The 144179-nt window shown below is 41.7% G+C and overlaps 1 protein-coding gene across 1 annotated transcript; it reads left to right on the forward strand.

The window, feature by feature from the left end:
* Positions 1-57468: 57468 nt before the first annotated feature.
* On the forward strand, positions 57469-96272 carry slc6a15 (solute carrier family 6 member 15). The gene is made up of 12 exons (XM_033038200.1): positions 57469-57752; positions 68232-68691; positions 69676-69833; positions 71538-71664; positions 74893-75074; positions 84553-84663; positions 86826-87067; positions 87165-87357; positions 87859-88051; positions 89429-89588; positions 91448-91610; positions 93274-96272. Exons 2-12 carry the CDS (start codon positions 68400-68402, stop codon positions 93640-93642), a joined length of 2190 nt encoding a protein of 729 aa, XP_032894091.1. The 5' UTR covers positions 57469-57752; positions 68232-68399; the 3' UTR covers positions 93643-96272.
* The last annotated feature ends 47907 nt before the right edge of the window (positions 96273-144179 follow it).

Below are 144179 nucleotides of genomic sequence, written 5' to 3' on the forward strand. Positions count from 1 at the left end.
GACAATGCATCTCATACTGGCACATGAAACAAAAGTACCATTTCTCTCTGAGATTTCTCGATATCTTTATGAGATTAATGGACCTGACAGTCTTGCATACCCATGGCAAAGCTGTGAGCCTATTTGAAGGACGTGTATCTTCACGCCACTAGATTTAATGAGAGTATGTTTGACATCCTGGGGGAGTTCAACAGTTGATGTGAGGGGAATATTATTATTTCACCATACTAGCTGCAGGGTGGTGAGTGGGTGTGGAAGGCAGGAAGCAGGACACCTGAAATTTACTGGAACACTTGTCAGAATCATTTTAGTGCAGCCATGGTATTAATATGTTGTTTGTGGTTTTCTCAATCAATTATACGGAAGAGGTACGATGACATTGCATGCAATCGAGCTTCAGCTACAGTATTTAAAGGCATATTACACACAGGGTATATTGTAGATTTGAATGGGTCAAAGAGCAAGAAGAACTGGAAATATTAGTCTGCAGATGGCAATGGCTGACCATCATATCAGTCACTCTTATTTGACCACATACCAGTTTAGTTTAATTTAGTTTATTGTCACATGTACTGATACTGAGGTACAGTGAAAAGCTACCTCAGTTCACCATTACATACATTCAACGTTACATATATTACACTCCACTGGGAGAAGGGAGCAACATCAAAATGGCATGACTGGAGTTTCCAATAGAAATGAGCAGCAGGAATGTGAGCCATTGTTCTCTGATCGCTTGACTTCTAGATCAGGCAATGCAAACACTCAGAACATTCCAGGTGGGCGTCGCGACTCGCGTCGCAGCGGCCTCTGCAGTCCGTCTGTCTTTTTATTATTTTTTGTCTCGTTTGAATGTAGTTTTTATTTTATTTTTTAACTGGGTATGTGTGTGGGGGGCGGGGGTGGGGAAACTTTTAAAATCTTTTCCCTGTAAGGAGAACCCGACCTTTTCTCTGTCGGGTCTCCGTTGTCGTTGGGACCGAGGTCCGTGGAGCGGCCTCCAACCGGAACGACCTGGGGCTCCAGTCGCGGAGCTGCGGACCTACTCACCATCATGGAGCTGGCCGAGTTTGGAGCAGGTGGAGCTGTGGTGACGCGCTGCTGCGACCCGACCCCGGGGATTCGGAGGCTCCAACCGCAGGTCTGGTGGACAGTAACACCGGGAGCCCGCGGGTCCCTGCTGGGAGACCGCTTTTCGGGGCTTCCGCAACGGCGACTTCACCCGCCCGAGTTGCGGGGTTGAAGAGTACCTGGAGCGGGGCCTTACATCATTGCCCGGCGCGGCTTTGAATGGTTGCGGGACTTGCTAGCGCCCGCCGGGGGCTCCAACACCAAGACCCGGAGCGTGGCCTTGCATCGCCCGGCGCGGCGTTAATGGCCGCGGGACACTTACCATCGCCCGCCAGGGGCTTTGACTTTGACTCTGACATCGGGAGGAGAATGGGGAGTGCAGGGGAGAGATAAGTCTTTGCCTTCCATCACAGCGAGGAGGAGATGCGCTGTGATAGATGTTTGTGTAAATTGTGTTGTGTCTTGGTTCTTTTCCTTGTGTGTATGACTGCAGAAACCAAATTTTGTTTGAACCTCAACGAGGTTCAAATGACAACAAATAAATTGTATTGTATTGTATTGCATAGATGACTCTGTATCCCCTCAGCCTACTCTGGCCCATTTGACCTTACACCAACCCAACTCACAGGCTCTAAAGCCCAACGAATCAGGCCAAAGAACCTGAACACCCTGCTTGCATCTCAGGTGTAGCCACAGGGGATGAACTACATTGGAATTCTACCAGAGCAAGAGTACATATTGGCATTTAAAGATGGACATTATTGAGGATGCATTAAGCACCGTTAGATTGTTTCATTTTTTAGACTCAGATAAAAATGATTTCTAATACCAAATTCAGTGCTGGAAAAATTCATTCCTGGCGATTGGAAAGTGAGTTCTTTATGTATGTACTGCAAAATAGTTGGTGGAAAAATCTGTAGGCTGCGGGCTAGGATTCCATAGCTGCTTGCAGGGGTGGTTTGTGTTGGTGGAAGTGTGGGCATTTGATGGCACAAACCTGAAGCCCAACTTTTAACTTTTCATAATGTACATGTCCATTCCTCCAGAACCATCTTTGTCCTTCTCACACTCTTTCTCCTCTTTCTCCCAGGCTGGCTTATATCCACAACTCTTGCTAATATACCAAGTGAACTCAAAGAACATGGGCGAGTTTTCCTCTTGCCTCATGAAATTTCTTTTGGGCTGGTGATTGGAGTTGTTTAATTCCCAGGTCTAATGCTAGGGTTCATCATTTGGGAAGTCAATCAGCTTATTAGATGTATACCTTATATCCAGACAGCTTGCTCCCAAGTCTGCTTCAGGATGTGAGTAGATCAAGGACGGGGGGACTCCAGAAAGTAAATAAATCATTATAGTTCCTCTGTGAATATTGCACAGGATGGAAAGTATTTGGCTGAGATATTCAGTGTATATTCATTGGACTAATTTCTGGTTAGTGGACTTTCCATCAGAAAAAAAGTAGAGTGGTAACATGGAACATAGAACAATACATCACAAGAATATCAGCCCACAATGTCTGTGCAGAGCATAATGGCAAGAGCATCTCTTATCTGACTGCACATATCCCATGTCCCTCCATCCCCTGCACATGATCTGCCTATCTAAAATGTCCTAAATGCTACTATCATATCTGCCTCCACCACCACCCCAAGCAGCATATTCCACTCACTCATCATCTTGTGCGTGTACGACAACTTGCCCAGCACATCTCCTTTAAACTTTGTCCCTCTCACTTTAAAGCTATGCCCTCTAGTGTTTGGTGTTTCCATCCTGAGAAAATGATTCTGACTGTCTATCGCCTGACTGGTATTGTCTTACTTATTGGAGCTTGTAGGATTATGAGACAATTGGAGGCATCTCGAGAGGATAAAAAGCTTTTCCTCAAATTGGATAGTTGAGACACAGGATATGGGATCAGCCAGGTAGGAGTGAGATGAGGAAAGATTTCCTCATTTGAAGAGTTGTGAATCTCTGGGAGATCAATTGTGTACTTATTGGTCTGTGGAACTGGCTTAATGGGCCTTCTGCTGCTTCCATTTCTTATGTTCTTATGTTAGGCTTCCCAAGGTGTATAAGTTTGAAACAATGGTCATTTTCACACCACATGTTTGGGAGATGCCAGACCTTACTCCATAAAACCTGTAAAATCTCTTGAGACACTAATGCTGAGGCATGACAAGGAAACACAGGCTCTGCCTGTAGACTCCGGGTCCAGGGTGTCGATCACTCCGATAACCAACTCTCTCATGAGCAGTCTGCTGTTAGTACAAGTCCTGTTGGTCTCAATTGTGCTTCCACTCTAGGTATCACAGCAGAAACACTATTCAATGACTTAAGGGCTGCAAAGTGCCATGGCCAAGCAAACAGTGATTTAGTTTAGTTTTTTTAGTTTAGTGAAACAACGCGGAAACAGGCCCTTCGGCCCATCACGTCCTCGCTGACCAGCGATCCCTGCACATTAACACTATCCTACACACACTAGAGACAATTTACAATTTAAATTTATACCAAGCCAATTAATGTACAAACCTCTTGGTCTTTGGACTGTAGGAGGAAACCAAAGATCTCGGAGAAAACCAAGTGGTCATGGGGAGAACAGACAGCACCCGTAGTCGGGATCGAACCTGGGTCTCTGGCACTGTAAGCGCTATAAGGCAGCAACTCCCCCGCTGTGCCACCATGGTGTTGAAACTGAACAGCAATATTCACAAAGTTAGCGCAATCCAACAACATGTCTCCATGCAGTTAATACAAGCAACTTACTTGAGAACACCCATTCACAGAATCAACTGAACAAATCAGATATGAGATTGTAATGCTTATTCTCAGATATGCCAGTCAACTTGACACACCACTTCAATAATATTGAAATTGCCAAGCTACCTTAACTAAACAGGTTTCGTGAGTGCTGCCTGATACAGCAGGATCACATAGTAACTATGAGTCAACGTTATTTTTCCAACCAACACTGCAAACTTTTAGCATGTTTAATTTTCATGTTCCTCCTCCCCTCCCTCTCAAATGTGCTTGTCTCAGTGTAAAAAGCAGCTGAAGGACAAAGGCAATTAAAACAATGATTATATTGAATGGTGAATGAAATATTTATGTGAAGGAATGTTCAATTTACTATTGACTGAGAGATATATTGAATGTCAGAAAATCACTAGATATTTTCAATATGGTTTTACTTCTTAACACCTACAGTACAGAAGTGCTAGTTTTTGCTCCAGCAATCTATGAAATAAATTGTTGAGAGTTTTGCACTTCTGCCATTAGTTCAATGAACTTCCTGGATTAGTTGGAAGGGAATTAAAATAAGCTTAACCCTGCTGTAGAAACGTTTGGATCAAATATTACGAAATCTATTATAAGACTGAAACTTAGGTAACAAAATGAAATTGTATTGTATTGTATTGTATTGTATTCAAATTTATTGTCATTGTCTCAGTTAGAGACAATGAAATGAATTTCCCTTACAGGCAGTATCATAAAAATAAAAATAAATAAATAATGTGACCAGCAGTAATCTAGTTTTATTAAAGGGAACTTTATTAAATAGCAAAATCAAAGGAGATCTAAAATGGCACACCCAATCCGATATTAAATCTATAATTTCCTGCCTGGGTGTTTGAGTTAAAATGGGTCTCTTATCTTTTATTTCAGATTGTCATCATTTATAGTTTTGCTTTCTCATTTGAAACCATCTAGCAACACAAAAGACCCTAGAATCTGGAGCAAAAACAAAATCTGCTGGTGAAGCTCAGCGAGTCAAACAGCTCTGTGGAGGTGAAAGGATTTGTCAAAGTGTTGGGTCGAAATCCTGCTTCAGGACTGATCTATGCTTCACACAAAGGTAATGAATTATTGACATTTTTTAGATAAGTTCAACATCTGAATGGTAAGATAACATACAGTATATCGTTAATGTCATAGAAATAAGATTCTCACCTCATGATATACAGTAGGTGGCTCACTATTCATAGTGTACACATGGTGAAGTTGGGTATTTGGAGTTATCCACCCATCATTTTCTTTGATAGATACAAAATGCCGGAGTAGCTCAGCGGGACAGGCAGCATCTCTGGATAGAGGGAATGGGTGACATTTCGGGTCGAGACTCTTCCTCAGACTGAGAGTCAGGGGAGAGGAAGACAAGAGAGATAAGGAAGTGCAAGATGTGAAAATTAGACAGCAGTGAGACATGCTGTCTCATTTTCACACCTTACACTTCCTTATCTCTGTGTTACTCCAGCATTTTGTGTCTATCTTCGGTATAAACCAGCATCTGCAATTCCTTTCTGCACATTATTTTTTTTGTGCGCATTCATGTTTTGTCAGGATTCGAAACCAAAACTAAGTACAATTTTCCAAACAATACATGATAACTTCTCAGTTATGTTGCTGGACAAGTCACCTTAAGGGCTAAGTTAAGGATTAGGAATTCATGTCTCTCTGTGGCAAAGGCTGTTATCAGTAATTGTAACTGCAGTACAAATCAAATTGAGTCAGCATTAATTAGTTTACGTGACCCAGATCAGAAGCAAAGGAGTTGACTCTTAATGGCCCTCTAATGGAAATAAGGAAATACGGAAACAGTTGAGTGCAACAATTAAAATAGATGTTGAATGTTAAAATTTACCGTTTAATTTTTCCTTCAAGTTTGCTGAGTGCACATCTTCAAGAACCGCTGGTTTTGAAAGGAATCAAAATGACATCTAGCAATGATCAAATACTGACACAAGATAAGCTTCCATAAGCATCATGATCCCTGCCTGCTTAGAGGAGAACAACTATCAACTATAAAAGCAGGCAAACGTAAGGAAGCTTGGCTGACGAGGGAAATTGAGGCATTGGTCAAAAACAAGAAGGATGCATGGGACAGCTGGAACAGTTTCTGGAACTAAGGAGTGAACTGAAAAAGGAGATCAGAAGGGCAAAAAGGGGCTCGGAGATAGCTCTGGTGGGTAGCATTAAGGACAATCCCAAAAGATTTTATAAATACATAAGGGGGAAAAGGGTAATTAGAGAGAGAGTGGGACCTCTCAGGAATCAATGCGGTCGGCTCTGTGTGGAACCACAGGAGATAGGCAAGGTCCTTAATGAGTATTTCTCCTCTGTATTTACTGAAGCGAAAGACAGTAGGACGGAGGAACTTGGGGTTGTCAATGGAAGTGTCTTGAGAGCAGTCAGTATTACTGTCGAAGAAGTACTGAAGGTACTATCGAGTATGAAGGTAGACAAATCTCCAGGGCCTGATCAGATATATCAGAGGAGATTGTGGGAAACCAGAGAGAAAATTGCGGGAGCCCTGGTTGAAATTTACGAGTCATCCTTAAATACAGGAGAGGTGCCGGAAGACTGGAGGGTGGCAAATGTTGTTTCAAGAAGGGCTGCAGGGACACTATAGGCTGGTGAGCTTAACATCTGTAGTTGGAAAGTTACTAGAGAGTATTCTGAGAGATAGGTTATACAGGCATTTGGACGGGCAAGAACTGATTAGGAATAGCCAGCATGGTTTTCTACATGGGAGGTCATATCTCATAAATATGATGGAGTTTTTTGAAGACGTGACCAAAAAGGTCGATGAGGGCAGAGCTGTAGATGTTGTTTACATGGATTTCAGTAAGGCATTTGACAAGGTTCTGCATGGTAGGCTGCTCTGGAGGTTAGATTGTAAATAAGCTCTTCTAAGCTTCCCCCCAGTCTAGTTTAGTCAATAAAGCACTGAGTCAAGCACTGGAACAATTAATTTTTATTTTTGGATTGTACAACAAATTTCCCTATACGATACCTATACCACCGCGAGTCGATCCTTGTATCTGCTTGGCCAAGCCATTCAGCCTCGTACAGGCAGAAACACTCCAAAAGGTCACGCAGTCCCAAGCGCTCTTCCAAAAGATCGACAAAGGACCTCGTGGGGGCTGCCTTTTATAGGTCCCCGAGCCTTGAGGTGCCTAGCTTCATAGGGGTGGTCTCTTTACAATCCAATCAAACATATTAATTACAACAGTAAATTATTGACAGTTACCCAGACCAATAACAGAATCCCCCATACATTATTTCAGGAGAAGCTTCTGGAAGAAGCTAACTTAACTTGAATAATGCAACATTTACCCTGGAATCCAAACAAACCTACCAGGGGTTCAACACTTTGGCCAATCAACAAACAGCAGGGTAACAGTCTAGCAACATTATTTACAATATGTACTATGCTGTTTGCAGTAATCCAATCACATCAATGCATTTTACACTTCCCTGGAGGTCCTCTGCAGAAACCCCATTCATTCTGTCAATTGAAGAGATGCTCATACATTTCTTATCTGCAACATTGATCTGGGCCCTAGACTTACTGGCACCATTCAGAAGCTTGCCTTATTTCTGCAGAGCACATCAGACTTGACCAACAATAAATGAGTCCTTTGCTAAATGTTGGTGCTATTACTGCTCTGTTTTAGTCAGGATTTACAAGATCGCATGGGATCCAAGGAGAGATAGCTGAATGGATAGCAAATTGGCTCCATGGAAGGAAGCAAAGGGTGATGATGGAAGGTAGCTTCTCGGACTGGAGGCCTTTGACTAGTGGTGTGTCTCAGGATTTGGTGCTGGGCCCGATTCTGTTTGTCATCTACATCAATGATTTTGATGAGAACATACAGGGTAAGATTAGCAAGTGGGTGGTTTTGCAGATAGTGAAGACGGTTGTGAAAGATTGCAGCAGGATCTGGATTGATTGACCAGGTGGGCTGAGGAATGGTTGATGGAATTTAATACAGAGAAGTGTGAGGTGTTGTATTTTGGGTTGTCTAACAAGGGCAGGACCTACACAATGAACGGTAGGCCTCTGGGGAGTGTTGTAGAGCAGAGGGATCTAGGAGTGCAGGTGCATGGTTCCTTAAAGGTCAGGTCACAGGTAGATAAGGTGGTCAAAAAGCTTTTGGCACTTTGGCCTTCATCAGTCAGAGTATTGAACATAGAAGTTGGGAGATCATGTTGCAGTTGTATAAGTTGTTGGTGAGACCGCATTTAGAATATTGTGTTCAGTTCTAGACACCATTTTATAGGAAAGATATTGTCAAGCTTGAAAGGGTTCAGAAAAGATTTACTGTGATGTTGCCAGGACTAGAGGTTGTGAGCTATAGGGAGAGGTTGAGTAGGCTGGGTCTCTACTTCTTGGAGCACAGGAGGATGAGGGTGATCTTATAGACAAAATCATGAGAGGAATAGATTGGGTAGATGCACAGAGTTTGTTGCCCAGAGTAGGGGAATTGAGGGCCAGACGACATAGGTTCAAGGTGAAGGGGAAAAGATTTAATAGGAACCTGAGGGGTAACTTTTTCACACAAAGGGTGGTGGGTATGGAACAAGCTGCCAGATGAGGTAGTTGAGGCTGGGACTATCGCAACGTTTAAGAAACAGTTAGACAGGCACATGAATAGGACAGGTTTGGAAGGATATCGACAAGCGCAGGCAGGTGGGAGTAGTGTAGCTGGGACAAGTTGGCAGGTGCGGGCAAGTTGGGCCAAAGGGCCTGTTTCCACACTGCATCACTCTATGACTCTATGACTAACTTGACAAACAATCATACATAAATAAATACATTACCTCAGATAATATTCAGCTCAAAGACAAGGTATTGCAATAAATTCTAGCCTTGCCAATGCTACCCATATCGTATGAATGAATTTAAAACCTGGGAAATTTCTCTAGAATATAAGATTTTTAGGAAATAACAAGTGGTATCTTTCATTTTGAAATATTAAGACAAGAAAAGTTATTTGTCCAAATTGATAGCCATGGAAAAATAAAGCTGATTGAAAATGCATGTTGACACCTTTTTCCTGTACTTTGTAGAATAAATAAGCTGAAGTTATTGCAAAATGTACAAGGTAACATGTAAATAATACAAATTTCACGTGAACTTTGCTGTGTGATTATAAGAGGTTGCCTTGTGGCTTCTGCTGGTGTGTGTTGCAAACTTAATTAATGTAACATCAGATGGTACCAGCTATATCAATAACATGTCACACGAGAATTTATGCATGATCTTGTAACTCGCTGAGATTTTAAACATGCAGCAGGGCTCCTTCATCTTGCACTGATTTGTGTTGAGCAACAAGGCAATTAAGTATTTGGTCTTTTGTGAATTTAAAGGCACAAACATTCATTAAGCCATCACTTTTATTCAATTTTTCCTCTACTTTCTGTCAAAATTCTGCTTAGTTTGGGATTGATATTTCAATGTTGATTTTTAGTGTGATATTACAAAAGGTTACAGGTCATAAATATTACTTGGTCCTCTGCACCTGATTGGTGTCTCTAAATCTGAGAAGATTGTTAAATCAATCCCTTTCCCTCGCCCTTGTCCCTGAGCTCTACAAACCTTTCCCCTTTCAGTATTTATTCAAATCCGTTTGCAAGTTATTTAGGAATGTGCTTACAAGATCTCTAGATGTAAAAACTCTCAAAGACTATAGTTAAATATTGAGTATGTGTAAAGAGGGACTTCAGATTGATGCTGGTTTACACAGAGTATGGACGCAAAATCTGGAGTAACTCAGCGGGTCAGGCAGCATTTGTGGAGAAAAGGAATAGGTGATGTTTCAGGTCGAGACTCTTCATCTGCATCACTTTCTCTGGTTCACTCTGAAAAATTAATGCCCTGAGTTATTTTGAACACTTTTAATCTCAGTTTGAATATGAACATTGGCTCATTCCTTCAACAATCGACATCTAGCATTAAAATTCGAGAGAAATTGCACAAGCTACACTGGAAGAGTAGGTTCACATTTCTGATTGGTGTCTCCAAATTTAGAGGATATTTAACAGTTCTTGGCATCACAAAAGATTCAAGATTCAAGATGCAAGAGATTCAAGAGAGATTATTGTCATGTGTCCCAGATAGGACAATGACATTCTTGCTTTGCTTCAGCACAACAGAATATAGTAGGCATAAATAAATACAGAACAGTGTGACCATATATCAATGAATATATATATACACACACATAAATAAACAGATAAAATGCAATGGGCTATTAATGATCAGAGTTTTGTTTTAGTTGAGTTTAATAGCCTGATGGCTGTGGGGAAGTAGCTATTCCTGAACCTGGATGTTGCAGATTTCAGGCTCCTGTACCTTTTACCTGAAGGCAGTGGGGAGATAAATGAGTGGCCAGGATGGTGTGGATCCTAGATGATGCTGGCAGCCTTTTTGAGGCAACGACTGCGATAGATCCCCCTCGATGGTAGGGAGGTCAGAGCCGATGATGGACTGGCCAGTGCTTACAACTTTTTGCAGTCTTTTCCGCTCCTGGCTGCTCAAGTTGCCGAACCAAGCCATGATGCAACCGGTCAGCATGCTCTCTACTGTGCACCTGTAGAAGTTCGAGAGAGCTCTCCTTGACATACCGACTCTCCGTAATCTTCTCAGGAAGTAGAGGCGCTGATGTGCTCTCTTTATAATTGCATCCATGTTCTCGGAACAAATGACATCACAGTTAGATAGGGTGGTCAAAAGGCTTTCGGCACATTGGCCAGTCAGTATTGACATTGACTCCCATATTTTATGTATTGTGTTCAGTTTTGGTCACCATATTATAGGAAATACTTTGTCAAGCTGGAAAGAGTGCAGAGAAGGCTTATGAGGATGTTGCCAGGACTCCAGGGCCTGAGCTAAAGAGAGGTTGAGCAGGCGAGGATTTTATTCCTTGGAGCGCAGGATGATGAGGGGTGATCTTATAGAGGTGTACAAAATCGTGAGAGGAATAGATCAGGCAAATGCACAGAGTCTTTATTCCCAGAGTGGGGGAATCAAGAACCACAAGACAGTGGTTTAAGATGAGGGGGGAAAGATTTAATGGGAACCTGAGGAGTAACTCTTTTACACAAAGGGTGTATGGAACGAGCTGCCATTAGAGGCAGTTGAGGCAGGTACTATCATAACATTTAAGAGACATTTGAATAGAAACATAGATGGGATAGGTTTAGAGGGTTATGGGCCAAGCGAGGGTAGGTAGGACCGGTGTAGATGGGGCATGTTGGTCGGTGTGGGCAAGTTAGGTCGAAGGACCTCTTTCCCCACTGTATGACTCTATGACTCTGGGGTGATTATATTGTCACTGACGTATTCTCCTTTAATGTTTGAAGAGCTTCTATTTGGAGTAACATCATCCTATACTGTCACAGCCCTAATGTCACCTCAGCCCTAGATGAGCTACACCTCTACTACGAGCGCAACCACCTACACGCAAACCCTGCGAAGACCCAAGCCTGCTCGTTCCATCTCAGGAACCGGGAAGCAAACAGACCCCTTAACATCACATGGTCTGGAACACCTCTTGAGCACTGCACCAACCCTGCCTACCTCGGAGTAACACTGGATCGCACTCTCTCCTATAAGGAACACGACAAAAACACCAAATTGAAAGTTAACTCCCGAAATAACATCCTCCGGAAGCTGACCAACTCCAAATGGGGAGCCACAGCACACACATTAAGATCTACTGCTCTGGCCCTGTGCTACTCCTCTGCGGAGTATGCGTGTCCTGTTTGGGAGAGATCATCCCATGCCAAGAAACTAGACCCAGCGTTGAATAACACCTGCCGCTCAATCACTGGCTGCTTGAAGCCCACCAACATAAACAACCTGCACCTCCTCGCTGGCATTGCCCCTGCTGATGTGAGACGGGAAGTCGCCAGCCGAGTAGAGATGACCAAGGCCACCAGTGATGAACGCCACCTCCTCTACGGACGTGTACCCCCGGCCCAACGGCTGAAGTCCAGGAGAAGCTTTCTCAGCCATGTCCAGCCCCTAATAGCATCACGGGAAGAAACCAGACTCCAACTATGGACAAAAAGGCTTGAGGATGACCCCCCTCCTACTGACATGGGTATCCCTCCTTCTGAAGCCCTCCCTCCGGGCTCAGAAGCACCATGGGTCCAGTGGAAGACGCTCAACCGCCTGAGAACAGGAACAGGGCGATCAAAAGCTGCTATGGCCAGATGGGGCTATGAAACTGGCCAAACCACCTGTGAATGTGGAGAAGAGGCCCATACAATGCAGCACTGCCTTGTCTGCCCCCTACTACCCAACCAGTGCAGCCCAAAGGATCTTGCAGTGTTCAATAAAAACGCAAAGGACTGTGTAAAGGAATGGGAAACTGTCATATAACCAACCAGCTTCAAAGACTCGAAAAGAAGAAGAAGCCCTAATGTGACTGTGGCATTCTCACCAATACAGCCAGAACAACAATTCAATGATTCAATGATACCTTATTGTCACATGCACCTTGGTAGAGTAAAATGCTTTGTTTTGCTTACATCCCACTAGATAGATAGATAGATAGATCCTTTATTGTCATTCAGACCTTTCGGTCTGAACGAAATTATGTTGCCTGCAGTCATACACAGATTCAATAATAACAAAACATACAATAAACACAAATTAAACATCCACCACAGTGAGTTCACCAAGCACATCCTCACTGTGATGGAGGCAAAGTCTTAGTCTCCGTCTCTTCCCTCCTTGTTCTCCCTCTGCGCTGAGGCGATCGATCCAGGCCGAAGATGCCGCTCTCCAGTCCAGCGGACCTCCGTGGTGATGTCGCCGCTGCCGAAAGCCGGAACGCCACAGCATCAGCTCCGGGCAGCCGACCCTGCTCCAGGCCGCCGCACCAGCAGTCTCCGCTCCGGGCCGCCTCCCCAGCTCCGGGTCCCGCAGTCTCCACTCCGGGCCTCCGCCCTAGCTCCGGGCTGCCGCCCCAGCTCCAGGTCGCCGCCCCATCTCCGGGTCCCGCAGTCTCCACTCCGGGCCTCCGCCCCAGCTCCGGGCTGCCGCCCCAGCTCCAGGCCGCCGCCCCAGCTCCGGGTCCCGCAGTCGCCGCTCCAGGTCCCGCAGTCTCCGCTCCGGGCCGCCGCCCCAGCTCTAGGCCGCTGCCCCAGCTCCGGGTCCCGCAGTCTCAGCTCCGAGCCTCGCTGCATCAGCTCCAGGCCGCCGCCGAAAGCCAGAACGCCGCACCAGCAAGTCGGGCCACCGCTGCCTTAGCCCCGAAGACGGCCAGCCTCTCGTTGGTAAGTCCTGGCTGGCTCTGCCTCCGGAGCCTCGGGGTCGGTCGCAGGTTGGAGGCCGCCAGCTCCGCCATTAGGCCTCAGCGCAGACGGGGCAGAGAAGGGGGATACGACACGAAAAAGTCGCATTCCCCCGAAGGAAGAGACAGAGAACATGTTTCACCCCCTCTAACACAACCCAACAAACTAAAACTTAACCAAAACAAGACAAAAAAAACAACAGAAAAAAGTAAAGACAGACGTACTGCAGGCGAGCCGCAGCTGTTAACAGCGCCGCCACTTTCCACGCCACTAAAATCATATAGCAAACATCACCTAGGCAGTACACGAGAGTTGCCATGTTTCTGGTGCCGACAAAGTTACAAAATGTTAATCGAAAGGTTTTATCCTCCGTTCGCTACAGGCCTGCTACTGCGCAATTCCTTGATGTTTATTATCTTGTTTCTAATCTGCAGATATCCATGCCTGCAGCTACCATGTGTGAAAAACTGCCGCAACCATAACATGATCATTTCAATGGCCTCAAGTGTACACATTCTGGCTCACAACTGTTTTGTTAACCCACATATCTCCAGTGAGATAATAGTGTGTAAATTAAATTGGTGCATTAGGAAACTGACCTCAAATCAAAGGTATTATTTGTTGAAATGAGCTAACAGAGAGGAGAGAGAAAGCAAAAGTAAAAATTGTAGATCCAGCCCTATAATCCATCTGGTGAATGAGGTTTATGTGAGTTTGTGGTTTATTTAACATGGATTATTGGATTAACCAACCCATAATAGAATTAAATGCCCCTATTATATAACCTTTTTATTCACAGATAATAATAATAATAATAATGCATGATTTAATTGGTTTGGGACATATATAACGAAGCATTCAATATTGTTCATTCCAGGATGGATTAGAATTTACTTGTACATGCATTCTTTCACGACTTGCAAATATTTTCTATAATGTTGCGTTAATATTACACACACAGTGAGTGATCCACCACTGTCCAAGCAGTTTAAGTTCTTCAAAAATCACAATGTGTTCGGGTCAATGTTACTCTGCCTTCGCCTGAATCCTTATTTTTGCAGATGTTAAATGTGGGAGGATCATCACAATGTCCAATAACACTTATCTCACTCGTCAAAACAAAGGACAAATCCAGGGTGTGCAAGCTTTATCTCTCTGCAGCTGTATGAAAGAGGATTTAATTATTACTTATCCAACTTGTGCTGGCATGATAGTACATAGTTCCTGTTATCTCAGCATTTTCTGAGAAAAACCTTTCGCAGAAATGAAGAAAGTAAATTCATTTTATGAAGGTTCTGTGTGATTTGAATTCGCTTGGTATGATTTTACATGTCTTCATTGCTCATCATGAGTTATAATTCAACAATATTATATTTGGAAGCTGTCGCTAAATCTGTATTGTCATAAGAAACCACTAAACCGTTATATGTCCCTAGTGAATCTTACATTAAGCTCATTATATTTTCTCTCAGCCCCACTGAAGGGTCTCAGCCTAAAAACATATGATGAACATTTGACAGCACTGGGCCTGTACTCGCTGGAGTTTAGAAGGATGAGGGGGTACCTCATTGAAACTTACCAATAGTGAAAGGCTTGGATCGAGTGGCTGGGGAAAGGATGTTTCCATTTGTGGGAGGGTCTAGGACTAGACATAATAGCTTCAGAATTAAAGGACGTACCTTTAGGAAGGAGATGAGGCGAAATGTCTTTAGTCGGAGTGGTGCATCTGTAGAATTCTTTGCCACAGAAGACTTTGGAGGCCAAGTCTATATATATATATATATATATATTGACTTGGCCTCCACAGTCTTCTGTATATTTATATATATATTTAAGGCAGTGATAGATAGATTCTTGATTAGTACAGGTATCAGGGGTTATGGGGATAAGGCAGGAGAATGGGATTTGGAGGAAGAGATAGATCAGCCATGATTGAATGGCTGAACAGCCTTGGGCCAAATGGGCTAATTCTGCTCATATCACATGGCCTTATGACAAGTGGACTGTCCATTTCCCCCACAGATGCTGCCTGACCTGTTGAGTTCATCCAGCAGCTCTCATTTTTTCGCTCTAACACTTTTTTCAAAGCAAATCCTGTATTTTTCAGTAGTTGGCCAGTTGGAATATTTATCATGTGTAAAGTAGGGCAGCACAGTGGCATAGCTGGTAGAGCTGCTGCCTCACAGTGCCAGTGACCTGGGCTTGATATTTACCTCGAGGCTGCCTTGTGGAGTTTGCACATTTTCTCTGTAACCTCCTGTGTTGCCTTTGGATGGTCCCATTTCTTCACAAATCATAAATATGCAGGTTTTTAGATTAATTGACCTCTGTAAATTTCCCTCGATGTGTAGGTAGCAGATGTGAAAAATCAGATTAAAGAAAGCTGGTGTGAAAGGGTGATTGATGGTCAGTGTGGAATTGGAGCAAGAGGAAGGCAAGTCCTTGTACACACCAACAATACAGGCTGTTCCCATTGTACATGATTCCTGGAGTTTGTCCAAGATAGAATTGTGTGAGGGGCCGAGGTTTCACACACAATACATCAGTTGGCCCACTGCCCATAGCTGGTTTCATGTTTCTTTTGAAGGACTAAAAGATCTCTGGCCACTTGTCGAATGTAAGCCAAATATCACTACATGTTGCTCTGTCCCCAAATAGATAATTTATTGTTTTATACAACTAGTCCTAGTAATTCTGAGAACTCTTGCATTTTGGGCATGAAGCCTTAAATCAGGGGTCGGCAACCTAGGGCCCCCGGGCCGAATGCGGCCCGTATCCCGAAATCATCCGGCTGGCAGGCGTATTTCTTTTCCAGTAATTATCCGGCCCGCAGACTTCCATCACCTCTAGTACCTCCCAAGGTCGTGTGGCCCAGGCGCAGTGACGCAAGGATGCAAGGAGGCCTGGGCTGGCGGCCGCAATGTAGGAGCCGCCGAGCTGCGCCGAGTGCCACGGAACGGCGAGCTCTGGCTGTACCACATCCTGCGCAAAGCCGTCGGCACAGCCGCGTACTTTTAGTGTCTGGGCTTCACTGTCGGGATCGGGGTTGTCAATAGGCCGGGGATGAGAGTGTGAGTATTAGAACCATTGCCTTCAGGGCAGAGCCAAGGCAATGGTCAGTAAGTGCGCCATGTTCGTGAGCACCCATAACAAGTGCTCCGGGTGGCGTCCTCGAAGGAACGGGATCTATGTGAACACGTGATTTGATGCCTGCCTTCCAGAGCGGGATGGGAGCGGGATCATGAGTATGCGTGATAGATGTGGCCTGCCATCCGCTCACAGACATGCGTCCCGGTCCCTATGCAGAACAAGGTTGCCGACCCCTGCCCTAAATGTATCAAGTTCAAGTTCAAGTTCAAGTGAGTTTATTGTCATGTGTCCCTGTATAGGACAATGAAATTCTTGCTTTGCTTAAGCACACAGAAAAATAGTAAGGCATTTACTACAGTACAGATAAATGTGTCCATATACCATGATATAAATGAATAAATAAACTGCAAATAAAGTGCAAATAACAGAAAGTGGTTGTTAATAATCAGAGTTTTGTCCGAGCCAGGTTTAATAGCCTGATGGCTGAGGGGAAGTAGCTATTCCTGAACCTGGTTGTTGCAGTCTTCAGGCTCCTGTACCTTCTACCTGAAGGTAGCAGGGAGATGAGTGTGTGGCCAGGATGGTGTGGATCTTTGATGATACTGCCAGCCTTTTTGAGGCAGCGACTGCGATAAATCCCCTCGATGGAAGGAAGGTCAGAGCCGATGATGGACTGGGCAGTGTTTACTACTTTTTGTAGTCTTTTCCTCTCCAGGGCGCTCAAATTGCCGAACCAAGCCACGATGCAACCAGTCAGCATGCTCTCGACTGTGCACCTGTGGAAGTTAGAGAGAGTCTTCCTTGACAATCCGACTCTCCGTAATCTTCTCAGGAAGTAGAGGCGCTGATGTGCTTTTTTGATGATTGCATTAGTGTTCTCGGACCAGGAAAGATCTTCAGAGATGTGCACGCCCAGGAATTTGAAGCTCTTGACCCTTTCAACCATCGTCCCGTTGATATAAATGGGGCTGTGGGTCCCCCTCCTACTCCTTCCAAAGTCCACAATCAGTTCCTTGGTTTTGCTGGTGTTGAGGGCCAGGTTATTGCGCTGGCACCATATGGACAGTTGCTCGATCTCTCTTCTATATTCTGACTCATCCCCATCAGTGATACGCCCCACGATGGTGGTGTCATCAGCGAACTTGATGATGGAGTTCGCACTGTGGTTCGCTACGCAGTCATGGGTATAGAGTGAGTACAGCAGGGGGCTGAGCACGCAGCCTTGAGGTGCTCCCCTGCTGATTGTTATCGAGGCTGACACATTTCCACCAATACGAACAGCCTGTAGTCTGTGGACGAGGAAGTCGAGGATCCAGTTGCAGAGGGATGCGCAGAGACCCAGTTCTGCGAGTTTGGTAACCAGTTTGGAGGGGATGATTGTGTTAAATGCCGAGCTGTAATCAATGAATAACAGCCTGACATATGAGTTTTTGTTGTCCAAGTGGCCCAGTGCGGAGTGGAGGGCCAGCGAGATCGCATCCACCGTTGATCTGTGGTGGCGGTATGCGAATTGCAGTGGGTCCAGGTTTTTGTCGAGGTAGGAGTTGATTTGCTCCATAATCAACCTCTCAAAGCACTTCATCACCACCGGCGTTAGTGCCACTGGTCGATAGTCATTGAGGCACGTCACCTTACTCTTCTTGGGCACCGGTATAATTGATGCCCTTTTAAAGCAGGTCGGGACCTCAGACCTCAGAAGTGAGAGGTTGAAAATGTCCGTAAAAACTCCTGCCAGTTGGTCCGCACAGGTTTTTAGAACACGACCGGGTATACCATCAGGACCAGGTGCTTTTCGTGGGTTCACCCCTCTGAAGGATTTCCTGACATCGGCCTCTGTGACTGAGACTGAAATGCCATCACAGCGAATGGGGAATCGGTAAGGCACATCATTATTCTCCCTGTCAAAGCGTGCGTAAAACGCTTGAGCTCGTCAGGGAGTGATGTTACACCGACATTCGAGCTGCCTCCTGGTTTCGCCTTGTAGGATGTGATTGCATTCAGGCCCTGCCACAGCTGCCGAACATCTGTCTCATCCTCCAGCTTGGAGCAGAAGTCCCTTTTGGCCTTTTTGATGGCCTTACCAAGGTCGTATCTGGTCTTCATGTAGGCCACTGTATCGTTGGAGGTGTTCAGAATTTCTTTATTAAAATTAATATTGAAATCTCCAGCTGCAGAGTGGAGAAGGCATTGGGAAAGTAGTAGCAAATCAGGAGGATTGCAAATGGAGGGAAGGCTATGAAAAAGAAAGGAACCACTAAGATTTCTTTATCTCTGAAAGAAAAGACTGGAGAGCATAGTACATCCCCTGCCCTAAATGTATCTCCCTACCTGGCTAAAGTTAATACCTCTTACCCTGCCTAGACTGTCTTGGTGATAGTGTGCCTTCTATCATGAAATCACATTACTGCCTTCTCCCCTACTCACTGCTTCTTTAATTTTCCACTGGCAACAACTCACTTGTTCCACACATCTCATACCTTATTTACATTCCAACTTGACCACCCAAGCTTCAGGCTAAATTTCACCACAAAATACCTTCCCTACTTTCCTCTCTCCGCTACTAACTCATGGAATGAGGAAATAGACCATTTGGCATGTTGAGTCTGTACTGGCAGTAAGAATAACATAAGGACAATACATTTAATCTCGCTCCCTCTGAGAATTATTTTCTTTTAAATACTTAGCCAGCCTCATTTTGAAAGCTATAATTTAATCTGCCCCATCACCAATTTTATGCAATGCTCTCCAGTCTTTTCTTTCAGAGATAAAGAAATCTTAGTGGTTCCTTTCTTTTTCATAGCCTTCCCTCCATTTGCAATCCTCCTGATTTGCTACTACTTTCCCAATGCTTTCTCCACTCTGCAGCTGGAGATTTCAATATTAATTTTAATAAAGAAATTCTGAACAGTTTGCAATGTTTGGCAATTCTCTTGGATTAGGTATATTGGAAATTTCAATGAAAACTCAATGCAATGCAAGAAGTTATCACACAACACTGGCGTTCATAATTTGTTCGCAAAAAACTTAACACGGTTTGAGAATTAATTAACAACAGGAAATAGAGAACATAAATAAATTTGTCATTTTCAAGCGCTATTTATTTCTCTGAAATTATAAATTTGACCTACACTAATATTTCCTAATGGAATTTAGTTTTAAACATCATTTCATAACCTTGTAATGAAATACCCTGAAACCTTTTATTAAATTAAAATCACCTTTGAAATTGGTGTTATTGCTAAATTCCCAGCCTAATTGCAAACCAACTGACAATTACAGATAATGTAGCCAATCAAGTTCACCTCTGTTGTTCTGTACAGAAATGGGAAAAAAAAGTTAAGTACCAGAGGCATTAAATGCTAATGTTTGGAATGTGATTCCATTTTGTACACGGTGTTTACTTCCAGGTCATTTCAAATGTCATTTCCTGTTTCATAGCTCATACAACACACTGTTCTGATTCTTAAATTATTCACTTAAAATCACCTACAAATCTACAGATAGGAAGGTTGGGTAATGATCAAGGCTTAAAAAAAGATATAAATGAATGAACGAGGCTTGAGATTAAGTCACTGCTTCACCAGCCTGAAGATATGATTTTAAATCCGTAGCCGCTACGGCTCCCGAGGAACTTAATTACAAGTACTTAAATAAATCTGGAATAAATAATTATTGCCAGTAATGGTGACTGTGCTCATACAAGATTCTCACAGAAACCCATTAGTTCAATAAACAAAGTGCTGGAGGAATGAGCAGATCGGGCAACATATGTGGAGAGAGGGGACTGACAACATTTTAGGTCAGGACTCTTCCTTAGAATTCTGTTACACTCCCTCTGCAGATGTTAGTGGCCTAACCTGCTGATTTGTTGATTCCATCAATTAGTGTTTTGCTCAAAATGCTAGTTTGTCAGTCTCTTGTGTCTCCTAATCTGTTCAATATTGTCTTTCAGAAATCTACTCCTTTTACCTGGTTTGGTCTATTTTTGATTCCACACCGCCAACCATGTTAGGACTCATTACAACATGTCAGGAGGAAGAGGGGGGAGGTTAACTGATATTGGAGAATTCAATGTTCATGTCATTGCATTGTGGGCTTCCTTGGATGCAATAAACATTTCCAGAAAACTGATGCTCGTTAGCCTGCACAAGTGCTACTTTCTCTCAGAAGTCTTGTATTATATGATACGATACGATATGATGGAACTTTCTTTTATCCCAGGAGGAAAATTGTTCTGTTAGCCGTCATAAAAACACAAAATACACAAAACACAAAATACATGAAACATGAAATTAAAGGGACAAGTGGAAAGGCTTGGGGGATGTGCAAGGTTTGCGGGGGAGGGGGGGTAGGGGGGTGGGAGAGGGGGGGGGGGTTGAATGAGCTGCAGGTGATTCAGCAATATATATTGCATATTAGCAATATTCCAAAATCTGCACTATATTCAAAATTTGATAATTCCACAGATTTTCATATCTCTTCCATACGTCCATAAGAGTAGTAGAAAGTTTTTTTAAAAATCCTCCTTGGGTCACAAACACCAAAAGCTGGACTCAAAGAGTGGCTCATGTTGTGCTCTTCTTTCAAAATGCAGTTCCAGTGAAGCTAATGGTGAGGAACTAATTTGTACAGAAGGATCTCGGTGTGCTGGTTGATGAAACACAGAAAGTTCACACGCAGGTGCAGCAAGTGATTAAAAAGCAATTTTTGTGTTGCCATTTATTGCAGAGTGATTCAAGTACAAGGTTAGGTAAATTCAAGTAAATTTGTACATGGCTTTCATAAAATGATTCCTGGAGTACTGTGTTCAACACATGAGGAAGGTTATATCTGTTTTTCACAGTTTGTTGCAAATTTGTTGAATGGATTCCTTGAAGGGGTTGTTCTATAAGAAAAGATTTGTTAGGATTAACCTTTCCTCATTGGAACAAAGATAATCTATTTGGATGAAACATATGATATTCAGTAAAAGGAATGGCTGGGTAAATCCAAAAGGCTCATTTCCTTTCACGATAGAATTTAAGACTAGCAGACAAATTCTCTGCAGAAGGAGTTGGCCACTTAGAACTTTAAGATGAGAAGAATTGTCTCATAAGTTCTTAGAATTCTTTGTGCCAGAGAGCTGATCGGAACTTATTATTGATCTGGTTTTTAAGTATTGTCAAAGCCCAGAGGGCTGAACATGGAGATCGATAGACTATTGGACACAACTAAACTTAAGGGAGATAGGAAGTTCCATCCCAGAAATCCTGCCTCTTGTAAAAGAAACCGAAGGCTCAATTCTCAAAATATTTACGGGTGGCTGTCACACTTTAAAAAAAATTAAGTAATCTTTCATAATTAACTGCTCATATGGATAAGGCAGTGCCTGGAATTGCATTCCTTGTAGTTGCTCATTTTTTAAGGATGTTTTATTTCCCTATTAGAAATTTGAAAAGCCTGAGTATGAATTTAGAACTATTATATGTCCCCTGTTTGTCTGCCCATGTAAGTTATTATTTTAACTTTTCCTTTGAATTTTGAATGCTTTATGCAGGAGTATTTGTTTGTATAAAGTTATTTAAAATTTTAAATGTTGTTTAATAATCAGTCTTGCTAATGGTGGGCTAACTGTTTAGAGTTGGGAATCTGAAGTCCAGAAGCTGCATATGATTGTGAAAATGGTGTTGGATGTTTGATGCCCCCCCACCCCCCTCTAAAATAAAGCAATTGGAAGATATTTAGAAAAGCTTATCAAATGGATCAGAAATAAGTGAGGACAGCCATCTTTCCAATCTCCTCAAGTATCCCAAGACAATGAATAAATATTGTCCCACTCTAATCCTCCCATTATCAAACTAGATTTCAGCAACCTCTCAATATCGCCAGATTCTGCCATGTCTCCATATTCCTCCATAATCTCAGTTCTTTAGATATGTGATGCATGACATTAGCTCTCTTCTCAGTGCTCCCTGCTTCTCTCAATGCTGTCAGATTCTGCGTACATTTTCCAAGCAATCTCAAATCTCTGCACCTTTTTGGATTGATGTTAGTTGTGAAATACTGGCCCCTGCATATTTTTGTGGCATACATACAAAATGTGATCTCCGTTAAATTTGAATCTGATCCTGAGGTACACACTGTTATACTGTACTCCACTCCACATATCCTGGAAACCAAGCCCAGCCTTAAAAATTACAGATCATTATCTTTATTATACCATTCAGGTTTGGCCTTTTCTCTCTAAAATGTCAGTGAATATGAGCAACACAATAGGAAATGTATAAGTAACCACTGCAGGTTGTCTCAGGATGTTTCTCTACTGAGACGATGGGCCCGAGCAGAGCATGTAAACGGCTAAATAAAAGTCAGTGCCATTTGCACCTCAGCAATTAAACATAATATTGATTTATGCCATAGGCTTGCCACAAGGTACCAGCTGACCACGTAACACAAATTGAGGAAGCAAGCATGCACAAGAAATGCAAAGGAGCAGTGCTCACTTCCAATGACCTCAAAAAAGGGAATACTCAGCATTGCTTGTGAAATTAATGAAAAGTAAATTGCTGTTGAAATATTTTTATTCATTCATTAATCCTTTGAGAGTTGCCAAAACCTGTGGCTTCTGAATTAGTGTGCTTAGTAACCTGCAGAATTTCTCGTGAACCCATAACCTTCAGTAGTCACAATAATGAGTGCTCACACCTTGCTGTATTCCTGCACTTTCTCCTCCTCTCACCACTGATATGTTAAAGAATATGACAAATAATAACAATGAGATTCTATTAAAGACACCCATGTTCAGGTGAAGCTATGCTTTATTCAGCATGAAAACTATATTGAAAATAAATCAGTCATTGTTAAATAAATAAAAGTTGACTATCTCCTTTCTACGATCATTTAAATTGATTGGTGAACATTTCCCATAATTTTACTAGCATGTTCCTTTTCTTGTCAATATCTATATACCTATAAAAGTCTCATCTTGTATGTGTGTATATATGTATGTCTGTATGTTTTGTATATTCCACAAAATGCTACGTGCTAGCGCTGAAATTTTTACATATTCTAACTCACATTTTTCCTGTCCACACCGTAATCAGGTTCCCTTCAGGTTTCAAGCTATATTTTTCACGTTATTGATGATTAAATTTTTTTAATTGCCAAATTTATCATGATTTTTACTGTTAAAATCCTTCCTGACAGCTTCCAACACACTTTGATACAAAGTTGCAAGACAGGAACACTCTGAACTTTTCACCTAAATGGGATATCACAGCAAGTGCTTCAACAGGAGGGGGAGGGCAAATTGGTATTGCAATTGGAACTGCTGCGGCAGGCAGGGGAACTGCAATTGGAATATTTTTAAGTCCACTGCTGAGGGAGGCAGGGGAGTGCTGGAATCTTATGTTCGGGAATGGGTTGAGTTGGGGCTATTAGTTAGTGGTGCAATATTACGTTGGGGAACATGTTGCGTTGGGGGACCAGGCCTCCCATGTGACAGGTCCCACTTGATCTAGTATACCTATAAACGTCTCATCTTGTATGTGTCTGCCTGTATGTTTGGTATCTTCCTCAAAACGCTACGCGCTAGTGCTTAAATATTTACATATTCTGACTCACATTTTTGCCCTCCATGCTGTGATCAGGCTCACTTAAGATTTGATGCTATATTTCAGGTTATTGATAATTTATAGCTTTAAAAAAGCCAAATTTAACATGATTTTTACTAAAATCATTCCTGCCAGCTTCCAACACACTTTGATACAAAGTTGCAAGACAGGACCACTCTGAACTTTTCACCTCAATGGGATATCACATTAACAGGAGGGGGAGGGCAAATTGGTATTGGTATTGGTACTGCTGCGGCAGGCAGGGGAGGTGCAATTGGAATTTTTAAAGTCCACTGTTGAGGGAGGCCGGGGAGTGCTGGAATCTTACGTTCAGGAACGGGTTGTGTTGGGGGACCACGCCTCCCGTAGTGGCTATGGGTTAGCGGTGCAATATTGCGTTGGGGAACATGGTGTGTTGGGGGATGAGGCCTCCCGTGGGACAGGGACCCAACAGGTCCCAGTTGGTCTAGTTCCATTTAAATTTTTCATTCTAAATATTTCTGAAACTGGGCAATTTTAATATATTAACCCATGAAAGAGAAAGTAGGAAGTATTAAATTATTCTTTATTATTTGAAGGTAAATTGTTGATGGCCTGAATTATTATATGTTGTGTTAACAATATTGATAAAAGCAAGTTAACTGATTAATAATGAATGCATTTGCTTTTTACAAATGTACAATGAATTTTGCAAATGCAGTATTCAAGTCTTCAAGGATAAGACAACATGATATGTGTATACACGCAGTAGATCGAATGAATGGTGCCAAATATATCACATGATGGCTCAAGAGGACAATCTTAAGGCATGTGACATGTCTCTTGTGGTTACAAGTCATCATTATACCTTATGGGTAGTTTACAAATTCTATTAATTTATTTTTTTTTAATGTATTTTGTTTTTTAGTTTAATTCTAAATTATTATGGAATTGATTTGATCTCTGGTGACTATAAATTAAAATGTAGCGATCTTTTTTTATTTAACTCAGAGCCTGCAAATGGACAAGGCAATTGCATAGCAAGCACAAATTGTGGTACCTGGTTGAAAATAAAATATTCATGTGAAAATAGTAGCTGGTAAGAATAAGTAATGGAAAGCTGCCTAATAAAGCACTGATATCCTCTCTTATCCTGAGGGCAGGAGAAATAGTAACTGGATGTAGTGCCCAATTAACCCAGAAAGGATGCTAATCAAATTTCACTGGATTAGACTAAAGGGATTAAACTCACAGAACGCATAGTACAAGGAAATATCCAACAAATAACAGACACATCGAGAATTAAAATATGATCTCTGAAGAATTCTAGTAGTTAAGTGTGAAGCTAACAAGCTTTGTACGATTGTGAGCTATCGGTGGGGATAGTCAGCATTTAACCAGGGAGTTCAGCTTGCCTTTGGAGAGTTTTTTGCTGGCTTCTAATGTTGGCAGTGTGTGTTTATTTAAAAAAAAAATAAAACATTTGATTTTCAACTTTGAGGAGAATTTAATCTGAATTTCACATTTCTATACAAGAACACTGGAACTATCAGTGATTGGGAGGGAATCGGCTGTGAATGATGAATTATAATGGGTGGAGCCACCACGTATAGGCAGGTCATTCTCAGAAATATTTAAAAAAAGACAAATATATTTTAACATGACATGAATTACCAGAACACAAAATGCAGCCATGTTATAATATTTAATAGACAATTATAGTGCAGATTTTCTTGTGCTTTTATTTCTTTTGTCAACATGTCGGTGACTTGCTTTACAGCAGAAGAATCTCTGCATTTTTAATTGATGGGAATAAATGTCTTGTCTGGATTTTTAAATACTCTCTGCCAGGCAGTGCTGGGCTTTATACCAGTCATTTGCCTCGGTTGCCTCGGTTGCCATGGGGAATGATGCAGCATGGAGGTTGAGACTGGAAGCTGCTTGTCATGTGGCAAGTTCTATAATCATTTCAGACGAATTGGCCTTGAGAATCCTAAGCTGCTGCGTTCATATGAAAAATAAAAGTTGTGGTGCTTTGGTAAAGAGAAAATCAACTAGTTAGTTGATGCTATCTTTCATCTGTAACATTGAACTTGTTTGACATATGTTGGTACATTATGGACTTAATATCATATATCAATCTGTTACAATTCTCAGAAAATGTTGTAACTGATGATTTTAAATGTAACACCAGCATTCTGGGGAATCTGAATATATTTTCATACTTACTGGTGGATAATTCCTGAAATTAAATCTGTCTATCGTCTATCGTCAATGAAGATAAGGCTAAACATTATTTGGTTGATTTAAAAGTTGTGACCATCATCGAGAAGACTAGTATTGGTTGCCCATGAGAAAGTGGTGTATGCAGAATTATCTTGGATATGATATTTTTAGTTGTAATAGAACTGAGGTATAAATACATAAAAATCTATACCTATGTTCTTTACCATGTTTGGAATAGGACAGAACATTAAAAACAATTATTTCAACTGTTACAGGTGATGGCTGAGGGGCCTGTTTCCACGCTACATCTCTAAACTAAACTAAACTAAATTCGGAAGCACGCAGGTATCATTTTAAAAGATTTTCACTTCCATTTCGGTACCTGACCTATAGTTAGTGAAGTATGAAAACGAACAGCTAATTTACCAGTACCTAGATTTATATATGAGAATTGAAAAAGGCTGAATCAGTTGGAATTTTTGTCTCTTGATGGAAAAGCTGAGGTTGATCTGATTGAGGTTTTAGTTAAAGGATTTGACAGGACACATTTGGAGTAAATGTTTTCATTTAGATTTCACCTCATAATTGGAACCCAAGGAAATTAGTTAATAATACGAAATTGAACACAGAATCTGTCAAGAATATGGAAAGTGCTGCATGCAAGGTGAAGCAAACAGTATGTTTGCTTTGAAGGAGAATTTTGGGAGAATAAAATGCGATTAGTTTAGCATTATTGGAAATGTCGATGTTTGGTGGGCTATAGAGCCTGTTTCTCAGGTGTATGACTATGAGGAAAGAGATAAAGAGACATGATGAGTTTCATGGAGAATATGCCTTACAGCACCAGAGACCCAGGTTCGATCCTGACTACAGGTGTTGTCTGTACGGTGTTTGTACGTTCTCCCCTAATTGGCTTGGTAAAATTGTATTATGTAAAATTGTCCCTTGTATGTGTAGGGTAGTGTTAGTGTGCGGGGATCGCTGGTCGATGCGGATTCGGTGGGCCGAAGGGTCTGTTTCTGCGCTGAATCTCTAAAATAAACTTAACTAAAACTAAACATATCCAGAATATGTCTTGGCCAGGTGAAGACATGGCTTATTGGAGAAGCAGCTATATTTGGGGAATTAGACAGAACAGTTATCTCAGGTGGTTGGGGTGCTGGAAACATTTGCAGAGGCACAGCAAGTCTTGCAAACATGAGAGACATTTTCTAAATGGCACTTTACTTTAAATGTGGGTGAAAGTGCTCAGTGAGTAACCAGGACCTGACATGGGTAGGACGTGTCAGCAGGGTTTTGATGACCTCAGGTTAAGTCCTTTCTGAAAGCAACATTTTGATTTAACAGATCCTAAAAAAACATTTACCTTCATGGATATCAGAAAGTTCAAGGCTCCTCTGTGTGTGCATGCAAATATGAACTCCCACATGTCCTCACACGTTTCATCACCACTGTGTTTCCAATTCAGTTAAAAAAATACATGAAAGACAATTAACTTCATTGTTGCTTATACATTTGGTACTATGGTGTGCAAAGACATATTGCTCAGCATCATGAGTCTGCATTCTTGGTAAGCTATTGGTAAAGAAAGTGACTGAATTGTTCTATTGTTGTGCATTGCAGCAGAATGATAGTAGTGAAGCTTGTGATAAGGACTGTTAATGCACTTGTACCTTCTTCCTGATGAGGCGTTAAATTATGGTCCTATCTGTTCTCAGCAGTGAATGTGGAACACTGCTTAAAAGGTTATCTCTGACGCGCTGGCCAATCTTTATCCTTTGTTCTACATCATGGGAAAAAAATAATCTCTGGAAGTTCTCAGTTGGATATCTGAGCATAGCCAACACCAACACCAACACTGAAATGAAGGGAAGCCACCAGTCTTTTTGGAAAATGTTGCCTGAGGAGCCATTGTAAACACCACTGTTACACATGTATTACCACAAAATGCTCACATAGTCACTTGGATTATTTATTTTTGGGTGATCTTGCATGAGGGTTCATCTGATGGTGGGGCTGGGAATACAACCTAAGGCACGTTGGATGACACAAAGATGGCCAGACAGGACTTTGGACTTTGAATAATGGCACCATAAATGGCGATGCCTGCATGTGTAAATATGCAAAAAGAATTTAACTGTGCAGTTGCATATGTGACAAATGCAGCACTATTGAAGTAAATAAAGAAAAATAAATTATTAGATGTTATCATCATGGTGTCCGGATTCCAATTTTTATTTGAAGCAGAATTCTACAAGAAACAGTGCTCAATTGCTGCTCAATTATTTATAAGTCTGACAAATTACATTAACAGGGCCAGTAACAAGCTCCCACAAATATACCACCCTATTCCTCTCTCCCGTCCTCTATCAGAATTTTGAATGAATAACTCTTTTTCAATGGGAATTGACTGAATAGAATTATTTTTGATCTATGGAAGTGTTGTCATTTTATTAAATACATACACGTTGATTTTGTGAATTCCTCAAACAGTAGCTTACTTGAGTTGCTGACATTCAGCTTTTTGAACATGGTTTACAAACAGTTTATGAATTGATATATTTATGTCTAAAAACTACGCCTGACATCTGACTGTGAAATACACTTTTTTTTGGTTTAATTTGGTATCAGAACCAGAAGATAAAACTGAATTAACAACATAAAACTGTGACATTGTCACAAAAGCATTGTTCAGTGACTAGGATAAAAGTTCCATTATCTGATTTTGCTAACTTGTAGCACAAATGAAGGCATTTATTTCTCTTAGTCCTTCCTTTAAATCATCAATTGATTTAAACATAGCTGCTGAAATAATGATTAACATGAAATCATATTGAAAACATTAAAATATATTGTTATTCCTACAATTTTGTGAATGTTTATGTCTGTTATTTTAAGTATCATTTTCATTGCATTTGTGTTTACAGTCCATGTCATTATCAAGGATTCTAATGTGGCCTAAAATTACTGATGATAATTTCTTAAGCTACAGAAAAGTAACATGCAATCCACTGGCCAGTTTAGAACACAATGCATCCTTACATAACTACATTATGAGTGTAATTCAGTGTAGTTTGGTGGCAGTATTCATAAAAAAACAAATTGAATACTTTATTTGAATCACAGTGCATTTAACAAATGAAAAAATGAAACTTAAAGAACCATGTAGAATGGTAACTAAGATATCTATAGAATATGATTTGGTTTACATAAGGGAGAGGAAGATGAAATGAAAGCTAGCATTCCACATTTGCCGTGCATTTTCCCTACAAATTACAGCTAAAGGCATAGAATTTATTCATGACTTATCTTCTGTCAAAGCTGGCCAACTGGCTTTTTTTACTAAAAGGTTCTATATTCAGGAAAGTAAACCGTAGTATAATCAGCAATGTGCTTGTCCACACTGTTATGTATGTAATGGAACCTTTTTTTTTAGTTCTAACTGGTTCTGCAGAGAACTGGGCCATTTTAAAAGCCAACATTTTAGAAAGGTTTCCTTACAGGTCCAAATATGGCTTTCCAGTAGCTTCGCCAAGTGATTCCACATACTCTCAAACAGATCATTGCAAATAAAGGAGCAATGTCCAGTGACTTTCTGATGCAGTTCCTGACGTCAATCTTGTCATCTCTATTCACAATGGAACATAAGAAAGCTCACATGCACACAGTCACATGCTTATCATCACAGGAAGCGTACCCTTTTGAATATGTAATCAACCTACACTCTCTACTGAAACAGGGCACATGTTAATATGACTGACATGAAGATAACATTTCCACTGTGCACTATATGCTGTGTCCTCTACATTGTGCAATTTGGATATTTTTGTTTTTCTGTCTGACCCTGGCTATAATGATAAAAGTATCAGTGTGTGCAATTGCAAGAAGCTTTTGTCAAAACACAAAGTACGTTTTGTTACATGATATCTCAAATACTGAAACCTTATACATGTAAATGAACTGTTTTCATGGAAAAACAGACGGAGCAAAGCAAATGAATTATACATTGAAACTGCAGATTACAACTGGGGCTGTAAGTTTGACATTACACGCTTTGCCTTTGAGATTTAAAAAAAAGTTTATTTGGTTTATTTTAAAGCCACTTTGTTGCTATTTTTCTTAATTGATAGGTGTTCAAATTCAAGACAATTTAGTACTTAAAAGACACTGTTTGTTTCATTTGTTTCAGGTGAATTAATACACTACGTTTATAAGCACTTTGACAATTATTAGTTTTGATGGGAAAGACTTCATAGGTACATGTGACAATTATAAACTAAACTAAAGTAAACTAAATTAAACTAAACTACATTTAACAAGCATACTTACTATCCCCAATTATAATGGAGGAAGCAGAATTTATCTAGAAGTAATTTTATTGTATCTTCTGCTTAAGCAGCATAGAAAACTGACTTTCTAAAGTTAATGATATGGATGCAACAGTTTTCAGTTTGATACTGAGGGAGTTCAACATAATCGGAGATGCTGGCCTTTACTTCAGAAGTTCGTAAGTTAATGTGATAGGAGCAGAATTAGGCCATTTGGCCCATCAAGTCAAATACTTCCAATACTAAACTCCTAGCTCAAGACAAACGTAAGCATTCCACCTCAGCACCCAAAGAAAAACTGACTTGTTCTCCCTGGTGTTTTGGTTGTTGTCTTTATATCAGAATAATCATTACAAAAATGATATGATTACTAATTATATTGTGTAACATTACAAAAATTATGTGATAACGTGGGAGAGACTACAACACGGAAACAGGCCCTTTGGTCCATCAAGTCCACACTGACCATCAACCACACATTTACATTAATTCGACACCAATATAATTCAGCTTTATTCTCTCCATATTGTTATTAATTCCCTGCAATTATACCACTTATCCACACTCAAAGAAAAATTTATAATGGCTAATTAGCCTACCACGTCCTTGGGGTGTTGGGGGAAACCAGAGGAAACCCATGCAGTCACAGGGACAATGTGCAAACTCCACACTGACAGCACCCGAGGTCAGGATTGAACTTGAATCACTGGCGTTGTGAACCAACAGCTCCATTAGCTGTCCACTGTAGATGCAGACGAGGTCTATGAGAACTTTACTAAACCTGAACAATTTTTGTTCTACGGAGAGATTGCAATGTCTTCCACATATTCATCCACCAATAACATGTATCTCTCCACTGATGGGGACAATGGATACATTGAGATGGCCAAGTGAAGATCCTGAACCATATGTAACCTGTCATTTCACAGTGAGCTGAGCAAAATATGCTGCATGGTATGCTTCTCCCAACAATTCACAATGGCACCTCTTGACTTGGGTATAGAAATAGTCTATTTCACCCTTACTGCAAGAAGCATCAGTCAGCAATGTCCCTGGTGACCCCACCATCAAGGTCTGCAGATCATGCCTGCTATGACACCCCAAAGGTGGGTGTAGGGGAATGACAGATGAAGCAACGTCTGTTGTTTTTCAGTAATGTTGGGTCCATGCAGAGGAAATCTGACATATTTACTTGTACTCCTTAACTAGACACAGATCTCAATGCCAGTGATGCTATTTTAGTGCGGATGTATAAGCGATTGACTTAAGGTAGTCAGATGATTTTCTAGCTGCCATGCAACAACATGTTACTAGGCATGCAGTGAGTTATTTTACTGAACCATACACCACACAGCTTTGGAATAATAAATGGGTTGTGCACGGACCTCTAAACTTGGGCGGATGTGACCCCCATCTGGATATTGGCTTTTCATCTGCTCAGTATAACTCTCGTAAGACAGTCCGGGATTACTCTTAGATGCAGAATAGGTGACATTGCGGGTCGATGCCCTTCTTCGGACTGGAGAAGTCTGAGGAAGGGTCTTGACCCAAAACATCACCTATTCCTTTCCTCCAGAGATGCTGCCTGACCTGCCGAGTTACACCAGCATTTCATGTCTATCTACGGTGTAAACCAGCATCTGTAGTTCCTTCCTAACACTTACTTTGAGATATACTATGTTTGTGCAAGGTGTGCAATAGGCATCATTCCAGTTGATGTTTAGCATTTCACATTGCAATTTTGCAGGTGGGAGAGACTGACCTGTCTGATTTGTTTGGCCGCGGTCTAACTTGATTAACAACCAAGGAGATAATGCTTGGGTTAATGCAGTCACAGCATTGTAACCCTGGCAGTCCCTTTGACTGCTAAACCTACTATTACCAAATAGGTCATTACAGGTATAATTTTTCATGATTCTATGTTTCTCTAACATCACTAAATGCGTAGTCTGTAGCTTTTCCCTCCAGCACAACAGTGTCTCGTGTTCAAATTCTTCCCCTACTCTGTTTGCAGTAAATCTACAGTTCTTTCATGTTCATAAGTTCTAAGAGCATGTTCATAAGGTCATAAGGTCATAAGTGATAGGAGTAGAATTAGACATTTCGGCCCATCAAGTCTACTCCGCCATTCAATCATGGCTGATCTATATATCCCTCCTTTCTCCTGCCTTCTCCCCATAATGTCTGACATCTGTACTAATCAAGAATTTATCTATCTCTGCCTTAACAATATTCACTGCCGGGAATGTTGTTGATAATTTTGAGAATTATAAGGAAGATGAGTAGGTTATAATTTGGTTAAACCTGGAGCTCACATACCAGGGAGCAGGATGGGGAAAATGGCCAACATAGAATGTAGTTAAATTAGCTAAAGCCGAAACATTCTGCTGAGAAACATGCTTTCTTATCTATTGGGGGGAGGATAATCCTTCGCAGTAATGTCTTGGTTCTTATCTGTTGCAATCTTGAGATCACAACTGTTCTTTGTCACTGTGTTTAGTAGGCAAGTCTCCCAAAGGTTAACAAACGACCACTTTAATGAGGGGACCCCATTCGGTGAGTGGAATCAGTTCTCCCTTTATGGTATCTATTTGTTAGATATAAAGAAATGTAAGGTTAGAGTTAACTATGGGGAAAGACAAAGGTGGAAGGTTACAGAGACTTTGATAAATGATTTATTTCAGCTCCACAAGTAACCATTCTATCATGAGGATATAACAATCTGAGTTGGATGATCAGCCATGATCATATCGAATGGCGGTGCAGGCTCGAAGGGCCGAATGGGCTACTCCTGCACCTATTTTCTATGTTTCTATGTTTCTATAGTTACTATGGCTTGTTCAAGCAGTTTGAGTCTGCTCACACTATTTCCCGATAAGGCCTTTAATAAACCAACTGGTTCGATAGACTCACCACTGATCTACGAGCTGTCTTATTTTATGTCTGTGCCTATCTGAGTAAAGTCAGATAGAGGGCATGGGTATAGTACAAAATCTCCTCCTCTGGAGCAGAATTAGGCCATTCGGCCCATCATGTCTAATCCGCCGTTCAATCAGGGCTGATCTATTCTCCTGCCTTCGCCCCATAACTCCTGACACTCGTACAATTCAAAGGGAACTTTCTGCTAAGGGAACAACGGTTTGCACAGCTTACCATTTTTTAAACTCTTCTGAGTTTATAATCCTCAACTAATCATTCCTCAAACTTCCTAGTTGACTATAAGATGCTTTGAAATGACCTGGGGATTCTCAGGGGTTACATCAATATATTATTTTGTGTCTTTCACAACACAGTAAGGCAATACATTTCTTTGCTGGGTAAATGTTGATAGAACTGATAGTATATTTATTTTATGAAGTCATCAATGTGTATATGTATTAAATGTCAAAGATACGTGGGACTAATCTTAAATTGTTTTTAATTGTTTAACATTGCTTGTCATAGTGAGAGGATTGACAGTATTAGAAAACCAAAGAATACCATGGGCGACACGGTGGTGCAGCGGTAGAGCTGCTGCCTTACAGCACCAGAGACGCGGGTTCGATCCCGACTATGAGTGCTGTCCATTGGGAATTTGGACATTCACCCTGTGACCACGTGGTTTCCCCCAGTTGCTCCGGTTTCCTCCTACTCTCAAAATACGTACAGGTTTGCAGGTTAATTGGCTTTGGTATAAAATTGTAAATTGTCCCTAGTGCGTTGTCTACAGGGATCGCTGGTCGGCGCGGACTCGGTGGGCCGATAGGGCTGTTCCCGCGCTGTATCTCAAAAAACAAACTAAACTAAACTCAATAATCCCCAATAAGGGCCAATAAAAGATGAGGGACTTCTGCGGAAAGAAAAAGTAATGGAGTAAAAATGAGGCATGGTATGAAATTGCTAAAATGAGCAATGGTGATTTCGACACTGAAATAGTTGCTGGGCATGGATGGTAATGCGATAACATGACCAACAGCTTGAAGAGAAGCAATGGCTATTTCCTTCTCACTTGTCACTGTGTTCTTTATGATCATCCAGGCTGAGGAGATAGATACATGATACATCTGACCTTTTAGCTTTATACCAGTCAGAGTTGTCAGGTATTATGTGGTCCCATTCATTTAAATGATGGTACCCACCTTCAATGGAAAACTAAATGAAGGTTAGATTCCATGTTTCTTTTGACTTTACAATTGTGTTTTAATTAATTTATGACGTTTTTTTAACCGATTTTCAAACCCTTATTTTTAAAAATAATTAATTCCATTGTATAATATTGTTTCTAAATGAGTCAGATCGGCATGAATTTTGGAGACAGTTGCAAAGGCCTTGAATAGCATCTGGGAACAGCCCACCAGATGTTCTGGAGATGCGGCTCATCGACACTGGCAGCTTGGTCTACTTCATGAAATATCCACGGCATCTGAGATTGCAGGCTGTTGAAAAGAACATAGGCACAATAGATCATTGTGACCGTTACATTAGGGAGAGGGCCATACTCAAGGTGTATAACTCCAACCAATGTCATCTGATAGAACATGGAAAACCTAGCCTGTAACAAGTACTCAAAGAAGTAACTAAAAACTGTTCTGCTATCACAAGGTTGACTTACAGAGTGCTGGATGTCTCCCTCTTTATTTTTAAATGAGGCTGGAGAGTATTTGTGCTACAAACTTAGATGGATGGTAGACAATTGAGTGAAATAAAACTGCACCTTTGCAGAAGTGAGTTATTACTTTCCATCGTCTATTTTATATCTGTGGTCTGCCAAGTTTTTTTTATACTATTGGCCATGACCCGGGTTTACCCCATGATCTTACTGAAGGCAAACATTTTTCCACAGTAGTAAACAAGCTGGCATCCTTTGTTTGATACAATGATCGGTTAAACAAATTATAAATCCAAGAGCAAAAAATAATTCAGAAAATGTCTTCACGGTTCACTGTTGTGAAAGGTAACAAGCTATGTATATTTATGAAAGGAATTTTTCTTAATGATTGATAGGTGAATTATAATTAATAAATTGTAACTTATAGCCACGAGCACAAAGCCTGAAGTTTGCAGGTGCTTTCCTGACCAGAAGCTCGGGGCCTTTTGGCAGCTGCTGATTGAGAACAATAGCGTCCACAGTGAAATCTATTATTTCCTGGCACTCCTTTTCTAATGAAAGGCATTAACGTATCTGTTCCGCCAACAATCTAGATGGGAGCACACTTTCAAGTGGAAGAAACCAATGTATGTATTATATTATTTGGGGTTATTCAGCGAAGAATGTAAAACATATGGAACAAGCTGTCAAAGGTTGTTTGGTTTACACAAGTGTCTGTCCTGCTGGGATACTCCAGCTTTTTGCGTCTATCTTCGAGCAGTAAGAGGAGGTGGTTGAGGTGATATTATAACAGCATTTGAAAGACATTTGGAAAAGTAGATGGATAGGAGGGATATGGGCCAATTGTGGGCAAATTGGACTTGTTTAGATGGGGCATCTTGGGAGAGTCGGGCTGAACGGCCAAAGATATTTATGTAAGATATTATGAAAGATATTATGCAAGTTAATCTAGTCTGATTATACATGGTCCATACACCCACCATTCCCTGTATACGCCTATCTAAAAGCCTCTTAATTATCACTATCGTATCTGCTTCTACCAGCACCCTTGGCAAGGCATACCAGGCACCTAGCACTCACTGTGCAAGATTTTTCCCTGTAGATCTCTTTTAAACGTTCCCATTGACCTTAATGGGCCTGTCCACTTAGGCAACTTTTTAGGCGACTGCTGGAGAGTATGCGGTCGCCACATGGTCGCCACATGTTCGTGAGTGGTTGCCGGGTAGTCGCCTTCATGGTCGTGAGGAGTTCCCGCATTCTGGGAACTAGTGGCAGTCTAATTAGGGTTGCCACAAAATGTTCAACATGCTGAAAAAATAGCGGCTACCAGAATGATGCCGCCATGGAGAGTAGCGATAATTCTCGTGCTATAGGAGGGTTGCCAGGAGGTCCTAGTGGGTTGTCAGGAGGTCGAAGGTTCTCATAGGTTGTAGCTAGTGCTGACTGGTGAATTTCATTGGCTTATTGGGGAAAAAAAAAAGTAAGCAGTAGTTTTCAGAACCAAGGATAACTGATCGGAAATGTTAATGTCCGCCGAGCTTCACAGCCATGTATCTCTAGATTCTTAAAAGTTGTCTCCACGCCTTCTCTCTCCTTCTGCCCCCCTCTTTTAAAAGACTTACCATAACCATCTTAGTTACAGCGCCAACCTTCCTGTTCATCGCGGTGTGTGTCTGTATCACCTTGGCTTTGCAGTGTGTGAATTTCACCCAGACAGTGCTCCCCCCGCTTGCACTGTCCCCTGCCTGCATAACGGGCTGGTGAAGGAAGCGATGTATATGTATGTGTATGTGTGTGTGTGTTCCACTCTGACAGTCGCCATTCCAGTTGCTGGCAGTCGCCTGAAAAATCGCCGAAGTGGGACAGGCCCATAAAGCTATACCCTCTAGTGTTTGACATTTCCATCCCGGGACAAAGGTTCTGACTCTATCCTATCCATGTCTCCTATAATTTATAAATTCCTATGGGTTTTTTTTATCAGAAACAATACATAAATTAAAGGGCAAATTAAGTCCATCAAGTCTTCATTCACTGCTCACAAGTTCTCATTATTTTATCTTCATTTTCAGTATGCGGCAACATCAATAATGATAACATGCTATCTCTGCTACATTAAATCATGATTCAGCCAGATACAGTATATACTTTCCTTTGACTCCCTCACTTGGTACTTGGTACATAAATCCATCAGTGCTGATGGCCTGGAGAGAAGGAATGGGTGATGTTTCGGATCGAGACCCTTCTTCAGACTGAAAGACACCGGAATGGGAAATGAGAGATATAGACAATAATGTCAAAATTATAAAGGAAACAGGCCTTTATCATTGTTACTTTTTTGCATATCTTTCATTCATTGTTCTTTATCTCTCTGCATCATCGTCTATATGTCTCGTTTCCCTTTTACGGGACTATCAGTCTGATGAAGGGACGACCCGAAATGTCACCCATTCTTTCTCTCCAGAGATGCTGCCTGTCCCACTGAGTTACTCCAGCTTTTTGTGTCTATCTTTGGTTTAAACCAGCATCTGCAGTTCCTTCCTACATAGTAATGATGACCGAAGAGAAAAGCCTATTTCAACTGATTGACTGGGCTTTTCCGATCTTCCAAAGCTATTGAAACATATTCTTGGAGGGTATATCTTTCTTTGGTGAGCAGAATGACACATTAATTCATCAAAACTGCCTTTATTGCCCCATATTTACAGATTACCTTTGAGTGACAAAAGTTGGAATATAACAAGTTGTTCTTTTAAATGAACAAGATCATGACTAAGGCTGAAATGTTTCAATGGACATAATCATTTATCTAATTCAAATAAATCCATAGGTAGAGCAGAATAACAGATTATTTCACCCTGACCCTCTGAAGCTCTGAGGCAGCAGTTACTACTACCACTCTGCTTTGGCATGGACAAGTTGAGCTGAGTGGCCTGCACCTGTGCTATATGCCTCCATGATTCTAGGTACACTGCTCTTTCCCCCTCCCCCCCCGCCCCCCACCCACCCCACCAGCCCACAACATGTCCAAGGGGTAACAAATATTAATTCTTGTGGAATTAAGAAATTGACTGGTGGGAATCAGTTCCTCATGCCTTTCCCGTAATTCATGATGCACCATGACTAGGCATTCCCAATGTTTCCTCCACCCTTCAATCCTGCAACCATCTAATCTCTTGGGTGTTTTTTTTTAACGTAACCTGAGATCCAATTTCCGTGTAACCAAATCTTTAAGCCTGACCATCATGTAGCCAACTTTCCAAATACAATTGGGCCACCAGGAATTACTCTGCCATGGTTCTGAACAAAAGTGATTGCTTTAAATTTGCCAATATAATTAAATTATTATATCTGTAGACAATAAGGTAAGCTTCAACAATTTGTTATTGCTCAGTCAACAATCTATCATTAAGTTATTGTTTGTCCATGGTTTTTATTTTAACAAATATAAATATTATTTCCTCCATTTTTCTCCAGATTTTTCCCAGAGATGCTGCCTAGCCTACTGGGTTACTTCAGCATTTTGTATCTATCTTAGGTATCAACCAGCATCTCCAATTCTTTTTTATTAAATATGATTTTATTTGGTGGAATGATAAATGAGTATAACACAGTCTTTGAAAACACCCAGGAAACAGAGTATAATAATTATAGAGAAAGAGACAAATTTTGCTCACATTATGCAGATGCTTGGGCAGCTGATGACTTGTCCATGGGGGGCACCTAAAATGAAAGATTTGCTTCCATAAGGGGTTCATTTCTACCCCAGCATGCTAAATACAGTCAGAATGGTTTTTGCATGCATGACGCAGGTTTCTATTATCTTTTCCAGGCCTTGTGGAATTCGTCTGGCACCTCTTAAAGAAACAATTATTGATCAGTCAGAAGATGGGGCCTAAAATATTGAGAAAATTCACTTTTGTTGCAGCTGAATGAAGTATGAATGCTCCTCCTGGCTCTTTAAAGCAACTCTGGCTGATGATTATCTCCTGCACCAACACATCCTGCATCCATCTTACGGGTGACCATTGACATGGTTGGGGCTGCATAACATGGTGCCGGTACGGTGTCTGGCACGGTGGCTTTGCAGTAGAGCTACTGCCTTACAGCTCCAGAGACCCGGATCAATCCTGATTAAGGATGCTGTCTGTATGACGTTTGTACGTTCTCTTCATGACCTGCATGGGTTTTCTCCGAAATCTTCGATTTCCTCCCACACTCCAAAGATGTACAGGTTTGTAGGTTAATTGGCTTGGTATAAATGTAAAATTGTCCCTAGTGTGTGTAGGGTGGTGTTAATGTGTGGGGATCGTTGGTCGGTGCGGACTCGCTGTGCTGAAGGGCCTGCTTCCACACTGTATCTCTAAACTAAACTAAATCTAAACTAAGCAGAAAACAGGCCTTTTGCCTTAAAGGCGTTTGCCAGGATTTGTAAATTACCCAAATTTCTTCTCAGTCTGCTTCATCTGATCTTGTCAGTGTACTCAAGTGCCCTCACTCCCACATGCACTCATTACCGCTGGTTACAGCTTCACCAACAAAGTTGGAAATTGACTGCTGGAACTGTGCTATTATAGCCAATTTTGCAGCACTAATCTAACTCTTCTAAGCAACAGCAAGACTATGACTGTCTTCAGGTACTTTTCAATTTCATGTCCAGTGGCTCTTCTGTCGAAAGGTAAACATAGATTAATTAAAGAGCTAAAGCACAATCCCCATCCATGGTATACATAATCACTCATTGTTGTTGGTATGTTATATACTTACTCGATTTTGGTGTTTTTAATAATTAATGCTGTTATAGTTCTGAGTATTTCACGCAATCCTGATTCTTTCTTTATGCTAGGAAAAGAAACATTCATATCAAGATCAAATATATTTTTGGAAGTTTACTCATGACTTAATTGCATATCAATATTTGTATAACCTCTTAATTTAAAAAAAAACCTTATCTGTTCTAGTTTACACCATGCTGGCAGGTTGTTAATATTTCTGAGAAACTGCAAGTCATGTCAGGCCTACATTGTTCCACTGAGTTGCACAAGTCAAGCACTTAATACTTGAATAATGCTCCAGTATTGTGTTGAGCTAAGTGCTTTTATATTAAGTAAGACTACACAAATCTAGTCAACTGAAAGCAATACCTTTAGCAAGAGATTAGCAACTGGGAAACACTAGAAGTAATGAAAGACTTATGTTATCACCAAAAATATTTTGGTCAATAACACCAGCACGATGGCATTGTGGTAGAGTTGCTGCCCAACAGTGCCAGAGACCTGGGTTCGATCCTGACTACAGGTGCTGTCCGTATAGAGCTTGTATGTTCTCCCTGTGACCACGTGAGTTTTACCCGGGTGTTCCGGTTTCCTTCCACACTCCAAAGTCATTCAGGTTTGTAGGTTAATTGGCTTTGGTAAAATTTGTAAATTGTTCTTGTGTGTAGAATGGTGTTAGTGTACGGGGATCGATGGTTGGCGCTGACACGGTGGGCCAAGGAGCCTGTTTCCACGGTGTATCTCTAAACTAAATTAAACTGACTAAACAATGATGCCTCTTGAAGTGTTGTCACTGATGGATTTTAGGAAATGTAATAGACAATTTGCACAAGAAAACTTTTCAAATGTAAATGTAATGCTGAATAATCTGTCATCAACATGGAGGCATGGGATTCTTAATTTCTGCTGACTGAACAGAAGACATCTTTACTTGGCATCTTACCCCACCAGTGGCATCACGAACAACAAAGCACTCAATTGTTGCTAAAATGGAACTCTTTTTTTTTGCACTAAAGATGCTGGAGTGGGACTTGAACTCAAAACCGTCAGATTCAGAGCTAAGAGCACTACCCACTGAACCACTGTTGATAATAAGAAAATCCACGTGGTCATGGGGAGAAACTCTGTATTGCAACCGGGCCTCTGGCACTGTAAGACAGTATGTCAACAATCAGTCATTGGGTGAAATTATTGGCATTAATCAGCTGCAATTTATGTCGATGGCACATGTTTAATTAATTTGGATGGCTATCTCTTTGTACTTGTGGAAACACTGAAAAAGGATTGACAACAAAGATTCAATGTTTTCTAATATACGAGCCAAGGTCACAGTAAAGTAACAGTTGTAAACTGTCTGTAACTCAGAACTTCTGAAGAAAATTGTATACTCACTGTTTTTTTGTTTATCAAGCACAGTTTTCAGGAAGACTTATTCCTTTATTCTTTCTTAATAGTTTCATAAACTGGGAACACCCTGGTTGGTATACATTCAGAAAATCTGTTAATGCTCCACAGAAGTCATTACAAAATAATAATGAAGAAAATATAGGATACATACCAGGGACTTTGTGGATACAGTGTACTTATCTACAAAATGACAAAGTTACAAATGAGTTGTGATGTCTCTGGCATGTATTTTTTTCTCTGTTTATAAACAGAACAAAGCGCAAAGATGAATTTGTCGTTTCGCAAAACTAACCAAAGAATGAGATTCATGAGTGTTTACTGCAGCCAAATTTGATAAAGGATGTGGAAATATCTTGATATATTAGAGATCTGGAATTTTTGAAAGTGAGTAATTTTGCAGTAATACCAAGCGTCATGTAGCTGGAAGTCACCAGGTTCTATTGTTCGTACAAGACCATAATTATCTTCAGCAATTAGAAAAGAAAAACAGTAGTCACTTTTCCTCATAGCTAATCATTGACTGTCACTAGATCTGTGCTCAGTGTTCATGGTTTGACAACAGGTTTGCAGACTGCTCTTACACCATTTATCAAGTTATAATTAATCGCATACACACATTAATAATAGTCCCTTTGAAGATAACTGGCTTCTTTGTAGCAATACCTGTAGGAGTATAGGGGAGAGGTGAACACTCACATGGACAAAAAAATGAAATCACATGTCCAGGAGGATGAAAGGAATCATACTCGCATTGTGATTGCATTAACGTCACAGTGTGAGCGATAGTCTAACCAATTTCCTTTATGTACAGTGGCTGGCTGTAAACCCAAATTGAGATGAATGATTGAAATGGCTTGTTGACCAGATGATGTTTTTTTCTAATCGTTTGCTGTCATTAAATGATAACTAGACTAAGTGAGACCCGTTGGGTCCCATGTTCACACGGGAGAGCTGGTCCCCCAACACAATATTCCACCACTCCACCAATTCCAATATTGGTGGCTAGTGGTGGTGGGGGTGGGGCTTTCTGGAGAGCTGCAAGGCCACCAAATTCAAATCCATTTTCCTACCATTTGAAGCAGGGTGCAAGGCCACCAAATTCAAGTGCAGTTTCTTACCTCTTCGAGCAGGGTGCAAGGCCACAAAATTCAAGTGCAGTTTCATACCACTTCAAGCAGGGTGCAAGGCCACAAAATTCAGGTTCAGTTTCCCCACTTCAAGCAGGGTGCAAGACTACCAAATTCAAGTGCAGTTTCATACCACTTCAAGCAGGGTGCAAGGCCACCAAATTCAAGTGCAGTTTCATACCATTTCATGCAAGGTGCAACAACACCGTATTCAAATGCAGTTTCATACCATTTCATGCAGGGTGCAAGGCCACCATATTCAAATGCAGTTTCATACCATTTCAACCAAGGTGAAACCACCATAAAACCACCATAAAACCACACAAAACACCACACACAGTTCAGTAGACATTCAGTGTGTTCAGTTGATTCACAGCTCAGACAGAGTTGTGACCTCTCCCTCCCCCATCATACAGAGACTGAGCCACACCCACACTTCCTGGTTTTATAATCCCTCCCCCTTCCACCGGAAAAGGTGTGGCCTTCATGGTGTGATTGACAGGAGAGCGATTCTCAACATTTTTTAAACACTAACAACCATTAGCAGTGCATTTTTACTTCAACCCAAACAACCATTAGCAGTGAATTTTTACTTCAACCCAAACAACCATTAGCAGTGCATTTTTACTTCATTAGCAGTGCATTTTTACTTCATTAGCAGTGCATTTTTACTTCAGTAGCAGTGCATTTTTACTTTAGCAGTGCGGGGAGAGGGGGAGAGGGGGAGAGGGGGGAGAGGGGGAGAGGGGGAGGGGGAGAGGGGGAGGGGGAGAGGGGGGAGGGGGAGGGGGAGGGGGAGATGCGTTGGGGGAACTGGTGAGTGGTAAAAACGGGTTGCGTTGGGGGAGCTGGCGAGTGGTGGAATATTGCGATGGGGTTGCCATTGGTAACGGCAGCAGCAGCTTAAAAGAGAATGCTGCGCGTCATGATCTTCAGTCCGACTGGGGGGGTTAGTGTGTGACGGTGGTGGGGGTGGTGGGGGTGGACGGTATGTCGGTGGTCTGCGTCGAGTCAAAGGTCGAGTCTATTCATTGACTCAAAGATTGATTGCCGTTCTACAAAAAAACCCCAGAACTTTAAACCGATGATGCCCGCAACCCCCCCACACACACATGTTGAGTCCACGCTGCCTGCTCCCCACCACACCCATCTCCCCGCTCCCCGGCTTCTGCCCCCTCTCACATCCCCCTCCCGCCATCCCTCAGGCCCCCAAGCCCCCTGCCCCTCCACCTCCCCCCTGCCCCTCCCCCCCCAATGTGGGGACAATTGATTGCCTCCATAAATTCCATAATTGTGGGGGGTGATGTGGTGATTGGCTCCCAGGGGCGCCTGTCTCCGGGGTAAGCGCGGATGCCTTGCCCCCCGCGAGTTGGGGGATGGGGCCCAACGGGTCCAGAGGGTCACACTTGGTCTAGTATTAACTAATACTTAGTCATCTGTTCTCCTATTTGATTATGCTATTCACAGGAGCATGGATAGGAATAGGCCTTGTATCTATTCTAATATTTAGCTAATGTATACCATATCATAAGCACACCATCCATCGTCTGCTGTATTTTCCAATGACTGCAGGAGTGTTCCTGCTGAGTTCAATAAGTGCTAAACCATCTCTTGCTGGAAGACCAGCCTTCATGGAAGTTTGTATGAAGGAACTGCAGAGAGAAGCATAGAAACATAGAAAATAATTGCAAGAGTCGCCATTTGGCCTTTCGAACCAGCACCGCCATTCATAGAAACATAGAAAATAGGTGCAGGAGGAGACCATTCGGCCCTTCGAGTCAGCACCGCCATTCATTGTGATCATGGCTGATTGTCCCCAATCAATAACCCGTGCCTGCCTTCTCCCCATATTCCTTGATTCCACTAGCCCCTAGAGCTCTATCTAATTATCTCTTAAATCCATCCAGTGATTTGGCCTCCATTTCCCTCTGTGGCAGGAAATTCCACAAATTCACAACTCTCTGGGTGAAAGCTTTTTTTCTCATCTCAGTCCTAAATGGCCTCCCCTTTATTCTAATGCCCCTGTCCCACTTAACAAACCTGAACGGAAACCTCTGATGACCTTGCCCACGACCCAAGGTTTCCATGAGGTCGCCGGAGGTTTTGGTCACTCTCCCTAATGGTTGAAAGTGGTTTCCGTGTGGTCGAGGCTTCTTCTAGGTTGCTTTGATTATTTCAACAAAATCAAAACCGGCCTCGACTAAAAATAGGTTGCCGTTTGGTCGAAGCCGGTGGAGTGGGGTCGCTATTTACTTACAGGCAGTCGAAGGCCATCTCCTTCGCTGACCAGCCATTTTGATTGGCTCATTGGAGTTTTCAGGACCTAGAAGGACCCACAGGAAGGTAAAATGCCCGCTAACTTTATTAAACTTCTTAAAACTGTCTCCACTAATTCTCCCCCCCTCTTCTCTCCCCTTCTCCCCACTTCTCTCCCCCCTTCTCCCCCTTATCTTCCCCTTCTCTCTCCTTCTCTCCCCCCCTCTCTAAAGGACTTACCGTGTTCTGTGGCAGCCGTTTTCCTTCCTCTTCATCGCGGAGACAGCGCTCCTCCGCTGTCCCTGGCCCCCACCTTCACTATGTGTTTGTGTGTATGTGTGTGTGTGCGGTCGGTAGCAAAGATCCTGTAGGATCTTCGGTTGGTAGATGCAACTCACGCTTCGGTCAAGGCTTTCCAGGCGAGTGACCAAAACCTCTGGCGACTCATGGAAACCTTGGGTTGTGGACAAGGTCACCAGAGGTTTCCGTTCAGATTTCCTAAGTAGGACAGGGGCATTACTGTGGCCCCTGGTTCTGGACTCTGAACATTGGGACCATTTTTCCTGCATCTAGCTTGTCCAGTCCTTTTATAATTTGATATGTTTCTATAAGATACCCTCTCATCCTTCTAAACTACAGTGCATACAAGCCTAGTCTTTTCAATCTTTCCATATATGACAGTCCCGCCATCCCATGGAAATCTCGTGAACCTATGTTGCACTGCCTCAATCACAAGGATGTCCTTCCTCAAATTAGGAGACCAAAACTGTACTCAATACTCCAGATGTGGTCTTACCAGAGCCCTGTACAACTGCAGAAGAACCTCTTCACTCCTATACTGAAATCCTCTTGTTATGAAGGCCAACAATCCATTAGCTTTCTTCACTGCCTGCTGTACCTGCACGCCACTTTCAGTGACTGGTGTACAAGGACACCCAGTTCTCGCTGCATCTCCCCCGTACCTAACCTAACCCCATTGAGATAATAATCTGCCGCCTTGTTTTTGCTGCCAAAGTGGATAACCTCACATTTATCTATATTATACTGCATCTGCCATGCATCTTCCCACTCACTCAACCTGTCCGGGTCACCCTGCAACCTCCTAACATCCTCTTCACAGTTCACACTGCCACCCAGTTTTGTGTCATCCGCAAACTTGCTAGTGTTGCTCCTAATTCCTTCTTCCAAATCATTAATATATATGGTAAACAGATGCATCCCCAACACCGAGCCTTGCGGCACTCCACTCACCACTTTCTGCCATTCTGTAAAGGACCTGTTCACTCCTACTCTTTGCTTCCTGTCTGCCAACCAATTTTCTATCCGTCAACAACCTACCCCCAATACCATGTGCTCTAATTTTAGTCACCAGTCTCCCATGCGGGACCTTATCAAAGGCTTTCTGAAAGTCTAGATACACTACATCCACTGGCTCCCCTTCATCCATTTTACTTGTCACATCCTCAAAAAATTCCAGAAGATTAGTCAAGCATGATTTCCCTTTCATAAATCCATGTTGCCTTGCACTAATCCTTCTACTGCTATCCAAATGCCCCATTATTATCTCTTTAATAATTGACTCCAGCATTTTCCCACAACTGATGTCAGACTAACTGGTCTGTAATTCCCCGTTTTCTCTCACGCTCCTTTCCTGCTTTTTTCCCGTATCCCTTGATTCCCTTAGCCCTAAGAGCTAAATCTGGTTGAAAGAATGGTCTTGACCCAAAAGTCACCCATTCATTTTCTCCTGATATGCTGCCAGTCCCGCTGAGTTACTCCAGCATTTTATGTCTATATTCATGGAAGTTTGTTCAGTTCAGATGAGATAAGAAAACAACAGAATTATTTTGGGCAATTCATTGCAGATCTGGTTCTTTTGTGCCATGGATTCCTCCACAGTACTGGTGTATTTGGTTGAATGTTGATGGTGGGATCAGAAAAAACTTCTCAGGCTTTGACATAAGTTGTCCCGCTGGTGAGAATTAAATCTGATTCACTTTCCACATTTTCTTCTTCAGGTGTGCTGTTTTCTCATCTCATCAGAACTGAACAAAATTCCATGAAGGCGATTCTTCCTGCCAGAGATGGCTCAGCAATTATTGAACCCAGCAGGTGTACACTCATTTGCATTGATTTATTATTGTCATGTGTGCCGAGATACAGTGAAAAACTTTACTTGCGTGTTATTCAGTCAAATCATACCACACTATTAAGCCATGCACAAATATAACAGGTAGTCCAAAGAGACATTACCAGAGTGCAGAGTATATTATTAAGCAATATAGAATTACAGCTACAGAGAAAGGTCAGATTGAAAAATGTGCAAGGCTAACACTGGGGTAGGTTTGGAGATTGAGATTGTACCCTTAGTTTATGAGAGGACTGTTCATTAGAATGATAAAAGCAGGGAAGAAGTTTAGTTATAAATCTGGCTTTTCTTAAGATTTAATTGAAAGTTTTCCTAATTCCAAATAATTTGCCATTGGCTTTGTGCTATTTGCCGTGTCTTGCTATTTCTCTGCGTTCATTCCAATTGGCATGGTGGAAACTGTGGAAGAACTCAGGCTGCTTGAAGTTGAGCAGTGTAGCCAATGTACAAGCAGAAGCACTCAAACCCCGTTCAATGGCAAATGTCCAATGGGACTCTGACGGAAGTGTTTTACGCGCTGTCATTTTTTAGTTTAGTTTAGTTTAGAGGCAGCGCGCAGAAACAGGCCCTTCGGCCCACCGAGTCCACACCGACCACGATCCCCACACATTAACACAATCCTACACACATTAGGGACAATTTTACATCTACACCAAGTCAATTAACCTACAAAACCTGTATGTCTTTAGAGGATTGGAGGAAACTGACGATCTTGGAGAAAACCCATGCAGGTCATGGGGAGAACGTACAAACTATGTACAGACAAGCACCCGTAGTCAGGATCGAACCTGGGTCTCTGGCGCTGAAAGGTAGTAGCATGACCGCTGCACCACGGTGCCGCCCCTCGAGCCCAGAATTTGCCCTGGAGCCCACTTCCACCAAACATTTCATCAATGCTAACACTTGAATTTCCAACCATAATCTTTTCACGAAAATGATCAATACCATTTGGCACTTGGAGTATCACTATCAACAATCAATTAACTATTTGTCAGAAGCCCATGGCTGATATGATGGAACCAAGTAATGTATCAGCCCACACTGTTGGATATCTACGGCTATTTTCCCGTTAACCAGCAGTTCACGCAATATGTTTCATTGCGTGTGGTTTGGTATATCTGTCAAGCACCAGAGACTGAACTCTGCAACAATACATCGCTTCATCACAAAGTGCTATCACACTTTCCTGAGGCAGTCATGTTGAACATGTTGTAGTTTATATCTCCAGCCTTGGAGAAAAGTTGTATTCACTCATTCTATTCAGAAACACGTCTTTCAATTACTGATAGATGTATGGGATTAGAAATTGAATTCTAATGAATAATTAGACAACATTACCTGTTAGCTAGAAACATTGCCTAATAATCATGTAAAGTAATGCACAAGATGTGCAAAGCAAGACCATCTAATTGAAGTAAAGCAGTGACTTTCCTTTATGATGTAATTGGGATTCATCATAAAAATAACCAATTAGGGACATGATTCCAATTTATTTGATTTCAGCATTAAATGACTCTTGGGAGTCTAACATTTTGCGATTTGTAATGAGATGTAGAATGTGGTAAATGTCTCATGATATGCCAAGAAAGGTATTACAAAATATTAGCATTCAATGAGCCATAGCCTAATAACTATCATGGTATTGTTATTGGTTTTCCAATGAGGGAATACCGCAAAGAAAACTTGGTGCTTAAAGGAAAACATAGAAACCTAGACAATAGGTGCAGGAGTAGGCCTTTCGGCCCTTTAAGCCAGCACCGCATTCAATATGATCAGGCTGATCATCCAAAATCAGTACCCCGTTCCTGCTTTCTTCCCATACCCCTTGATTCCATTAGCCCTTAGAGCTACATCTAACTCTCTTGAATACATCAAAAGAGCTGCCATCACAGTTAATGTTTGTGTGGAGTGAAATTGTTTTTTCAACAACTGTGGGATGGTATGTTGGTACAGACACCTATCCAAAGCATGTCAAACTCTACTTTATGTTTCAAAACCAAACACTTGGGTATAAAATCTTCCACTTTCACTTCCCAGCAAATGCAGTCAGAAAATATTCAAAGCCTTCTTTCCTGACCTATCTTGCCACCTCGCGTATGTGGAGTAAGGAGACATGGCTTCATCAACATGGTTGTTCAGCAGGAACAATCAGGCACTTACAGTTACTAAATTAGGCTAAATTTGCAAGGTGAAACAGTCACTGTAGTTAAAGATCTACAACCAATTTAATCCCAGTCCTTGTCTGAGGGTGATGAGTAAATGAAGATACATTACACTTCAGTTCCAGAGTGTTGTTTGCAGTTCTGGTCCCCACACTGAGAAAGGATGTGATTGTACTAGAGAGGAGGATCACCAGGATATTGTAGAAACAAAGAACTGCTGATGCTGGTTTATACCATAGATAGGTACAAAGTGCTGGAGTAACTCAGCAGGTCAGGCAGCATCTCTGGAGAAAAAGGATAGGTGACATTTTGGATCAGGACCTTTATTTTCCGCCTCCTACTTTCAGTCTGAAGAAGGGTCCTGACTCAAAGCGTCACCTATCCTTTTTTCTTAGGAGATGCTGCCTGACCCGCTGAGTTACTCCAGCAATTTGTGTCTATCACTAGGATATTGCCTGGATTGGAGCAATACGGTTATTGGGAGAGGCTGGGTTTGTTTTCCATGGAATGGGAGAGGCTGAGAGTTATACAAGGTTATAAAGGAACGTGTATAGGGTAGATAGTAAGAATCCTTTTTCCCCATTTCAGGGTGATCTAAGGCAAGAGGCTTTCAATAGAAGGTGCGATTGAAGACGTTTAGAGAGGATTAAGGGGGACTATTTTTCACCCAGAAAATGGTTCAAATCTGGAAATCTGAGGAAATAGTCAAGACAGATCCTTTCACCATATTTAAGATTTAGAAAAATGCTTGAATCGCCAAAAAAAAAGAAGGCCGCAGACCAGATGTGGGTACATGAGACAAGCATAGATAAATACGATGGTCATCATGGACATGGTGGACCAAATATCCTGTTTCTGTGCTCCATTAATCTATGTCCTTTCTTGCTGTTGTATAATCTATAGTTATTGAATGAATACTGGTCAGCAGAAAGTCCTCATTCTATAACCTAGTAAAAATTTAGCCCACACTCACTTTCATTTGTGTTCATTGCAATTCCAAGATTTGAATGTATACTTTCATATTACTTATGATAATGTCAATCAATACATTAATTATGTCAGACTGAGACCACATGTGATACTGGAAGGAATAGACAGCTCTGTAAGGTTCCAAGGTATGTTGGCTATCTATTCCATTGAATCATTTTAAAGTTAATTGTCATAGTTCATTTTCAGTGATGTTATAGTTAGATTGCTACTTTCTAAATACATGCCTGTAAAAGAATGCCTTAGATACCTGAAGTATGTATGAAATCAAGTATACATAACCTATAATCACCCATTTGGTAATTTAATTTAATTAAATGGTATTAGCAGCATTCCATTCCCTGAAGTCTCCATGGTAATGGACAAAATGTAAAAGCTAAATTGTGCAAAATGTCTAGTTTAATAAAAATGCTTAAAATTAACACTGAAGTTGTGACAATTTTTGTTCTTGTTTTCTCATATTGCAATATTTAATATGCACATTATCTGTGTTCCAAATTAAAGGTAAATTATTTTTATGTTACCTTTTTTAACCAACCTATTAAATAATTCCTCAGGTAATCATAATATCTGAAGCTGGAAATGCACTTTTATTTCATTCTTTAAATTGTTTTGAGATTAAGGTTAATGTAGCCAAACAGCTACTGTTACACCAATATGATTTTTTTTCATGCAAAAGCAAGTATAATGGCATTGAACTGATGCTCCTACTTTAGTGAAAAGTGTTGATAAATCCAGACTCAAACCCATTCATAACGATTCTGAGATCAAGCTTCCTACCTTTTCTAAATAATATAAGATTTAAAAATATGGTAACTTCACTTTTTATGTTCTAAAATTAAATGAACTTTATTTCGGATGAAAGAACACAAAGTATAAAAAAAAACACCCCATAAAAAAGATATTTGGTGTGCATAATACAATGTAAAAAAACTCATCACAACAGACATTTGCGTTTTGCTTTATCGTTACAGTGAACAACAAACTGCTCAGTTCAATTCCTGTGCACAAACGTTAAGTAATCAAATTATAATATATTGTTATATTAAGGAATCAGATGAGCTATATAAATATAGTTACTTATGAAAGCAACACATCTTCTGGGCATTCAATCTTGATAAATGAAAATGAGTTTTGTATTTAAGCCTAAGATTTGCTTGGAAAATGAATATATTGCATTGTACTAATAGTAATAACAATCTCAGTTCATTTGACAAGCTCCTCTATTGTATTATTGATTTTACTGATGTCACAGGTTTTTTTTGCTGTCAGTCAACCATCAATTAGCAGTTCAATGTGATTTCCTGATTTCACTCATCAGTTTGTTTCTCACTATCCGCCTATATTCACCCATGATTTTTTTGTTAATGCCATTAATTCATTTCATCTGTGTTTATTAAGATGAATATGAATTATCTGTGTTTAAAAAGTACAGAGGAGTTGAAATTGATTTGGGATTCATTGTGTGTGAGAAGCTGAAGAATAGGCTTATGGCATTTATAAAGAACTGTGGAATAAACAAAGTAAGCATGTTAACATTACTGGGACAATTGTACACTGAGACTTTAGTACAAGTGTACAATTGTACACTGAGATTTTAATCAACAAATAAACCACTGAATCACAGTTGATGATAAGTTGCATCAGAAACAATGTTATATGTTTGAAATGAGAGCATATCCCTTCACTTCATGGTGAGAGGTAAGAAGATGAGAATGAGAAGCCAGAGATTACTTTCAAGAAATAGACAGCATCTTTTAAGAAACATAGATAGAAACATAGAAAATAGGTGCAGGAGGCCATTCGGCCCTTTTAGCCAGCACCGCCATTCATTGTGATCATGGCTGTTCGTCCCCTATCAATAAACCGTGCCTCCCTTCTAGGAGATGAGGAGACATTTCTTTAGTCAGAGGGTGATGAATCTGTGGAATTCTTTGCCACAGAAGGCAGTGGAGGCCGTCAGTGGATATTTTTAAGGCAGAGATAGGTAGATTCTTGATTAGTACAGGTGTCAGAGGTTATGGGGGGAAGGCAGGAGAATGGGGTTAGGAGGGAAAGATAGATCAGCCATGATTCAATGGCGGAGTAGACTTGATGATTGTAAACCTAGCAGTAAAATGACAACATGAATGGAAAAATAAACCATTGCAACTTTGAAATAATCACTAAATAGTATTGTAATAGATTTGGTGTAAAGCAATATTATACATAATCAAATATTACCAATATTGGGGTGATAGAAAGGAATCATATTTACAGTTATTTTCAATGTTAAAGCATTTCACAACCATAAGACATGCTTGAAGTGCAGCTGCAATTGTAATGATGAGAAGGGCAAAAGTCAACAATCTCAGACATGAGTAACTGGACTTTGCAAAATAAACATTGATGAGCATTAAATACAGTTTTACGAAAATATTGCTGATGTTTGGATGATTGTTAGTAATCCTAAAGTGTTAAAAATACTATCCTTCAAATCCCTGGCGGCCCTATTGTAGCAATGTTACAAAATTTTGAGATTTTAAAAATCAAGTCTGTAATTTATCCCATCAGATAAAGCATAAAAATAAGTTTAATTTGACACCTAATTCACTTTCATATCTCAAGTATTTAAAAAGTTATGGCCATTTTCATACTCGGAAATGAGCATCTTGTTCCCTATTGATTTTCTATGGACATAACAAAAAAGTTGTGATCGTGAACAGTCAAAAGCCCATAACTTTCTTAAAAATTAAGAGAACTGAATGAAATTTTCAGTTATCATAGATTGAAGCATTCTGAAACAAATATAAAATAATCTTACTTGGATGACCTGAAATTAAAGCATATAATTAGTTAGTTACCTAATTGTAGCTAATTTCAGACTTCAATTACTAGATCTAAACATCTATCCATTTCTTAATAAATGATTAACATTTTTAAATAGCCTAAATGTCCAAATAATATTCACAAATAATTCACAATAAAACATGATTTTTAAATCTCATTTACATTAATTTATAGGCCAAATGGAAGGAATTCAGTGTTCAATTGCTGTAAATAAATGCCCATTTAAATCAGCTTTCCAGTGGGTCCCTGTGGAACGCGCTGGTTTAGAACGTTCACATTGCGGTAGATTTGTGCCCCAAATGCCCAGAAAAATACTGCGCGATATAATGGGCCCAAATTGAGCTACTCGCAATATTAAACTTTGTATAAAGGGATCTTTAGAAGCCCTTTTTAATGTAAAAATATACAACCTAACTTCTGCTATTTGCTTTATGAGACCCTGCGGTTGCCGTCGGTCGCGGGTTTAGAGATTGATTTTTAAACTACTATAACTATTATTCAAGGCCTTTAAACCTAATAATAGCTTTTGCGACGGGGACTTCCAGCGATTTTTCGTTAATAATTAACTAGGCTGAACATCTTCGATTTGAACAGCTTAGAGAAAATCGCGTTTTAAACCCGCCCCCTCTAAACGGCGCCAAAATCGCGCACACCCTCAGCAGCAGATTTTCAAAGACGCTTCAGGTAGGCTTTGCAACATACCTACCTATTGTCTACTGTAAATGCAGCGGAGTGGAACTTACTTTACCAAATCTGCAGAAACAGCTAAAAACTCTAGGGGTCAACTAATAAAGAAGTAACTTCCACCCGTAATGAGTTTCCAACCAGTTTAACGAAAAGCAAAAATGTGCAGGGTGAAGTTAGAAAGAATCTCTGCCCATGGTAATAGAAGCTTGTGCTTTACTTCTACGGTATGAAAAGTAATTAATTTTTCTGTTCAGTTGAAATTACATTGCACTAGTGAACCAAAGCTATAAAGGAGATTGGGGCTTAAGAGGTGTGTGGAGTTAGACCATGGACCAGCCATGATTTCAGTGAAGGACTGAAATTGTTGTTTCGATTTGGTGTTGTCAGAGTGCGGTAATTGTTCTGTTCCTCAGAAGGAACACAATTTCTGGAGCTAAAAAAAAGGCAGATTCTCAGTGAACCAGAAAGAAGATATTTTACAGATATGAGGATAAAAGTAACTGTGAGAGGCAGTTCAAAATCTCACAGATTCCAATGCAGTGGCGGAAGAAGGTCATTGACCTCATAATTCTAACAAGATAAGAGTGATTTCAAAACATTAAAGACATGTTAACTGAATCATCAAGAGGCTCAGTGGAATCCCATAACCACAATATTTACAGATTACCCTGACTATTGTGATCATGGGTGTATGCATCGATGGCACTATGTTCCCTGTCCCAAACTCGAACTTCAATGGAACCAACTTTCAGAAGTGAAGTTCAATGTACTTATATTGCTCATTGTATGTCAGGTGGACAGATCTCTGCTCCTCACATGGTGCTTATCCATGCATGTCCCAAAACTTGGCTGTTCTTTCCTTGATATCCATCAGTAGTTCTCTACATTCCACTAACCTTGATGCTTGCATCTGAGTGATCTGGTGATTGGAGCAACTAATTAACACCCTTCATTCTTCTTCTGGGATTTTATGCCACCTGAAGAAGAAGCATATTGCATCCATCCTCACCAACCATTTGGAGATACAGATTTAAGATTCTCATGCTCTCAATGTGTTTCTGAGTAAATCTAATTGTATAAAATGTTTTTATGTGTCCTGTAAATCATTTCTGAGTTATTGTTTTCATAACAGAAACATAGAAAATAGGTGCAGGAGTAGGCCATTCGGCCCTTCGAGCCAGCACTGCTATTCAATATGATCATGCCTGATCATCCATTGTAAACATCTATTCCTAATCCTAATTCCTAAAAACCTAATAATCCAAAATCTTACCTCTTACAAAATCTGCACCGTTCCTGCATATCCCTTGATTCCGTTTGGGATATAAGAGCTATATCTAACTCTCTCTTGAAAACACAAGAACCCCGTTTAATAGCAGATACAATTGAAAATGCTCAAGCACAACAAATTTGGACCAGGTTTCCCAACAGAAGTTGCAAACAATATGACAACTAAACTGCATGAATTTGAAGACTGTTCCAAAACTGATTCTGCTGGCAACCATTCACCCACACTGCACCTCAGTCTTTATTTTGCACAAAACATCTCTGAGATCACTGCTAATGTACTGATGATGTGCATAGAAATTGAAATGTATAAGGCTGTCACGCATTAAAAAAGGGTTCTGACATCATTAAACAAAAGCAGAGAAGACATCATCAATGTCTGATGATAAAACAGATGATGATCTCAAGACTTTTACTGGAAAGGAATTATGTTTTTTTTTAAATCACTTCTTAATGACCTGTCTCAAGACTATAACTTGGATTCTAATGCAGTGGTGGAAGAAATTCAATTACTTCATGATTTTGTCAAGATAAGAGTGATTTCATGCCGGGATAAATGCAGAATCTCATGCAATGCCATTTGAAAAAGGTTCAACTCTCTGTATTAAAGCAGAGAAAATGTGACATTTACAGATGATGTGCAAGTGAACAAAGTTCAGTGGAGAGGCTCCTGTACCTTCTTCACGATGGTAGTAGTCAGATCACCAGGGTGGTGTGGGTGGTGTGATGATATTAGCTGCCTTCCTGCAGATCTCTTTGATAATGAGGAGCTCACTACCCGTAATGGACGTGGCAATATCCACAGCTTTTTGGGTACTAGAGGCATTGACTTGTTAAGCGAACATCAAAGGTTACTTGAGCCAGTAAGCTTTGAATGTTCAAAAGGTAGATTGAATAGTTGGAGGTAGGTAGGGAATTAGTGAATGGAGTTGTAGAGAATGCAAATTACATGGTTCCCAAAAATATCAGAGACATTTGTTGTTTTTCTATTTGCAACATTAGGACCAGGTGAAGATACAGCTCTGCTCATGGTGAAGTGACCAAAAGTAGAGATGTAGGAGTAGAGATATATTGAAGAGGTATTTGTAAGGTTGAAGGGCTGTGCAGAGATAGAAGACAAGATCATGAAGTGATTTCACATGAAGGAATAGATTTTTATAATAAAGATTTTTTTTAAACTTGCTGGAGGAACACTGAATTAGACAGAATCCATGGAAGGAAATGGACAGATGATGCTTCAATCAGGACCCTTCTTGGGATTAATGGAGAGGAGACATTAACTAGTGGAAGGACGTGATGGTAAGCGGTGGGAAATGAGTTAGCAGATGGATTCAGGTCAGGAGGGGTAGATTGGTAGATGAGTTCGGTAGGAGAGAGATGGTTGGAGATGGTAACCAAGGCTGGAGGCGAAAAGCCGAGAGAACAGAAGTGTGTGGGTGGTGGAATTTGATAAAGAAGGAAGATGGGACGTGTAATGTGCAACCAGAGGGAGGGACAGTGGGTTAAAGAAAACAAGGAGCGTTAGAGAAATGAGCAGATGGAAGATGGAGCAGAAAGTGGAGAAGTGAACTGGGTAAAGGAACAAAGGAAGGTTTGCGCCAAAGAGGTGGCGGTGAAGCTGGGTAAATGAAAAGGTGTGAGGGGAAGGGGAGGGGTATACGGAATATGGAGAATTCAATGTTCAAGCCATTGGGTGGTCAGCTACCCGAAAGGAATATGAGGTGTCGTTCTTCTAGTTGGTTGTGGCCTCACTCTGGCAGTGGTAGAGGCTGAGGGCAGACAGGTCGGTATGGGAAGGAAAAGGGGAATTAAAATGTCTGACAACCACAAGCTCCAGCGGGTCCTGGCAGATTGGGCACAAGTGTTTAGTGAAGTGGTCACCCAGCCTATGCTTGGTCCCACCAAAAATGATAATAGAATTTAAAATAACTCCAATTTAAAAGTTGGCAGATGCTGGAAACCTTAAATAAAACTACAAAATATTAGAAATACAGAGAAGTGTGGCTTTGTGGTTCATATCAATCTTTAGGCTTTGCTCCACAGCATGGTTGTAATTTATATCACAGTGTTCGAGGTGTTTGTTAATGTTGAGAATATGTTGACTTCTCAGATTTATTTTGGTGATCGGATTGTTTCTCGAAGTTGAACTGCCTTGGCAAAGAGACTGTGGGCAACAATGCCTTTAACTAGAGATTGTTTCAAGATGGGTGACCTTGCCATTGTGCTTTGATGGATTGAGTCTGTGCCATTAAAATTCGTGGTAATGGTGACATTTTCCTTCACAGTGAAATCAGTGGAGTGGTGTACTTCAATTGCAGGCCCTGCAACTCGAATACCAAACCAAACTTCTCTGAACCTTTGTAAGCGAAAGGCACTCAAATGAAAATTTGTTCCTGGGGCACGTGTGTGTCAAAGTCCAGCTTGCCGATAGGTCTTGGTGGATGTGGTATCCTGGGCAGATTTAACAGGTCTGATACTCCCTGATTAACTTAGGTTTCATGTTAGCATCTTTCCCTTTAGCATTAACATTGAATACAGTAGGATTTCCATTAGAAAACTCCCACTTTCCCTGATACTGTAAGAAAACCATATTTCAGTATAATAGCAGTAGTCAATTTGAACATTTGCAAATTCAAAACAAAAGTGTTGTTGAGATTAGCATATCAGTTGAAACTTGATGTTCTGGGAAATGAGTCCGCCCTCATATTTTAATCAAAACTTGCCAAATTAAGTAGCGAGCTGCTACCGTCCAATGTTAATCATGTGCCCAATGTCAGCGAAGACCTAGTCGAACCTCACCACACAATGGTACAACCCAGGGGCCAGGAGTGATGACCGATGCGACGAGGAAGTCGCTGCGGGAGATTATTGGGAAATGATTACGGGTTGAGGATAGTGGATGTCAGTTTCAAAGCATTTCCCTTTAAGTGCAGGGCGATGGCTGTCGTCACGTTGGAGGGTTGGAGTTGAGTGAAGGTGTGGTTGTGAGAGCACTCCAGCCTCTCATCAGATGAAAGCCGTCTCTTCACACCAGGAGCTAGCATCGTGACTCAGATCATCCAGCGGCGATCAGGGACGCTCCTCGATTCTATTCAAGTTCTTCTCCCCTCCCCCCTCCCCCAAAAAAGGTAAGATTATGCGCAATTTAATTTTTTTTAAAAAAGACAAAAATTGAGTTCTATTTTGTACGGAGAACAGATACAATTTCAAAACGGTCAATAAGTAGGAGAGATTACGCGGCGATGAGTCGGGTTGTGTGGATTGATGTGCGCTTTGACAATAGTGAAGGAAATGGTCGGGAGAAACTGTGAGGAAGCGCCCGCACCGGTTTCACGACATTTTTTATTCAACTGCAACTGCAGCGTTTCGATGTATTGGATAAAAGGCAACAAACGACATTCTTCTCGGGAGGGACGGAGGGGAGGGGTGGTGGTGGTGGGAGGGTGTGGTGGAATCTGTCTTTTTTTATTGCATCTGTGTTTTATTTTTGGATCGTCTCGTAAAGCAGCGGAGATGGCGAGGGGATTGGTACCGTGGAGATTCTTGTGTTTGGTTGGAGTTGTATGCAAATTGATAGTGGCAGTTTTGTCTCCTCGATCCTCTGTCGCTTCATTGTATATAAAAGATACAACTCCACAGACACTCAACACATGCACACCCATTCTAACACACACACTACGCTCACATAGATTCACGCACACGATAACACACAGATGCACTGAAGCAGACAAACCATACTCATACGCTGCCGCAAATATATACATATACAAACTAGTACACACAATACAAAAATGGACAGTAATCCAAAATAGACACAGTAATCCACCGAGGCACATGATGCAACACGATTACTCAAACGTATTTGATCCATGTAAATAAACGCATGGATAACTACAGACACACACGCTTACAAAGGCGAGTAAAATGGAAGCATTAAAAAAAATCCACACAAGAGAGACGCGGTGACAAGGATTAAATTTACAAATACGCATACAAAGAAATGCACACAAGGAGACGTGAGCGGACGACCATAGACAGCGACATTTTATTTGCTGCTGGGTCGTATGATCTCGTTATCTGCTGTAGTCTGCTTTTGGTTCGCTCTGCGCAAGGTGTATTTGGCAAGTTATCCACCCAAGGTTATTCCAGCAGCTCCCAGCGATGGACGCGACCCTCACCCCCATACCCCGTTCCCGCTCCCCCCCCGACCACACTGGTCCACGCTGCCCGGAGATCGGTGGGCATCGCCTGGTGAGCATCGTCCCCTCCCTCCCGCCCGTTATCATCTGCTTCACAGCGAATGGTCGCCGTGAGTCTAGGACGCCTTTGGCCGGCACCGATCATCCGTCTGTGCGGGCTTTAAAGGATTGCGAATCCTCGGTCAAGGTCGAAGGTTTCAGACAGGTTTTAGTGCGTCTACGCGAATGTAGGAGGGAGAGATCAGGACATGTTGTGTACCAGCGCATACCCCTCCACTAACGCAATAGATTAAAGACGATGAATGCCTGAATATGCCCGACACATGCCACGGACATCCATCCATTGCAGCGCCTGAGAGTCTTTTGCAGCTCTATCCATTTCAATTCTACAGAGCAGCGCTATCCATCGGCACTGCGGTAACGGGCTGGCCCGCTCCTCGCTGGAGCCATTGATCTGGGGGAGGTGCATGTGGAGGGCGCTCCGTTTGATCGCTCCCTGAAATTGCAGCAGACACAACACAACCGAGGGGGAAAATACGCTGCAATTGGAACAATGGCTTAAGTTTCCTGCCGTCATGGACATTGATTCTTGGTTGAGTAAGCGACAGGGTCGTCTAGCCAACCTATTCGTTCTCTGCGATAAAAGCCGCCTCTTTAAATAGGACTTTATCAAGGTCTGGTTTAATTCTCTGTCATCAGTCTGAAGAAGCGTCACCCATTCCTTCTCTCCAGAAATGCTGCCTGTCCCGCTGAGTTACCCCAGCATTTTGTGTCTATCTTCAGTTCTCAAATATTGGTCTGCTCAGGTGATTCAGTTTCCAGTATCGAGAGGCTTATTCCTAATTTGCCAGAGTGTGAGATTAGTAGTTACCAACTATTTTACAACTCGAAATTACCAGGCTACACGTTCTGCCGTGTGTGTACCTCTCAATAACTGGTGCAACTAGGCTTGCAAAGGCAAATGTACTGAATGCATGAGTTGTTTGCCGAGTTTTATTTGATAAATATTGAACATACAGTATTGTGGTTATAGTTTAAAGATTCTTCATGTTTAAGCAGTAACGTAAGTAAATTATAGTGAACATTTTCCATTTCCCGATAATGTACCACATTCTCTACATGCCCACACTGATAGATATTTGACTGCAGTCTTCAGCAGAAGTTTATCTCAAGCACATATTATTTGGAAATAAGGTTTATCTAAAAATAAAGCCAGTTATTTTAGGATGTCATATTGGTGAAGATTAGATGCAGCACACTGGGAGGGGGGTGGGGGTTGATGTTTGAGAACTATCACCAAATAAATCCAATACTCTGGCTGTTTTTCTGGGCCAGAGTTTTCCATTCTATTTTACTCTTTGGGGAATGGGGTTAACATTTCTATCGATGCTCATTGAAATCATGTTCCTACTGTTTATAAATGAAAGCCTTATATTTTACATGAAGTATTGTTTTTCAGTGGAAATCCTGGTTGAGGGATGGTAATGTTTCTATTTAGTCTGTAGAAAAGAAATAGGTCATTCTCATACTACCATAGAGCACAGAAGAAGGTCAGTAAGGCCACTGTTTCACAGACTGAAGGAGTCAGCCAACTTGTCCCATTCCCCTGCTGTTTTCCGGTAGACCTGTATCTTCCCCATTTTGATATACATACTTTTCTCTGGCATCCTTTCAGGGAGATAATGTACCAAATCGGACCAATTTGTCGCATAAGGAATTCTCATGAATTCTCCCTGAATATTTTGCCAGTTATCTTAAAGCTGTGTCCATTGATACTAACTTTCTTGCCAGCAGTAACATTTTCTAGTCTTATCAAACACACTATGGTCTCAAACCTCCATGTGCCTACCTCTGCTTTGCTTGTTCTCAGAGATGTCTCATTCACCATTGTGGAAAATCTTCCCAATTCTCTTATCAAGGCCTTAACATAACCCCATGTGTGATCCACTGAACTGTGCACAGTATTTCAGACGAGCCTTAATCAATATTTAAAATAATTTATCATTACCTCCGTGCTTTAGAGTGATACAGTGTGGAAACAGGCCCTTTGGTTGAACTTGCCCACACCGGCCAACATATCCCAGATATACGTCCCATCTGCTGTGTTTGGTCGATATCCCTCCAAACCTGAGCTATCCATGTACCTGTCTAACTGCTTCTTAAGAGTCATAGAGTGATACAGTGTGGAAACAGGTCCTTCTGCCAAACTCGCCCACACCAGCCAACAATGTCCCAGCTACCCTAGTCCCACTTGCCTGCGCTTGGTCCGTAACCCTCCAAACCTGTCCTATCCATGTACCTGTCCAACTGTTTCTTAAATGAACAGATAGTCCAGGCCTCAACTACCTCCTCTGGCAGCTTGTTCCATATACCCACCATCCACTGAGTGAAAAATTTACCCCTCAGATTCCTATTAAATCTTTTCCCCTTCACCTTGACTTATGTCCTTTGGTCCTCGATTCCCCTACTCTGGGTAGAAGATTTTGTGCATCTACCCAACCTATTCCTCTGGCAGCTTGCTCCAGAAAACCACCAACATTTTTGTGAAAAGTTTACCCCTCAGATTCCTATTAAATCTTTTCACCTTAAACTTATAACCTCTGGTCCTCGATTCACCTACTCTGGACCAGAGACTGTGTATCTACCAAATATATTTCTTTCATGATCTTATACACCTCTATAGGATCACTCCTCATCCTCCTGCACTCCAAGGAATAGAGTCCCAGCCTACTTAACCCCTGCCTATAGTTGAGACCCTCTAGTCTTGGCAACATCCTCGTAAATCATCTCTGTACCCTTTCCAGCTTGAGAACATCTGTCCTATAACACGGTGCCCAGAACTGAACACACTACTCTAAATATGGCTTCACCAACGTTTTATACAACTGCACCATGACCTCCCAACATTGGTTTAAACCAGCATCTGCAGTTCCTTTATACACTATACACCTCCCAACATCTATACTCAATACTCTGGCTCATGAAGGCCAAAAGCCTTTTTGACCACCTGATCTACCTGCGATTCCATCTTCAGGGAGCTATGCAACTGCACTCCTAGATCCCTCTGCTCTACAACACTACCCAGAGCCCTACCATTCACTGTGTAGGCCCTGCCCATGTTAGACTTCCCAAAATGCCACACCTCACATTTTTTTGCATTAATTCAATGCATTCCACAGCTCCAATTATAAAGCAAAGATACATAATTCCTTAGTTGTAACAATCTAATGTCAATTTCCTGCCCATATCGATATATGTGAATCCTTGGATGTACCTGTATATATTTACAAGCATACAATTCTAAAATAGCTTTGCATCCATATCAGGAAAGAGAAATTGTATTGATTTGCAGAAATTAGCAATGTTTGCAGAAGTTGGCCCTTATTTGTGGACCCCTAGTCTTCCTCCTACTTAAATTGAATGTCATAAATGCCATGTCATCTCAAAGTCATACAGCATGCAAACAGGCCCTTCAGCCCAACTTGTCCATGCCGACCAAGATGCCCCATCCAAGCTAGTCCCATTTGCCCGTGTATGGCCCATATACCTCTAAGCCTTTCTTATCCATGTACCTGTCCAAGTGTCTTTTAAATGCTGTTATAATACCTGCAGCAACTATTTCCTCTGGCAGAACGTTCCATGTATCCATCACCCACTAAGTGGCAAGGTTACCCCTAAGCGTCCTATCTTGCCTTCTATGTTATACATACTGTATGTCCTCTATTTTTTGATTCCCTAACCTGGGTAAAAGACTGTGTGCATTCAACATTTATATTCCCCTCCATGATTTTATACACCTCCATAAGTTCAGACCTCACTCACTCAGCCTCATGTGCTAGCTTGAAACATAGCCTGCCCAACATCTCCCTGTAGCTTAGCCCCACCGGCAATATCCTTGTAAATCCTCTCTGCACTATTTCCAACTTAATGATATCTTTCCTACAGCACGGTGACCAAAGCTGAACAAAATACTCCAAATGTGGCCCCACCTATGCCTTGTAGAATTGCAACGTAATGTCCGAACTTCTATACTCAATACCCTAATTGATGAAGGCCAAAATACATTTTTACCACCCTGTTTGCGTGTGATGCCAAACTAATTGGAATCATAAATGATAATAGTATATGTAAGGGATAAGTACAACAACATCAACAGTGCCTTGCTTTTAGAAAGTCATTTTTAATGCACTGAAATATCTCAAGGTTCTTACAACAAGTAAGATAAAGAAGAAAAAAATAATGTACACTGTTAGGGCATTGTATTTTCCAGTATCCCCCTACGCAAATAAAAAATATTCAAGACTTTGATAACAATCTAAAATTTGTATCTTCTGTTTATTGGCTCCCCATCCAATGGAAAGTTTGATGTATGCTTCTTCTTCTTAAGCCCTTTAGGGAGCATAGGCCATTGAGAATTGACATAGGCATAGGCCGTTTATGTATTAACGTTACTAAAACTACTATAAACTATGAACCTCAATCAGATCATCTTATGATCTTCTGCTAGGAAATCATTTTCATCATGACTTGCCTTTGATCGATAAAGCTAAAGACACACCATTTACAAGTCTCTCTCTGCATTCACCGACAGTGGCTTCTGTGGAGCTGAATGTTGAAATGCAAGTACAACCACAGTTAGTAACTTTGTATGTGTTGACAAAACTTAACTTCAAATATTTCATGTGTTCTGAACCTGAAAGTACAGAGAGTGATAATCTTCATGCAAATTGACACTTTATGTGTTTCAAACTGTGTTTGAGTTGGATTGGTGGAAGAACATGATTACAATAAGTGTTATTGGTCAGAAATGTTTGTGTAAAGGCACAATCTCTCCACACAATCTCTTATTGTAAACACTGCTAGATCAAATAATTTGCTGCCACTAACATGAGAGTAATGATTTCCCACCAAGTGAAGCATAGGAACAAGGAACACTATTGGAACATTGGGTACATCAATCCCAATTCACCATCTTGTTAGCCAGTGGAGTTCCTTATCTTTTAAATCACAATTCCATGTATGTATTAATGCTATTACATTTGAAATTGCTATCCATTCCTGTTTTAACTATATCAATTTGTTTTATATTTAGGGGTTTCTGGGCAGCATATTGTAGCAAGCTGTTTTACTTCAATAATACAATTACACTGAACAACATTAGTAGATTTTTAATCACATTTCCTCAATCATACTTAATGTCGACTGTTTAGCATTAGTCCCAGTTGAAAATAACTTAAGAACTCAGACATGAGTTCAAGTGATGCTCTGTCCATGAAGTCCATTTCAATCCAATTCCAAGTACCACCATATCAATTTGAATAGGCAAGTAGGGTAGCAACATTTGGTAGGTACAGCTCAAATGGGATTTTTATTTTACAGTTGTGTCACAAGCACAAAACAAAACTATTAATTAGCTGTCAATAAAATGTAATTTTTTTCCATTAGTAATATTAATACCCTATATGCTATAATAATTTTTAAAATCATGTTGACAAATGGACATTTCCTATATATTTGCATTTCCTTGGGAAGCATGCATCTTAAAAGTCACGGAAAGTACTCGACCACACCTTGCTAATTTAACAATAAAGGAAATTAGTGACTTGGCAAGAGGAACCATCATTACCCTACACCGTTGTAAATGTCCTTGACTTAATAAAATTACCATAATCTCACCCTTCAGATGCATGTGAAAATGACGTGTTATACATTTATCTCACAAAATATGAAGAAGTTACCTGCAGAGAACTGTTCAAATAATTCACTGATTTAGCAAGTTTATGTTTGTTTGGTTACTTTGATCACATTTAGACTTTATACTTTAAGATTTTTGCCTTCCATCACAGTGAGGAGGTGCCTGGTGAACTCACTGTGGTGGATGTTAAATTTGTGTTTATTGTGTGTTTTTGTCATTTTTATTATATGTATGACTGCAAGACAACGAAATTTCGTTCAGACCGAAAGGTCTGAATGACAAAAATAAAATTCAATTCAATTCAATAATTTGCCCAGAACTTTTTACTTCCCTCCTGCAGTGTTGGATAAGACAGCCATAAAATGTCTTCAGTTGTTACGATTGTAAACTTTGTTGACCTCAGTAATTTGCACTAATGCTTCTTTTCCCACATAGCCAGAAATTAATATACTATGAAAATGCATTATGAACACTACAACCTCATATGGGCTCTGAACTACAATAGACTATTATTATTGTTGCACTGTTTTGCTTGTTTTTGAGTATGTGTGTATGTGTATGTGTATATATATAGGTATGTTTTATGTGTATATATGCACATTGAGCTTTTCTTTCTCTCTCTCGTTTGTCATATCATACTATTTTTGCATATTCTGTTGTGCTGCAGCAAGTAAGAATGTCATTGTTCTAACTGGTACATATGACAATAAAACACTCTTGACTCCTCTCTTGAATTATAGTTTAGACAATAGACAATAGGTGCAGGAGTAGGTCATTCGGCACATTGAGCCAGCACCGCCATTCACTGTGATCATGGCTGATCATCCCCAATCAGTATCCCATTCCTACCTTCTCCTCATATCCCCTGACTCCGCTATTTTTAAGAGCCCTATCTAGCTCTCTCTTGAAAGCATCCAGAGAACCTGCCTCCACCGCCCTCTGAGGCAGAGAATTCCACAGACTTACCATTCTCTGTGAGAAAAAGTGTTTCCTCGTCTCCGTTCTAAATGGCTAACCCCTTATTCTTAAACTGTGGCCCCTGGTTCTGGACTCCCCCAACATAGGTAACATGTTTCTTGCCTCTAGCGTGTCCAAACCCTTAACAATCTTTTATGTTTCAATGAGTTGCCCTCTCATCCTTCTAAACTCCAGTGTGTAAGCCCAGCTGCTCCATTCTCTCAGCATATGACAGTCCCGCCATCTCGGGAATTAACCTTGTAAACCTACGCTGCACTCCCTCAATAGCAAGAATGTCCTTCCTCAAATTAGGGGACCAAAACTGCACACAATACTCCAGGTGTGGTCTCACTAGGGCTCTGTACAACTGCAGAAGGACCTCTTTGCTCCTATATTCGATTCCTCTTGTTATAAAGGCCAACATACCATTCCCTTTCTTCACTGCCTGCTGTACCTGCATGCTTACTTTCATAGAGTGATGTACAAGGACCCCCCAGATCCCGTTGTACTTCCCCTTTTCCTAACGATGCCATTTAGTTAGTAATCTGCCTTCCTGTTTTTGCTACCAAAGTAGATAACCTCACATTTATCCGCATTAAACTTCATCTGCCATGCATCTGCCCACTCCCCCAACCTGTCCAAGTCACCCTGCATTCTCATAGCATCCTCCTCCCAGTTCACACTGCCACCCAGCTTTGTGTCATCTGCAAATGTGCTAATGTTACTTTGAATCCCTTCATCCAAATCATTGATGTAGATTGTAAATTGTACCCCACTAGTTACTGCCTGCCATTCTGAAAGGGACCCGTTAATCCCTACTCTTTGTTTCCTGTCTGCCAACCACTTCTCTATCCATGTCAGCACTCTACCCCCAATATCATGTGCCCTAATTTTGCCCACTAATCTCCTATGTAGGACCTTATCAAATGCTTTCTGAAAGTCCAGGTACACTACATCCACTGGCTCTCCCTTGTCCATTTTCCTAGTTACATCTTCAAAAAATTCTAGAAGATTAGTCAAGCATGATTTCCCCTTCGTAAATCCATGCTGACTCGGACCGATCCAAATGTTCGGTTACCTCATCTTTTATTATTGACTCCAGCATCTTCCCCACCACCGATGTCAGGCTAACTGGTCTATAATTCCCTGTTTTCTCTCTCTCGCCTTTCTTAAAAAGTGGGATAACATTAGCTGCCCTCCAATCTACCGGAACTGATCCTGAGTCTATAGAACATTGGACAATTATCACCAATGCATTCACGATTTCTTGAGCCACTTCCTTAACTACCCTGGTATGCAGACCATCAGGCCCTGGGGATTTATCAGCCTTCAGTCCCATCAGTCTATCCAACATCATTTGCTGCCTAATGTGGATTTCCATCAGTTCATCTGACCCCATTTTGTATCCCTATAACACATCTGTGCTATATTTTAATGCAAGCAAAACAGACACAATACAGACAGTTGGAGATATCTACCATATATCTAATCCAATTTAATTATTTCAGAGTTTGCCCTGATCTGCCCTTAAATACATTTGCTATTCATCTGCAGAATGAAAATCTCCTATCCATGAAATATGCATCTATTTCTTATTCACCCTCATTGTATCTGGATTAAACTTTTAAAATGTTCCTTACTAGCAGTATTTGATAAATTACAAACTGCATGGCAACTCAATTACTGTGACCCATGACATTCTTTTGAGATTTACATCCATCCATGACAAACTCAGATGGCTCAATAAATCTTGGTATATTTATTTTGTCGATATTATCATTAGAACATCCAATAAACTTGTAAAACTGAAAATGAGTAGTGAATCAAGGACATAGCTTTAAGATGAAGGGGAAATTATTTCATAGGAATCTGAGGGGTAAACCTTTCACAGAAAGGGCAGTAGAGTTATGGAACAAGCTGCCAGAGAAGGTAGTTGAGGCAGGAACTATCCCATCATTTAAGAAACAATTACACAGGCACATGGACAGGACAGGTTTGGAGGGATATGGACCATACGCGGGCAGGTGGGACTAGTGTAGCTGGGACTGGTGTGGGCGTTGGGCTGAAGGGCCTGTTTCCACACTGTGTCACTCTATGACTTAATGACTCTATGAGCAGTGGCTTCTAACCATAAAACCCAGTGCATTTTCCAATCCTTTACCTACTTTTCCACAGTCTGCCATTCAGAGTGGAACATTCAGCAGTCCTTCGGGGATTCATAACATTTTATAAACCATACCCTGTCCACACATACACATGTTTTAAACATGCTTTTGGTCCATTGCCGTAATTTATTTCCCAGTGCCCTCACCCCTCTGTTCATCATCTAAGGGACGTTTTGTCCCCTCCTTGAACATTTAAAACACAACGCTGGGAACGAGTGTTATGACTTTGCAGCCAATCTTCATCAATAATAAGAAGCAAGAAGGCAAATGAATTATGAGTTTTAGATTGGCGAATACAAACGGTTTTCACAGTACCTTGGTATACGTGACAATAAACTAAACTGAATTGAACTGAAGCATATAGGTGTGCAAGGAAATAGAGAGATATGGATCACAAGCAGGCAGAGGAGATTAGTTTAATTTGGTATCATGTTCCACACAGAAATAGTGTGTCGCAGGGCCTGTTACTGTAGTGTTCTATGTTCTATGTTCTGTGATACATTAATGCCAAACCTTTAAAATGCCTTCTCAACTACTGCCTGAAACATTGCTGTCCTGGTGACCAAAATGTAAATGTTCTTCTCCCAACAGATTTGCAGTGTGGAATATTCTTTCAGACTCACCATAAATTCACCTCAGGCACTCGGTGATTTGTTTTTTGGTCTCCTCCCTTATTTGCCTGACATTTAGTTATTCTTGACTGGGAGTATCGCTCGACATTTGTAGACTGTTTCCAAATTTGTGGTCGAGTTTTTTCCAATGCCGAAAAATAGCAAAGTTGCGAAGAGAGAACTGGATGATGATGTCACAGAGTCTGTCAAAGATCTTCTTTCCAATGAGGACATGAATGATAACCAGTTTAAGAAGAGTGCATTGTATGTCGATGATTCGCAGACTGACAAAGATGTGGACATTGAAGAAGGATCTGATACTGAAGATGAAAGGCCTGCCTGGAATAACAAACTTCAGTACATTCTGGCACAGGTTGGCTTCTCAGTTGGTTTGGGCAATGTATGGAGATTCCCATACTTATGTCAAAAAAATGGTGGAGGTAAGGACACAGTTGCCAATATATTAATAACTATACACTATACTTTATAACTAATAAATAGATAGGATAACAGATCTGTGCTCCCCTTAAAGGAAACAAGATTTGATTGAGAAAAATTATCCTAGTAAAGTCCTGTCCCACTTTCCTGAGTTACCACAAATTCTCCCGAGTTTCCCCCTTGATTCAAACTCGGAGAATTACGGTAATAGCCAGCCGTAAGTACTCGGGCTATTTTTTTTACTCGTGGACATTTTTCAACAAACATCCCGACTTACCTGATGCCCCGAGTACCTACAGCTGGCATTACGAGCCGCTACTAAATATCTACGGACTCGCTACGGACATTCCCCGAATTTGAATCAAGGGAAAAACTCGGGAGAATTCATGGGTAACTCGGGAAAGTGGGACAGGGGCTTTATCAAAACCTTACAATTACCAGGGTCACGATGTGTTTAAAATTTAGAATACTAGAATTACCTTAACATTAAAATCAGCGATTTCTGGTTTGGAGAATCATTACCTGCATATAAGGCTCATTCTTAACTGCAGTCTTCTCAGATAATTTAATTGAACCTAAAGTTTTGTATTGACTGCTGAACATGTGTTATAATGAACATCACATTCTATAGTTAAGAATAATTAATTCATTTCTTTGCTTTGCATTCTGAGGCTTAGTTGCACATTTTGGAATTGAATGCAAAAAATCAAGAAGGAGCAGATAATTGATTGTGTGTCGCATTGAATAGCAGTGCGTTAAATTCAATTTGTTAAAGATTGTGGAAAACACATTTGTGAAGTGAAATATTTGATCCTAATTTAGTAAATCGCCGTCAATTCAAACAGAATGTCTGAAATGTAATAAATCCAAGTTGATATATTTCTTAAATATGTTTGTCGTTTTTTATGAGTTGTAATATGTCAGCTGATAACAGAATTGCTCAAAAGATATCAGTGGCAGGTTTTCACACCATGTTTTCTCTGCAGGTGCCTACCTTGTGCCCTATTCGATTTTGCTGCTTATTATTGGGATCCCACTCTTCTTCCTGGAACTTGCAGTCGGTCAGAGAATCAGGCGAGGCAGTATTGGTGTGTGGAATTACATCAGCCCAAGGCTGGGTGGAATAGGATTTTCAAGCTGCATTGTACGTTTAGAATTTTAAACAAATACTTTTACTTTTCTGTGCTAATTCTCGAAGCATTCGTTGACAATGTCCGCGGAATCTTTCAGGAAATTTATTCTGTTTCATCTGTAAATAGACAGAAGTTCTTTCTTCAAGATCCATTCATAAATGAATGTTTTAAACCATTCTAGCATACATTGATGTATTCAGCAGTTCATGGAAGTCAGACACAACATCTTTCATTCATGGCGTGTGCCCTCCAAGGTAGTTCGATGAAACAGTAATGTTCAAAATTGCTCACAATTACAGATTATTCAAAACTTTAATTCATGCCAACTTCTTCACTTCCTAAGGTCGGGTTTTGCTGCTAGCTTATTGTACAAAGTTCATAAGAGGTGATTGTGTATAGTTGTCATAGGACAGGCCACTGGAAAAATTAGCTGACAATGTGAGTACAACTTTAGCCTCCCACTGTGAATATTCAAATGGTAAAAACAATGCCCACAAGTTGCTGCAATGAAGTAACAGCTGGAAGCAGTTTTGTTTCAGGAAAATAAAGTTTTGTGTCCTGCATTTCAGATATAATACAAAATAAATCTGCCGAAACATGAAGTCACAGGTTATTAGTCCAAGGCTCCTTAAACAATATTCTCTACAAGTACTGACCCTTTCCAACAATTTCTGGTGGATGAATCAGGCTAATTATGTTTGGTCTGTCAAAGTACCAAATTTTCTGAGAGTTGGTATGGAAAATATCATCCTCTGTTTTGCTAATTTATTATTTAATGTGAGGAAAACCTTGGCACACTGTGGAACACAAAACAATTGTTATATAAAACAAAGCTGATTTGGAGCAAGAACATTCATCTCAGTCAAAGCATCAACTGTAAAGTTATATGCAGGCAAATGGGATTAGCCCAGTTCGACCAGTTGGGCCGAAGGGCCTGTTTTAAGTGCTGTATGACTCTATGAAAGGCACCAATCATTGTATTCTTAGATAAAAAACTCAGAAAAGTAAAAGTGCTGCAGAAATTCATTGCTGCTTCTTTTTAAAAAAATTTTGAAGACGTTTCCAGCCTGCATGCCAGCCAGGTTTTTAATGTTTATCAGGTGGGAAGGTTCCTGGGAAGTGAATGGCAAGTAAGCTTGATGCATCATCGAGCACTGGGTCAGACAGTTCGCCAACGTTGTGGAAGGCGTGATGGGGAGTGTTGGAGACTGAATCAAAAGTCACTGTGGTCTCTGAAATCACAAGACCCACATCAGAATACCCAATGGAATCTGCTGATCACATGGTCTGACTCCACAGAACCAAAGCTTATTGAGGAAGCTCGCTGCTCCTCTGGAGTAAGAAACTTGTAATTGTGATGACTATCTCATGGATTCAGTCTCTCACGAGCTCAGGATCGACAGTATGATCTCTTTCAATTTTTGGTACCAAGATTGTAGAGGATAGGTCAGCTTGTGAACCCTGGACATTTATTTGCTGCAGGAAACTCTAGGATATTTAATCTTAAAGCAATCCATTGAATCTGAAATTAACAAGTACTAAATTCACAATAAAGGGAAAATAATGTGCATGCATTAAACCTATGTAAACTACTGTGCATCATAATTTACGGATTAAACAATTTAAAGCATTTTTAATAAGAAGCTTGCAGTGTGGCATCTTATGTTTAACCCAAGAAAAGAAATGTGAAATACATCTTGGTGTTTTGATTTTAGGTGTGCTTCTTTGTAGCTCTTTACTACAATGTCATTATTGGTTGGAGTTTATTTTACTTCTCCAAGTCATTTCAGCACCCACTGCCCTGGGATCAGTGCCCCTTGGAAAAAAATGGGACCCAGACCTGTGAGTATACAAATACGTTGTGCGTATTTAAAACAAAACCAGCAAGTGCTGGAAGAACCCAGCAGATCAGGCTGCATCTGCTGGAAGTGAGACTGGTTCAACATTTCAGATCTGGGCCTCTTCATCAGAACAGAAAAGGATGATAGGATACTACTGGGGTGGCCATGGGGGTCAGATGTGAACAAGGTTACTTGATCAATAAGTGAATGGGAGCAGTGGAAGGGTAAGAACAGAGATGAAAAAACCCTAAACAATACCATGTTGGAGTTGCAAAGTGCGGAGTTGGAGGACAAGTTGAGCATTTCCTCCACTCCCAGAGAAAAAAAAGGACCAAAGCACCAAGTTGAGCTAAAATTACAGATGGATCATTGATGCAGACCAAGGAATCAAGTTGCCTGAATTCGTGGAATTCAATATTGAGTCTAGGAGGTTCCAACATGCATGGACGGAAGTCGGATGCTGTTCCTCCAGCTAGTGTTGGATCTCATTGTGAGATTACTGGAGGCCAAGTTGGAGTGGGATGACAAATTAAAGGGGCAGACAAGGAGAAGATCAAGGTCGCCCCTGTGGACTGAACACTGGTAGATCGACACAAAAACCTGGAGTAACAGCGGGACAGGCGGCATCTCTGCAGAGAAGGAATGGGTGATGTTTCGGGTCGAAGTCAAGTCTGAAGAAGGATCTCAATGCAAAACATCACCCATTCCTTCTCTCCAGAGATGCTGCCTGTCCTGCTGAATTACTCCAGCTTTTTGAGTCTATCTTCGGTTCAAACCAGCATCTGCAGTTCCTCCCTTCACTACATTTCGACTGAACTCTGGCGTTCTGCAAAGCAATCACTCAATTTGTGTAGATTTCAGGTGGAGACTTCATTGTAAACACCAGAGGCAGTGCACAGGAATGGAAGAAGTGAAGATGAATCATTGCTTTATTTTGAAGTACAGTTGGTGGGAAGGGAAGAGGTGAAAGGACAAATGTTGCATTGCTGCGGTTCCAAGGGAAGGTGCCATAAGATAGGAGGTGATTAGTGAAAATGGAAAAGTGGATCAGGGAGACACAACCAAACTGTCCCTGTGAAATGCTGAAAGGGGAGGTGAGGTGATGTGTCTCGTGATGGAAGCTCTGTGAAGGTTGAAGAAATTGCAGAGAATTTTCTGTTGAATATTGAGATTAGTGGGGTGGAAGGTGAAGGACCAGGGGAACTCTGTACTTCTACTGCCCTAGAGTAGGGGTAAGAGCAGAACCACAGGAGGTGGATGAGGTGAGTGGCATGGTTAACAGTTATAGTGGGGAGGCATAGTTCACATAGCACAAAGGCACCTATTTCAAACGCACATGTGTGGAAATACTCACTTTTGGAGCAGATACGACAGAGGAACTGGAGGAATAGAATAGAGTCCTAAAGGAAGCAGGGAGTGACAAAGAGTAGTTAAGATCGCTGTGGGAGTCAGTAGGATTATAATAGATGTTAATAGCTACACTATCAGCTGAGATGGAGATAAAGAGATCCAGAAAAGGAAGGGAAGAATCAGACATTGACGCTCTGAAGACGAGGGAAAGGCAGGAAGAAATTTAGCATAAAAAATATGAAATCTGCAATTGTGGAGGAAACAGTGCCAATGCAATGATTGATGTACTGTAAAAAAAGTTGACAGAGCAGCTCTGGGTAGGACTGAAACAAAGACTGTTCCACATCTTCCACAAAGAACAGGCATAGCTAGGCCCAGTTAGAGGCCCAGTTGGCATCTGGCCTATCTAGAGGTTAGTTCAACAGTGCCACTTTTGTCAGCATGTTTGATGGTAATATCAGGGTTGGTTCTCCGTGAATGGAGTTCTGCATGTTCAGAAGAGGATGGGTTAGAATACAAGAGGGAGTTGAAAAGTCAAGACAGTCAATGTCACGTCGGCATTTACCAATCCAGGGAGGGTAAATTGGCAGGAGGGAGGTGTCGAGTGGGTCAGGAGTATTGATGGGTGAAAGGGTTCCACAGAACATGGCAGAGCCGGAGACTGAAGGAGTGTTGTGGTCTGAGGAGAGTGAAAGGGAGAAAATCCTGAAAGTTATTGGAACGGAAGAGCAGTTTGTGCCCTCATTGTGCCACTTTTCCATGCAATACTTGTCATTTCACCTTTTCCCTTCCCACCATTCATGGGCCAAAGCATTCTTGCCAAGTGAAGCAGTGATTCATTTGCACTTCTTCCAGTCTAGCGCAACACATTCTGTGTGCACAATCTGATCCCTACATTGTGGAAAGCTAATGCAGATTGAGTGATTGCTTTGTGGTGTACATAGGTTCAGTCTACGTAGCTTTCTGTTGTTTGTCACTTCAATTCCTCATCTCACTCCCACTTGCCCTATCAGTCTGTGGCCTCCTGTACTGTCACACTGAGGCCCAGTGCAAGCTGGAGGAACACAACCTCACACTCTGCTGTGCACAAGACAGCCGTCTGGTCACAACATTGGATTCTACATCTTAATGCATCTTGATTTCTCAGTCTCTATCAGTCATCTATTTGTAATTTTAGTTTAGTTTGATTTTTTTACCTTTCTTTCACTCTCTGGGGGTGAAAGATACACTAAGACTGAATTGCCAGGCATATCCTTTCAAAATAATTTTGGACAGATGTATGGAAGAACTAACGAGGTATATGAGATAAATGCAGGCAAATGGGATGATCCTAAAATGTCATATAGATTGGCATGGACGCGTTGGGTCGAAGGGCCTGTTTCCGTGCTGCATAGATCTATGACTATAATTCCATGATTCCTTGTTGTCCACATTTTGCAACCCCCACATTTTTATGTATGTATTCTCACTCTTTAATTTTCCCGTTCATTCATTGACTAGATTATTTTGTTTACAGTTTATCTCCATGATCACCCTGATTTCATCCTATTGGGGACAAAATTCCCCTTTCCCACCTGCCCTAAAGTTTTCTAAACTTATGATGGGTCTGACCTGAAACATTGACCCTGTTTCTCTTCCCACTGATTCACTAAACCTGAAGAAGGGTCCTGACTCAAAATGTCACCTATCCATCTTCTCCAGAGTTACTGCCCCACCCGCTGAGTTACTCCAGCACTTTGTGTTTTACTAAGTATTTTAAGTGGTTTATGTTTTTGTTTTAGATTTCCAGCACGTGCCCCGTTTTTTTTGTTTGGTTTATGCTGTGTATTTGTACCATTATATTGTATTGAATGATGCAGTGTCCTTCTGTTTGTTTTAGTTGTTGTTCCTGAATGTGAAAAAAGCTCAGCCACAACCTATTTTTGGTACAGAGAAGCATTGGATATATCCGACTCCATCTCAGAGAGTGGCGGTCTGAACTGGAAGATGACTATCTGCCTGTTCATAGCCTGGTTTATGGTGTGTCTTGCCATGATCAAAGGCATTCAATCTTCAGGAAAGGTTGGTGGTTTTGTAATCTCTGGTGAGCATCATTCAATTTAAGATTGTTATCTATAATTTGGCAGTCTTCCAATCAGGCAAAATATTTGTAAGTACGAGTGATAACATGTATTCACTATTAGGCGGAAGTGAAGACTTTGTGCTTGCTTCCAATGTAAGTGCTCATTCAACAGATCATCAATCCAAAGAATACGCACAATGCGTTCTTTTTTCTGGCCATTAATTTTAATGTAAGATTTATCCCAGAAATTAAGAGAATCCAGTCCTTAAAAATATAGAACTGTATAATTTCAGCACTAAAATTAAATTTATTCAAAACCATTATCAACTTGATTGAATATTATAATTTGGGATCAAGACTCTCCAGTTATTTCAACTATTTCTCAACCTGTATAAAATCATCCAGAAATGTTATTCATTATCCACGCTCCTGCTAAGACTTCGAAGTTCATTTTATGAAGTCAGTGGAGTGAATTTCATAGGCAGAGCATATTACACTAACATTACCATATCATACATTAAGCTAAACTGACAGGAAATAAATTTTAAGACATATTTAGCCTAAATTTCCACTTTAAATTTCAGCTGAAATAGTCCAGACCTGGGAAAAAACATAAGGAATAGGAGTACAATTCGGCCATTTGGCCCATCAAGTCTACTCCACCATTCAATCATGGCTGCTCTATCTCACCCTCCTAACCCCATCTCCTGCATTCCCCCCCATAACCTCTGACACTAGTTGCTATTTGAATGAGCTCACTATGTTTCCATGCAAACAAAATTTATCTAAGAACAAGCATGAACGAGACATGCAGTTTTGACCATTAATGCATTGCTTCAAACTTTACAAAATCAGTGCTGTTATGGTTTTTATTTAACCCAACCAGTCTTGACTCTCTGAGTTCAGACATAATTCCACTTATTTCTGCAATTCCACTTGAACATCCCTGCATGGACTAGTGATAATTTTCACTTCCAGTTCCTCCATAAGAGAGTTCTCATATTGAACTATTTTTTCTCTATCCATCAACTACAAGATGTTATCGTCATTTCTTGGCCACTGAGGTCAAACCATCAATTGTGTCTCCCGATGCCATCAGTATTGATCTCACCTGCAATCTGGTCTCATAGGAATCTGATGCAAGTGCAGACTTCATGCCCCATCGTTTATAGCTGTAAACCCTAAAAGGGAAGCAGCCAGAAGAGTAATTAGAGCATTCAAGTGATTCCAACCAAGTGCTTGTTTTATATCTAGCAGCATTGCAATGTCACTTAAACAATCCACAGACCATTGGGGATACAAGTCAGGAGGCTGTCATCATAGCACAAGCTTAAAGAATCCTTAACTCCCGTCAAAAACACCTCTGGGTGTTTAAAGCTTTAGGGTGGCATGGTGGTGCAGCAGTAGAGTTGCTACCTTACAGCGCCAGAGACCCAGGTTTGATTCTGACTAAAGGTGCTGCCTGTGTGAAGTTTGTACGTTCGCCCCATGCCCTGTGTGTGTTTTCCCCGGTTGCTCCGGTTTTTTCCCACTCTCCAAGTTTGTAGGTTAATTGCCTTCGGTAAAGATTGTAAATTGTCCCTAGTGTGTAGGATAGTGCTAGTGTACAGGGATTGCTGGGTGGCATGGACTCAGTGGGCCGAAGAGCCTGTTTCCATTCTGTATCTCCAAACCAAACTAAAAACCTGAAAGAAATTGTTTAAATGATTAGAATTCTGAGCCTTAAGGGCTTCCACGCGTCCAGGTACTCACTGCTTATGAAAACTGTCACATTTAAAATCTGCTGCTCTACTTGACTCTAACCACTTCTTTGTAGGTCCTGCTGTAACCCCCTTGCTGAGTATTTGCCCTGGCAGATTTCCGAACTTTCCAAATTGCAGGCTGCCCGTAAGCAGTTCACGTTTACTCCATTTCTGTCTAAGTGCCACTGTACAACCATGGGGAATTGGTTGTCCTGCCAGATCTATGAGACAAGCAGAGAACCTGACTTTCCTTCCACAACAATGTCAGCCAGTGTACCTTTAACTCTCTCTTTCTTCATTGGTAATGAAGACATTGGGCATTTTTTCACTTCCATCACCTGAATGGTAAACATGAGAGGAAAATTACAAACTTTTAGGAAAGACTAAGGTTATATTCTGCCAAAAGATTGCCCAAATTAAGAGATAAAGACAGAATCCCCTCATCTACAGGGCTGTGTGTCTGATTCAATTTGTGTTACGTGAAGAAGCATGTTTTGAACTATGAGGTAGCTCATGTGGATTATGGTCCTTCCTATCAACATGTTTTTGGTCTGTTGATGTTGGCTTCCCCGAACTTTGAACATCGGGCAATTATATGGAGACAGTAAAATATAGCGGAATGGATTGTAATTGAAGATTCATGGAGTTCATGAAGAGAGACAGTGGGAATGTTTGTTTTATTCAGTTTGTTTAATGAACAAGGATGCTACAGAGCAACAAACTGCCACACGCAATGTTTCAGATACATTTTTTCTCAAATGCGGTTGGCTAGAAAATGTTGTTCAGAAGGGCAGCTTTGTGCAACTTGATGGATGACTACCAAAAGCAATGGACAATTAGCCAAAGGGAAGAGGCAACTTGGCTGAGAGACATAAAAGTCATGACAAAGGAGACAACCTGAACATAGATATTTAACCTATATAACCTATATACAAATATGAGAGGCTAAGATAGGATAGCAGTCAGAATCTTTTTCCCAGGGTGGAAACACTAGAGGGCATAGTTATAAAATCAGAGGGTAAGTTTAATGGAGATGTGAGGGGCAAGTCTTTTATACAGAGAGTAGTGGGGGTCAGGAATGCATTGCAAGGGGTAGTGTTGGAGGCAGATATGATAGTGGTGTTTAACATGGAAGTGCAGAGAATAGAGGGATATGGATCATGTACAGGCAGATGTGATCAGTTTAACTTGGCAATATATTTGGCTCAAATATTGTGGGCCTATGTTCTATGTTCCAGACAACACACAAGGCATATGGTCTTTGCAGAAATTATCAGGAATAATTCCCAAATGTATATCACCAGCAATAATAACAAACACATTGAGTGCTTAATAGATGTTTCTAAGATTGGGAAATATAGATTTTGCAGAAATGTACATCATCACAATTCAGATCTTTAGTATTGTCATTGACAGACTGTTTGCTGTCTTAAGAATGCTGCCTTTTTGAAAAAAAAAACCTAAGATTATTTATACCATAAATGGTTGAAATCTATAGTATCAAAAAATATTTCTCAATATCAATATCGAACACATGTTTGCGGGAAGGTTATTTTAACGGAGATAAAATCACTGCTCTGCTAAATTAAGACAGTTTAAAATATAGTTTAAATGAGGAATTTTTTGGGAAAAAAACTTAACACCTTTTATTTCCCATAAATTAATGTAACTAATAACAGAATCTTTAGGTGAAGGCTAAATATTTATTACCATAGCAGTTCCTAACCTTTTGTTCTCTGGAGTTAGGTCAGCTTTTTGCCCCTGGAAAGCACAAGTCCTGATTGTAGCCATTAGTTGCCATTAGTAGCAAAGAAGTCCCTCAGCCATCCGTCTGTGAAAGCACCCACAGTGAAGCAGGCTAGATGTAAATGAGGTTGGCTCAGAAGCATCGTTGAGCGATCACTAGCTGCGCAGAACACAGAATTTTAATAATGTGCCATCTGGCCGATATACATGATCCACACCAGTCATGCTCATTATAATCCTGCAACTTAAGTTCATCTACAAACAGAAGAGTGTATGATTTTGGATAATTAAATGAAAGCTTCTTAATTAATAATTTCAAAAGAAAATAATTTTGCTTCATGATATTTTTCAATCTGCTGCCTTGCCACCACCTCCACACCAAATTTTGCACAACAGTTGGCCAATTTCATTCCATTTCCATATATTTACAGTGGAGCAGAGGCAGAGCTGCTGCCTCATAGCACCAGAGACCTGGGTTCGATATTGACTACAGGTGCTGCCTGTGTGGAGTTTGTACGTTCTCCCCGTGATCGGGTTTTGGCCGGGTGCTCTGGTTTCTCCCACAATCCAAATACGCACAGGTTTATAGGTTAATTGGCTCCTGTAAATATCCTCTAGTGTGTAGGATGCGAAAGTGGGATAAGGTAGAAGTATTGTACGGGTGATCGATTTCAGCATTTACTCAGTGGGCCAAAGGGCCTGTTTGATAGCTGTATCTCTAAACTAAAAATGCTGTATCTCTAAACTAAACTAAAGATACAATTCATGTTGGAATTTTGATTATAACCTACAGCTTTGCACTTTTGTGCACAGCTTTTATAATTCCTGGCTGCACTTGCGATTTGGGTTATGCTTTCATTAACGTCTGGATGAAGATTTATTTGAATGCACAGTAGAAATCCGTGACTGGTACGCGGCATGGCAATCATTGCAGTTAACCATCTGACTGACCATGCCACACGTACTCCTCATGCCAAGAGAATGCCCAGATGTGCTTCCTAAGCATCTACGTTTGTTATAGGTCAGTAGCTTTAAAATTCTGCTGCATATCACCTGTTGTTTGGCTGCATCTGTTTGCCATATGTTGCACTTGTGCACTTTTTTAATTCAAATCATAGCATTTGCCATTTTAGGAACAGAGCCAACACGTGTGACACTGTTGCAAACCAGGTGCGAGTAGTAGATTAGGCAGATCATGATGTCAAGCAGCGTGCAATGCTAATTTAATGCCAATGCTGTCAAATAAGATTTCAATTTTGCAGTTAACGCCATGTGTACAGAGGATCAGTGTATAGGAACAGAAAGAACCCTCCCCTATTTAAAGGGATCCTCAATCAGTTGTAGTTTAGTTTACATATCACGCTAGAGTTTGTATTATCCATAAGGAGTCTTGAGGGAGGAATATGTGTTCTCACTTCAGATAGTCATACAGCGTAGAAACAGGCCCTATAGCCAAACTTGCCCACACCAACCAACATGTCCCATCTACACTAGTTCCAGCTGCTTACGTTTGGCCCATATTCCTCTAAATCTGCCCTATCCATGTACCTGTCTAAATGTTTCTTAAACATTACGATAGCACCTGCGTCAACTACCTCCTCCAACAGCTCGTTCCACTCACCCACGACCCTTTTTTGTGAAAAGGTGAAAGATCTTCAGAAAAGCGCTCATGATTTAAGACATCAGTGAAACTCCTTTAAGGTAACTGAGGAGGGTGCAATGATGAGCACTGCAAAGCTGGAGGGCAGTAGGGGAAAGAAGGCCTTCAGCAAGGAGATACTGGCCATCCGGGATGTTTTGGGGACTATGTCTCAATGTGCACTTCAATGGCTCAGCTTCAATGAGGAAGTTTGAACAGCTAACTGCAGCTAAAGTCACTGCTGGTGATGAGGCCAAGAGCCAAGTTGCCCATCATTCTGAAAGCCATGGTAGCCATTAGCCTGTAGTCTTCTTGCACTTTCTGGAGCAAGGAATATCTGTAATATCTCACAGTGCCAGCACAACTACTGGAAAAGTTGTTGGGAGAGCATAACAGCCCTCAATCTCCACTGCACCTGCAGTTTACCTATATGGACAAGGTGTCATTATGAGCACTCATTTAAATTTGAGGGGATAGATATGAGGTGAGTGGTGTATTGTAGTGGCAAGACGTTAAGTTTTTGAATAATAATAATAATAATACATTTTATTTATGGGCGCCTTTCAAGAGTCTCAAGGACACCTTACAAAAATTTAGCAGGTAGAGGAAAAACATGTAAGGGGAATGAAATAAATAGTAGAGACATGACTAGTACACAAAGTAAAGACAGAATTCAATTTAAAACACAATATGAGGCAATTAATGCACAGATGAAAAGGGAGGGGGATGTGGGGCTAAGGATAGGCAGAGGTGAAGAGATGGGTCTTGAGGCAGGACACGGAATTGCGGATCAGTTGGGGGAGGGAGTTCCAGAGCCTGGGAGCTGCCCTGGAGAAGGCTCTGTCCCCAAAACTGCGGAGGTTGGACTTGTGGATGGAGAGGAGACCGGCTGATGTGGATCTGAGGGACCGTGAGGGTTGGTAGGGGGAGATGAGGTCAGTGAGATATGGGGGGGGGGGGCAGATGGTGGAGGGCTTTGTAGGTGAGGATAAGGATTTTGTAGGTGATCCGGTGGGAGATGGGAAGCCAGTGAAGTTGTTTGAGGACTGGAGTGATGTGATGCCAGGATTTGGTGTGGGTGATGAGTCGGGCGGCTGCGTTCTGGACCAGTTGGAGTCGGTTGTTGTAAGTGGAGCTGATACCAAGGAGAAGTGAGTTGCAATAGTCCAGTCGGGAGGAGATGAAGGCATGGATGAGTCTTTCAGCAGCGGGAGGTGTGAGAGAGAGAGTCTGAGTTTGGCGATGTTGCGGAGATGAAAGAAGGAGGTTTTAATGACATGGCGGATGTGAGGCTCAAGGGAGAAGGTGGAATCAAAGATCACGCCAAGGTTGCGGGCCTGGGGAGATGGGGAGACAGTGGTGCCGTCGATGGTGAGAGTGGGGTTATTGATTTTGCGGAATGTGCAGCTGGGGTGCAACCATTCCCAGGAGCTCACAGTGGCCTCTCATGATATGTTTATTCTGCACCACTTTAAGGTTCATTTCTTAACTGAGCCACTGGGTCAAGTCAGCAGGTGACTTGGGTTTTCCTCCTACCACCGAGCTCATGACTGCAGCCCGACCCTCACACGGAATGGTGCAGCATGTGTACAAAATGGCCAAGCTGTCATCTGCAGCCTGATAAACCGGGCCGTCGAGACATCGTCAGAGGAGCGTTAAAGTTTTAAACATCTCGGGTCCAAAGATTTACCTGTGATTCTCCATGTTCTACACAACTTCATAATGATCTGGGTTCAGGGCTGATCAACAGTTATGCAACAGGAGGAGAAGGGGGATGGGTTGAGTGGCGAATGAAGGGAGAAGGACACAGGGTGATGACAGTGGGACAAGACTTGTGCCAACTATGCTGCCCTGTAAACACGGCCTTGGTCCACTGCCGACACACTCTTTGGCAGAATGTGCCATCTCAAACAAAATAAATTTACACGCAAGCTGATACAGCCAAGTGCTATTGAACCATTGAACCAATATTTGATGTTGGCACTTTAAGTTTATAATTGATAGGTCAGAATAAAATTAAGATAACAAGAAGAATTCCATCCCTGAAGTTGTGAGACAAGTATTCTCTGTTATGGTCCATTTTCTGATAAAATCTTTGCAGGACAAGTTATCTCGGCACAAACACAAATCACCTATTTGGTATATGTCAACATGGCAGCTGAAGAAAGATTGTTCAATTTGTGGTATTTTTACGCTTATTCGCTTCAGCAGTACAAAGACTATTACATTTGGGGAAATGTATTCACGGCTCCATTTTTCTTTATTATTGCTGATATCAATGGTCTATACATCTTTCTGAGCATTACTTGCACCTGCAGAACCTATTGTAGAAACATTAGTAAATTATTGTATTATATACGAGTTTAGAAGGCATATTTTCATTTACATAAAGCTAAAAAGAACCTCTCTGTTCATTCTGCCGATCTTGCAATATAATAATTTTATGTATTCCTCTCTTAAATTTGATTCCAGTGATATAAATTGAATCAAATTGCAGCAGAATAGTTTAGTTTAGTTTAGTTTTGTTTAGATACTGAGCAGAAACAGACCCTTCGGCCCACTGAGTCCGCATCGACCAGCGATCCCCGCACATTCACACTATCCTACACACACTAGGGACAATTTACACTTATACCAAGCCAATTTACCTACAAACCTGTGCGTCTTTGGAGCGTGGGAGTAAACCAAAGATCTCGGAGAAAGCCCTATGAGGTCATGGGGAGAACGTACAAACTCTGCACAGACAGCACATGTAGTCGGGGTCGAACCTGGGTCTCTGGCGCTTAAAGCGCTGTAAGGCAGCAACTCTACCGCTTCTCCACCATACTGTATTCAGAAGGCAGCTATGATATCACATCTCTGACACAGAAGTGACATTTCTGGCTGAACTTCTGAGCACATCTCATCAATGCCAATGAATCTTTGATGGCTCGTGCAAAACCAACATTTCCCAGTGCTCTGATGCCTTCAAACCTCTCAGATGGCATCAAAACATAGGCAAATTTAGTTTTGCATGAGCCCTGCAGTGGTCTATTAGAGGGCACAAAGTGCTGGAGTAACTCAGTGGGTCAGGCAATATCTCAGGGACACTTCTTCAGACTCACATTATAGGCATCAACGAGATGCATGAGCACTGCATTTACTTTTAATGATATTGATAGGATTGCTGAACCAACGAGATCTCCCAGCAGGTCTTCAGACTTGCATTTGAGGAGGGACATTTATGGAAAGTGATGTGATTGCTCCTGTTACTATGCAAAAGTGAACCCTGTTTCAGTTTGGGACTGAAAATTACAATGTAACATCCAAATTATTAGTCTTGCACTGTTGAATTTGTTAAAACATCAATATACCTTGGTGAAAGGACATAGCTAATTTTTTTAGTGTAGGAATGAACTGCGGGGGCTGGTTTACACCGAAGATAGACACAAAACACTGGAGTAACTCAGCGGGACAGGCAGCATCTCTGGAGAAAAGGAATGGGTGAAGTTTTGGGTTGAAACCCTTCTTCAGAACCCTTAACGTCACCCATTCCTTCTCTCCAGAGATGCTGCCCGTCCCGCTGAGTTACTGTAGCATTTTGAGTCTACGAGCTCATATTTTAATATATTATAACCAGCCCATCTTGTGTTCCTAGTGAGCTGGAGCTATACTAATGATTCATTTTTTTATGTTTAATAAGGCTATGAAAATAGGTTGATTTAATTCACGTTGAATTGGCTCCAGTGCTCTGTGGTTAAGAAGATTATTTTGGTTATTTGCCTTCTCTTCAAAAAGGTTCCGAATAATATTTGGTCTTGAATTATCAGAACAAGTAATTGTATGATCTGTTCCTATCTTTTTATCTTCTATTTATAGTCAAGACATGTCTCCCCTAACTCTTCTGATGAAGAATCATTGACATGAAACATCAACAATGTCGCTACAGATTCTGCCTGACCTGCTGAATTTTCTCCGCATTTTCTGTTATGATTTCAGATTTCCAGCATTTGTGGGTTTTTGCTTTACAATGTCTCCCTAACATTAGCTCTTCCCTTGGAATTTGAATTTCTCCTGCATCCATTCATGGGTACATGTTTGCTGGTGCACCATCACTTCCATTCCTTGTGCCAAACTCTCATTTAACACTGTGTAGGAATGAACTACAGATGCTGGTTTAAACTGGAGATAGAGACAAAAAGCTGTACACATATAAGACACATATAAACTCAGCCGTTCAGACAGCATCTCTGAACAGGCCCATTACTGTGTGTGTTCAAAGTCAGACAGACTTTATTCAACTATCAATCCATTGGTCTCTACATCTTTATGCTTTGCTGTAATAACATCTTTTCATATATTTTCTTCCAGGTGATGTATTTTAGCTCTCTGTTTCCCTACGTTGTGCTTATCTGCTTTCTGGTTCGAGGGCTTCTTCTGAAAGGTTCTTGGGATGGCATCCGTTACATGTTTACCCCTAAGGTACGTTCTGCTGCATCTTATCACTAACATGCAGATTGCATGGAGGGTCACAGCTTGTAAAGGCCAAGTTAAGTAGAATGTAATTTTTTTAGTTTTTGGACCATTCTCTCTCATTTCTGACGTGCCCAACAGTCTGCATTATGCAGTCTGAAGAAGGGTTTCGGCCCGAAACGTCGCCTATTTCCTTCGCTTCATAGATGCTGCTGCACCCGCTGAGTTTCCCCAGCAATTTTGTGTACCGTCTGCATTATGGATGTTGGCACCACCTAGTGGTGAACCTATAGTTAAACACTTTTGATTGCTCATGTAGGAAGGAACTGCAGATGCTGGTTTAAACCGAAGATAGACTCAAAATGCTGGAGTAACTCAACGGGACAGGCAGCATCTCTGGATAGAAGGAATGGATGACGTTTCGGATCGAGAAGTCTGTAGAAGGGTCTCAACCCGAGACTTTACCCATTCCTTCTATTCAGAGATGCTGCCTGCCCTGCTGAGTTACTCCAGCATTTTGTGTCTACTTTTGATTGTTCTATTGCCCAGCATCTAGTGGTTTAGGTACAATTGTCAGTGACAAGCTAATCCTGTTACATTGTAAATCTGGGAAGATCTCCCTATACAGTCAATGTTAGATATCAGCTTATTTTGGAGTGTTTTTTTTTTTCAGACTATATGTATTAATAATTGTAAATACAAGCAGAAAATTGCAAGCATGCTTCATATTCCTTGGAAAAGTATCTGCACTGTTTTATGCATCAATCAATATAAATCTAATAACATGCAGAAATGTATAAATACATGCATGTATAACATTATAGACGCTAGTTTGTATTCTGAGGAAGCATAAAAGATCAGTGGAAAAAGCAATATTGCACAGGTCATGGTAATGTGATTGAGAGCATGAATGGTTTCACAATTAAAAGATATATAAAATTATTAGCTACTAATAAGCAGCATAATATGATTAGCTACTATTAAGAGGTACACAATTATTAGCTACCAATACGAGGCTTAGCATAATTGGCTACTAATGCAAGGTATAGAATTATTAGTTCCGAATAAGAGGTATAGTATGATTAGCTGCCATTAAGAGAAACACCTGCTCAGGAAACCATTATGACCAATTGCCGCTGGGCTTGCCGGTGCTGTCCACTGTCCAAACGTCTGGTGATCAGATGTGTTTTTCTGCAGTGACTTTTTAATGAATGACAAGTGGTTCGGCAGTGTTGGACAGAATATTGTGCAGCACCCATCCTTCACAACATCAAAGACAGGTGGAAGCCTAGCACCTAGTGGCACGGTTTCAGGGTAGTCCAGCTCAATGCACAGTCTAATGTAGCCACACACAAAGGTGGCCGCCAGGATGAGAGCTATGTTGTGTACATTTCCCTCCCATTGAATGCGGAACCATTATCGCTTTTCTGTAATACCCCTTCCTACTCCTAGAGAAGCCACACAAATGGTAAATGTGGCTACTGCAATATGCAATAGTAAACTGCAAGGAACCCACAGGAATCACTTTCATTATCCCTTGTGTGGGAAGCTGCTAAGTTCAGTTAGTGGAGAGAAATATTAAGCTCACGTTTGAAAGTGCGTCAGTAGCTGCATTGCTGCGGCACAGTGGTGCAGCTGGTAGAGCCGCTGTCCCACAGCGCCAGAGACCAGACCTGGCCTTGGGTGCTGTCTGTGTGGAGTTTGCATGTTCTCCCAGTGGTTTCTCTCTGTGGCTTTCCTCCAGATGCCCCGGGTTCCACTCGCATCCCAAACACTTGCGGGTTTGCAGGTTAATTGGCTTCAGTAAAATTGTCCCTAGGAGTGGATGCAAGTGTCATATATCATAGAATGATAGTCGGTGTGGACTCGATGGGCTGAAGGGCCTGTTGCCATGCTGTACCTTTCAATCAATCATATCTCTAGAGTGTGCAGCAGCAATAATCATTTCCAAAGCTGACAGGAAGAAGGTCCATTCAACACATACTGAAACAGCAAATATCTGGAGAGATCTACTTCTTTTATTAATAATATTTTCACAGTGCAGAGTGATGCTTGCTTTCATTTAAAGCTAGCTTTTTATCGTCAGATTTATTACTTTAGATACAAGCCATTTGCAGCGATGACTGAACAGAAGCCATCAACTACTCACACATTCTTCTCACACTTCACAGCTGGAGATCATGTTGGACCCTCAGGTCTGGAGAGGAGCAGCAACCCAAGTGTTCTTTGCTCTCGGCTTAGGATTCGGCGGCGTGATTGCTTTCTCCAGCTACAACAAACGGAACAACAACTGCCATTTCGATGCAGTCCTCGTGTCCTTAATCAATTTCTTCACATCTATCTTAGCAACACTCGTTGTATTTGCCGTCTTGGGCTTCAAAGCAAATATAATAAATGAAAAATGCATTGCTAGGTGGGTGCTGACTCTCTACTGTATATCCTTGACCTTGTTTTGGCCAGGTATGAGTGTTCTTACTCATGCTGATTCGGCTCTGTTGGTTACATCCTAGGAATGCAGACAGGATCCTGGATATGCTAAAGGCAGAAGTAATCAGTCACGATCTCATTCCTCACCATATTAATCTGTCAGATGTTTCAGCGACCGACTACCATCAGATGTACAACATTATAAAGGAAGTGAAAGAAGAAGAGTTTCTCAAATTAGGCTTGGATTCATGCCAACTGGAGGATGAACTTAACCAGGTCAGTTCCCAATAAAATGGAATAAAACAGAGTAAGGATTGAGTGCTGGTATAGTTCTGACTGTGGGATGGGGGGTTGAGGGGATGGAGGGAAGATCACATTCTGGGCAGAGAAAGGAATTTGAGATAAAGCCTTGATTCACTCAATTTGATATCAGTGAAAACGTAAACTAGATCTGGCCATGGACGGATGAAGTGTAATGGTAGCATAACGATGGGATAAAAATGGGAATATTATCATCGTCCAGAATCTCATTCAATCAAAGTTACCTACACCTAACTGCATTATATCATAGCTTAATATAGACAATAAACATGGAAATCGCAGAAATGCTTTGTACCCGGTCAACCTTTTATAATTTAGATGTCCAAGCAGCAGTCTGTGTGTGTCTTGGAGGAACATTCAAAGTGTATGATTTTGTTACCACCAAGGGGATTTCACTAACCACTTGATCATAATGTCTCCTTCTTAATATTTGTGTTTTTTATCTGTGTTTTGCAGGCTGCACAAGGAACTGGCCTAGCCTTTATTGCCTTCACAGAGGCCATGACTCATTTCCCCGCATCTCCTTTTTGGTCAGTGATGTTCTTCCTTATGTTGGTGAATCTAGGCTTGGGCAGCATGTTTGGTACCATTGAAGGCATACTCACACCACTCGTGGATACATTCAAAGTGCGCAAAGAAATTCTGACCAGTAAGTAGCATGGTCACGAGGTAATCCTTCCAGTTTTGTTATTAGAATCAAATATAATCTTGGATGAATATCGCTGGTATATTGAAAATTCAGCTTAGATAAAATTGAATGTAAATGAACATGTTTGGATTTGTAATGGGACTGTGTATAGTCAATTGGAGGTACTGGTCCACCACTGGTTTTCTGCACCCTTTGTTTATGAGCCTTGCTGGATTATATGCTTTGCAGACCAACAGAGGTCACAGCCTCCAAGAGAAATCTAACAGTACTAGATTGGTCTGCCTAGGCTGCTGAGGAGCCGAGATACCGGCATACAAAGCCGACCTCGGAAGTCGGCTATGGGGACGGATCTACCGGCTCTGGCCAGGCTGGAGTTCCAGAGTCCTGGCTACGGGGTGGGGGCAAATTTGTCCCACCAGTCAGCCGCGGAATTCGTGCTGAGGTCAAGATCGGCCACCTCACCCGCACAGGCACATTGGAGGGTGGGGGGGGGGGAGGGGATTTCAAGTTGACCTGTACAACAATGTGATGTACCATCACATCTATGTGGAAAAGTAAGATATTGGTCCATTGCTCCTTTGATTAGAAAGACTGGAGTACATGGGATTATCTGATGAAAGCATGTTGTGAATGGATCGTGCCAGGACCTCCTATCTGACTCTAGACTGCATCTAAAGCAGACTCCAGGCTCCAGTTTGCACAATGCGCTTGGTTCAGCTCCTTATGTTTTATTCAAGGCCCACGGTTCACAGTCTGGGGCTGAGCACCACAAGACTGATCAGTGCCCTGATGGAACCTCACAAGTACCATTGTCTCACTCAGCTAAACGTGCTGTCTATTGACGACGAACAACACCGTAAAAAAATTATTGGAAACCCAGCAGGATCTTTCCCTCCTCTTGTTCCAAGAAGTCTTGTTATTTGCAAAGAGTCACAGCTGAGTTAGCTGAAAGTTCGCTTATGCAGTATACCTTTGTTGATCCCGTGGTTCTAGCTTCCATGGGAATTATATTAAAGCTCGAGCATTCCATTGTTTAGCTTTGACTTGAGGGGCAGTTCTTCGAGTTCAAAATCGGCCAACAAATGAGCTCCCTGTCCCCATCCCCGTACGTGAATGAAATAAGTATTGAAACTCTCACAGCGGACAATGTATAAATTTTATTTTCAATGTAGAGCCATGAAAGGTTTTGGACAAGAAACACTGGTGCCTTTATTCTCCAAACACTGTGTGGAAAAGGCGGATGATTTTTAAATTCTGCCTCCTTTTCATGCTTACTCTGCTAGCAATTACAGGATTACAGTCAGCTTATTTGTAGCTGATTTGCAATGTACTTTGGCCATCTGTCAGGTCCATAATATATATTTTTCTTTACTTTAGTTGGCTGTTGTCTCCTGGCTTTCTGTATTGGCCTCCTCTTTGTACAACGCTCTGGAAACTACTTTGTGACCATGTTTGATGATTATTCTGCTACCTTGCCGCTGCTGATTGTGGTTATCCTGGAGAATGTCGCTGTTGCTTGGGTTTATGGCACAGATAAGTGCGTATCCACAAACTTATGATCGTCAAATTTACTTCATATAGTAAAATGTGTAACAGAGGAAACAAAAATGATTGAAAATATATTAGTTCTGCCTAATTATGATTATGCCTTCTTCGTAATTTACATTTGCCTTCTTCGTAATTTACATTCTACCCTCATTACACAACACCTTTTCATCAGCGCAGGCACAAGTTGTCCTTTGTGGCCACAGTAGGTCTTCATTGTAACTTCATATAGCCCTGTCGAGTGATCTCATTGGGAATCGGAACAGTTACTCTCAGTAGATGGGCCAGAACTTGTTGGGAAGTGCAGACAGTTCCACACTGAACTGCCGGTAATTCACCGAGGAGCTTATCAGGAGGATTATGACACCATCACTAATGTGGAAATCCCACACTTACTGGACACGAGAGTTTTACCGACTACTCTCTGAGTTTGGACTGACTCCACACGGAGATCAGAGGTGCAACCCAATTTCCCTGCAGTTATACTGGGAGATAGACACAAAATGCTGAAGTAACTCAGCCGGACAGGCAGCATCTCTGGAGAGAAGGAATAGGTGACGTTTGGTATAAACCAGCATCTGCAGTTCCTCCCTTCTCTCCAGAGATGCTGCCTGTCCTGCTGAGTTACACCAGCACTTTGTGTCTATCTTCGGTTTAAACCAGCATCTGCAGATCCTTCATACACTGTTACACTGGGAGATTGCGCACTGAATCTTTGCCAGATTAGCTGGCACAGGAACATGAAGGTCATCCATTTCACTGAAGGGCAATGACTTAGGCAAACTTTGTTAGGTACTAGATAATTCACATGTAATTAATTTAACTTAATTTAAATAAATGTTTTTAATTGTGTGCACGTTAGTGAGTGTTTTAACTTAATAATATATAAAAATATAATGGAATCATGCTCTTTTAATAGTTTTGCAAACTTTTTTATTTCTTGTTAATGTCAAGGAAATTCAAAATGTTTCATGCCCTTTGACAGGTTTGACATTCGCTTTAATTTGGCGCAATGGTTTAACCGGCCGCTAACGCTTTTTCAAAATGTTCCTTGAGGGGACTCTGTTCTGGCATGCTCGTGTGAGGACATTGTGTTATGCCAGAGCCTTGCCCTTTTTGGATCTAGATGACTTTGGGCAGTAAGTCAACAGGTGGCTTCCTGCTGACTACAACTTCTGCCAGTAACCTGACCCAATCCATTGTTTGCATTCAGCATCTCTTAACCCTTTTAATTCAAGTGGAGTGTGATACCGCAGAAGTATCCTGATGGATTGTACTTATGATTTAATTGTTGCTCCCTCTACTCTTCCATTCTATGGAAGCAGATTCCTGGTATCACTGACAATTGGACCTTCAAGACTGCTGTTGGAAGTTGTGCACAAATCCGCTAGATAATTGATGAAGGAAGGTTCTGCAGATGCTGGTTTACACCGAAGATAGACACAAAATGCTGGAGTAACTCAGCAGAACAGGCAGCATCTCTGGATAGAAGGAGCAGGTGATGTTTCCTCACACCACGTTTCTCGTCGAGTCCCTCTCGTCTTCCTTCCTGAAGAAGGGTCTTGACCCGAAACGTCAACCATTCCTATTCAGAGATGCTGCCTGTTCCGCTGAGTTATTCCAGCATTTTGTGTCTATCCTGTTAGATAATTCATGCTCAAATTGTATCTAACTTCACTGAAGTCAGAAAGCTTTATCTCAACACACCAATTTATAAGCAAAGCCAACCCCAAAAAGTATTTGAAGAATTCTGTTACGATTTGAAATGCAAAATCAAATTTACACAATCAACAGGCTCTGCCTTTGCAAACAGGTAATTTAATGATGTACAACTGTGTTTCACTTTCATAGGTTCATGGAGGATTTGAATGATATGCTTGGCTTCACTCCATTCCGATATTACTATTACATGTGGAAATACTTTTCTCCACTGATTCTGATTGCTCTGTTTATAGCCAGCATTGTCCAGTTGAGCTTAAGTCCTCCAGGCTACTATGCCTGGATAAGTGAATTGGTGAGTGTTATTTAATTTAAATGGCAATATCCTATTGTTCTGTGATACTGCTGATGAATTTACAGTGTGCGTGTTGCCTGTGTAAGTTTGTTTAGTTTAGTTTAGTGGGGAAACAGGCCCTTCGGCCCATTGAGTCTGCACTGACCAGTGATCGCCGTACACTATCACTATCTTACGCACACCAGGGACAATTTACACGTATACTAAGCCAATTAACATACAAACCTGTATGTCTTTGAAATGTGGGAGGAAACTGAAGATCTCAGGGAAAAACCCACGCGGTCACAGGGAGAACGTACAAACTCCGTACAGACAGCACCCGTAGTCAGCATCGAACCCAGATCCCTGGTGCTGTAAGGCAGCAACTCTACCGCTGCACTACCATGCAACCCTTGTCAGTTAAGTAGTTAATACATCAGTTAATTGTGCTTTTACATTTTTATTACATGTGCCAGGGAATATTATGGGCAGTTAGTCTGCAGTCGAGTATTACTCATGACGTCCCAGCATTTCAGAAACAAGCAATGCAGGAAGAAAACCTAGCTTTGTTTAGTACATGTAATTCTGAAGGTATTAACATTAACAACAACATTATCAGGTTATGCTAAATGGGAGAAAGTGATATGAGCCTGGTTTGTAATCTATGTGGAAATGTTGGATGGGTATTAAGATGCTGGTCATATTCACATTCCTTAACCTGCCTGAAATCAGGCACCAGAATGCCACCCAAATCAGTTCCACTGTAAAAATTGTCCCTACACCATTTTAAACCATACACCAGTCAAGAATGATATGTCATGTTATTTTGTAGAAGAAATCATTCAGCAAGTTTTGTGAAGGTGAACATTAACTCAAGTATCATGAGATTCATGACTGACAAATGTATCCGTTTAAAAGTTTTGTCAAATAACTCTCACCCTTTTAGGGCAGAGGGACACAGACAGTGTCTGTGGACTCTAGGACTGGGACTCTATTGTGTTTGGGGGTCCGACAGTGGCTGGCAATATGTTGCCCCCTACCTCCCACCTTTCTCACTTCCATCATTTTAATTCCCAAATCCCCCAATACTGATGTCTTAGTACCACGGCCGGAATCGTCACCCATTCCTTCTCTCCAGAGATGCTGCCAGTCCCGCTGAGTTACTCCAGCATTTTGCGTCTACCTTCCGACTGAAGCGGGCAGGAACAATGTATCTTTTTGTTTTTTTTGTCCTTGCCCGTGAGATACCACCGAGGCTGTTTGAGCAGCAAAGTTGTAGAAAGTGTGATTGGAATCTGCAAATTAGGATTGAAACCTGTAAAATTTTAACGGAAGCGAACAGGATTCTGAAGCAGGCTCACTTCACTTGTGTAGGAAGGAACTGCAGATGCTGGTTTATACTGAAGATAGAAGAAGTGCTGGAGTAACACAGCTGGTCAGGCAGCATCCCAGGAGGAAAATACCCGTTATTTTCTCCAGGGATGCTGCCTGACCCGCTGAGTTACTCCAGCAGTTTGTGTCCACCTTCACTTCACCTTGTGCCTGGTTTCATTCTCACTGAAATATAAATAGCTGCCCATTCTCTGTCAATTTTAATAATTGAATCTTCCTAAATATCTTTCATGTGTAATACAAGCAAATTATGGATTATTCAATTGACAAATTATTTTATCAATTTTCCTAGGGTGGTGAGAAGTTTCTGACATTCCCAACGTGGGGTTTGACTTTGTGCATCAGCCTGATCATAGTGGCAGTCCTCCCTGTTCCAATCGTCTTTGTCACCCGTTATTTTAACCTCATTGACGATGGCTCCAACTCTCTGGCCTCGGTCTCCTACAAGAAAGGACGGATTCTGAAGGAGAACTCCAACCTGGAGGAAGACGATGCCAGTCTGCTGCACAGCAAAACCCCCAGTGCCATGCCATCCCCAGTGGTCGGCAACAGTATATATCGCAAGCAAAATGGATCCCCCACTCCAGAAGCAGACACAGCTCCAAATGGCCGCTATGGCATTGGGTACCTGATGGCTGACATGCCTGAATCAGACTTGTAGCTTCTGATTGAGCTATGCTTGGCTATATGTATGTTGCTACATTGAGCAAAATTGCCACTCCGAAGCACGCAATGTACTAATGTGGCATATGTACCATGCATATCCTGTAGATAGATTATATTTTTCCATATTAGTGATAATGAAATACTGTTGCCTGCCAGTCGCTGTGAGTTTCTACTTCTGAAAGATCTTATTCAGTGATACCTCTAAGAAAGAAATCAAAAGATCATCTTTCTTGAAGAGAACCTGCTTGTTTCTTAGCCACAGATCACTCTCGATCAACATCATAGAATTCAGCAAAGGTGTAAGATTCTCATTTCCAAACTCTTCTTGACACATCCAGACATCTAGAAATAATTTCACCACTGAAGTATGTAAAATTTAGATTCAGATTCCGATTCAGATTAGCCTACTACCGTGTATACTAGGGTACAATCAAAATCCTTGCTCACGTGAAGATCTTAGTGTGAACGACACACACACAGTAATGATAAAAACACTAAATACGGTGACAAAAACATCAGAATGGTGCAAGATTGCAGAGTAGAAACAGAGTGACGCATGATGTAATCACAAATTATATAATCATAAATTATTTATTTCCTTATAAAACTCCAATAAACATTTTGTTTTTTTAAATCTAAGGTTTTTGGAGGGGGTGTTCTTTTCCTCACATCCGCAAATCGCACCCACAGGATGAGAGGCTTTAACTGGACTCCAGAGTACAGTGGTCCCAATTGTCTGATCATAGAAACATAGAAAATAGGTGCAGGAGTAGGCCATTTGACCCTTTGAGCCAGCACCATTCAATATAATCATGGCTGATCATTCAAAATCAGTACCCCATTCCTGCTTTTCCCCCATATCTCTTGATTCCATTAGCAACCCAGGAATTTATTTTTAGTTTAAATGTTTTTTCAGTACAACTCCAATGGCTAAACCCCCGATCTGATGGATAGGAAATGCACATGGTCTGATAGCTGAAAGTGAACAGCCTGCTGCATTGGCCAAGAGATTTCCTTGAGAGACCATTGTGTCAGACACTCCCTTGAGGTCAAGGCACAGAGCGCTGGATGCAGCTTTTGTAGACGAGGTGGATAGCTTACGCTTCCTGAAAATCGCCTGCTCTTCCCCCCCCCCCCCATCACAAATGCTGTCTGACCCGCTGAGTTCCATCAGCACTGTGTTTTTCTCAATATTCCAGTTCCTTCTTTGAGGCCGCCTTTCTGGCATTAGTTTGCCCTAAGATGGTCAATGGCATTGAGGGCTGGACTTGGAGAAATTACTCTGCAACAATGAAGATGATTATACTTATCTGAATCTGATGACAGGGCAAGCTCCTGACTGGACATCAACATGATCGACTGATTCCCACCCATTCTTCCCCCCACTGATTATGCGTAAAGATCATTTCATCTGATTTCTGGAATTGTGGACATTCTGAATCAAGTGTGGACTTTGGCTCAGATTCCTGCCTCTTATGGTCCACTGCCCATCCTATCCCCTACAAACTTCCATCTCAATTCTCAATTGTGTAGGAATCTACAATGTGTAGATGCTGGTTTAAATCGAAGATAGGCACAAAAGCTGGAGTAACTCAGCAGGACAGGCAGCTTCTCAGGAGAGATGCTGTTTGTTCAGCTGAGTTACTCCAGCTTTTTGGGTCTATCTCAATTCTCAAGCTCATCTGTTCCTCCTCTCCATCCCACACTTGATCTTTGGATCTGCTTACCACAAATGGTGTCTCATTCCCTCACTTCTCCTTGCCAAGAGACAATACAATGAGACTTCAGGTCCAATATCTTAAGAATAGAGTTTCAGGCCCAAAGTCAACCAGGTATGGGGCGGAAGCATTATCATGGAATTTTTTTCGCCCCATTTTGCTCCTTAATTACTTACCTTGGACAATCATATTCTCCGAACTTGTAACTGCTATTACCACCAGACTGTGGTGTTAGCAGTTACAAGTTCTTTCAGCTAGCCTGTTAATCCAGCTAGCAATTTCTTGCAGCTAGTCTGTTCATTCGGGTGAAAAACAAGCATTCTTCTTCATTTTTCTTAACAGAAAATGGCGACTATCTTTAGCAGTTGTATTGTGAAATGGAGATTATTGTGCTTTTCTGCTGCATAGACGCAACATGCGAGTGGCCAGCATGAGCTTTGGATAGCTGGAGGGAGCAGTAATGTTAAAATAAGCTGTATATTTTGTGTAAAGTGTTTGCTATTATTAATTTGAAACGGTAAAGTACTATTTTCATGAGTCCAAACTGACTTATTATCAAACTGATCAATATGGTTAATTTGTTGCCTAATTATTTTAGATATTTATTGTGATTTAGAATATTTAGTGACCAAGCTGTATATTTATATTGCATATTGTAAAATGTATATATGTATATTTTATCTGGATTTGTTTGAACATTTTGATGCAAAAAGAGCATTTTTTCAGCATTGATAAAGCCTTTGATGAAATTCTTTGTTAATTTTGTTACTTTGGCTAAATCGCTTTCCTTATAGTAAAGGTATAGCTGTACTCTTCCTTTTGAGGGACATTTACGTTTTGACTTTTGTCTGGAGGTTTCCAGCCTTTTTGTTATATTCCACATGAAATTAAACACTTAATGATAAACCACGGGACTTCACTTGTGCTTTTTATTCTTACGTGGTATTTTTCAAAAGGGCTTTTGTTTCAAACTCGCACAAAACATATGCACTTCAGCACAGGAGTACAAGAAACAGTCTTGTTCTGGTTGTTTTGTTGGGCTGGGATATTTGACCAGGTGACTTTGGACACAGACTCTTGCACGGGAGAACTTGGCACTTTGCTGGATGTTCTGCAGGAGATTATTAGAATTTTTGCACAGTGACATTTGGAAAGAACGGCTTGTTTTTTTTAACTATTCACTGGGAAATTATTTTTTTTTAAACCCTATTTACATTCAAAACTTGGTCAGCATTTAGTTTAGTTTAGAGATACGGCATGAAAACAGACCCTTCAACCCACCTAGTCCACGCCAACCATAGATTTCCTATGTCATCCCACCTGGTCAGCTTAGAATTGACCATTGGACAAGCTCTTCAGTGGCCCTATAACTTGACATGAGAATGGAGACCATTCAGATTGGATTCTGTTTCTTTTGTCTTGTAATTGATTGTAAAACTTTTCCAGCTTGGAATTTACAAGTTCTTTCCACTGCTGCCTCTTCGCTTGCATGTTGCCTGATTACAGTTGGAAGGAGTGTATAGAAGGGAACTGCAGATGCTGCTATATACCGAAGATAGACACAAACTGCGGTAGTAACTCAGCGGGTCAGCCAGTATCTCTGGAGGAAAAAGGATGATTTTTCTCCAGAGACATTTGGAAAGACCTGCCTGACCCGCTGAGTTCTCCTGCACGTTGTGTCTATCTAAAGTAGGAAGGACATATTTTTGGGGCATTTCCATCCTTTGAACAGTGTGTAACTTTTCTGTTCATTTTATAAAACCTATAGCACCACAGAACCTTCTCCTTTAATATTTGGTGCTTATTACATGAACCAGTCAACTATTGGGGGGGGGGGGGGGGGGGGGGGGGGGGGGGGGGGGAGAAGTGCTCGTGAAGAATTTTCCTCAAACTGATATTTGCCTTAAGATGTATGAATGATCTGGGCATCACAAGTATTGCCCATAAAAACCTGTGGCACTGATATTTCTATTCCTTACAGGTTTCTAACATGCAACCAGTTACCTCTGGACATACAGTTGCCAAAACCCAAAATGATCTGAACTCCACCTATGCACGTCCTTAAAGATGTCACAAAAAGCTGGAGTATCTCAATAAGTCAGGGGGCATCTCTAGAGAACATGGATAGGTGACGTTTTGGGTCAGGTCCAGTCTTCATACCATAGAGATGTGGTTATTGCTTATTTGCTGGGAGTATGGAGTTTGTTCACTCAATGCAGGCTTATTGTTGAACGAGGAAAATATGGAGGTGTTCAGCTACATTAAAGAGGATAATGCAGAGTGTGCTGTTCATCAATGTAAAGTAACTTATCTTGCTCTTATTGGGAAGGCAATGCCTTCCACCTATTTCAACTGCTTTTGAAAATACTCTGAAATCTTCAACAGTCAAACATCATTAATGCTTTCTGCTGCAGAGTCATGACATGAAATAATTCAAAGTCTGGAGGCAATAGCAGTCAAAATAAACCATTCATAGTATGCTGGCTCGGCTAGCAAAGCTAGATACTAATATCCATCCACAATGGCACATGTATGAAGGTGGCAGTTAAAAGTTAATCAAATTGGTGGGATTAGTAGTCACACGAAGGTAAAGACATGAGATTTCCTTCCTTGAAAGACATTGGTAAAGGACATTCAGTTGTTTTGGAGGCAGGGTTTTTTGTTAGCGATAATTTTCAGAATTATCAAATTGCAGTATTTAAATTTATACTTCATAGCTACTAGGGTGGGATGTGAGACTCACAACTCTGGTTTAGTTTAATTTAGAGTGTGGAAACAGACCCTGTAGCTCACCGATTCTGCACTGACCAGGGATCACCGCACACTAACACTATCCTACACACCCCGGGGGCAATTAAAAAACTTACCAAGACAATTAATCTACAAACCTATATGTCTTTGGAGTGTGGGAGGAAACCGGAGCTCCTGGAGAAAACCCACGCAGGTCACGGGGAGAACGTACAAACTTCATCCAGACAGCACCCATAGTTAGGATTCAACCTGGGTCTCTGGTGCTGTAAAGCAGAAACTCTACCGCTGTGCCACTGTGCTGCACACCTCTGAATCAATGGTCTCGATCTTTTGCCGCATGTGCAGTAGAATAGTGTTTACGCCACTGTAAAAACTGTAAATAGAACATAGAATGTAAAACAGGGCAAATCCTCCGGTTTGGTTCCGATCAGGCTGTTTGTTAATGCTAACGCTCAGGACATTTTAAATAAATACATTCTCTTTTGTTAGCCGGGGCCACAGGGTACCCTACCATGTGTTACATTCCTTGAAGACATTCTGCTTGGTGATTTAGTGTCAGGTATCCTCCATACTTTCATCAACTATGGTGGAATAGTTTGCACCAAATGAAATAGGCGCTTATAATGATTTAAAAGGACATAGGATTACAATGCAGAAAAAGGCCATTCGATTCATCCTCTTTAGACTTCAGCCTTTAAAGATATAGTGTGGAAACAAGCCCTTCTGCTTACCGAGTCCGCGACGTCCGCTGATCATCCCGTACACTAACACTATCCTACACACTGGGGACAATTTACAATTTTTACCAAAGTCAATTAACTTGCAAACCTGTACATCTTTGCAGTGTGGGAGGAAACCGCACCAACCCATGGGGTCACAGGGAGAAAGTCCAAAATTCATATAGACAACATTGAATCCAGGTCTCTGGTGCTGTAAGACACCAACTCAATGATTAGTGTACCTATGCACAACTATAGGTCTCTATATTTCCAATCAAAGGAGAAAAAGACTTGGATAATCATTCCAGTTTTGCGGGTTGGAGGGCTTTATTTATTGTAGACACCGATATGAAATTGAAGAAGAGTCTCGACCTAAGACACCACCTATCCATGTTTTCCAGCGATGATGTTACTCCAGCACTTTGTATCTTTTTGCACTTCCTTAATTTTGCCGCAAGCATAACTCCAGGTGCATTACAGGCAGACAATAGTACAGACCTTGGGACAGATGACTGCCAGAAATGGGGAATGGCGCACAATAACTGAAACGAGAAGCAGCAAAATAAATAGAAGCAAACTAGTGAAGACCAATTTAAAGTATCATACTCTTTGGAACAACATCAGATTGTATTAGTTACACGTGCATTAACAACAAATACCATGATTCCAAAAGTACTGAGTGAAACTACATATTACATATAAATTTGCAACAAAAATAATTTATTTCTGAACTTGAAACTACATATTTTTATTCAAATACGTACATTACTTCACTAAATGCTTCCTTTCGTGGGAAAGAAGGTAGTGTCAGGCCTCAGTACATGGGTGGAAGTCAAAGCAGCGAATGAAAATTGCACCTCTAAATTAGTTTATTGCAATCATGGGTTAGCATGGAAAATGAAGATAAAGTACACACAAGTGGACTTGAAATGAAATTTGAATTTGTGAAATATACAATGGGAGAAAGCCAATTTTCTTCAATCACAACTATTAAGAGCAGAAAACCAGCCATGGAGAATTGCCAACCAATCTAACCCAATTAACACTGAATACACTATTTGTATCAGTAACCATAGGATCAATCTTCACTCCCGGCAAGAAAATGGTGAACTGAGTGGTTGGTTTACTTGGAATGTCAGAGGTAGTCCATGCCATGTTTTGCAGCTGGGGCTTATTAGCCTGTCACTTGCCGACCAAAAGTGCTGGAAACTTAATGTAAATTGGATGCCAGGATATTAAAATCAGGCAACCGGATACAAAGAGGTCTGAGCATGCCTGTAAATCTTAATGATTAGCTGATCATCTCAGGCTGCAAGATGCAGTCTCAGGCAAAGATCCTATAGCAAGCAAGATAGATCACTCAACGAAAAAGACGTAGTACGGTCATGGGCAGATTCATGGGTAATTTCCGGCCCCATTTCCATAACGGGCTTCCGTCTCCGCACCAAAGATCCCATAGGAGAGCAAAGATACTAGTGCGGAGACGGAAGCCGGTTATGGAAACATCCTCGTAAAAATAAAAGTTATTTGGCTAAAATCTTCTCCTCATTTTCAGAATTATAATTTATTAACACAAACTGTTCCCCCGCAACGTTGATTACACTGCGAGTCGGGTCGGGTTACTGAAATGGATTAAAAAAAGGTCCACGTTCCGCTCCGTTGCGTACTACACGTCAGCCCGCTGCATTTAGAAGGAGTGGTCTATCTTGCTCTGCTATAGGATCTTTGGTCTCAGATTGGTGCAGGGATAGTGTTGAAGTTGGAGATAGATGCAAAATGCTGGAGTAATGCAGCGGGATGGGCAGCATCTCTAGTGAGGAGGAATGGGTGACGTTTTGGGCCGAGACCCTTCTTCACCAGTTGAAGTTGGATGCCGATGTGCAGACTTGACATTGGCCTGCTATCGAACTTATGACCCAAATGGAGCATTGGTTCTGAAAGATGTGAGCATTTAGAGGTCTGCGGATGAATTTATACCAAATTGGGCTGAGGTCCATTGCATACACTCAAGCCAGGAATTGCATGTGCAAGTCCTCGGCCCGATGTCTAATGTATACACACCAGCCTGAGTTCATTCGCAAACATACAGGCCCAAGGTTGAGTCCATGCTCACCATTGTGGAGTTTGTTTCATGTGTACATGCTTTTTCTTGGTTAAACATACAGACCGTTGAGGTTATGCATTTGCCCACAGGCTGATGAATTGTTGTGTACGCTTAAATTCATGATCATATGTAAACGCACCGCGCTAGGATTTTGTTTACACACGTGCACAAACTCTAGCTTATGTGCATGTGTACAGCACTGGGGTAGATCACTTGCCCTACATTGACGCAAACTTTGCTCAAAATCCCAGAATCCAAGTAATTTTCATAAATGACCAGAGGCACCAAAAGAAATCTAGAGAAAATATATAGAACAATATCCAAACAAGTGAGCAAGTGGGAAATTATTTCAGGCAAGGAGAAATTGGGGAAGAACTGCTACATTGTCTCACCTTAAAAATCCCCAGAATATATAAATAGTCTAGTATATATATAGTCTAGTATATATATATATATATATATATATATATATATATATATATATATATATATACTAGACTAAGTGGGCCCCATGTTCTCACGGGAGGGCTAGTCCCCCAATGCAATATTCCACCTCTCCACGAATTCCAATATTGGTGCCCGGTGGGGGGGGGGGGGGGGGGGGGGGGGGGGGGATTTGCCCTGTTTTACATTCTATGTTCTATTTACAGTGGGGGGTGTATAGTTCTAGTTGCCCTGCTATATACAGGGTGTAATTAAACTGCAAAGGGAGTACAAAAGCGTGCTGGTTGATCTGAAGGGGGAGTTGGAGGGGGGTGGGGGGCTTTCTGGAGCGCTAGTATGGGTATTGTGAGCTGAAGGCTGGTTTTCTGAGGGCTAGTATGGACATTGTGGGCCAAATGGGATGACAGCTCAAGTCATTCAAGCCTGATGTGCTGGCAGCTCACTCATGGCTGGTGGGCGAGCAGTTGACTCACGGCTATTCCTTGAAATTCCATTTCAAGCAGGGTGCAACGCCACCAAATTCAAATGCAGTTTCCTACCATGTCAAGCAGGGTGAAACCACCATAAAACCACCATATAACCACACAAAACATCATATAAACACCACACTCACAGTTCAGTAGACATTCAGTGTGTTCAGTTGATTCAAAGCTCAGACAGAGTCATGACCTCTCCCTCCTCCATCTTGCAGAGGCTGAGCCACACTCACACTTCCGGGTTTTATAATCCCTCCCCCCTCCCACTGGAAGGGGCGTGGCTTTCATGGCGTGATTGACAGGAGAGACATTTTTTTAAACACTAAAAACACTTTTATTTTTCATTGACGGGGGGAATCCTCTGCACCTGATGATCGGAGGGGGACTGAGTAAGTTGGCCAAAAATCAGAGCCGTAAGTGGTAGCATTTTATCTAAAATCAATATACAGTGCAAACAGGAAGTTGTCAAGTTACCACCACCAACAACCATTTGCAGTGCAGCATTTCAAAGCAGTTACCACCACCAACAACCATTTGCAGTGCAGTATTTCAAAGCAGTTACCACATTTTCATTTTCAAACCACATTAAGGGCACTCACAGTTGAGTAGACATGTGTTCAGTGTTATTCACAGCTCAGAGAGACGTGACCATCTCACTTCCTCCATCTTGCAGAGACTGAGTGAGGCACAACACATCCGGGTTTTAGAGTGCCTCGCCCCTCCCACCAGCAGAGGTAGCAGAGAGAATGTCAACATTTAAAAAAAATTAATAACTCTTTTATTTTTAATCGATGGTAAAAATCCTCTTGTCCTGCACGGCGGAGGGGGACTCTGAGTAAGATGGCCAAAAATCACAACCGTAAATGGCTGCGTTTTTTCAAAAATCATGAAACAGAAAAACAGGGTCAAGATCTTACTTTTAGTAATATACTAGACCAAGGGCAGACCCGTTGGGTCTGCTCCCCCAACGCAGCCGTTCCCTACCCATAGCCCCCACAGGAGACGTGGTCCTCCAACTCAAGCGGCTCAGGAATGAGCAGTGCGGCTGTTTTTATATGGCGTCTTTGAGGCGAGATGCGGGCGCCAGCAGCCGTTATGGTCGCCGGCCAGCAGGAGGCGACAAAATGAGTGAGTGGGGGGGGGGGGGGGGGGGGGGGAGGAGAAGGATTTAATGAAAAATGTGGACATAAACATAAAGAAATCTAATGAGGAGTGGATAGTTGGAATGAAAAGTGAAATGTCTACCGAAATGGCTGCTTCTATGGGTGAGAAGCCAGTTTATTTTTGAAATATTGGGGGGTGGGGGGGGGGGGGGAGAGAAGGATTTAATGAAAAATGTGGACATAAACATAACTAAATCTAATGAGGAGTGGATAGTTGGAATGAAAAGTGAAATCTCTACCGAAATGGAAAAGATCTCGGCGATTGAGCGTCTGGATTCGGCGTGGCAATGAATCAAAGGCAGAAAGGCAGCCGGATGGCCGGCGGCAGCCACAGAGTTTTAATAGTATATAGATAAGATATATATATACATATATATATATATATATATATATATATATATATTACTAAAAGTAAGATCTTATATATATACACACACACTCTGCATTATTAATTATTAAGCCTTCTCTGATTGTTTTTCTGACAAGTTTTCATTAGTTCGGAAGGCTTTATCTACTTCTTTATTTCGATCATATAACACAGTTAACTTCAATTTTTATGACAATACTGGAGTTCAATTTACATGCCTGAAGAGAAACCTAGTGGATTGTTTGTATTGGAGAGCTAAAATTGAATCCTCTTCACTGAGCATCAGAATGGGTCAACACAGGTACCTGGTGCTACAGTGGTGTGTAGGCCTTCTGTGTTCAAGAGTATCAAAGTTCTAGTCATCTTCATCGTCCATTGCTTCATTCCTCATATATTAACTCTACTTCTATCTCAGTTTCAACATGTTTAATGCTTTCCCTGCCACACACCAAACACCAGGGACCACTGACAGATTGAAAACACTGATTTGTTTTATGTGGGTCGGGGTCGCAGTCAGGGGGAATTTTTATTTTCAGTTTTTTTCCTTACCAGAGATGAGATTAATTTTTGGATTGCATACTCCGGTCGCTCTGCAGCCTACCATCGATGGAGCTGGGGGCCTCCTCGGACTGACCTTGGGGCCCCACCGCGGGGTGTGGACTTACATCAGAGTCGATCCCTTGCCAGGGATCGCTCCAACCGCGGCCTACGGTCTTTACATCGGGAGCTCGCAGTCTCGGGAGAGGCCGTGGATGTCGGGAGCTCCAATGTCGCGAGGTTTGATCGTCCGGCGCGGGGGAGCTGACATCCCCCCGATGCAGGAGCAAATCGCCTCGACCCGGAGGACCCGCCACCGACCACGGGAGTCAAGATTATCCCATCAACGGAGGGCTCGAGGCCGCTGACCGCGGGAGAGCAAAGGGAAGGGACTTGAACTTTTTTTCGCATTCCATCGCAGAGAGGTATGTGGAGGGGTCACTGTGATGGATGCTTATATTAAAATGTGTTTTGTGTGTTCCGTTGCTTTTTATTTGTATGACTGACTTGGCAAATGAAATTCTTCGTATGTTGCAAAACATGCTTGGCTAATAAAGTATTATTGTGATTGTGATTGATTGTTTGGGAAAGAAGGCCGTCAGGTGCCACTGACTGCAGACACTTGAGCAGCCTGAAAATGCCATTCCTTTGACATGACCCGTTCCAACACGGTCAAACACAGCCCATGTTTCCAAATTTTCCTGTGGGAAGAAATAGTAAATATTCACACAATTCTATGGCACAGATGTTTATGTATCCTGCGAGAAAACTCTTTCATGTTTCTTACTGGGCTTTACAACTTGCCATAAAGGCGAATGTTTTTAACATGCAGCAGTCCAACATTTTCCGCCATTCACCTTTACCTTTTATACTGTTGAACTGTGCACCAGGCACAGATATGCAGATATCCAGCGGCCAACTGGCTGATGCATCATGTTTGATTATCTCTTTCACGAAGGCCATAACACCTCTAGTCTCCAACCAATCCCCAACTGCTTAAGGACATTACAAAACATAGCAGTCCACACAGCCAGGGCAATGAATTGTAGATGAGATTTTGCCATCAGTAGCAGCAATAGTGACAGTAATCACTGCAGAACTTGAAGAAGGCTGCTGAGTGAGATTTAGTGGTCGATGAGACTTGAATGTCCACTTATCTGACAGCAGTTACTTTCAGGTCTTTAGCACCTGGCACCAGTATTGTCATCTGTCTGTCAGAACATCTGATCATATCGAAGAATTCTTCCAGACAGCGAACTAAAAATACAAAAAAAGTTAAATACCTGACTAGGACTTTTATAATTCACTGGGATTAAAATAAGGATTAGAAAATGCACAGGAGATTAAAGAGGATGAAATATCGCATACAAATCTTTAGAAAAATGAAATACATTTATTGTACAAAGGCATGTAATAATAAAACATGAAGGAACTACATATTGCATTACCACCTGTATTTAAACAATATAAAGTGTGTATACATTGCTTGTAATATGCATGGTATCTATCTACCTTGTTGATGACCCTTGGACTACCCTCCAGACTTTACCTTGCACTAAACATTATACACTGTACATGGATCGATTGTAATCATGTATTGTCTTTCTGCTGACGGGTTAGCACGCAACAAAAGCTTTTCACTGCACGGTACACATGACAATAAACTAAACTGATAACTGAACTGAGATCATGGTTAGGAAGTACTAGTTGCCTTTGAACTATGAACCAGGACAATGAAGGAGAAGTGAAAAGTTTAATCAGTTCCTATGAACGCACTTTTTCCTCTGGTCATAGACCAGAGGTCTTCATTGCCAACTCTTGGGCCTAAGTCAATAAAACTCACAATGACTGCAAAGAGTCATTATTTTTCACGCTATGATTACACGATTAAATATAACGTGTTGAAACAAAGTGTGATGGTGCTTGCATCGCCAAGTTATCAGATCAGAATTTGGACACAGGCTGTGATAGCAGGATTCTCACATTCTCACAATTGAAATTAGTGGATGATTTTCCAGCTATAGCAATGAGCAATGGGCATAGCTGAGGAGACATAAAAGGAGATTATTTTCACATCGGCAGTTGGGAAGAAAAACTAAAATGACAGTCTGAGTCAGAATATTGAGTACATGACAATAGGAGTTTAGAGATACGGCACTGAAACAGGCCCTTCAGCTCACCGAGTCCTCACCGACCAGCGATCCCTGCACTTTAACACTATCCTAGAGACAAGTTACACTTATACCAAGCCAATTAACCTACAATCCTGTACGTCTTTGGAGTGTGGGAGGAAACCGAAGATCTCGGAGAAAACTCATGTGGTCACGGGGAGAGAGCGTACAAACTCTGTACAGACACCACCCGTAGTCGGGATCGAACCCAGATCTCTGGCGCTGCAAGTGCTGTAAGGCAGCAACTCTACCGCTGCACCACTGTGCCATTAAGCGAGTAGTTAATGGAATATGGTTGTGTTGAATAGGGACACAAGAATTGCCATGTTAAATATCGCAAGACGGTAGATTTTGGAAGACTTTCACATTAAACGTTTTGGTGAAGATAGACACAAAATGCTGGAGTAACTCAGTGGGACAGGCAGCATCACTGGAGAAAAGGAATGGATGACGTTTTGGGTCGAGACCCTTCTTCAGGTGTTGTGAGCAGGAAGCAATGCGCTGATATTTTATTTATTAGATTGGTTTAGATAACGATCTTGAAGAATTAGTGATTAGTGATTAGTGTTTCCACACGCAACAAAAGTCTTCCACTGTACCTCGGCGTACGTGACAATAAACTAAACTAAATGTACTATCATTACCTCGTATTGAAAAGCGATATATTGTGAAAGTTTGAGATAAACAGGCGTACATTTCAATCACCTAATTCCAGCAAGCCATACACCTGGAATATGAAAATGTTCCTTGATGACGATTGCACTCCTGAAATTAATAGAATAGAATCTGTGGAAGAAGTGACTGAATTTTGAAAAAGACGTGGAATTGTGCAGAAAAGTCAGAGAACTGGTTGGTGCATTAAATGATTTATAATGTAACTTGCACTGCATACAGTTAAAACGGGGTGTCCATGTATATTTTATACGATATGAAGCATTTGCAAGCAGTTAGGTACTCACCTCTGTGGGAAAGGACATGGTGAAAAAAATTGTTCAGTCTATTTCAAAGTGTTTTTTCCCCAAGGGATTGCCAGAAGTTAATGAGTAGAGGTCAGCACATGATGAGTGTTGTTCGTTGCCACCTCATGTACTGACCTCTACTCATTAACTGGTCAGAGTCATCCTGCCTTGAGATTATCGTATTACAGCATGCCCAGCAAAAACTGGATGGATTGTGAATTAGAATCTGCTTTTTGGAAATTTTGGAATCTGCAATGCCACTCCAGAATGTATCTGGGTTAGGAGGCAGGGTCTGGGGATGAGAGAAGAGACTGGAAGGTCGTTACTGTGACAACAGGAAGATCAGATAACAGGAGCAACATCAACGATGCCAGAAATGAGATCTGCTTTCTCAATAGCCACAGTAAATCAGGCCCACAAAACTGCTTCCACGCTGGTAATTAATCTCAGAATAAAGTTGTTACCAGTGGTTGGGCTGTGAGCTCAAGCAAGTTGTGTCATTTGACCCTGTGGCTCCGATGAACCTGACTCACATTCCTACCATCAGACAGTTGAAAGAATGAACTAACATTACTTGGAAAGAGAACAGATTCCAATACTCCCTGCCCCAAATTCTTCTATGCTCTTGGCAAATCAAACCATTCTACCCATGGAGTCATAGAGTCATAGAGTGATACAGTGTGGAAACAGGCCCTTCAGCCCAACTTGCCCACACCGCCCAACATGTCCAAGCTACACTAGTCCCACCTGTCTGCGCTTGGCACATATCCCTCCAAACCTGTCTTATCCATGTACCTGTTTAACTGTTTCTTAGATGATGGGATAGTCCCTGCCTTAACTACCTCCTCTGGCAGCTTGTTCCATACACCCGCCACCCTTTGTGTGAAAAAGTTACCCCTCAGATTCCTATTAAATGTTTTCCCCTTTCATCTTGAACCTACGTCCTCTGGTCCTCGATTCCCCCACTATGGGCAAGAGATTCTGTGCATCTACCCAATCTATTCCTCTCACGATTTTATACACCTCTATAAGATCACCCCTCATCCTCCTGCGCTCCGAGGTATCCATCTCCATCTCCATCTCCAATATTTTTTATCACCATTAGGTGACAGTCTTCTAAGACGGTGAAAATGAAACAATTTAAAATTCTTATGTCTTTCTTTTAACCCTGTGTTTCTGGAAACTCCTGGGGCATTAATTATCCTACTTTATAAAGGTTGATTTTCTGGCAAGAAAGCAGGTCAGGACTTCAGCTTGCGAGTTCCGTCAACCTAGTCGGTTCAGCCTGTGGGAGAATGACTAACCTCCCATGTCAGTTGCCTGGATTGCGCTTCATAATACAGATATTACTTACCCCTAGAATGTGTGATCAGCCAGTCTCTGGACAAACGATGAGTACAGTAGATGTATGTGGTTTCCACAGGTCACATTATGCCTCACTTACTATACATTTTATAACAGGGATGTATCCTATTATTTTCCCTTTTCGTTATTAAAATAGTGGAAATAACTGGTAATTTAAAATGTCAACAAATGTACTTCATTCACGAGACAGCTTACAGAGTGAGCTATTATCCTTTCAGATGATTTATTTTCAACCTACACCTTTTGGAAATTATTGCCTCAAATCCTGTTGCTACACCAGGCATTGTAAATCACATGAACTGACCCTTGATGCGGGGGTCACAGTATTAAATAAATAATTATAGTCCATGGACCGAAATTACATATGGTTCTGTTCCAGGATCAAAACCTTTTTAATCAGCCAGTATGTGGAGAAAGTAAAATGTATGTAGTACTTTAAATATTTCACACTAAATTAGTCACAGTTGTGCATGTCACATGCTGCTTCACAAACCCTGAGTATAATTGTGTACTAATGAAAACTTAGATGATGCAAAATGAAACCGATATTCTACATACGTTTTTCTTCTTCTTTAGATTTTGAAAATTGACAGGGCTAGAAAACAGTATACGAATAACATGACTAAACACACCCATAACAGCTTGACAAGCATGTTATTTTCAAAACTTTCCTCAACTTTATGGTAAGGGCATACGAGATTGATTCCAGGAATGAGTGGGTTAGCATATGATGAGCGCTTGACAGCACTGGGCCTCTACTCGCTGGAGTTTAGAAGGTTGAGGGGGGACCTCATTGAAACTTACCGAATAATGCAAGGCATATATAGTGTGGATGTAGAAAGGATGTTTCCACTCGTGGGAGAGTCTAGGACCAGAGGTCATAGCCTCAGAATTAAAGGGTGCTCTTGTAGAAAGGAGGTGAGGAGGAACTTCTTTGGTCAGAAGGTAGTTAATCTGTGGAACTCATTGCCACAGAGAGCTGTGGAGGCCAAGTCAGTGGATATTTTTAAGGGAGAGATAAACAAATTCTTGATTAGAACGGGTGTCAAGGTTTATGGGGAGAAGGCAGGAAAATGTGATGAGGAGGCAGAGATCAGCCATGATTGAATGACGGAGTAGACTTGATGGGCTGAATGGCCTAATTCAACTCCTATAACTTATGAACCTGTGACATGTCTGAATTTTATCTCTGTAGAGTGTGTTCCCATCACACTTTAGGCAGATTTAGGTTGATTAATGAAGAATTTGTGGTATGCACTTGTCGAAGGGAGCTGCATTAAAAATGTCTATATTGACTTTGTCAATCTGAGACAGGCATCAGTTAGATTTAAACCATATTGTTTACAATTTAAAAAAAAAACAGCCTGAATAAGACTGAATACGAGAAACATTTTGAATGCAGCATTCCCGGTCTTTATTTTGACTGCCATAATTCTCTCCTGGTTGCTGATGGTTGGCATGGACATGATGGGCCAATGAGCCTATTCCTGTGCTGTATGAACTATGTAAGAAGTATTTTCATTAAAAAAGAGATATATGATCAACAGAAAGGGCAGTCTGATTAAAACCGGCCAGTTTTCAAATAAATGGCCAAACAGAAGCCACTGTCCTGAATTTTGCTGCAAATGAACACTTGCGGAAAAGATCAAATGATGTTTGTGTTCATCTATTCACCATAAGGTCGTCTATACTCCATTTGTAACTGCTATGTAAATTCCTTCTTTATCAGTCAGCCACCTCAAGCACGTACAGGCAATTCACCTTTTATGCGTGTTTGTTTAGAGCGTTTTTGAAATAATGCCTATGCCCTTTAATACCAAATCTTGATTGAAGCGATCATATTTTCAGAATAACGCAGTCAAATTTACTACTGACAGCATAGTCACGTAGCCGGTTCGAATCCCGCTTGGAGTGCATACTGTCGTTGTGTCCTTGGGCAAGACACTTCACCCACCTTTGCCTGTGTGTGAATGTGTGTGAATGTGTGTGAGTGATTGGTGGTGGTCGGAGGGGCCGTAGGCGCAGATTGGCAGCCACGCTTCCGTCAGTCTGCCCCAGGGCATCTGCGGCTACAGAAGTAGCTTACCACCACCGAGTGTGACTGAGGAGTGAATGAATAATGCGATGTAAAGCGCCTTGAGTATTAGAAAGGCGCTATATAAATCCCATCCATTATTATTATTATTATAAACTGCAAGGTGCCTGCATTATGCTCCCTGCATAATGAGGCACCTGCATAGAGCATCTCATATCCTGCTCAACATTAATTTCTGCAAAGGCTCCTGACATTTTATACATGTTACCAATAGGCTACCAAAGCACCATCTTACAGAATCATTGAATAGAAACATTGCTAGTTCATTTAGGTCTAAATGGCATCTAATCGTGTCAATTAAATTATGCAACTTTGTGTGAGGTACCCAGATATTTTAAAGTATAAAATAATTGTTTCACAGTAAACCTTCCTTCCAACCATTGACTCCCCAAGGAATCAGGCACAGCTTCTAACCTTATCCTTCCCCAGTCCCACACTGCCCGCTTCTACCTTAAGGAAGAATGGTCCCAACCTGATACATTGCCATGTTCTTCAGAGAGGCAGCCTGACCTGCCGACTCAATCCAGCACTTTGTGTCCTTTCTAGTATTTGGGAAGTATGGAACACCCTGTGGGGTGTTCTTCGAAGAATCTTCTTCACCAAACTTCCGCTCTGCTAAGAAGGACTGGGAGAAAAAAAAGTTAATTGTTGCCACTCTGAGAATATAGACTTTACCGGTAATAGTCTAATAAAGATAGACACAAAAAGCTGGAGTAACTCAGCGGGGCAGGCAGCATCTCTGGAGAGAAGGAATGGGTGACGTTTCGGGTCGAGACCATTCGTCAGAGATACTCCAGCTTTTTGTGTTTATCTTCAGTCTAATAAATATAGATTGAATGTGTGAAGCTTGAAAAATATTTGCTGAGGAGATAAAGGGCTGCATGTAATGTGCAAACATTCAGTTCATATAAATTGCTGACCTTAACTTTCCACACGTGTCTGCCTGGTACACTAGATTCACTGGTACACTAACATTCCTGGTACACTAACATTCCTGGTATGCTAACTGGCTTTGATTGTGGAGCACTATAAAGCCAGCTACTCTTAGGTCAGTCTCACTCTCTTTTCTTACATTATGTCTTGTAATATTTATATATCATTCCTCTACGAATAAAAATCTGCCATCCATGATTTGTTCAGCGTTGCCGGCTCTGCCATTCAGACAGAAAATGATTCATGATCTACGAGTGTCTTGGGAGGGTTGGACGGGGAAAGAAATTAGATGTCAGGAAGATTAATGGTTGGAGAATTCAAAAGTCCATAAAATGTAATTTTACTAATAAAGAAAACCAGATGAAAATCAAAAGGGTGCACGACAGAGCAATAATGAGACCAAAAATATCATAGCTCCTGCCATCTCAACAGCTTTTTTTTTGCTCCTCTAATCCACAGTGGCAGCTTAATCACCAAAATCATATAGGCCAGAAATATTCTCTCCTCACACTGGTATTTCAAAATCTTTTGTCCTTTAAATTTAGTTGTGCCATCTCCACCCAACAGTGAAATATTTATCAGTTTCAGTTGAAGGTGTTGCTTGTCCCTTATTAATTATCTTTTCCCAGGTGATGTTACATGGATAGATTCTACATCACCAATGAGTGTTTCTTTTGGTCAGAAAATAAGAGATATAGCCTGAATGGCAAAAGAACAAATATTCCTGTGCCTTTAGCATTTTCAACTTGATTATAGCAAGTGATTGCATCTTCCCTCACCCATTTACAAGTAGCCCAATGCTGACCAGCAATTCTGCAGAGGTAAAAACACAGATCTGCCCCTCAGAGTACTGTATGTGACGCTGTAAAAGTATATAATAATAATAATAATAATGGATGGGATTTATATAGCGCCTTTCTAATACTCAAGGCGCTTTACATCGCATTATTCATTCACTCCTCAGTCACACTCGGTGGTGGTAAGCTGCTTCTGTAGCCACAGCTGCCCTGGGGCAGACTGACGGAAGCGTGGCTGCCAATCTGCGCCTACGGCCCCTCCGACCACCACCAATCACTCACACACATTCACACACATTCACACACAGGCAAAGGTGGGTGGAGTGTATTGCCCAAGGACACAACGACAGTATGCACTCCAAGCGGGATTCGAACCGGCTACCTACCGGTCGCCAGCCGAACACTTAGCCCATTGTGCCATCTGTCGTCCCAAATATATAAAACACAAGAAACATAATATACGTTAGACACTCAAAACTTGTTTTCCCCATGGCGGAAATGTCAAAGACTAGAGGGCACAGAGAAAACCTTTAAAGGAAATGTGCGGGGCAATTTTTTTTTACACTGAAAACGGCGTGTTTCTGGAAATTCTTGCCAGCAGTGGTGGCAGAAGCGGATACAATAATGGACTTTACGAGGCTTAAAGTAGGTACTTGGCTGTGCAGGGAATAGAGGGATATGGATCATGTGTAGATTAGTTTAACTTGGTATTATGTCCAGCTTGGACATGGTGGGCTGAGAACCTGTTTCTGTACTGTACTGTTCCAGGTCCTATGTGTTGTGTCGGTGCTTAGCCAAGAGTTTTGCCAGAAGGTGCAGAAACAGTCATGTGCCTGTATGGAATGCCAGACAAAGATGTGTAATGTGTTGCCTGCATCAGGTACCCAGCTTATATTAATAGAGAAAGAGAAGTTGAGCCAATATCACCAATGGTGGCATTGGAAGACGGGATTTCTGAAAGAGACAGATAACATGCCACCCAGACTGCTGGGATGATCCTGAGTTTCCTATTAACTGTCAGCTTAATTCTCCAACCCATTTCCACTATGAGCCATTGATTTATGAACTCCTCTCCTGCCATTATATGGCCCAATATAAGCGCGGGGAACACATATCCTCTGCCTGGGCACTTTACTGACTTCTGGACTCAACGTTGCTGTGATGTTGGCTCTGTTTCTTTTTCTTCATATGTGCATATTTCATATGTTCATATTTACTTTTTATGTCGTTTTTTTTTGTCTAGTTTAGTAATTTTTTTGGTTATTAGCTGGTGTTATGTGTGTGGGGGGAGGGTGAAACAGAGCTTTCTGTCTCTCCCTTCGGGGAAATGCGACTTTTCTGTCGTATTCCCCTTCTCTTCCCCCGTCTGCGCTGAGGCCTAATGGCGGAGCTGGCGGCCTCCAACCTGCGACCGACCTCGAGGGTCCGGAGGTAGAGCCAGCCAGGACTCACCAACGCGAGGCTGGCCGTCTTCGAGCTGTGGCGACGTCCGGGTAGCGGCACGACTCGGCGCTCCGGTGAGGGCGAACGGTGCGGAGCTGAGACACTCCTGTGCGGCCGGCACGGCTACCGGCTGGAAGGTGCTTCCGTGGGGGCAGCCCGGTGCGGGGCTGAGACGCTGCCTTGTGGGCGGACCGGTGCGGAGCGGAGACGGTGCTACGGCGGCTGAGGCGGCGGCGACCTGGATCCTGGGCTCGGCCGCGGGCCGGTGGAGGACAATGTCGGGAGCTCGCAGGGCACAGGCTGGTGCCTGTTTTCCGGAGCACCCGTTGCAACAGCTGCGGGCAGCTTCGACCACCCCCGGGCCGCCATCGCCCGGTGGGGTATCGCCTCGGCGCAGAGGGAGAAGAGGAGGGAAGAGACAGTAACTCTAAGACTTTTGCCTCCATCACAGTGAGGAGGTGTTTGGTGAACTCACTGTGGTGGATGTTAATTTGTGTTTATTGTGTTTTGTTATTATTACATGTATGGCTGCAGGCAACAGCATTTCGTTCAGACCGAAAGGTCTGAATGACAAATAAAGGATTCAATTCAATTCAATTCAATTCAGTGCAATCATCTGAACACATCCTTTAGCCCTGCTTTTTGCAACACATTAGTCTTCATTGTCTGCATTATTATCTATTTGACTCGAAGATCCCAAACCTACGTCCATGGCAACCCTTTCCTCATCCTATTAGAGATATTCTTTGTTCTAAGCATCTCTCATCCACCTTCGCTGAACAGTTTATCTCTTTCCCAGTTCTGAGGAAGAGTCTTTCACTTTAAACGTTAACTCTTTTTCCCCTTTCCCTGGACGTTGTCTGACCTGCTGAATGCTCCTGGTACTTTCTACTTTTATCTCAGATTTTCGGCATCTGTGGCTGTTATGTTGATTTTCATAACTTTCACTTTGCTTTGGTGTTTATTAAAAAAACTTTGGAGTAATGATAGCTCTATAAATCAGTACAAAACTCAATTGGCAAATTCTAATATGCTAAGAAAAGGTTGAAATTGTTTTACAATGGATGCGAGAACACCTCTTGGTAGATATGCAAATCTAAAACTAAACTAATATAGGCCAATACTTGGTAATTGATTAATCAATTGGATTTAAATCATGCCTCAAATGCTCTCTCCAGTTCGAACACATTGTATCTCTTAACTTCTGATTTTATTTTATGAAATACCATTGTGCCTGAAGAATTTCTATTCAAGATATCAAAGTGAAATGTAGTTTTCAAGGGAGGAAGTGCAAAAAAATGTACTAAGCAGGCTAACCATTCCCTCATGCATTAACTGTACTTTTTAAACTATTCTCAATTTATCTTATGTAGCAGATGAAAGCAAAAGTGTTGGGTGAGATTGCTGGCAGACGCCAGGTGACTGCTCAGTCTGAAGAAGCACTTGGGAATCGCAAAATGAGTCAAATAAAAGATATGTAGACCATGCTGTGACAGATGATGTTGATAAAGTTCAGATACAATGAAAAATGGTTGACATTGGTCCTTCAGGATTATCACTGCCATGGTAAAGGGTGGATCTGAATGATATATGGAATATTAGTCAAATATGTACTTAAATGTACCCAATGTCTATGGAAAAGTGGTCAACAAAGCAACTGCAAAGCTGAGCTATATTACATGATTACTAGATTGATAGCTGAAGGAAAGCATAACTCAATTATATAGAGTTCTGGTTAATCTCCACCTTGTGTATGTCTCTCAGTCATGGTCAACAGGAACAAAATAATATTCCAATGACAAGCGCAAGCAATCTGATCCCTATTATCGGAGGATCGTATGAGAGGGTAAGACTGGAGAAACCTGTGCTAAATATTTGTATGAAACAAGGATAAGAACTTTCACTAACACAGCAACTTGCACATCCTAAAACATATCAACAATGTTATATTTTGCAACAGTGCCTTTTGTTTAGACACTGTTGCAAAATAGGACATGCCATGGCAAATACATACAGAGCAAAATTCATAAAACAGAATGAAATGCCCATATCACAGGTCTTGGTTGACAGATAATCATTGGTCATTAAGGAAGAATTGCTCTGTTTAGTTTAGAGATACAAAGTGGTAACTGGGCCTTTGGCCCACTGAGTCCATGCCGACCAGCGATCCCTGCACACTAATGGGCCTGTCCCACTTAGGCGATTTTTCAGGCCACTACCGACGACTGTCACGATGCCGGTTGTCGCCTGTAAAACTGGACGGACGGACGCACGCACGCACGCACGCACGCACGCACGCACACACGCACACACGCACACACGCACACACGCACACACACACACACACACACACACACACACAGCTTCCTTGTGCAGGTGAGGGACAGGGCAAGCGGGGGGAGCACTGTCTGAGTGAAATTTACACGGTGCAAAGCTAATGTGATACAGGCACACACCGTGATGAACAGGAAGGTTTGCGCTGTATTTAAGATGGCTAAAGCACAGTGTACGGTAAGTCCTTTAAAAGAGGGGAGGATGGGTGGTGTGGGGGGGGGGGGGGGGGGAGAGAAGGGGGAGAAGGAGTGGAGACAACTTTTAAGAAGCCAGAGATACAAGGCTGTGAAGCTCGGCAGACATTTAACATTACCGGTCAGTTATCTTTAGTTATGAAAACTACTGCTTATTTTATTTTTTCCCAAAGAGCCAATGAAATTCACCAGTCAGTACTAGCTACAACCTACGAGAACCTACAAGAACCTTTGACCTCCTGCCAACCCATTAGGACCTCCTGGCGACCCACCTACGGCACGAGAATTCTCGCTACTCTCCATGGCGGCTTCATTCCAGTCGCCGCTAATTTTTCAACATGTTGAAAAATTTGTGGCGACCATAATGAGGCCACGACTAGTTCCCAGAATGCGGGAACTCCTCACGACCATGACGGCGACTCCCCGGCAACCTTCCACGAGCATGTGGTGACCATGTGGCGACTGCATAGTCTGCTGCAGTCGCCTAAAAAGGCGCCTAAGTGGGACCGGCCCATAACACTATCTTACACACACTTGGGACAATTTACAATTATACCAAGCCAATTAACCTACCAACTCGTACGTCTCTGGAGGAAACTGGAGGTCCCGGAGATAGCCCATGCAGGTCACGGGGAGAACGTACAAACTCCGTGCAGACAGCACCCATAGTCAGGATCGAATCTGGGTCCATGGCAATGTAAGGCAGCAACTCTACCGCTGTGCCGCCTTCATTGAATTGAATACCTTTCACTAAGTAGGCAGGTGGAGCTAGGTTTAATGTGTGCGCAGAGTTGACATAGGACACACCACAACACAGCTGCAGGTAACATCTCTAGGATAACTGAATGTGCTTCGAAATACATTTATAATGGTGTATATTTTATTCCAATATATAGCACATAATATTTCCTAGCTGATTCAAGTGGATCTCCAAACAGTAAGTTTGATCCCCTTGGTGAAAACTTGCATTATCACCCATTCCATGACATAACTTGTATCAAGATGAAGATTAGGAGGCCGATAAAGGTTGAATTAAACAAAATAGCTGGCAAATCTTTGAAACTTTGACAGCCAAGTAAGCTCAGTGATTTAGTTTCATATTAAAATGGTCAAACTATTGAATACTTTGGACCGCAAAAAACTAGCTTAAATGATCAGAACATTTCAAAAATTATTAAACCTACCAAAGGTTGAATTAAAAAAAAAAAAAACACTCAAATACATAATAGCATTTTGTCTGAAGAAGGGTCTCGACCCGAAACATCACCTATTCCTTTTCTCCAGAGACGCTGTCTGACCCGCTGAGTTATTCCAGCTTTTTGTGTCTATCAAAGTATTTTAACTCCTTAAAATAAACTCAAACATTTTTAAAATATGCAGAAACGTCGGCATTTACCTTAGTCCAGTTATGCTCCCTATTGAAACCAGTGAAGATACCACGTCAGGTTTAACCTATTGCAAATCGTTTGCGCAGTTTCATGATTCCTCCATGTGAAGATTCTTCACAACCTTGACTTGTTGGTAGGAATCCAAAACCAGAGTCTTTTCATGAAAAGGAGTACAAACAGCTTGTTGTTGTTAAACAGATGACTGTTGAAATTACTTGGCAAAATGTAGTTCAATATCTCATCCACAAGATGGAACAATTGACAATGTTGTCACTGTATTTGGCCTCAGGTCTTTGGACTTCAGGATTAAGACTGCTTCGTTGCAAGGAGTGCCTTGAATGAAGAAGACTGAGAGGTGGTCTTAAACAGTTATCGGGTATTAAACAGAGAATAAGCAAAAAAGGAATCTAGTATGATTGAAAGTTGAGAGTCCAATTTCAGACATGAAGTGGAATTGATCTGTAAATGAAAAGAGCCGCCAGGCAAAGCAAGGAACTACACCTCCCAGAGTCATTTCAATATTTCTGGGTGCGGACAGGAATGGGCACTTAAAAACACCTTTGGGTTATCAGAGACTAATTTTTGCCATCTGTTCTTACTTTGCACCTAATATTGCAACCAACCAGACGGAAAATATTTTAAAATAAATTCCTTGTTGGAAAATAGAACACATAATGCTCTATTGAATTTGTTGGATGCTTGAGTGCTTAGTGTTTAATATGTGTGACTTGCTATTTGGAGATCCACTTGAATCAGCTAGGAAATGTTATCTGCTTTATATTTGAATTAAATATGCACCATTATAAATGTATCTCCAAGCTCTTTTGGTTATCCTAGAGGTGTTACCTATGAGGTAGCTGCTTCTTTCTCTAGGTAGATTCTCCCAACTGTCTGCAAGATTCAGAGAACATGACATTTATCATATCATTTCTTGAGAAAATACTCATGGTTTCAAACAAGATGGGGGAAAGAAATGGAAAATGCAGAAAACATTTTTACGGGTCAGGTGAAACTAAATAATCTGAAACCTATACTCGAGTATGAGGCTAATTAGTCCATTGTGCTAATGGTATTTCTTTAAAGGGATCAGCCCTCTTTTGAACTCTTTCTACTCACATTCCCTCTTTTTACATTCTGTCTTTTCAAAACATCTGCTCCTTTTGCTTTAAAGTCACATTTTCTTTAGTTTAGTTTAGTTTAGTTTAGTTTAGTTTAGAGGTACCACGCAGAAACAGGCCCTTCGGCACATCGAGTCTGCACCGGCTAGCGATCCCCGCACAATAACACTATCCTACACACTTGGCAAAACTTACATTTATACCAAGCCAATTAACCTACAAACCTGCACATCTTTGGAGTGTTGGAGGAATCTGAAGATCTCGAAGAAAACCCACGCAGGTCACGGGGAAAACGTACAAATTGTTTGAGGCAGAGCTTTCCATATTGTAATAACCTTCCTTCTGAAACAAGACTATTTAACCTTTCTTTATTTATTCTTCATATGATAATCTTAAAACAGCATCCCCTTATTATTGAATGGACATCAGTGAGAAACAATTAATCCCTACTTATTCTGAAAATATTTCTCAGCAGTTAATTTCTGCCCCCAAACTTTGGGTTGCCATAAATATGTTGTTTAATGATGGAAAATGTACTGTTAAACAAAAGTCAGAGGGTCATCTTGTTTATTTTGGTATTACTTTTTTTTTGAACATTTGCTAATTGACAATTGACATATACTGGGAAAGGTACTTTTATGTTCCATTATATATTGTCTCAAATTTTAAATAAAAAATATTACATCCTTCTTCCTGGATTTTGATTTCAAGTATTTTGACCAAATTGGTACTCCGTATACTTGTACTCACTTCTCGTGTGTAATTATATGCAAGGTCAAGATATTAAAATCAAGTAATTTTCAGTTTTAAATATGATATTGAATGGGAGTGGGTATTTTTAATCTGGCTATTGTGGAAGTTAAATGTTAAAAGTGAGGCAAATAATTTTACTCTCTTTCAAAATTTATTTTTTGATTTAACTCATTGGGATAAATATTAGCTACAGTGTGAAATATTTTGTCCATTCACCAGGGCAATTTTTCCTTCTCTCCCATGGTGAAATTCACCCCCTCCACTTCTAATTCTTATTGTCATCAGGATAGAACTGGATGAGAAGTTAAATAACAATTGGAAAATACTTTGGAGAATGTCTTGGCAAAGTGGAGAGTGGTGCCAAGTAAATCATTTCAGGCCTCAGTGGTTTACTGTAATATCAAAATGCAACATTTCAAGGGTCAGTGCTTGGACCTCAGTTGTGTCCAATCTGCGTAATTGACTCAGACACGGAACCCAAGTGTAATTTTGCTCAATGTACAGGCGTTACTGAAATTAAAAAGAATTGAAGAGAAACATATGTATGCTGCAAATCCAGACAGAGAAATGGAAAATGGAATTTAATACAGATGACAAGCCTTAAATGAAAAATTTTAAAGATCCCGTGTCCACTGAAGGAAATGGAGCCTTACAGAGACTTGGATGGAAACCTGGGAGTAACAGTGGCATTGCCTTTTTCAATGTCAGGCAATGTGGATTGAAAAAACAATTGGAATATTGAGATATATGACTTTAATAATGGACTATAAATCAAGAATGTTTATATCTCAGTAAGATCCTGGAGAATAGCCAATGATTCAGACTCACAACAAAAATCCATTACTTAACAATAGAAAAGATTACAGTGTCAAGACTGCATTCCTTCCCTGTAATTCCCCCTACAGACAGACGGAATGTTTCCCACTAAACACTATTGCAACAGCACAGAGACCAGTTGATTAGATGATAAAGTGGTATAGTCTCAAAACAATTACAATTGTTTCAAACCAATATTAAATATGACATAGTTTATATTTCTCCCCATCTGGTTCCATCTATTATCGATCAGTCTTTATACCCCCTCCCCATCAACCATTCCCTTCCCCACCCACACACTGCTATATACGGACTATCATTCCCATTCCTTCCCCACACCCACACGCTGCCATTGAAGGACTATCATTCCCATTCCCTCCCAGTCCTGATGCTGGATTGTGACCATAAACCTTGTCTTACACCTTTTGACTTACTGAGTTCGTCCATCATTCTGTTATTTTTTTTGCTTTCTGCCATTGGTCTGATGTGGGCTTCATCATCATTTGGCTCCAGCTCTGAATAATGTGAGCTCTTTGATATCACTTTAATAATAATGGGTCTTCTTCAGTCGCCTGCCCTTGCTGTTGCTTTCCTGAATTTTCAAGCACTTCTGGCTTTACCGTTGAATAAAAGGTAGTCGCGGAATCATCTGTGAGGTGTGCAATGAAAGTGTCAGTTGTAGAGCTTCGAAACCGGCCCTTCAACCCAACACGTCTATGCTGACCAAGATGCTCTAGTTCCATTTGTCTGCATTTGACCAATATCCCTCGAAACCTTTCATATCCATGTATCCACTCAAAATATTTTTAAATGTTGTTTTGTACTTGCCCACACCCTCCGAGCGAAAATGTTGCTCCTCATAGTTGTTCCAATTAAATCAAATGAAAATAAATTAAATTAAATCTGTCTGAAGAAGGGTCTCGACCCGAAAAGTCACATATTCCTTCTCTCCATAGATGCTGCCTCACCCGCTGAGTTTCTCCAGCATTTTGTGTCTACCTTAAATCTTTATCTCCCCTCACCTTTGATTTGAAATGATATTCAGAATTCCATCATGATATACTTTTATCGGTTCTACATGCTATTCTGTATCATGCAGCTTAGCCATGCCATTATGATCCACATCATATTTCCCACCAGTTCCTTGAGTTCACCACCTCCTGGCAGGCATCGGTTTAGTCTTCATGTACATTATTAGCACATAAGTAATTTGTTTCACGTGCAGTGCCTCAAGATTGATGGACATTATATGTTGTTTCCTACTTGAGTTGAAATGATAATAGTTGGTCTGATATCAACATCTTAGAAAGATACAGTTCTCAATCCGTGCCCTGCATTCTACACTGGCTGCGATGCGCTTGCACCAACAGGTGCTCGCTCTGACTCTCCTGCAGCTCCGGGCTGCACTCAACCACACCTGCAACGGACCGCAACTGTGCTTCATCCAACACCAGATCCACGCCCTCAACAAACACTTCCTTTCCTACCTGGAAATTTCTGTCCATCCCAAAAGGAGCAAAAGGATTTGAGTATAGGAGCAGGGAGGTTCTACTGCAGTTGTACAGGGTCTTGGTGAGACCACACCTGGAGTATTGCGTACAGTTTTGGTCTCCAAATCTGAGGAAGGACATTATTACCATAGAGGGAGTGCAGAGAAGGTTCACCAGACTGATTCCTGGGATGTCAGGACTTTCATATGAAGAAAGATTGGATAGACTCGGCTTGTACTCGCTAGAATTTAGGAGATTGAGGGGGGATCTTATAGAAACTTACAACATTCTTAAGGGGTTGGACAGGCTAGATGCAGGAACATTGTTCCCGATGTTGGGGAAGTCCAGGACAAGGGGCCACAGCTTAAGGATAGAGGGGAAATCCTTTAGGACCGAGATGATAAAAACATTTTTCACACAGAGAGTGGTGAATCTGTGGAACTTTCTGCCACAGAAGGTACTTGAGGCCAGTTCATTGGCTATATTTAAGAGGGAGTTGGATGTGGCCCTTGTGGCTAAAGGGATCAGGGGGTATGGAGAGAAGGCAGGTACGGGATACTGAGTTGGATGATCAGCCATGATCATATTGAATGGCGGTGCAGGCTCGAAGGGCCGAATGGCCTACGCCTGCACCTATTTTCTATGTTTCTATGTTCCTATCCCCTTCCCAGTTCTCCCACCAATCTTACCAACTCCGACTACATTCTATTTATGTACCACCCAATTCCCTGACATCAGTCTGAGGAAGGGTCACAAACCGAAATGTCACCCATTCCTTCTCTCCAGAGATGCTGCCTGTTATTCCAGCATTTTGTATTCACCGATATAAACCAGCATCTGCAGTTCTTTCCTATACATTTAATGCATGTTGGTTCTACCGAATTTACTTGGTTTGGCACCAGGTACATTGTTTGCAACTGATACTCTGAATCTAACTTTGTCTACATTCTTACAAGGATCATCTTGTCCACTCCGTGCATGTTCAATGTCCACTTTATTATTTAATATTTGGATAGCTCCACAGCTTTGTATATACTATTCCAGGGTTAATTCTGTTCATTTTTCATTTGTTTAGTTTTGCTGGAATCTCAGATTCCATATGTTATCCAATCTCTGATGAGCAAATGCTTCAAATTTACAAAACAATCCTAGCTTTGCTCAGCAAATATCAATGAGTTCCCCTGCTTTTGCTTCTGATTGAAGATCCAGTTTTGATCAATTATTTCATTGCTAGGTGGGTTTCGATCTGTTTATAGTAAATTCATGAGGGAGTCATTAGATGGCTTTATACACACAATAAAATGGGTACAACTCTTCAAGCTTGTCCTAGCATTCAATATGATCTCTGATGATCTGTCCACGCTCTCTACTCCTCTTCTGTGCCAGTTTTATGTAAGGCCGGAGCAAAAAACAAAATGCTGGAGGAACTCGGCGGGTAGGGCAGCATCTGTGGAGGCAATGGATAGGCAATATTATGGGTCCGGACCCTTCAGGAAGGGTTGCAAACCAAAATGTCACCTATCCCTTCCTTCTACAGATGCTCCCTATCCAACCAAATACTTCCAGCAATATGTGTTTTGTTCAAGTATCTACTGTTCCTTGTGTTTCCATTTAACCCTTAATTCCCACGTTTCTTAAATATTTATCAGCCTCTTCTTTAAATATTATGAGTGACTGATTCAACAAACTCTCTAGGGTAGAGTATTCTGGAAATGCATTATCATCTGTGAGAAGAAACTCCTGTGGACTTCAGTTATAAATGACTGCCTCCTCATTTGAGACTATCCCACAATGGAAACATCTACATTCATGTACCTACCATCTACATTATGTATCTACCGACCTTCATGTGCCTACCTTCCATGGCGTTCCTTTAGGATCTCATATGTTTCAGTAAGGTCGCCCTTCCTTACTCTCAACCCCAAATACAGATCTAACGATTTTAGCCATGAGATGGGATAACCTTCTCATCCCAGAAATTAGCCTAATGGGTCTCTTCTGGGTTGCCTCCAATGCTAGGATAAATTGCTAGCCCAGCATTCTATGGTCAGACACCTCCTATGGTTGGGCAGGTATTGAATTGGTAGTGCAGATCCATACCATTAGTACTAAGATCTAAGTAAGATCTAACATTAATTGAGATCTGTATCGCTCTCCAGGTAATTAACGTACAAGTGCAACTTAAGTGATCTCAGCTGAAAGTGATCTCAGCTGACAATGTTTCCAACTTATGGAAACTTGGGTTTACAGACTGTTCTCAGAACCCTTGGTGACTCAGTAAGTCTATTCTTAAAATGAGCAGTTCTCAAGCGCGGGGGCATTTTTTGTGATCCGTATTTTCAGTGGTCCAGTACCAGTTTGGCCCCAAGAGTGTTGGAGGAGAGAATTTCAACCTGTATATCCTCTCTTAAATACGAGATCCTAATCTGTATGCGGAATTCCAGGTGAAGGAAGCTCACCATCCCCCACAGCTCCCCGACAGACTACCCCCCTCGTCCACTTCCTCTGCCTTCTCTTTGTCATGCCTGACCATCAAGGCTGAGCAGCTGAAGAAAAGAGCTGAGCAGACTCCGCCCAGGCAAAGCCACGGGGGGGGGGGGTCCCGATGGTGTTATCCCTAGGGTACTCAAAGCATATCCAAGCCAGTTGAGCAGAGTACTCCAGCATATCTTCAACCTGAGCCTGAGTCTGGAGAGGGTTTCTGTGGTGTGGAAGACATCCTGCCTGGTTCCTCTACCAAAGAGGACACGTCCCAGCTCCTCCAATGACTACAGACCTGTGGCACTGATTTCACACATCATGAAGTCCCTGGAGGGGCTGGTGCTCACTTACCTGAGACCACCTACCTTGTCCCCCGCAGTTCGCTTACCAAACAAAGATGGGGGTTGAGGGCGCCATCATCCATCTGCTCCATCATATGCTCACCTGGGTAAGTTGGAAAGCATTGTTAGAGTCATGTTTTTTTACTTCTCCAGTGCTGTTTACTTTTTTTCACACAAATTCCATGAGAGCAAATGTTATTAGGATTTCTGAATTTGGTAAGGACAAATGTTCATTTTGCACAAGACCATATTGTGGCAGTGGCCTTTTGTTGAACTCTTAACTCTTCTCACAGTCTCCTACATTAAACACCATTTGTCCCCTCATTCAACTTATCTACATCCTGTCGAAAAATCCAAATATTCCCATTACTGCATGTCCTCTCAGCAATTTTGTGTCGTCAGGTAAACTGGGATACCTTACAGTCTGCCTCCTCCTTCAAGTCATTAATTTGGATGGTAAATACTTGGACCAGAAACTTATCCTTGGGACACTTCATTGACGCTTTGTTACCTCTTACCAGTCTGAAAAAGAACAATTTCTTCTGAGTCTGTCTTCTATGTAATAACAAGTCCTCAATCCATGCTAGTAAACTTCACCTAATGCCATGAGCTCTTACCCTGTGTGCAAGCCTTCTATATGGCACCCTATCAAAATCAAGTCGTAGAATCGAAGAGCATAGAAACAGGCTCTTTTCACTCGACATGTCCACGCCGACCGTGATGCTTATCTATGCTAATACTATGTACACGCATTAAGCCAATATCCCTCTGTGCTTTTCCAATCCTAGTACCAGTTGAAATATGCTTTATGCATTGTAATTATATCTGCTTCCACCACCTCCTGATTACCTGCTAATTTCTTGCTGTGATAAAATTTGAAGCAGAGGTTTCGAACTTAAACCATTTAAAACATTTAAATCATTGAACCAATAATTCAATTCACTAGTTCACTAATACTTAGCTTTGTTCTTTGCCATTGAAATAAATGGACAGATTCAGTTGATGGACTCCTCTTTGTATGTCACTGGAATTGCAAGAATCTTATACTCAACTTCTAGTCTCTCATGGAGAATCAAACATTAGAGCATAGTCAAAAGTGGTCAGCAAGTGTTTGTGTGGGCATCATACAATTGATGGAACCTGCATTTTCCCAGCATATTCTGGCTCAATGTCAAGTTTTGATCTATTCCCACCTTCATTTTCTTTCCTTTTGCTCACTAAAAATATTACTGAAATAATTAACAAAAACCTGAACTAACCAATTTTCCATAAACTTTGACAATGGTCTTTTTATCCTACTTAATTGGGAAGCTAGTAGTTTAATGCTATCCCATATATATCTTACTTGCAGCAGCTTAACAGGTCTGTAAACACAATAATAGATATCATATCTATTATCCAGTCTCCAAGATGGCGGCAGCCACCCACGCCAGCCGCTTGTGTGTTTCTTTCCACTTTATAATTTTTATTATGTCCCAATGTATGTATTAGTGTCCCTCGGTGTGTCTTGTGCCGGGGGTGCTGGGGGGGGGGACATGGGGAAACCGTAACCAGTTACCTACTCTGCGGAGATGCGACTTTTCTCCGTGTTGCAATTTTCGCCCCCCTCGCGGCCTATCAACTGGATTGGCACGGTCTTTCTGACCGGAGACCTGCCCAGAGCCTAGAGTTTCAGCAACAGGCGCAGCATGGACTTCAATCGTGGAGCTGCGGTCCTTCGCTGAGGATCGCCAATGTTAGGGCTCCGACCACGGGGGCCTGCCCTAACATCATGGAGCTCGGTCTGTGGAGCTTCTAGTCATGGGCGCTGCATGGACTTTAACATCGAGGAGCTACCAGCGACCTTTGCCAAAGATTCGCCAGAAAAGTTACTCCGACCGCGCTGCCTGTGGACCTGTCATCATGAAGCCGCGGTCTCTGGTGGGAAGTGACCAATGCGGGAAGTCCGAGCCCCGGGCTGTTCTGATCCGTCCCAACATCGGAGTTTCCGCCATCCCAGTGAGAGGGCCTGTACTTCGGGCTGTCCGAAGTGGTGACTGCGGAGGGTTTCAGGGCCCCGACCACGAGTCCACAGAATGAGGAGGATTGACTGAACCTTTGTGCCTTCCATCACAGCGGGAAACTCTGGTCCTAATGTGGTCGGATGTTTTATGTTTTTATGTTGATTATGTTTGTATGTATGTATGTGTCTGTGTATGTGTATATACTGTCAGGTCAAGGCGTAGCCTTGCAACTGGTACCATGTAGTCCAGTTCAACCTGTGGGACATGCTCATCCTTCATGGAAAGGCTGCTTTGGTGGACCAGGCGGAAGAGATCTTTATGAACCAACAGCTGGAAAGGCGACGCAGCATCGCACTGTGGGATGCAAAGGGCTAGTCAGAGCACTAAAGACAACACGGCCATCCACTGCAGCCAAGAAGTCTCCTGCCATGATGATTGTTCATACCACTGGACTCTGACGTTTGCAGCCGAGAGGGTGGGGTTGTTACAGTGCAACAGCTTCTCCACCTTAAACTCATTCACGCACAGGTTTTTGTGCAGCCCTCTTCTCAGACTCGTGAGCCATGTCAGAACTCACCAGAATTGAGACTGCACAACCCACCATCTTCGTTACCAATGGGCCACCACCATATATATCAAGAGCAAATATTTTTAAAAGTAACTTTGATTTAAAGCTTAACTCACTCAACATGCATGCATTGTATTTGCATGCTTCACTGGGTGAATGAAAGTGCAGGGTCGGGTCAAGTAATTAAATGAATTCTGAATTAAACAGCCAGTGTCAGAATAAATGAGTATGCAATTACCGAAAAGTGATTAAAACACCCTCCTCATGAAAAGAAGTGTCTTATGCTCAACTAAAATAAGTGCCAGAAGTTCTCAGCAGTCCATGTAGCCTCCATGGAGTGAGAAACAGATCTAATGTTTCAGGTTATGGACTATTTATCTGAACTTGTAAAGTTAGAAAGCAAGTATGTTTTAAGTTGTAGGAACAAGGAACTGCAGATGCTGGTTTATACAAAAGAACACAAAGTACTGGAGCAACTCAATGGGTCAGGCAGCATCTCTGTAAAGCATGCACAGGTGACGTTTCAGATCAGGACACAAAACGTCACTTCTCCATGTGACATGTTGTTGCCTGACCCGCTGAGTTGCTCCAGCATCTTGTGTCCTGATGTTTTAAGTTGATTTGACTTAGATGGATTGCTTAATTAAATCTGAAATGGCCCAACAAAGCAGATAATTGGTCATAGGCAATAAATATTGTTCTAACCAGTAATGCCCACATTATATAAATGACAATTTAAACTGTAGTAGAACCATTACAGGGATAAGTCATGTCAGTCACTGGAATATATACCTCCCCTTTGTGATTTTTCAGAATATACATCTTAATGCACAGTGATCTTATATCTTGCTTGCTCTACTGAATTACCTTTGTTTGAACACCCACACTCACACCCACTGCCAAAGTCATTTAACGCTTGTTTTTATTGTGCAATATTGTGGAAGATCTCAAAGGTGGTCGTATTCTACTTTAATTTACACAAGGTGGGAGACAATGTCAGGTCCAGTGTTTATGGCCATTGCCTAATGACTTTGACAAGGTGGTGATCATCTTTCTTCTTAATTTACTTCAATCTGCAGGCGCTCCCACACTGCTGTTCGCTAAGAGCCTTCGACCCCGTGACGGCAAAAGGATTAATTTATTATTTATTTACTTTAGCTAAGGTGCAACCTTTTGTCACTGTCTTGATATTACAGCAATGGGCAACAATGCACTGCAGTTTGTTGAACATAGTGACATTAGCAAACCAAACATTAAACATTAATTCTATCATGAATTCATGGAAATTGGACAACTATTCTGAGGTCGGCACGGTGGTGCAGCGGTAGAGTTGCTGCCAGTTGGATTCATGGATGATGGTTTTGGAGGTGAGGATGCCTCTGAAACTGCGGAGCATCTTGGACAATACAGCTCACCCCCTCCATGACACACTGGTCAACCTGAGGAGTACCTTCAGCAACAGACTGGTTCCCCCAAAATGCAGAAATTAATGCCACAGGAGCTCTTCTTCCCTGTAGCTATAAAACTGTACAACTCCTCCCCCTTCTACCAATATTCTTTTAGAATATCCCCCCCCCCCCCCACAAATCTTTGCACATCCCCAATCCTTTCCACTAGCAACTTTAATGTCATGCTTCATATACAGTATCTTGTGTTTGAAGAAAAGTCTGAAGAAGGATTTTGCCCCGAAATGTTGCCTATTTCCTTCGCTCCATAGATGCTGCTGCACCCGCTGAGTTTCTCCAGCAGTTTTGTCTACCTTTGATTTTCCAGCATCTGCAGTTCCTTCTTGAACATCTTGTGTTTTATGACTGTTGGCAGATCAATTTCCCTCCTGGGATAAATAAAGTTCTAACGTATCATATCGTATCGTATTGCTACAGCGCCAGATACCCAGATTCGATCGCGACTGCTGGTGCTGTCTGTACAGAGTTTGCACGTTCTCCCCGCGACGGTGTGGGTTTTCTCTGAGATCTTTGGTTTCCACCCGAACTCCAAAGACGTACAGGTTTGTTGGCTAATTGGCTAGGTATAAATGTAACATTGTCCCTAGTGTGTGTAGGATAGTGCTAGTGTATGGTGATTGCTGGTCGGTGCAGACTCGGTGGGCCGAAGGGCCTGTTTCCATGCTGTATCTCTAAACTAAACTAAACTTTTTCAATTTTCTTTGTGGAGGCAGTGAATAGTTCTTCCCACTAGATGGTGCTGAGATCTCTAAATTTGAATACAGGAAGCATATTGTGGATTGAAGTAGTGCCAACTCTAAAAATAATATCACAACAAATATCTCAAGTATCAACAAGAGAAGTTCTGTCTTCTTACAAGTAATATTAATTTGTCAGGACTGCATTAAACCAGCACTGACAAGGATGAATATTGAAGCTTATTTTTAAAATGGCAGAATTTTCAAAAGATAATCTTTACCAATCAAGGATTTCATTCAATAGGCAGTGCATGCGTTATTTGTTTAAGGAAGGGGAAAGAGAGGAGAGTAACTTGAACAAGTTGTGGTTGAATTTAATTGTTCAGGATCTATTAAACCTGATTACACATCAACTATTTTAGATGCAGTTAAACAGTGGGAAGCCGGTCCAATCAACATATGTTCATGAACCAGGGGACACATTCAAAATGTCAATGAATTGCTTTAAGGGGAATACAAGGACATTTTATTTAACTTGGAGGGTGATAATGAATTAGAACTCAATGGCTGCAAGGCCGCTAGAAACAATGGGGGCATCCAGAAGCAAAATGGATAGGCATTCAAGAGAATAATTCAAAGAGTCCGGAGGGAATGACTGGGGAATACTATTGCCAGGGTTGTTTAACTAGGAGACAGTATAGAGTTGATGGGCCAAATGGAATTTAAAAAACAGTATAAGAAATCAATGATTTTATAAGGTTATGAAATGCCGTGGATAGATTGAGAATGACAGAATGGGAGAGTAGCGACATTACCATTAAATATATTTTCAGACTACTACTCTGGCAGTCTTTTTACCTTTCGATAATTAAATTAGACATCTCACTGGCAGTGGGATGTCTGTGTGTCACGTTTGAGGGATGATTCCATAATCTCATAATCCAAGCAGGCAGGTGCACTTGAAGGAATTATGTTTAAGAAATATTGAAGAGAAACTACAAAGATTTTCCAGCCCTGACCACGTTTTTCTTCTGATCCCTACTGGCTTCAGTTTTACTTGGAATCCATGCTGCCACGCTGCCTGTTTTACATCCTGACTAATTATACTTTTCTTGGAACGATAATTGCCTTTCAATCATTTCTCAGTCCTCACTTTGCGCCACCCTGCCGCCCTCAGCTACAAGGAGAGTTTGGACTGTTTTATAAAATTATGAGAGGTATAAATAGGCTAGACGGTCAGAAACTTCTCCCAGGATGGGAATGTCATAGTCTAGAAGGCAGAGCTTTATGTTCTGAATAGCAATGTTTAGAGATGTGCAGGGCAAGTTTTTTTAAACAGAGAGTGGTGGGTGGCTGGAACTCGAGGCAGGGGTGGTGGTGGAGGCAGATACAATAGTGGTGTTTAAGAAGCTTACAGATGAGCACAGGTACAGGTACATGGGTTAAGGTACATGGGTAGGACAGGTTCAGGAGGGATATTGGGGCCAAATGCAGGGAAGTGGGACTGGTATAGCTGGGACACGTTTGTTGATGTGGGCAAGTTGGGCCAAAGGGCCTGTTTCCACTCAGTAAGACTATGACTCTATGACTCTGATGACTTTATTTAATTATTCAATTTTGTTCCGAGTGCTTAATTATGATTTTATAGAAAACCTTTGAGTACTGGTTACTATGAGTAGAGCTGATGAATCCAGGAATATACGTAAGAGAGTGGAAAGTAACCCTCCATTGCAATGGTGTAAACAAAGTATTTTTAATTTGAAACTCTGTTTAACTTTGAAGAATATACAGTGCAATTTTCCAGATGAGAAAATACCGTCCCTTTTCAAGCAAATTAATACATTTTGTCAGAAAGAATTTCTTAAAGAATTTCCCTATTATTTAGCAATGGGGTCTATTTCTCCCTCAAAATCTGCACTATTTGCATTGTGTTTCAAATGTTTTCTGTTCTTAGCCATGATTAGTTTTCCAAGCAGGGTTTCTAGTTTCTACTGCTTAACTGCGTCACTTACAACATCACTTTCTACTGCTTAAACAGGCTGCAATGTGCTTTTGTTTATTTTAATTGAACTTAAATTGTGTGTTTTTCCCAAAAAATATGTTTATTAGTACCTTATTGGAATATCAAATTCTGAATACATTGTGAAATTACACAAATTACTGTATTCACTTTAAAATGTCAATTAAAAAAATTATTTACAATTTATTTAGGCTTTACTTTAAACTTTAGAGATGCAGCGTGGAAACAAGGCCTTCAGTCCGCTGAATCTATGCCGACCAACGATCACCCCGTACACTAGCACTATCCTACACACTCGGAGCAATTTACAATTTTACCGAAGGCAGTTAACCGACAAACCCGTAAGTCTTTGGAGGATACCGGAGCACCTGGAAAAAATCCATGCGGTCACAGGGAGAGAATACAAACTCCGCACAGACAGCATCCGTGGTCAGGATCAAACCCTAGTCTCTGGCGCTGTAAGGCAGCAACTCTACCGCTGCACCAATTTCAGAGGGATTTTGTACAAAGTATTAATGATTGGTAACATCGCACAGTACAATATGAACTTCTTAAAACATAAAGGCAGAAGGAGTGGGCCCTTTGTGCTTACGCTGCCATTTAATAAGACCACAGCTGATCTATTAGTTTAGTATCCCTTTCTGCATTAACCCCAGATCCCTTGATTCTCCTGATATCCAGAAAACAATATTAATCTCTGTCCTGAATATCCATAACAACTGAGCCCGATAGGTCTTAAAACAGAGAATTCCAAAGATTCATTATCCCTCTGGGAGAGGAAATGTCTTCTCACCTCTGTCCTGAATAGCTGACCTGTTATGATGGGACTGTGATCACTTGTTCTGGACTCCTCAGTCGGGGGAAATATCATCTCTGCATCTACCTTCTTAATCCCCAGAAGAATTGTTTATGTTTCAAAGAGAACATTTCCCATTTCTTGTAACTCAGCTTATTTCCTTTCTGATACTTTCATTATGAAGGCATATTGTTTTTGTTAAGCACATTTTGCTTAAAATTCTTAGTTGTGGGATCTATATACCACTGCATAATTGCACAGCACTATACATTTAAAACTTGCTCGACATGGAGTACATTCCACAAACATGCAACCATATTCTTGATTGTCTGAAAAGCAAACCACATAATATTTACAGTTCACAGGGAATGCCTAATTCGTAGCAGGCGTGGTAAAGTGGATTGGGGGGTAAATAGATGCTTATTTTTCATTCCTAAAGTAGTTCAGCCTGTCATGTGGCCAGCTCTGCATTTGTGAAGTAAACATACCAAACAAACTAATGCTCACAAACATTGATGCTGTTGATTAAAGTGCAGTGCTGAGGAAACCTGGCTGATATTTCAAGCAGGAAAGAAAGTTAAACTCTTGCAGCCTTACAGTGCTTGCAGCGCCGGGTTCGGTCCCGGATAGAAGTGTTGTCTGTACGGAGTTTGTAAGTTCTCCCCATAACCTGCGTGGGTTTTCTCTGAGATCTTCTGTTTCCTCCCACACTCCAAAATGTACAGGTATGTAGGTAAATTGGCTTGGTAAATGTAAAAATTGTCCTTAGTATGTGTAGGATAGTGTTGATGTGCGAGGATCGCTGGTCGGCGCGGACCCAGTGGGCTGAAAGGCCTGTTTCCGCACTCTATCTTTAAACTAAACTGATCTAAACTAAACAAAAAGCTGCTGTAACTCAGCAGGACAGGCAGCATCTCTGGAGAGGTGGAATGGGTGACGTTTCGGGTCAAGACCCTTCTTCACACTGAAGACCCAAAAAGTGTCACCCATTCCTTCTCTCCAGACATGCTGCCTGTCCCGCTGAGTTACTCCAGCTTTTTGTGTCTATCTTCAGTTTAAACCAGCGTCTGCAGTTCCTTCCTACACAAGTTCAACTCTTTGCTGCTTTATCTGCTGCGTATTCGGAGCATTTTCTCTTCATCTTTCCATCCTAATAAACTATGTTAAGGGAAAAGTCTCAACATTTTAACATGCAATCATTAATTATGGTACGGGTGGTTACGAGCCCGAGGTGCTCCGGTTTCATCCCGCACTTCAAAGATGTACAAGTTTGTAGGTTAATTGACTTCGGTAAGAATTGTAAATTGTCCCTCTGTGTAGGATAGTGCAGTGTACGGGGGTCACTGGTCGGCGCGGACTCGATGGGCTGAAGGGCCTGTTTCCTTGCTGTATCTCTAAACTAAGCTAAACTAAACAAGCTGTTCATATGCGCTGACAGGTTCAGTTTTAATGTTTCCCTGGGCGAAATAGTCTACTGCTTCCCACTTCAGTTGTGTATACAAGTGCAAGAGTACCTCTAAGAACTGAGTGTTTGGTATGAATTAAATATCAGCTGTTAGCTGAGAGCAGTTGTCAATAATATTCTGTGTACAGTCTACCTCTATTTAATTGCCTATGCGATGCACAGATAAACACTGACACTATCAATCAAAGACATTGTTGGACAAATGACATTTATTGTCACATACACCAATTGGTGCAGTGAAATTTGAGTTGCCATTGCAGCACACAAATAAAATAAACACAACATTATAGAATTTAACATTAAACATAAAAAACATCCCCGCACAGCGGGATCAATGTTTCCCACTGTGAGGGAAGGCAGCAAAGTTCAGTCCACTTCCTGTTCACCCGTGGTCGGGGCCTATTGAGACCTCCGCAGTCGTCGCTACGGCGGCCCGATGTTTCAAGCCCTCTCGCTGGAATGATGGAACTCCGGCATCGGAAAACACTCTCAGCGGCTTGGAGTTTCAAAACCACCGCTTGCTACCGGAGACCGCGGCTCCCGAAGTCCACAGGCTGAGCTGGGCAGAGCTCCAACACTGACGATGTTGGCGAGAAATCCTAGGCTCCACGGTGTCAATGCCGCCCGCGGCTGGAAGCTCCACAGACCACAGCTCCACGATGTTTAAGTCGGCAGTCCCAACACTCCGGGGCTCCACACGGCGACCCGTGTCCACAATGGTACCTCAGTGCTGCACCGCCGCTGAATCTCTGGCCAGTCTCCAGCAGGAAAGGCCCCGCTAATCCAGGTGATAGGCCTCGAGAAGGGGGCGAAGATGCGGCTCAGAGGAAAAACGCATCCTCGACCAGATAGGGACAGGAAAAAACGGTTTCCCCCTTCTCCCCCCCCTCCCATCCCCCACATAAAAAGACTAAAAGGCCTCCAGAACAAAACTTTTTAACAAACTAAAAATGTTTTAAAGGGTGAAAAACGAACAGCTGCAGGCGAGGCTACCACACTATGGCGCCGCCATTCGAAGTAGCAACTCAGACTACAGTTTCTATAAATATAGTAAATATTATGTATAATTGCAATGGCTGTCGTTATTGATATTTAAGAAGGGCTGCAAAGAAAAACATGGGAACAATAGACGGGTAAGGCTAACATCTGTGGTAGGGATGTTATTGGAGAAGATTCTGAGGAAAAAGATACACATGGATTGCAATGACATTGATTGATTAGGAATAGTTAGCATGGATTTTTGTGTGGGGGGGTTTTGTCTCATGATTTCTTTTTAGTTTTTTGAAGAACTAACTTCCTGAAGAACGATGGTGGTTTAGGGCAAGGCCATAGATATAGACTATATGGACTTCAGCAAGGCCTTTGATAAGGTACCGCTTGGTAGGCTGCTCTGGACCGTTAGATGGCATTATGCGCCTGTCCCACTTAGGCGATTTTTCAGCAGACTGCCAGCGACTGTCAAGTTGCTGGCAGTTGCCTGAAAAAACAGGAACTGGAACGGCGACACACACACAAACACATCACTTCCTTCACCAGCCCGTGAATTTTTTAGACAGCCTTCCCCCCACTTGCCCTGACTAAAAAATTCACACGGTGCAAAGCCAAGGTGATACAGACACACACACCGCGATGAACAGGAAGGTTGGCGCTGTAAAAAGACGGCTAAAGCACAGTGTACGGGTAAGTCTTTTAAAAGAGGGAAGGAGAGGGGGGGGGGGGGAGAAGGAGTGGAGGCAACTTTTAAGAAGCCAGAGATACAAGGCTGTGAAGCTCGGCGGACATTTAACATTACCGGTCGGTTATCCTTGGTTCTGAAAACTACTGCTTATCTTTTTTTTCACAATTAGCCAACGAAATTCACCGTCCAGCACTGGCTCCAACCTACGAGAACCTACGACCTCCTGGCACCCACTAGGACCTCCTGCCAACCCACCTACGGCTCGAGAATTCTCGCTACTCTCCATGGCGGTTTCATTCTAGTCGCTGCTAATTTTGCAACATGTGAGGCCGTGACTAGTTCCCAGAATGCGGAACTCTTCACGACCATGAAGGCGACTCCCCGGCAACCACCCACAAACATGTGGCGACCATGTGGCGACTGCATAGTCTCTTGCAGTCACCTTAAAAGCTGCGTAAGTGGACGGGCCCATTAGGATCTAGGGAGAATCGGCGAACTGAATGCAGATTTGGCTACAATGTAGGAAGCAGAGGATGGTGGTGGAAAGTTGGTTTTCAGACTGAGGCCTGTGACGAATGCTGCGCCTCAGGGATCGGTGCTGGGCTTGGAGCGAAAGCTACGGAGAAGTCGACTGCACCTTATAGTGAAGAGTTCATAGAACAAAGAGATCGAGAGATCAAATGAATTTATAATGAATGAAGTTAGTCCATTCTATTAATATAAATAGCTAACTGATGGCATAATTTTATCTGTGTAATAGTGTAGATGAATTTATGTGAAGGGACTGGCTTGACATTGACATATTAATTATAACTACTGCCACTAATGGTGGACATTTTGATACTTGCCTCACCTCCTCTACTTGTATATACCAGCAGCAGCACAATGCAACTTATTGTGGCTACCTACATCCACAAATCAAGGATGACCTTCTAGGGATGCAGCAGCACAGTTGATGCTGCCAATTATATCTTAGATGTGCAGCTTCTGAGGAGACGGAGGAAGTAACAGAAAAAACAGGGATCTAACAATGCATACAAGATAAGGAATATTGAACGAGAGAAATTAACCTGCAAATACCCATACTATATGGGATCACACTGTAACTCACCATTATTCACATCACAGGCTTGCAATGGCTCATAGATACATGTACAGTATATCCAAATTAAGTCAGCTTGACTGAAACAAGCCGAAGCAATTTGATATTGCCACCTGACCAAGGTAAGCTGAAAGGAAGGAGGGGCAGGACAAAGCCTAGCAGATAATAAACTGATCCAGATGAGGGGGGTTTGGATAGGCAGATGGTGGAAGAAAATTAAAAGACAGAATATGTATGATGAAGTGTTCTGAATTATGAAGCTAGAGGAAGGAATGTAGGTGGAAGTGGAGGGGGAGTGGAGAAACAGGTGCAAGTCAAGGTGGGGAGCATGGTGGAGATGGAAAATGAGGAGGGGGTTCAGAGGAAGTAGGGAAAGTGAACGGGTTTGTAGGTACCTAAAATTGGAGAATTCAGAATTCGTGCTGTTGGGCTGTAAACTACTCAAGCGGAATACTAGGTGTTGTACCAGCAGTTTGTGTGTGGCCTCACTTTTGCAATGGAGGAACCGAGAACTGAAAGATCAGAATGGGAAAGGGAAGGAGTTAGCAAGTGAGAGATCCTTTAGTCCTTGGTAGATCGAGTGCAAATGGTCGCTGTGCCTATGCCTGGTCTTTCCTATGTATAGGAGGCCACATCAGGAACATTGGATGCAGTAGATGAGGTTAGAGGAGGTGTATGTGAACCTCTGTCACACTTGAAAAGACTGCTGGAGTACCTGTATGGAGGCGAGGGAGGGGGTATAGCGACAGGTGTCACATCTCTTGCAGTTGCGGGGGAAAGTACCTGGGATGGGGATAGTTTGAGTAGGTCTCTGTGGAAGGCGGAAAGGTTTACTAACATTTATAACTCCCCTTCCCATTCCCACATCTACCTTTCTGTCCTGAGCCTCCTCCATTGCCAGAGCGAGGCCACGCACAACATGGAGGAACAATATTTCGTATTCAACTTGGGTCGCTTACAACCCAATGGTATAAACATGGAATTCTTCAATTTTATGTAACTACAAAACCCTCCCCCTCTCCCTGTTTCCAACCCCCCTTTCCCCTTTCCTTGCTTCTGTGTCCCACCCGGACTCACAATTATTTCTCCCCTCTCCCTCGCCTTCCAACAACATTCCTTCCTCTAGCTTCACAATTCACAACTTATCATTCATTTTGTATCACACCTTCTACCTTTTCATCTCTGGCCTTTGTCCATACCTGCCTATCAAAACGACCCTCACTTGTATCATCCTGTATACCTGCCAAGCATTGTCTTGCCCCTCCTTCCGTCCAGATTTCTTCCCCCTCCCCCCCTAATCAGTTTGAAGAAGTGTCCCAACATGAAATGTCACCTAAATTTGAAAAACAAATACACCACATTCATTCTAGTTTAAGGTAAATGAATAGGAAGCATGAAGGGTCAGACTATATTTGAATGTTCAACTATCATGTATCTTTCCTGGTAATTGCTATGTGGAGATCAGATTCGTCACTGAACATATTGTTGGAAAGCAATACAAAGCCAGTCACACGGGTCAATTTTTGCATTGTAAGCCAAGTTCCACGAGCCAGTTTCTGGTAGACTTTTGTGTCGGTAGGAACTGCAGAAGCTAGTTTATATTGAAGATAGACACAAAAAGCTGGAGCAACCCTCTCCCACCCAAGTTGTGCCAACTTCAAAGTCGTATTGAAGAGTCTTATTGTCGGTAACTCGTTCTCACCTAACAAACAGCTAACGCTACGATATGATACAATACAATATAACATTATTCATCCCCGGAGGGAAATTGGTTTGCCAACATTCACAACACACAACATGGTACACAAAAACTTGAAATTAAAAGTGAAAACAAAAAGAAAAAGACAAGCGACTGTTGGTTGGCTGCCGTGTGCACAGCGCCTTAACTGGAACAAACAAACTAACACACACCGCCGCCGAGCACCCACCATTGCTGAGGATTCCGCTGCCGCCGAGGCTCCCACTGCTACTGAGGCTCCAGTGGCTGCTGAGGGTCCCACTGCTACTGAGGCTCCAGTGGCTGCTGAGGTTCCCACTGCTGCTGAGGCTCCCACTGCTGCTGAGGGTCCCACTGCTGCTGAGGGTCCCACTGCTACTGAGGCTCCAGTGGCTGCTGAGGCTCCTGCTGCCGCCACCGAGGCACCCACTACCGCCGAGGCTCCCACTGCCGCTGAGGCTCCCACTGCTGCTGAGGCTCCCACTGCTACTGAGGCTCCCACTGTTACTGAGGCTCCCACTGTTACTGAGGCTCCCACGGCTGCTGAGGCTCCCACTGCTGCTGAGGCTCCCACTGCTACTGAGGCTCCAGTGGCTGCTGAGGCTCCTGCTGCCGCCGCTGCGGCACCCATTACCGCCGAGGCTCCCACTGCTACTGAGGCTCCCACTGCTACTGAAGGCCCTGCTGCCACTGAGGCTCCCATGGCCCCTGCCACTGAGGCTCCCATCGCTGCCGCCAAGGCTGCTTTGGCCCAGTCAGGCCTCGCCGCCTGGCTTCATGGCAGTCCCACTGGGGGGCCTGCAGGGCGAATCGGGCCTAATGGAGGCAGGTTCTGGTTGGCGGCGCGGTTATTCAGAATTATATCAATGAGCTGTTTCCTTTATCAGTGTTACTTTTATGCATATCTTTCATTCATTTGTTCTATACTGTATTTCTCTACATCACTGTCTATAATCTCTCTTTGCCCTATCCCCTGATTCTCCGCTGAAGAAGGGTCTTGACCCGAAGCGTCACCTATTCCTTTTTTCTAGAGATGCTGTCTGACCCACTGAGTTTCTGGTAGACTTTTTAAAGTTTTGTGGAGGAATAGTGCAAAGGAGAATTAGAGAAGGGAGAGCGTAAAGCAGTTATAAAAGTGGGCATAAAACTGATGTTTTTAATAAACAGAATATTATTGCTTCAGGAAAGCACTGTAGAATTGATGAAGTGTTAGTGACTGGTGATTTTCAGGATTAAAACTTAATAGGTCAATCCTTCAAAGCAGTTCCAAAAGAAATTAAAAACAAAATGAAGGATTATAGTACAGGAGGAGAGAAATGGAATGCAATAATTAACTGTTAAAACATTGAATGTATTTGGGTTGCCTTTTATCGGATTAAGTCACTGCCAAAACAAATAAACTATATTCATATCTTGTAAAATAATTTCACCAAATATGGATGGCTCTAATTCACTTTGTCTTCAGTTGGACAGATAGAGAGGAAAAGCAACTGAATCAAAGATGTATAAAGAGGTTGGCAAGTGTTCCGAATCCCTCTGAAATGTCACTGTGCAGATAACTCTTGAGGATCTTTAAAACTGAGGCACGATAAATATTTTTGGAAACATGCACTGCAATATCAGTGCATAAGAATAATCTAAATAGAAGGATTAAGAAAACCAAGTTTATTGCACTAAGTGGTATTGTTGATATAACCTTTTAAAGAGAGTGCCAATGTTTATCATGGGAAATGTTTTCCCGCTATTGCCATGAATCATAACAACATTTATGTAATGCCTTATCAAGCCTCGAAAACATCTCATAGCACCACAACTAATGAATTACTTTTAAATAGTGTGTAAAAACTTGTCAAATATGTACATTCAATCACCGGCAATTTCCTTTTTGCAATGGTATTAGTAGGGCAGCACGGTGGTGCAGAGGTAGAGTTGCTGTCTTACAGCACTTGCAGCGCCAGAGAGCTGGTTTAGATCCCTACTAAGGGTGCTATCTGTACGGAGTTTGCACGTTCTCCCAGTGACCGCGTGGGTTTCCTCCCACACTCCAAAGACGTACAAGTTTGCAGGTTAATTGGCTGGGTATACGTATAAATTGTCCCTTGTGTGTGTAGGATAGTATTAATGTGTAGGGATCGTTGGTCGGTGCGGACTCAGTAGGCCGAAGGGCCTGTTTCCATGCTGTATCTCGAAAACTAAAACTAAAAATAAGACGCAAGGAGAATTTCCCATTTTTCTTCAAGCAGTTTCACGAATGGAGAGACAGAATCACTATTTAATATTTCATCCAAAAGGTTACTCCTACAATAATGCAACAATCCCTTTTCCTGGTTGCCATGCTCCAGTCCCCAAGGTGCATCATCATCTCACAACACATTGACTCTGAGGCAAGAGTGCTCCAGAGTTTCATAACAACAGATATTCTGACCTCAAGTGCTGTTGATGTAGAGTTTGCATGTTCTCCCTGTGACCATGTGGGTTTCCTTCAGGTACAACAATTTTTTCCTGCATCACTAAGACATGAAGGTTGGTTGGTTAATTGGCCAGTGTAGATTTCCTCTAGAATTGTTGAATCTGGAGAATCTGGAGATGACACTATGAGAACACATCAAAAAGGGATTAATGTAGGATTGGTGTAAAAGCATGATTGATAATTGGCACAGACTTTGTTGGCTGAATGGTCTGTTTCTGTGCTGCATCTCTCTATGACTCTCTATCATTCCATATATTATCATTATAATGGCAGAGCTGGAGGTAATTCAGTTGATAGGGTCCATTATAATACTAATGATTTCATTCTTCCTCTTATTACCATCTGTCAAGGCAACAGATTTGCTCTCAAACTTTCATTTTTTTTAATTTCTGCTCATAATCTTCAGTAATGTGAATTTATCCAATTATCCTACCAGCATGTCTTTGCAATACAGGAAGAAGCCAAAGTACCTGGAGAAAATTCATGTGGTCTAGTAGAGAACATGCCAAGTTCATAGAGAAAGCATCTCAACTCCACTTTCTATCTCACGGTTCAGCATTGCAATTTTCTCTCATTTTTTCCCATATTCATCTCTTGATTCTTACTTCTCCTTCAGAATGGTTATGTTCAACAAGCCATCATATCCTTAGTTTAGACACAAAAAGCACTAATAACTTTATTTTAGAGGTACAGCATGTAAACAGGCCCTTCGGTCCGCCGAGTCTGCGCCAACCATTGATCACCCATTCACACTGGTTCAATACTACACACTAGGGACAATTTATAGAACCAATTAACCAACAAACCTGCACGTCTTTGGAAGGTGGGAGGTAACAGGAGCACCTGGCGAAAACCCGCTTGGTCACAGGTGCAAACGTGCAAACTCCATACAGAAAGCACCTTAGTCAATGAGTCTGACAGTGTAAGGCAGCAATCTACCGCTGCACCACTGTGCTGCACTAAAATTCCACACAGACACCAGCCAAGGCTGGGTCAAGGAAAGAGCGTTCACGTCGCGGCCCTGTTTCCACCAATCTTTCCACCACAAGAAGCACAAGAAGTGACAAGAAGTGACAAGACAGACACGATTGTATGCAGATGCCGAGAAGTGTATTCAGCTCTGGCTGAACAACTTCTAATCTTGTGTGTGGACTCGATAAGAAGAAGATCAGCCAATGCTAGGATAGATCCCCAATCCTCAGAGTTGTGAGGCAGGAGCTCTAACCACTACACCATTGCACCACCCTTCATGCCAATCTCCTCTAAGATGGTGTCTCCATCTTACCACAGACATTTCCTTAATCACTCCATTCTGCAATTTAATTGATGCCATGAATTTGTAATATTAACTTTGCAGATGCTGCGTGACCTGTTTAGCATCTCCAACGTTTTCTGTTATTAATTCTGTTATTTCCTGTTATTCGGTTGCAACTCATGCAGATGCATGGCAGATGAAGTTTAATGCGGATAAATGTTATCCACTTTGGTAGCAAAAACAGGAAGGCAGATTACTAACTAAATGGCATCATGTTGGAAAAAGGGGAAGTACAACGGGATATGGGGGTCCTTGTTCATCTACTATGAAAGTAAGCATGCAGGTACAGCAGGCAGTGAAGAAAGTGAATGGTATGTTGGCCTTTATAACAAGAGGAATCGAATATAGGAGCAAAGAGGTCCTTCTGCAGTTGTACAGAGCCCTAGTGAGACCACACCTGGTGTATTGTGTGCAGTTTTGGTTCCCTAATTTGAGGAAGGACATTCTTGCTATTGAGGGAGTGCAGCGGAGGTTTACAAGGTTAATTCCTGGGATGGCGGGACTGTCATATGCTGAGAGAATGGAGCAGCTGGGCTTGTACACTCTGGAGTTTAGAAGGATGAGAGGGTATCCCATTGAAACATATAAGATTGTTAAGCGTTTGGACACACTAGAGGCAGGAAACACGTTCCCGATGTTGGGGGAGTCCAGAACCAGGGGCCACAGTTTAAGAATAAGGAGTAAGCCATTTAGAACGGAGACGAGGAAACACTTTTTCTCACAGAGAGTGGTGAGTTTGTGGAATTCTCTGCCTCAGAGGGCAGTGGAGGCAGGTTCTCTGGATGCTTTCAAGAGAGAGCTAGATAGGGCTCTTAAAAATAGCAGAGTCAGGGGATATGGGGAGAAGGCAGGAATGGGGCACTGATTGGGGGTGATCAGCCATGATCACATTGAATGGCGGTGCTTGCTCAAAGGGCCGAATGGCCTACTCCTGCACCTATTGTCTATTGTATATTGTCTATTGTCTATTATTTCAAAACTCATGTAGAGCTTTACAGAGTCGATGCAGGTATATTGATTATTTCGACTGGGATGACAAGTACTAAAACCCACAGTTTCAATAAAGAATGTTGGCCGATCAGTGCTACGATGAAAGGAAACGTCTTCATTCACGATAGTGAATCTGAAATTCTCAACAAAAGAGAACTGTGGAAGCTCAGTTGCTGGGTACATTCAACAATAGTAGTTGGTAATCAAAAGACAAGGAAAATGAAGGTATTATAAGAAAATAGCAATGAAGTAAAATAATCAATCATAATCTTATTGAAGGTGGGGTGGTGCAAGAATCTCAATGGCTAAGAGTCCTAGTGAAACACATGTACAGAGTTATTGGCCCATTGAGTCCACGCTGACTTTCAATCACCCATTTTTACACTAATCCTACCGTAACCCATTTTATTCTCCTCACACTCCCTTCCACTTCTCCTGGATTCTGCCACCCATCTGCACACAAAGGTCAATTTACAGTGATCAATTACTGACCTTCACATTGGTGGCATTTGGTAGGAAACAGGAGCATCCGGAGAAAACCCATATGATCACAGGGAGAACATGTACACAAAGACAGTGCTGGATTGAACCTGGGCTACTGGTGTTTGGAGGCAGCAACTCTACTAGGTTCACCTTTGGACCTATTCCTATTTCTGTGATTCTTATGGCAGTGGGGTCAGGGCAGATATCTTGGTGGAGAAAAGAATTGTAGGTTTGTAAATGAGCCATTGATAAAAGTGGCAAAAGTGACATAAATATTATAGGCAATTAAATGTTCACATATGATTTAAATGAACTGATAGTCAAGATTGTCTAATTTAATGATGTGAGGTGGTAAATGTTAGCCCTGTGTTAGGCAGTATATGTAAAGTAACTAAATATTCAGCATAGCATAACTACATGATACCCAATGTAAGCATTTAATTATGATACGTGATTACCTGTATGTCTATTATTATAAATTTACAACTGGGTTTATAAAAGGTGTTTAGAAAAAAAGACAGATAAACAAAATAACTGAAGATATTTTTACTGTAGTCTTGAGGATGACAACTTTTGTAATGATAAGTGATTCTGAAATAAAGGGTTCTTTGCTAATAAGCTAAATGAGGAGAATACTGAGAAGAAAATGAATACATTTGGACATATACATGGATGGCAAATGTTTGGAAGGATATAGGCTAAGTGCCAGCGTGTGAGCTAGTGTAGATGGGGCATTTTGATCTGCATGGCCAAGTTGAGCCAAAGGGCCTGTTATTGTGACTCTATGACTCGAGGAAATCAAAGCAAAAATTGCTGGCAATATAT

Source organism: Amblyraja radiata, chromosome 19 (assembly GCF_010909765.2).
Source record: "Amblyraja radiata isolate CabotCenter1 chromosome 19, sAmbRad1.1.pri, whole genome shotgun sequence".
In the NCBI taxonomy this organism is placed as follows: domain Eukaryota; kingdom Metazoa; phylum Chordata; class Chondrichthyes; order Rajiformes; family Rajidae; genus Amblyraja; species Amblyraja radiata.

What these genes read in the sequence shown, in the direction of transcription:
- slc6a15 (XM_033038200.1), top strand. Translation starts at nt 68,400, where the DNA reads ATGCCGAAAAATAGCAAAGTTGCGAAGAGAGAACTGGATGATGATGTC. An exon ending in ATGTCAAAAAAATGGTGGAG is followed by an intron (nt 68,692 to 69,675) that starts GTAAGGACACAG and finishes TTTTCTCTGCAG; the next exon opens with GTGCCTACCTTGTGCCCTAT. An exon ending in TAGGATTTTCAAGCTGCATT is followed by an intron (nt 69,834 to 71,537) that starts GTACGTTTAGAA and finishes TTTTGATTTTAG; the next exon opens with GTGTGCTTCTTTGTAGCTCT.